Source organism: Equus caballus, chromosome 18 (assembly GCF_041296265.1).
Source record: "Equus caballus isolate H_3958 breed thoroughbred chromosome 18, TB-T2T, whole genome shotgun sequence".
Taxonomy (NCBI): Eukaryota; Metazoa; Chordata; class Mammalia; order Perissodactyla; family Equidae; genus Equus; species Equus caballus.
In genome coordinates this window covers 207,156-351,334 of record NC_091701.1, presented here as the reverse complement: position 1 = coordinate 351,334, position 144,179 = coordinate 207,156, and the positions used below count along the sequence as shown (strand labels likewise).

General features: G+C 46.4%; 2 protein-coding genes and 3 long non-coding RNA genes across 6 annotated transcripts; 3 read left to right on the top strand and 2 right to left on the bottom strand.

Moving 5' to 3' along the window:
- The first annotated feature begins 32,808 nt into the window (after positions 1–32,808).
- On the top strand, positions 32,809–34,804 carry LOC138918700 (ral guanine nucleotide dissociation stimulator-like). Its single transcript, XM_070241706.1, has 3 exons — positions 32,809–32,945; positions 33,092–33,396; positions 34,168–34,804. The coding sequence occupies exons 2-3, from the start codon at positions 33,388–33,390 to the stop codon at positions 34,678–34,680; spliced, it is 522 nt and encodes a 173-aa protein (XP_070097807.1). The 5' UTR covers positions 32,809–32,945; positions 33,092–33,387; the 3' UTR covers positions 34,681–34,804.
- A 1,807-nt stretch (positions 34,805–36,611) lies between these two features.
- LOC138918699 (ral guanine nucleotide dissociation stimulator-like) lies at positions 36,612–38,791 on the top strand. Its single transcript, XM_070241705.1, has 5 exons — positions 36,612–36,762; positions 37,337–37,363; positions 37,735–37,856; positions 38,062–38,165; positions 38,504–38,791. Exons 1-5 carry the CDS (start codon positions 36,679–36,681, stop codon positions 38,563–38,565), a joined length of 399 nt encoding a protein of 132 aa, XP_070097806.1. The 5' UTR covers positions 36,612–36,678; the 3' UTR covers positions 38,566–38,791.
- A 16,872-nt stretch (positions 38,792–55,663) lies between these two features.
- Positions 55,664–82,194, bottom strand: LOC138918731 (uncharacterized). Of its 2 annotated transcripts, XR_011428438.1 has the most exons (6): positions 82,055–82,194; positions 81,793–81,933; positions 79,950–80,107; positions 77,541–77,617; positions 76,019–76,115; positions 55,664–55,893 (listed from the first exon to the last, which is right to left on the bottom strand). It is a non-coding gene; the product is annotated as an uncharacterized lncRNA (long non-coding RNA). The 2 variants fall into 2 exon arrangements; XR_011428437.1 differs by lacking the exon at positions 81,793–81,933 and having other exon boundaries at positions 81,969–82,188.
- Positions 82,195–94,461: 12,267 nt separating this feature from the next.
- LOC138918730 (uncharacterized) lies at positions 94,462–120,914 on the bottom strand. Its single transcript, XR_011428436.1, has 2 exons — positions 120,782–120,914; positions 94,462–94,639 (listed from the first exon to the last, which is right to left on the bottom strand). It is a non-coding gene; the product is annotated as an uncharacterized lncRNA (long non-coding RNA).
- LOC138918729 (uncharacterized) lies at positions 101,966–108,225 on the top strand. Its single transcript, XR_011428435.1, has 3 exons — positions 101,966–102,201; positions 104,631–104,802; positions 108,144–108,225. It is a non-coding gene; the product is annotated as an uncharacterized lncRNA (long non-coding RNA).
- Positions 120,915–144,179: the final 23,265 nt, after the last annotated feature.

Genomic DNA, 144,179 nt, shown 5'->3' with positions numbered 1-144,179 from the left:
ATTCAGGTGGTGCCAGCATGTCAGGCAGGGGGTTCCTGAGTGTCTGGCATGAGTTGCCGGTATGTCCGGAAGGTGGTTCCAACGTGTCAGGTGGGTGTTCCGGGGTGTCCAGCAGTTGGTGCCCACATGTCTGGCATATGATTCCGGCGTGTCCTGAATCTGGCTATGTCGTGTCCAGGACCTGATTCCGTCATGTCAGATGGTGGTTTTGGCATGTTTGGGTGATGATTCCAGCATGTGTGGCAGGTGAATTCGGCATGTCCGGCAGGTGGTTTTGCCGTGTCTGACAGGCGGTTCCAGATTGTTCGGCATGTGGTTCTGGTGTGTCTGGCACCTGGTTCTGGCATATCCAACAGGTGGTTCTGGCATGTCTGGCAGGTGGGGCAGGTGTATCTGGCACGTGGCTCTGTTATGTTCGAAAGGTGGTTCTGGCGTGTCTGGTGGGTGCTTCCGGCGTGTCTGGCAGTTAGCTCTGGCATGTCTGGAGGGTGGTTCTGGTATGTCTGGCACCTGGTTCTGGGATATCTGGCAGGTGCATTCGCATTGTCCGGCACCTACTTCTGCTGTATCCGACCTGTGGTTCCAGCTTGTCAGGAAGGTGGTTCTGGGGTGTCAGGCAGGTGTTTCCGCTGTGTCCGGCTGCTGGTTCAGCCATGGTTGACAAGTGGATCAGTTCTGTCCAGCAGGTAGATCAGTCGTCTCTGGCGGTATGTTGCAGCATGTCCTAGGGTGGTTCCAGCATGTCCAAAATGTGATTCCATCGTGCCTGGCAGGTGGTTCCAGCGTGTCAGACAGGTTCTTCTGGCGTGTCAGGAAGGTGGTTCCATTGTGTTCGGTGGGTGATTCTGGCAGTTCGTGCAGGTTGTCCCACCATGTCCGGCAGGTGCTTCCGTCATGTTCGGGACTCGATTCTTGCTTCTCTGGGGTTGGTTCCAGAGTTTGCAGGTGGTGGCTCCCATGTTTCCAGCAGTTGGTTCCAGCGTGTCAGGCAGGTGGTTCAGGCGTTTCTGGTGGATGGTTGCGGTACGGCCAGAGGGTAGTTCGGCAAGTCTGGCAAGATGTTCAGGCCTGTTAGTCAGCTGGTCCAGGTGCACCTGGCACATGGCATGGCACATGGCATGGCCGACCTCTCCAGGCATTTCTGAAACGTGGTTCTGATGTGCCCAAAAGATGGTTTGGGTGTGCCAGACATCTGATTTGCTCCTCTCCGGGAAGTGCTTTGGGGGTCTCCAGCAGGTGGTCTGGGTGTTTCCAGCGAGTGGTTTGGCATATCCAGCGTATCATTTGATTATATCTGGCCTAGGGTTATGTGCCATAACCACCCACAAGACATGTCGGAATCACCTGCTGGACACACTGGAACCACCTTGTGGAGATGCCAGAACCACCCCTGGATAAGCTGCAACCAACAGGCAGACTCGACTGATGGCTGGAACCCAGCTCCTTCTATGCCTGGAAAACCGACCACCCGTGCCGGAACCACCTTCAGGACACACTGGAGGCACTACAGAGACACACCAGAACCACCCAAAACACACGTCGCAATCAGGTAGGGGACATGATGCAACCTCCTGCTGAATGGTCCGGAACCACCTGCCAGAAATGCTGGAACCAGGTGTCCAACACGCCAGAACCACCTGCTGGACATGCCTGAGCCACATGCCAGACTTGCAAGAACCACCTGCTGGGCACACTGGGACTACCTGAAGTATAATCCAGAAACAGGTATTGCACACGCCAAAACCAGGTGCGGGAAATGAATGAAAAACCTGCAAGACATGACAGAACCAGGTGCCAGATATGCTGGAAACACCTGCTGGATGCGTCAAAATCACCTGTCAGATACACCGCAACCATGTGCCGCACACACCAGAATCACCTACCAGACACGCCAGGACCACCTGTTGGATACGCCAGAAACAGGCGCAGCACACGCCGGAACCAGGCACCCCACATGACTGATCCAACTGCCAGACAAGACTGAAGCATCTGCCGGACATGCAGGAACCACCTTAAGAATGTACCAGAAACACATGCCAGACACCATGGAACCAACTGTCAGATACGCCGGAACCAGGCACGTGGTACACTGAAGCCACCTGCCAAATAAGCCAGAACCATGTGCCGGACATTCCGGAACCATGCGACGGATACACCAGAAACAGGTCCAGCACAGGCCAAAACCAGGTGCCGAACACGCCAGAACCACTTCCCGGACAGACCTGAACCACCTGCTGGGCATGCCTGAACCACTTGCCAAACATGCCGGAACTACCTGCTTGACTCGCTGGAACCACCTGCCAGACACGACAAAATCACCTGCCGGATACACTGGAACCAGGCCCCTTAGATGCCGTAAAACTCTGAAAGAGATGCCGGAACCACCCACCAGACACGCTGGAACCACCACACAGACATGCCTGAATGACCTGCCTGACACACAATAAGCACCCTCCTGACAAGCCAGACCACCTGGAACCACCCGCCGGACACACTGGAACCATGACACTGAAACGCCAAAACCAACTCCCGCACATGCCAGAAGCACCCAACAGACACGTCGGAACCGTCTTCCAAATGTACCAGAACCACAGGCCAGACACACAGGAACCACCTGCCAGACACTTCGGAACCACCTGTTGGATATGCCGGAACCAGGTACCAAATACACTGAAACCATCTGCCGAATACGCCAGAACCAGTTGCTGGACACGCCACAAACACCTGCCACACATGCTGGAACCACCAGCCTAACACGCAGGAACAACCTGCCGGACACGCCAAAATCACCTGCCGGATACACCGGAACCAGGTCCTGGATATGCCAGAACCAATTTCTGTCAAAGGCCAGAACAACCTGCCAGACACGCCAAAATCACCCACTGGACATGTGGGAACCAACTGCCAGACACGCTGGAACCAACACCTGGACACTCTGAAAGCGCCAACTGGACACGCCGGAATCAGGTCCCGGATACACAGTAGCCACCAGCCGGACACGCAGGAACCACCTTAAGAATGTACTGGAAACACACACAAGACACATGGGAACCAACTGCCAGACACCACGGAACCAACTGTCAGATATGCTGGAACCAGGCGCCCAGGATACTGAAGTCAACTGCCGAATATGCCAGAACCATGTGCTGGACACTCCTAAACCATGTGATGGATACACCAGAAACAGGTCTGGCACAGGCCAGAACCAGGTGCCGGACACGCTGAAACAGCTGCCGCACACACCTGAATCACCTGCTAGACCAGCCTGAACCACTTGATGGACAATCCGGAACCACATGCCAGGCACACCGGAACCAGGTGCCCGACACGCCAGAACCACCTGCTAGATCAGCCTGAACCACCTGCCAATCTTGTGAGAACCACCTCCTGGATACACCAGAAACAGGTGTCGCACCTGCCAAAACCAGGTCCCGGACACGACGGAACACCAAAATCACCTGCCAGATACGCCAGAACCACTTCACAGACACTCTGAAATCACATGCCCGGCATACCGGAACCACCTCTCAGATATGCCAGAACCACGTGCTGGACACGCCGGAACTACAGGTGATTTTGGCGTGTCCAGCAGGTTGTTCTGACGTGTTAGGCTGGTTGTTCCAGCTTGTCTGGCAGGTGTTTGTGGCGTGTCTGGCACCTGGTTCTGGTGTATTCAGCAGGTGGTTTCAGTGTATCTGGCACCTGATTCTGGCATATCCAACAGGTGGTTCTGAAGCGTCTGGCAGGTGGTTCCTGTGTGTCTGGCATGTGGTTCTTCTACGTTTGGAAGATGGTTCCGGCGTGTCTGTTGGGTGCTTCCGGCATGTCCGGGAGTTGGTTCTGGAGTGCCATAGTCATGGTTCCATCATGTCCAGAAGGTGGTTCCTTCATGTCAGTCAGGTGCTTCCGGTGTGTCCTGTGGGTACTTCTGGCGTGTCCTGGCCCTGATTCTTGAGTCTCTGGTGGGTGGTTCCAGAGTGTCCGGATGGTGGTTCCAACATTCCGGGAGTTCGTTCCATCGTGGCAGGCAGCTGATTCACCCATGTCCAGTGGGCGGTTCTGGCATCTGCAACAGACGGTCCGGAAAGTGGTTTCGGCATGTCTGGCAGGTGGTGCAGGCCTCTCTGGCAGATGGTTCAGTCTTGTCCCTCAGGTGATTCAGTCGTGTGGGGCACCTGGTTCCGGTGTGTGCTGCACCTGCTTCTGACGTATCCAGCAGGTGGTTCCGGTGTGTCCAGCAGGTGTTTGTCATGTCTGGCACATGGTTCCAGAGTATCATGCAGGTGATTTCAACGTGTCCAGAGGGTTATTCCAGTGTGTCAGGCACATGGTTCTGGCGTGTTCAGCAGGTAGTTTCTGCAAATCAGGAACCTGGTTCTGGCGTATCCAACAGGTGCTTCTGGCATGTCTGCTAGGTGGTTCCGGCATTTCTGGCACATGGTTCTGGCATATCTGGGAGATGATTTTGACGTGTCCAGCAGGTGGTTTCAGCGTGTCCAGCACCTGGTTCTGGTGTATCTGACAATTGGCTCTGGAGTGTCCGGCATGTGTTTCTGGCGTGTCTGGCAGGTGGTTCCAGCATGCTGGGCACCTGGTTCTGGTGTCTCTTGCAGGTGGTTCAGTCATGTCCAGCACCTGGTTTTGGCACATGCAACATCTGTTTTTGGAGTATCCGTCAGGTGGTCCGGCGTGTGTGGCAGGTGCTTCTCACAAGTCTGGCAGGTGGTTCAGGCATGTCCAGCAGGTGATTCTGGCATATCAGGCACCTGGTTTCGGCATGTCCAGCAGGTGGTTCCGGACCATCTGGCAGGAGGCTGTGCCATGTCCCCTCCCTGATTCCGGTATGTGATTCCAGTGTGTCTTGGTGGTGGTTCCAGTGTGTCTGGTGGGTGGTTCCGGTATGTGTGGTGGGTGGTTCTGGCAGATAAGCTTGGTTCCAGCAGGTGACTTCAGCTTGTCCGGCAGGTGGCTCTGGGGAGTCAAGCAAGTGGTTCTGGTGAGTCAGACAGTTGGTTCTGGTGTGTCCAGCAGATGATTTAGGCTTGTCCAGAAGATGGTTCAGGCCTGTCTGGAAGGTGGTTCTGGAGTGTCTGGCACCTGGTTTTGGCATATCTGTCAGGTAGTTCCGGTGTGCCCGGCATGTGGTTCCAGAGTGTCCATCAAATGATTCAGGCATATCCAGCGAGTGGTTCAGTCTTGTCTGGCAGGTGGTTCAGTCTTGTCTGGCAGGTGGTTCAGTTTTGTCTGGCAGGTTGTTCCAGCATATTCGGTGGGTGTTACCGGCTTGTCATTAAGGTGGTTCCGGCAGACAAGGCAGGAGGTTCCTGTGTATCTGGCATGAGTTACTGGTATGTCTGGAAGGTGGTTCCCGTGTGTCCATTGGGTGCTTCCGGGGTGTCCAGCAGTTGGTTCCCGCATGTCCAGTGGGTGATTCCAGCCTGTCTGACAGGTGGCTATGGCATGTCTGGGATCTGATTTTGCCGTGTCCAGTTGGTGGTTTCAGCATCTCCAAGTGGTGGTTCTGGCTTGTCCGGCATATTTTTCTGGCCTGTCCTGAAGTTGGTTCAGGCATATCTGGGACCCGGTTCTGGCACATATGCGCATGATTTCGGCTGTCCGGCAGGTTGTTCCGGCATGGCAGGCAGGTGGTTCTAGCTTGTCCAGCAGGTCATTCTGGCATGTCCGGTACCTCACTGTGGCATATCTGGCAGGTGGTTTCACGGTGTCTGGCACCTTCTTCCACCATATCCGACAGGTGCTTCCAGCGTGTCTGGCTGGTGGTTCTGGGAGTCAGGCAGGTTGTTCCAGCATGTCCATCCGGTGGTTCAGCCATGTTTGGAGAGTGGATTAGTGTTGTCCAGCAGGGGATCAGTCGAGCCCGCCAGTTGGTTGCAGAGTGTCCAGAGGTGGTTCTGGCATGTCCAGAAGGTGGTTCCATCATCTTTAGCATATGGTTACTGCATGTCCAGCAGGTGGTTCACGCAAGTCTTGCAGGTATTTCAGGCATGTCCAGTGGGTGGTTCTGGCGTGTCTGGCACCGGGTTCTGGCATGCCCGGCATGTGGTTCCAGAATGTCCATAAAGTGGTTCAGGCATTTCCAGCAGGTGTTTCAGGCTTGTCCCGCAGCTGCTTCAGGCATGTCCGGCACCTGGTTCTGGCCTGTGCTGGGCCTGTTTCTGGTATATCTGGGAGATGGTTCCAGCTTGTCTGGGAGGTGGTTTTGGCGTGTCCGGCACATGGCTTTGGTGTATCTGACAGGTGATTTGGACATGTCCAGCAGGTGTTTCTGGCTTGTTTGGCACCTGGTTCTGGCGTTTTCAGAAGGTGGTTTCAGTGTATCCAGCACCTGGTTCCAGTGTAACCAACATGTGGTTCTGGCGTGTCTGGCAAGTCATTCCTGTGTGTCTAGCATGTAGTTCATGTACATTCAGAAGGTGGATCCAGTGTGTGTGGTGGGTGCTTCTGGCGTGTTGGACAGTTGGTTTGGGCATGTCTTGTGGGTGATTTCAACATGTCCGTCAGGTGGTCCTGGAGCATCTGCCAGGTAATTGTGCTGTGTCCCGGACCTGATTCTGGCATGTGTGGAGCATGGTTCCAGTGTGTCTGTGTGGTGGTTCCAGTGTGTTTTGTAGGTGGTTCCGGCATGACTGGTGGGTGGTTCCAGTGTATAAGGAGCCTGGTTCTGGCATATCTGGCAGGTGGTTCTGGTGAGTCAAGCAGGTGCTTCCAGCATGTCAAGCAGGAGTTCAGGCATGTCCAGCAGGTTTTCCAGGCCTGTCCCGAAGGTGGTTCCAGAGTGTCCAGAAGTTGGTCCTGCATTTCAGGCAGGTGGTTCAGGCGTTTCCAGTGGATGGTTCCGGTATGTCCGGTGGGTAGTCCTGGCATGTCCAACAGGTTGTTCAGGCATGTATGTCAGCTGGTCCATGTGGATCTTGTACATGGTCCAGGCATGGCCGTCCCATGGTCCAGGCATTTCTGAAATGTGGTTCTGACGTGTCCGAAATGTGGTTTCAGCAAGCCCAGCACCTGATTCAGGCCTCTCCAGCAGGTGCTTTGGTGGTGTCGGGCAGGTGATCCAGGTGTGTCCGGCAATAGGTTCTGGCGTGTCTGGCGTGTCCTGCCAGTATGTGTGGCCTGTGGTTCTGGCATGTCCAGCAGTCAGTTCCAGCATGTCTGACACCTGGCTCCAGCGTGTTTGGTAGGTTATTCTGGCATGTCCAGCAGAGGGTTCCACCGTGTCCTGAAGGTGCTTACAGTGTGTCTGACAGGGGTTCAGTCATGTCCAGCAGGTTGTTCAGGCTTGTCCAGCTGGTGTTTCTGTCGTGTCCAGGACATGGTTCCAGAGTGTACAACACCTGTTTATGGCGTATCAGGCAGGTGGCTCCATCGTGGTCGGCATGTCTTCAATCATGTCCAGCACCAGGATTCAGCATGTGCCACAACTGTTTCTGGCATATCCAGCAGGTGGTTCAGGTGTGTCCAGCAGGTGATTCAGGCATGTCTAGAAGGTGGTACTAGCGTGTCGGGCACTTGGTTCCAGCGTGCCCAGCATGTGGCTCCAGAATGTCAGATTACCTGCTGGACACCCTGGAACCACGTTCCAGACATGCCTGAACCACGGGCTGGACATGCCTGAACCACCTAAAGGACATCACGGAACCAACTTCTAGACATGCTGGAAGCACCTGCCAGAAACACTGGAACCACCAGTCAGATATGGTGGAACCTGGTGCTGGACACAGTGAAACCACCTGCCGGATATGCTAAAAGCAGGTGCCTGACAGGCTGGAACCACCTTCTGAACATACCAGAACCACATGCCAGTCACACAGGAGCCACCTGCCAGACGCTCTGAAACCATATGTGGGAACCGGTGGAATCACCCTATGGACACCATGGAACCACCTTCCGGACATACCGGAAACTCATGCCAGACACACAGAAACCCCCACCTGACATGCTGGAACCACCTGAATGACACGCCAGTACCACTGGCAGACAGGCTGGAATCACCTGCCAGACAAGGCTGAGTCACCTGCCAGACAAGACTGAACCACCTGCTGGGTACACCTGAACCACTTGACCGATAATCTGGAACCACATGCCAGGCATGCTGGAACCACATGTCAGATATGCCAGAATCAGATTATGGACGTGCAGAAACCTCCTTCCAGACACACCTGAACCACCTGCTGGACGTGTCCGAACCACCTGCCAGAGATGCCAAAATCACCTGCCGGATACACTGGAAACAGGCCCCTTATATGCTGGAACAACCTGACAGACATGCCAGAACCACCCTCTGGACACACTGGAAGCACCACTCAGACACCCCAGAACCACCCAGCAAACATGTCAAAACCAACTGCCTCACATGACAGAAGAACCGAATGTACATGCCAGAATCACCTTCCGAACATACCAGAATCACATGCCAGACAAACCTGAACGAGCTGCCAGACAGGCCAGAACCACCTGCCAAATACGCCAGAACCAGGTGCTGGACATGGAAGAAATACCTGCCGGACACATCCAAATCACCTGTCTCATATGGCCAAATCATGTGCCGGACACACCGCAACCATCTGCTGGATATGCCAGAAACAGGTCCAGCACAGGCTGACACCAGGTGCCAGACAAGCCTGCAGCTGCTGCAGGACTAGCCTGAACCATCTGCTGGACCAGCCTGAACCACTTTACAGACATTCCGGAACCACATGCCGAGCACGCTGGAACCAGGTGCCTGACATGGCAGAACCACCAGATGGACACACCAGAACCGCCTGCTGGACATCCCAGAATCAAAGTCCAGACATTCTGGAAGCACACGCTGGACATGCCGGAACCACTTGCCGGAAACACACAGACCACCTGTGAGACATCACCAAACCACCTCCCAGTGAGGCCTGAATCAGATGCCGGGCATGCCCAAACCACTTTTCGGACACGTCAGAACAACATTTCAGAAATGCCAGGACCACGGGATGGCCATGCCAGGACCATGTGCCAGATGCAATTGGACCAGCTGACAGACATGCTTGAACAACCTGCTGGACAAACCAGAACTACCTGCCAGATATACTGGAATCATCCACCGGAAACGCCTCAACCACCTGCCTGACATGTTGGAAGCAAATGTTGCACTCGTCAGAACCACCACCTGGACACTCTGGAACCACGCACTGGAGATGCCAGAATCAGGTCCTTGACACACCCGAAGCACCTGCTGGACACACTGGAACCAGCTGCGGGAACCGGTGGAATCACCCCCAGGACATGATGGAACCACCTTCCGGTCACCTGGAACCACCTGACTGACACGTCAGAACCACATATTGGAAATGTCAGAACCACCTCCGGATGTGCTGCAACCAACTACCTGACATGACTTATCCACCTGCTGGACAGCACTGATCCACTGGCCAAACACGGCTGAACCACCAGCCGGACACACTGGAACCACCTGCCTGACACCCCAGAAACACCAGCCAAACACGCCAGTGCCACTTCTCATATATGGCGGAACCAGGTGCCGGACACCATGAAACCAACTGCTGGACATGCCAGAACCACCTGCTGGACAAGCTGGAACCACCTGCCAGACACGCCGGAACAACCTGCTGGACACACCAAATTCACCTGCCGGATACGCCGGAACCAGGTCCTGAATATGCCAGAACCAACTTCCGCACAGGCCAGAAAAACCAGCTGTACATGCCAAAATCACCTGCCAGACACACAGGATCCACCACCCAGACATGCTGAAACCACCACCTGACATGACGGAATCTGATTCCAGACACACTGTAGCCACTTGCCAGACACACCGGAATCACACACTGGACATGTGGGAACCAACTGCCGGACACCCCGGAAGCACCCACTGGACACTTTGGAACCAGCAAACAGACATGCCGGAACCACCAGCCACACATGCTGGAACCAACTGCTGGGCATGCCAGAAGCACCCACCAGACACGCCAGAACCATCTTCCAAATGTAACAGAACCACTTGCCAGATCCACCTGAAGCAGCTGCCAGACATGCTGGAAACATCTGTTGGATATGCCGGAGCCAGGTGCTGGATACACTGAAACCACCTGCAGGATATGCCAGAACCAGGTGCCAGACACGGCGGAACCTGGTGTCCTAAGGCTGGACTTTGCTGGACATGCCTGAACCACCTGCCAGACACGCTGGAATCACCTGCCGGATATGCTAGAAAAAGGTGTCACACACGCAGAAACCAGGTGCTGGACATGACTGAACCACCTGTTGAACACACTGGAGCCACCAGCTGGATACACTGGAAATAGATGTCACACACACTGGGACCAGGTGCTGGACACTTCAGCACCACCACAAGGACACTCTGGAACCACCCACCGGAGATGGCAGAATCAGGTCCCAGCACGCCGGAAGCACCTGTCAGACATGCTGGAACTCCCTGTGGGAACTGCCAGAATCGGGTTGGTGGTTTCGGCGTGTCTGGGTGGTGGTTCCATTGTGTCTGGCAGGTTTCTCCAGGACCTGGTTCTGGTGTATGTGGCAGGTGATTTCAGCGTGTCCGGCAGGTTGTTCTGTTGTGTCTGGCACCTGGTTCTGGCATATCAGACAGGTGGTTTCATGGTGTCCGACACCTGGTTCCGCTGAATCTGACAGATGGTTCCAGCGTGTCTGTAAGGTGGTTGCGTTGTATCTGGTGGGTGATTCAGGTGGTTACCAAAGGTGGGTCCAGAGTGTCCGACATGTGCTTCCAGCATGTCCGGGACCTGATTCTGGTGTCTCCAGTGGGTGGTTCCAGATTGTCGGGGTGGTGGTTCCAACGTTTCTGGCAGTTGGTTCCAGCGTGTCAGGCAGGTGGTTCAGGCACTTCCGGTGGATGGTTCTGGTATTTCCAGTGGGTAGTTCTGGCGTGTCCAGTTGGTTTTTCAGGCATGTCTGTCAGCTGGTTCAGGTGCATCTGGCACATGGTCCAGACATGTCTGTCCCGTGGTACAGGCATTTCTGAAACGTGGTCCTGAAGTGTCAAATGGTGGTTTGGGCATGTCCGGCAGCTGATTCAGACCTCTCCAGGAGGTGCTTTGAGGGTGTCCAGCAGGTGGTCCGGGTGTGTGCAGCAATTGGTTCCGGCGTGTCCATTGTGTCTTTCCAGTGTGACTGGCCTGTGGTTCCGGGGTTTCCAGCAGGTGGTTCCGGTGTGCTCAGCACCTGGTTCCGGCATGTTCGGCAGGTTGTTCCAGCATGTCCACCAGATGGTTCCTGCGCATCTGGAAGGTGGTTGCAGCATGTCCATCAGGTGGTTTAGGCTTGTCCAGCAGGTGGTTCCAGTGTATCCAGCATGTTGTTCCAGAGTGTCCATCAAGTGGTTCAGGCATTCCCAGCAAACAGTTCAGTCATGTCCAGCACCTGGTTTCGGCATGGGTCACAGCTGTGTCTGGCATATCTGACAGGTGGTTCCGGCATGTCCCCAGATGGTTCTGGTGCATCCTGAAGATGGACATGGCCTGTCCAGCAGGTGGTTCAGTTGTGTGGAGCAGGTGGTTCAGGCTTGTCCAGCACCTGGTTTCGACGTGTGTGACACATGTTTCTGGTTTATCCAGGAGGTAGTTCCAGCATGTTCAGCAAGTGGTTCTGGCGTTTTGGGCACCTGGTTCCAGCGTGCCTGGCATGTGGTTCCGGAATGTCTATAAATTGGTTCAGGCTGGTCCAGCAGTTGATTCAGGCTGGTCCAACAGGTGGTTCAGGCTAGTCCAGCAGCTGCTTCAGGCTTGTCTGGCACCTGGTTCCGGCGTAGCAGGACCTGTTTCTGGCGTACCTGGCAGATGGCTCCGGCATGCCTGGGAGGTGTGTCTGATGTGTCCAGCACATGGTTTTGGCATATCCAACAGGTGGTTTTGATGTGCCCAGCATTGGTTCCGCCATGTCCGGAACCTGGTGCTGGGGTATTTGGCAGGTGGCTTTCGTGTAGGCAGCACCTGGTTCCGGCATATCCAACAGGTGGTTCCAGCATGTCTGGCAGTTGGTTCCCGCATATCCGGTGGGTGATTCTGTCGTGTCTGGCAGGTTGTTCCAGCCTTTTATGGAAACTGGTTCTGGCGTATCCAGGACCTGGTTCTGGCATATCCAGCAGGTGATTTCGGCATGTCCGGCAGTTTGTTCCGGCGTGTTTGGCAGATGACTCCAGCTTGTCTGGCAGGTGTTTCTGGCATGTCCAGCACCTGCTTCTAGCGTATTCGGCAGGTGGTTTGAGTGCATCTGGCACCTGGTTCCGGCATATCCAACAGGTAGTTCCAGCGTGTCTGGCAGATGGTTCCTGTATATCTGGCATGTGGTTCTGGTATGTTTGGAAGATGGTTCCAGCGTGTCCGTTGTGTGCTTCTGGCATGTCCAGGAGTTGGTTCCGGCATGTCTGGCACATGATTCCAGCGTGTCTGATTGGTGGTTACAGTGTGTCTGGTGGGTGGTTCCAGGTGGTTCCGGCATGTCCAGTGGGTGCTTCCTGTGTGTCTGGCAGGTGGTTCTGGTGTGTCTGTATGGTGGTTCCACTGTGTCCGGCAGGTGGTTCTGGAATGTCTGTCGGGTTTTTCTGGCATTTAAATGTTCTGCTTCCAGCGTATCTGGCAGGTGATTTCGGAATTTCTGGCAGGTGGTTCAGGCATGTCCAGCAGGTGTTTCAGGTCTGTCCTGAAGGTGGTTCTGGCATGTCCAGGAACTGGTTCTGGCATATCTGAGAGGTGGTTCTGGCGTGCCTGGCATGTAGTTCCAGAGTGTCCGTCAAGTGGTTCAGGCGTATCTGGCAGGTGGTTCAGTCTTGTATGGCAGGTGGTTCAATTTTGTCTTGCAGGTGGTTTTGGCATGTCCAGCCAGTGGTACCAGTGTATAATTCAGGTAGTTCCAGCATGTCAGAGGGGGTTCCTCTGTGTCTGGCATGAGTTTCCCGTATGTCAGGAAGGTGGTTCCCACATGTCTGGTGGGTGCTTCCGGGTGTCCGGCAGTTGGTTCCTGCATATCTGGCAGGTGATTCCAGCATGTCCGGCAGGTGGCTATGATGTGTCTGGGGCCTGATTCCATCATGTCAGGTTGGTGGTTGCGGCATGCCTGAATGATGATTCCAGCATGTCCAGCAGGTTTTTCCGGCCTGTCCGGAAGTTGCTTTTGGCATATCCGGGACCTGGTTCTGGCATATTCAGTAGGTGATTTTGGTGTGCCCAGCAGGCAATTTCGACGTGTCTGGCACCTGGCTCTGGCATGTTCAGCTGGTGCTTCTGGCATGCCCACCAGATGGTTCTGGCATGTCCTGAATATGGTGATGGTGTGTCCGGCAAGTGGTTCAGTCTTGTCCAGCCAGTGGTTGAGGCTTGTGTGGCAGGTGGTTCAGTCGTGTCCAGCACCTGGTTCTGGTGTGTGCGACACCTGTTTCTGGTGCATCCGGCAGGTGGTTCTGGAGTGTCCGGCAGGTGGTTCACACAAGGCTGGCAGGTGGTTCATGCATGTTCAGCAGGTGGTTCTGGTGTGTCGAGCACGTGATTCCCGCATGCCAAGCATGTGGTTCCAGAATGTCCATAAAGTGGCTCCGGCTGGTCCAGCAGTTGGTTCAGGCTTGTACAGCAGGTTGTTCAGGCTAGTCCGGCATCTGCTGCAAGCTTGTCTGGGACCTGCTTCTGGCCTAGCATGACCTGTTTCTGGCATATCTGGCAGACGGCTCCGGCGTGTCCAGGAGGTGCTTCCGGTGTGTCTGGCACATGGTTTTGGTGTATCCGACAGGTGATTTGTACATGTCTGGCTACTGGTTCTGCCATGTCTGGCACCTGGTTCTGGGGTATTCGGCAGGTGGTTTCAGTGTGCGCGGCACCTTGTTCTGCCATATCCAACAGGTGGTTCCAGCGTGTCTGGAAGGAGGTTCCTGTGTGTCTGGCATGTGGTTCTGGTACATTCAGAAGGTGGTTCCGGCATGTCCGTTGGGTGCTTCTGGCGTGTCCAGCAGTTGGTTCTGGCGTGTCTGGCAGGTGGTTCCGGAGTGTCTGAGTGGTGGTTCCCGTGTGTCCGGGGGTTGGTTCCGGCATTTCTGTCAGGTTGTTCCATTGTATAAGGAGCCTGGTTCTGGCGTATCTGTAAGGTGATTCCTGCATGTTCAGCAGGTAGTTCTGGCGAGTCAAGGAGGTGGTTCCACCGTGTCTGGGAGATGGTTCAGGCGCGTCCAGCAGGTGATTCAGGCCTGTCTGGAAGGTGGTTCCGGCGTGTCCAGCATCTGGTTCTGGCATATCTGAAAGGTGGTTCTGGCATGCCCGGAATGTTGTTCTGGAGTATCCGTCAAGTGTTTCAGGTGTATCTGGCAGGTGGTTCAGTATTGTCTGGCTGGTGGTTCAGTTTTCTCTGGCTGGTGGTTACGGCATGTCCACCCGATGGTACCTGCATGCCATTCTGGTGGTTCTGGCATGCCAGGGAGGGGGTTCCTGTGTGTCTGGCATGAGTTTCTGGTATGTCCGGAAGGTGGTTCCAACATGTCTGTTGTGTGCTTCCGGTGTGTCCTGGTGTTGGTTCCCACATGTCCGGCAGGTGATTCCAGTGTGTCCGCCAGGTGGCTATGGTGTGTCCAGGACCTAATTCCCTCATGTCTGGTCACTGCTTTCAGCGTGTCCAGGTGTTGAATCCGGCGTGTCCGGCAGTTGGTTCCCGCATGTCCGGTGCGTGATTCCAGCATGTCTGGCAGGTTGTTCCGGCCTTTTATGGAAATTGGTTCTGGCGTGTCCAGGACCTGGTTCCGGCATATCCAGCAGCTGATTTTAGCATGTCTGGCAGGTTGTTCTGGCGTGTTAGGCTGGTGGTTCCGGCTTGTCTGGCAGGTGTTTGTGGCGTGTCCGGCACCTGGTTCTGGTGTATTCAGCAGGTGGTTTCAGTGTATCTGGCACCTGGTTCTGGCATAGCCAACAGGTGGTTCGAAGTATCTGTCAGGTGGTTCCTGTGTGTCTGGGATGTTGTTCTGGTACGTTTGGAAGGTGGTTCCAGTGTGTCTGGAAGGTGCTTCTGGCATGTCTGGCAGTTTGTTCCAGCTTGTCTGGTGGGTCATTCTGGCATATCTGAGTGGTGGTTCCGGCATGTCCATTGGGTGCTTCCGGCGTGTCTGGGAGTTGGTTCTGGCGTGTCTGGCAGGTGATTTTGGCATGTCAGAGTCGTGGTTCCAGTTTGTCAGGCGGGTGGTTGTAGGTGGTTCCGTCGTGTCCGGTGGGTGCTTCAGGCGTGTCTGGCAGGTGGTTCTTGCACGTCTGTGTGGTGGTTCCACTGTGTCCGACAGGTGTTTTCGGCATGTCTGTCAGTTTTTTCTGGCGTATAAGGGGCCTGGTGCCAGCATATCTGGCAGATGATTTTGGCACGTCTGGCATGTGGTTCCAGCGAGTCAGGCAGGTGGTTCTGGCGTGTTCGACACTTGGTTCAGGTCTGTCCAGAAGGTGGTTCCAGCATGTCTGGCACTGGTTCTGGCATATCTGAGAGATGATTCTGGCATGACCAGCATGTAATTCTGAAGTGTCCGTCAAGTGGTTCAGGCGTATCCGGCAGGTGATTTTGGCGTGTGAGTCAGGTGGTTCTGGCATGTCCTGCAGGTGCTTCCAGCATGTTCTGGACGTGATTCTCGCATCTCTGGTGGGTGCTTCCAGAGCGTCCGGATGATGGTTCTGATGTATCTGAGAGTTAGTTCCAGCATGTCAGGCAGGTGTGTCACACATGTCTGGTGGTGGTTCTGGTGTGTGCAACAGATGGTTCTGGTGCATCTGGAAAGTGATTTCAGCATGTCTCGCAGGTGGTTCAGGCCCCACCAGCAGATGGTTCACTCTTGTCTGGCAGGTGGATCTGTTTTGTGGGGCACCTGTTTCTGGCATATCCAGCAGGTGGCTCCGGTGTGTCCGGCAGGTGGTTCTATCTGGCACATGGTTACTTGGTATCATGCAGGTGATTTTGACGTGTCCTGTGGGTTGTCCTGGCATGTCAAGCACCTGTTTCTGGCGTGTCCGGCAGGTAGTTTCAGCAAATCAGGCACCTGGTTCCAGTGTATCCAACAGATGGTCCCAGCATGTCTGGTAGGCGATTCTGGCATGTCCGGCACATGGTTCTGGCATATCTGGGAGGTGATTTCAATGTGTGGCAGGTGGTTCCAGCATGTCCGGCACCTGGTTCTGGCATGTCTGGCAAGTGGTTTAATCATGTCCGGCACCTGGTTTTGGCATGTGCGACACCTGTTTCTGGTGTATCAGGCAGGTGGTTCTGGTGCATCTGTCAGGTGGTTCTTACAAGACTGGCTGGTGGTTCAGGCGTGTCCAGCAGGTGGTTCTGGTGTGTCTGAGTTGTGGTTCAGGCTGCCCGTCGGGTCATTCCAGCTTGTCCTGCGTGTGGTTCCTGCATATAAGTGGCCTGGTTCTGGAGTATCCATCAGGTGATTTCAGCACATCCAGTAAGTTGTTCTGGTGAGTCAAGCATGTGGTTCTGGCGTGTCTGGCAGGTGGTTCAGTCACGTCCGGTGGGTGATTCGGGCTGCTCCGGCAGGTTGTTCAGGCTTGTCCATATGCCAGTTCTGGTGTTCCTGCCAGCTGGTTCTGCTGTAACTGGCAGGGGGTTGTGGTGTGTCCTGCAGGAGGTTCTGGCATGACTGGCAGGTGATTCTGGTGTCTCAGTCAGTTAGTTCCTTCATGTCAGTCAGGTGGTTCTGGCATGCCCATAAGGTGATTCCATCATGTCCAGTGGGTAGTTCCGGTGTGTCCAATGAGTGGTTCCAGCATGTCTGGAAGGTGGTTGCATCATGTCTGGCAGGTGATTCTGGTGTGTCCTGTGGGTGATTCAGCTGTGTTCGGCGGGTGGATCAGTTGTGTCCAGCTGGTGGATCAATATGCCCTGCATGTGGTTACTGTGTGTCCGGGGCATGGTTCCTGCTTGTCAGAAAGGTGGTTCCATCATCTCAGGAAAGTGGTTCTCACATGTCCATCAGGTGGTTCCGGCATGTCTGGCAGATTGTTCTGGCATGCCTGTCAGGTGGTGCAGGTGCTTCTGGCACCTGCTACAGGCATGGCAGTCCCGTGGTCCAGGCATTTCTGAAACGTGCTTCTGACGTGTCAGAATGGTGGTTTGGGTTTGTCTGGAGGCAGTTCGGAAGTGTTTAGCAGGTTCTTCAGGCGTGTGTGGCAGGTGGTCCAGGTAGGTATGGCAGGTGGCTCTGCTGTGTCTAGCATGACCTTCCTGCATATCTGGTCTGTGGTTCCAGCATGTCTGTCTGGTGGTTAAGGGTTGTCCAGCAGGCAGTTCTGGCGTGTCCGGGTGGTGGTTCCTTCCAGTCCAGCGGGTGGTTCCGGCGAGTCCAGCACCTGGTTCTGGCATATCTGGCAGGTGGATCCTGCGTGCCAGGCAGGTGGTTCCAGATTGTCCCTCCAGTGGTTAAGGCATATCTGGCAGGAGGTTCCATCTTATCCAGCAGGTGGTTCCAGAGTGTCCAGCACGTGGCTGGGGCGAGACCGGAAGGTGGTTCTGTCATGTCTGCTGGCATTTCCAGTGGATCATTTCATTATGTCCGGCAGATAGTTCGGGCGTGTCCAGCAGGTTGTTGAGGCATGTCCGTCAGGTAGGCCAGGTGCACCTGGCACGTGTTCCAGACATGGCCATCCCGTGGTCCAGGTGTTTCTGAAACGTGGTTCTGACATGTCCGAAAGGTGGTTTGGCTGTGTCCAGCAGGTGGTTTGGGAGTGTCCAGCACCTGGTTTTGGCATATTCAGAAGGTGGGTTTAGCATATTTGGTACCTGGTTCCAGCGTGTCTGGCACTTGGTGGTTCTGGCATGTCGAGAAGGTGGCTCCATCATGTCTAGCAGGGACCCAATAACCTGCATCCCTTGGCAGACAGTCCAGAACCACCTGCCAGGCACGCCAGCACCACCTGCCAGATAAGCCAGCACCAGGTGCCAGACACGACTAAACCACCTGCTGGACAACTTGAACCACCTGCTGGAGAGGTCTGAGCCACCTGCCAGACATGCCAGAACCACCATCCAAATGTGCTGGAACAATGTGGTGGACATACTGGAACCACCTGCCAGACATGCCGGAACCATGTCCTGGGCACGCCGGAACCACCTACTGAACAGGAAGGGAAAAACTGACAGACAGCCCTGATCCACCCAACGGACATGCCATAACCACAGTCCAGACATGACAGCATCACCTTCTGGACATGACAGAACCACCTTCCAGACATGCCGGAACCACCTGACTGACACACTTCCAGACATGCCAGAAGAACCTGCCAGACATGACACAACCACCTTCTGAAAACGCTGGAACCACCACCAGATATGCTGAAACCAACCACCAGACACGACTGATCCACCTGCTGGACAGCACTGATCCACCTGCCAAACACAGCTGAACCACCAGCCAGACACACCAGAACCACCTTCCTGAGACACTGGAAACACCTGACAGTCACGCCGGAACCTCCTGTCAGATACAGCAGAACCAGGTGCTGGACACCATGAAACCACCCACCGGATACGCAAGAACCAGGTGCTGGACATGCCAGAACCACCTGCCAGACAAGCCAGAACCGCCTGCCAGACACACCAGAATAGCCTGCCAGACATGCCAAAATCAACTTCTTGATACCCCGGAACCAAGTCCTGAATACACCAGAAGCAACTTCCACACAGGGTGGAAAAACCTGCTGTACATGCTGAAATCACCTGCTGGACACGCCGGAACCAACACCCAAAGATGCCAAAGCCACCATCCGACATGACAGAATCAGGTCCTGGACATGCTGTACCCACCTGCTGCATCGCTGTAATCACCCACTGGACATGCGGGCACCAACTGCCAGCCACCCCGGAAGCACCCTCCTGACACATCAGAACCACCTTCCAGACACACTGGAAACTCATGCCAGACACTCAGGAAACCCCTGCCGGACATGCTGGAACCACCTGAATGACATGCCAGTACCACTGGCAGGACATGCCAGAACCACAAGCCAGAGAAAGCTGAACAACCCGCCAGACAAGACTGAACCACCAGTTGGATATTACTGAACCACTTTACAGACATCTGGAACCACATGCCGGGCACGCTGGAACCACATGTCAGATATGCCAGAACCAGGTGCCAGATGTGCAGAAACCACCTTCAGGACAGACCTGAACCACCTTTTGCACATGCCTGAACAACCTACTGGGACACACCACAACCATCTGCTTGACTCGCTGGAACAACCTGCTGGACACGCCAAAATCACCTGCCAGATATGCCAGAACCTGGCCTCTTTTACACCGGAACAACCCAACAGACATGCCAGAACTACCCACCGGACACACTGGAACCACCACTCAGACATGCCAGAACCACCCTCCAAACATGCCAGAACCAACTGCCAGACACTCTGGATGCACCCACTGGCCCCCCCAGAAACACCTTACAGACGTACCAGAATCACATGCCAGAAACACCTGAACCACCTGCCTGACACACCAGAACCACCTGTTGGATATGCCAGAACGAGGTGCCAAATACACTGAAACCACTTGCCGAATACACCAGAACCAGGTGCCAGACATGGCAGAAACACCTGCCAGACACGTCCAAATCACCTGTCAGATACACCAAAACCATGTGCAGGACATGCTAGAACCACCTGCCAGATACACCAGAAACAGGTCCAGCACAGGCCAGAACCAGGTGCCAGACAAGCCTGCAGCTGCTGCATGACTAGCCTCAACCATCTGCTAGACCACCCTGAACCACTTTACAGACATTCCGGAACCACATGCTGGGCAAGGTGGAACCAGCTGCCTGACATGCCAGAGCCACCTGCTGGACACGCTTGAATCACCTGCCAGACTTGCATGAACCAACTGCTGGTCACACCAGAAACACCTGCCAGAAATGCCAGAAACAGGAGTCACACACGCTGGAACCAGGTGCTGGACACGACTGAACCAACTGCCGAACAAGCCTGAAGCACTTGCTGGACAGGACTGAAATACCTATTGGACATGCCAGAATGACCTTCAGGACACGCTGGGACCATGTGGTGGACATGCAGGAACCACCTACTGAAAATGCCAGAGCCAGGTGCTGGACACACTGGAATCGCCCGCTGGACGTCCCAGAACCAAAGTCCAGACATTCCAGAAAGACACACTGGACATGCCAGAATCAATGCTGGACACACCTGGACCGCCTGCCAGATACCACCAAAGCACCTCCTGGAGAGTCCTGAATCAGATGCTGGACACGCCCAAACCACCTTTTGGACACGTCAGAACCATGTTTCAGAAATGCCTGGACCACGGGATGGCCATGCCAGGACAATGTCCCAGATGCAACTGAACCAGCTGACAGACATGCCTGAACAACCTGCTGGACACACCTGAACTACCTGCTGGACATACCGGAACCATCCCCTGGAAATGCCTGAACCACCTGCCTGACATGCTGGAACCAACTGCTGGACACATCAGAACCACAACCCAGACACTCTGGAACCATGCACTGGAGACGCCAGAATCAGGTCTTGGACATGTCAGAAGGCCCTGCCTGACACGCTGGAACTACCTGAATGACACGCCAGTGCCCCTGGCAGGACATGCCGGAACCACCTGCCAGAAAAGACTGAAACACCTGCTGGATACGCCTGAAACACTTGATGGACAATCTGGAATCACATGCTGGGCACGCCGGAACGACATGTCAGATATGCCAGAACCAGGTGCTGGATGTGCCGAAACCACCTTCCGAACAGGCCTGAACCACCTGCTGGACACGCCTGAACCACCTGCCTGACACGCCAAAATCACCTGCTGGACACACAGGAACCACCACCCAAACATACCGAAACCACCACCCAACTTGATGGATTCAGGTCCTGGACACGCCATAGCCACCTGCTGGATGTGGTGAAATCACCCTCTGGACATGTGGGAAGCAACTGCCGGACACCCCAGAAGCACCCACCGGACACATCAGAACCAGCAAACAGACATGATGGAACCACCAGCCACACATGCTGGAAGCAACTGCCAGACACACTGGAATCACCCACCAGACATGCCGGAAGCACCTTCTGAATGTAACAGAACCACTTCCCAGACACACCTGAACCAGCTGCTAGACACGCTGGAACCACCTGTTGGATATGCTGGAACTAGGGGCCAGATACACTGAAACAACCTGCAGGATATGCCAGAACCAAGTGCTGGACACAGCGGAACCTGGTGCCCTAAGGCCAGAACCGCCTGCTGGACACACCTAAAACACCTGCTAACTAGCGTGAACCACCTGCTGGACATGCTGGAATCACCTGCCGGATGCGCTAGAAAAAGTTGTTGCACACACCGTAACCAGGTGCAGGAGATGACTGAACCCCCCACTGGACACGCTGGAGCCACCTGCCAGATATGCCAGAAACAGGTGATGCAAATACTGGAACCAGGTGCTGGACACGAAGGAACCAAGTGACGGACAAGCCTGAACCACCTGCTGGACACGCCATAACCACCTTCAGGATGCACTGGACCCATCTGGTGGACATGCTGGAACCACCTGCCAAGCATGCCGGAGCCAGGTGCCAGACACGCTGGATCTGCCTGCTGTACAAACCGGAACCCCAGACCAGACATACTCGAATGACATGCCGGACATGCTCATGCTCAGTTATTTCCTTTACTTAACATTAAATCTTGAATAAAGTATAATGTCAAGCTGACTCATTTACTCCTTCATTTTAAAAGCTGAAGACTATTTCCTTGGTTTTTAAATGATGAGGTGTAAAGAACAGGGTGAGGTGTTGAAAATAACTTCCACTGAGATTGACAGTAGCAACTGCTCTTGATTTTTTTGAGAGTTGTGGGGTCACCCATCAAAGCAGGAATGCTATTTATGTTCAGAAATTAACAATCTGAATTTTATTAGAAATTTTGACTTTTATATACCCTCAAAAAGTAAACTTAGGAATTTATTTGAATTTTTAGCTCTGTTGAGGTATGAGTAATAGACAAAAAATGCACACGTTTTCTATATGCGTATTGATTAGTTTGGACATATGCATACACCCATCATATCATCCCCACAACCAAGTGCTGAACACATCCATGACCTCCAAAACTTTCCTTGTGATTTTTGTGTGTTTTTTTAAGCTTAGGAATTTCCTGGATTTTAACCTTATGCTCAGATAAAAGAGGGAGAAGATGAGGTGTACATTGTTTCATTATGGTACCTTAAGACATAGACTTTCAACGTACACACGACTTCTGAAAAGCAATATTTATTACTCTCACAATGAAATACTTTCTCCTATTTCCTTCAAATATATGGCCTTTTTATTCTACCCCCCACCCACTTCCTTTTTGAGTAGGGACTCAGGAAAAATTTCCAATGGTACAAACAAACAGGGTCCAAGGGGTGGCTGCCCCTCAACCCTGCAGGCTTTTCCCCTGTGAGAAGCGCCCACTTTGCACGTGTGTGAGCCAGTGTGGAACAGGACAGAGTATGTCTGCAGACTGGTTCAGCCTGCTGAGCCCCTTTGCTGCTTCTAACCTATGGCCACAAAAAAGGCTAAATGGAGGGAAATTAAACTTTGATGTGTTGATGATTGAAAAGGAAAGTGCCTTGCTCTCTAAGGGATAAAGTCATTTGGAGGAAAATCAAATAACTATCATAGTTATTTTTTCCTGTCTTATTTTTCCACTGAAGGCACTAAATATTTCAATCTTTCTGACTTCATAACAGAATCCAGTAGTACTTTCCTTTTCTAAGGCCAATGAACTGTTATGTAAGGGGCTTCTATTGCTTTTTCCAAACCCTCCTGGGATTCTGTTTATCTACTGTTCGTTTTTCACCCCCTGCTTTTCAGATTGCTTTGTTCACTGTCCTTGTAAAATAAATGTGGCTCATTAAAATAACCAGCATTAATATGTATCTCTTTCACTGCATTTTATCTAATAAATATGCTGAAGATTTTCTGTATTCTGCATGTGAATCCTTTGTTGAATATTGGAACTAGGACAATCTCTTCGCATCCTGTGACTTGCAAATTCCCTCTTGTAATGTGTCTTATGATGAACCGAAAGCGTAAATTTTAATGAATCCCAGTTTACCGATATTTCTTGTATGGAGAGTGTGTGTGTGTCTTCTTTGAGAAGTTTTTTCTACCCTGTGGTCCCGGGGATGTTTTCTTATGTTGTCTTCTAGAAGTTTCATTATTTTACCTTTCCCCTTTAGGTCAAAGTGTCCAGGAATTGAGTTTTGTGTGTTGTGAGGGTAGGGCTCAAGGTTTCCTTTACATCCATATGCTCATCTCTACGAGTAATAACAGGCAGCATTGGGACAGGTGGACACAAGCCTGGGAGTTAGGGGTCCTGTATTCTCAGCCTTAACCTCCCTTTAAAGCACCCTCTGAATGTGGGCAGGTGACTTTCCCAGTTCTCCCTCCTCTCAGACTCCTTCCTTCCTTTCTTCCTTCTATCCTTCGTTCCTCCCTTCCTCGCTCCCTCCATTCTTTCCTTCCTTCCTTCCATCTATCCACCCGAGCATCTGTCCAGATATCAATCTGTCCAACTGTCCTCCTGCCTGTTGGCCTGTTTGTCCTTCTTCTCTCCTTCCATCCTCTTTCCTCCCATCTCTCCAACTTCTCTTCCTTGTCTTTGTTCTTCCTGCTTTCCCTGTGACCCTCCATTTGTCCGCTCTTCCTCTGTCCATCCAGGTATCCCCTCTATCTGTGCCTCTACCTATCTCTTCGTCGCGTCTCTCTCTTCTTCAAGCACACTGTCTCTCTTGGGTTCATCTCACTCACAGGCTCGAACATCCCTCTACTCACACAATCCCTCCTTCTGCCACTCACATTTATGGCTCATCTGTGAATGGTTGTCCTGGGACAGCCACTGTTGGAGTGCAGATGAGCCTGTGGGGCTTCACCCACTGTGTGGGGTCTCTGTGTCTCCCAGACGACAGCCCTTTCCACAGCTCCTGAGCCGGGCAGCATGTTCCTGCCTACTTCCTCATTGCTTGAGCAACCAGAAGACACCACAGGCCTAGGGGGCCCCTCTTCCTTCCCCAGAGGAGCTCTCCAGCCCCACACCTCAACTGACCAATTCTTACTGGGCAGCTGGGAAGCCGAGGTGTGCAATTCTGCTTTGAGGGTAAGCATGCTGATCACAAGGATTATACCAATAATTCAATCTGATGCAGCCCTCAGAGAGCCCCTGGTCTTGTGAAAGTCACAGAAAATTCTAATACAAGGTGGGATGTTTTGAGGAGAAGCACCTGGCATCCCTTGGGTGGGAAGGGCTCTCTGGAGGGAGTTTTGCCCAATTGGGGTCTTTAAGAAGGAGTAGGAGTTATATAGGGAAATAAGGTGTGGAGCGTGTTCCTGGCAGAGGAAATTGCATGAGCAAGGGCCCTGTAGGCAAAAACAGCATAGTGTACGGGAGAATTGACAGGAATTTGGTTTGCCTGAAGCACAAAGCCTAACTCAGAGTGAATGCATCAATGAGGCTGAAGAGTCAGCAGGAGCCAGATGTGCAAGGGCTTTGAGTGCCAGGTCAAGAAGTTTGAACTTAACCCTGAAGGCCTTAGGGAGCCATGGGTGATGCTAGAGCAGGAGTGTTCTAGTGAGATCTTCATTTCAGAAAAATGCTTCTAATGTTCAAGGCAGAGAACATCCTTTAGACAATGCATCCAGTGAGCATGTTAGGGTGTTGGTTCCGGTGAGAAAAGATAAGACCTACCTGGGACGTGAATGAACAGAAGGAAAGCATTGAGGAGCAATCTGTAGGTGCAATTGGTGTTACTGGCAGGGGAGGGAGGAGGAGCTGAGATTATGCTGGCTTCAACTTGGATGAGCACAGCATTGGGTGGTGGTTCCACTGGAAGCAAAGGCAACAGATGATACTGAGTTCAGGACTCTGATCTGGTCTTAGCCCAGCTCTCAGTGATGGCCATCTCTCTCCCTCTCTTCTTGCAGCCAAGGGGCACGACCTGAAGGCCCTCACACTCAACTCCACCATCTCCAACATCCAGTATTTGACAGACATGAGCAAGGGCTCAGCCACATTGAACTCCACTGAGAGAGTCCTGCAGCACCTGATGAGACCCTGGTGCCAGCAGCTCCTGGCAGGATGAGTCCCAGCCAGCCGCACCCCACCTGCTGTCTCTCCTGCTCGTCCTCCTCCTGCCTCCTCCCCTGCTTGGATCCTTGTTCAAGAAGAGCAGCCTGGGCCCCTTGTCTTGGGCTGTAGACTGATCTCCCTCAGGGAAGTCCCTTTTCTGAGCATTTGAGAGTCATGAACACTTTCGGTGACCACCCCAGTTTTCACTCTTCCCACTGACTGCCAATTTGCTCCTCCCTCCCTCTGGCCCCCATTATCAGAGGATTCAGGACATCTCTCTAGAGTCCCCACATTCCTCTCTCCCCGGGCCTGTGGAGGAAGGGGCAGCCTCCAGCATGGAAGCTGTCTGCACCTACCACCCTGACCCCATGGCTCATGATGGAGAGTGTGACAGAGACCCCATGTGACAGAGAGCAGCATTCCTGGGTGCTGAACCAGCTGATCCACCATGTGACCCCGAGGGGCCTCTACTCCCTGGTCAGGGACAGCCTTTTTGTCAGTTGTGAGTGTTTGTGCTGAGCTGGATTGACAGTGATCGTTACTTATGCCTGTTCTGCTTTATTTCCTCTCTAACAAGTCAGCCCAGGTTCTGAGTGGGGGACACAGAAACCGCATATGTAAAAAGTTTCAACTTACAAACAGAGACTATGTAAATGGATTTGTTGATCCCAATAAAAAAAAAAGTGAACTATTTCACTATTAATTTTTATATAGATTGCCTGGACAAATGGTAATATCTTGGTTATAATGGGTTTAAATATACCATTAAAATTAGTTTCACTTGTTTATTTTTACTTTTTTGAATGTGAGTATTTAAAAAAAGTTTAAATTTCATTGGATAGAGTGTGAAATTCTACTGTTGGACAGCACTGTTCAAGACTTGAAAATAAAGCCCAGAGAAAGTGGTTAGGGAGAATTTTTCCAAGGAAAGGAGTCAATCTGACCCACGTGGCAAGATGCAGAAAACAGTCTCATACACACATACATACACACACACACACTTAGAAAGCAAGACAGACATCATCATAGAGTTGAACCACTACTTCTCAAGTGGCAAGAGGTTGCAGTCCTACATTGTTCTAAGTGGACGAACCTCAGGAAAGGAGTCAGGAGTCAAGAAAATTTACCAATCAGGAAGATCTAAAACCAGAGAGTAAAGGTCAGGATCTTTTGTGAAGTTCCCAGCGGTGGATTCTGTTAGAGACTCAATACGTTAGCGAGAACTTTGCAAGAAGGGTTGTTACAGAACTCACCTATCCTTTCCTATGTAAAAATACACAAGTTTTGTAAAGAATACTAGCTCCTGCCAATCAACGAAAAGATGGTAGAACATGAATATCGCCCTTGTAAATCACTCCTGGATTAGTGAGCCAGTCAGGGAACAGATGACAGTGAATTGAGCTGGACCTCATTAGGCTGATTCTGACTTCATGACCATCCTGTGGATTGTCTCATGCCAGGACCTCTAAAACATGCTGCCCCCACCACTCTTTTGCCACCAAGGTCCACCAACCAGACCTTGCTGACAAATGCCCTGGCTGGGCCCCTTCTGACCACACCTGGAGGACTCTCCCCAAATCCTACTCCGTCACGGCGCTCTTCCACCAGCCACTGGCCAGGGAGGCACTTACTCCAAGGCTGACACTCTGTGTGCCCAGCTCTGGGAATGACACGTCTCCCTCAAGTGAAGAAAAGGATCTGAGTTCAGAGCCTGTGGGCTGCAGCCATTAGGACAAGGCCTGGGGTTTGCTGTCAGAGAGAAGAGAACCTGTGGTGGGTGTGGGTCCCAGGGTTCAAGAAGACCCCGTGATTCCTGGATAGAATCCCAGAAGACGATGCAGGACAGAGGAGGGATGCTTGGGTGTGATTGTGCTTGGGAATGTCCATAGGGAGACGGATGTGCCATTGGTAATGCCTTCAACAGTGTTGTTCATTCATCGATTTGTCCTGTCTCAGGGAGCGCTGTCTACATCCTTCCAGCCCCTAGTCTCCCGTCTGGAGCAAACAGACAGCATCAGAAGAACATTTGCATTTCATTCATAATGTGTGCGTACAGGGCATGCAATGTGCTGGACGTTGCAAGTGTTTTGAAACATTAACTCCTTTAGCACTCTCCATCTCCTCACAAATTAGGTATGCTTATCCTTCTTGCCAACAACAGATGAAGAAACTGAGGCACCAATGAGGTAAGTACTTTGCCCTCTACCAATATCTAGGAAGTGATTGAGGTGGAATTTGAACATAAGATGTTGGCTCCATATTCTCTGCTCTTAACCATGTTCTTTGCTCTCTAAGACTTCACACCATGAAGACGATGGCTCAGTGTATCCATTTTCTTCTTACACCCAGTAGCCCCACTCTTTGATCTCTGTCTGAAAAAGATGCTATTCGCATCAAAACTGTTGGACATACACAACCAAAATGACTTCTCCCCATATCCCATGTCCTGGAAAATACGTGGAGAACATTTCAAAACATTTCTTGCCCAGTCTGGGAGTGCTTCTGGGAAATCCCACTGTTCCTGTAAGAAGCCAAGGGCAGGCTGGGAGCTGTGTCTTAGGGGAAAGGTGAGCTCAGGAGTTCCCATGGGGTTACGAAATGGATGGGGGACCTCAGCAGGAATTGACTTCAGGATCTGGTGGTGTTTCAAGCTGGGTGCTAATTTTCTGGCTTTGGGTGTAGGGGCTGGTGCCGCATTCCAGGGAGAGGCCAGTCTCCCTGTGTTCTTGGGGAAACCAGACCCTTGAAAGCAAGGGAATGAGAATTTCCTTTCACAATGGACTTGGGAGGGGAAACATTCAGCCCAGAAGAGACAGTCATGATCCTGAGGAAACCAGAAGAAGCTGCCTCCTCGCCCACCAAGCAGAAAGCCCTCCTTCATGGACTCACTTTATCCAGATGAGACCAAGAAGGAGGACATCATGAGATGCCCTTGCAGGTGGGAGACCTGTGACAGTGGAGCCTGTGCCTGGGAGGCTCTGAAAGGCATCTTAGGGGTGACATTTGCTGTGAGCAGGGTGCCAGATGAGAGGCACGCCTGCCTGTGTCTGGGAACAGTTTGAGTGTCAGGGAGAAGGCACCGCTGGCGCAGAGGCTCACAGGAAGAAGTGGGTCTGACCAGACAATGTCCGAAAGATGGCAGTGTAGCTGGAAGGAGCCTGAGAAGAGAGAGGAGGGTAGATGGGGACAGGCAGGGCCAGAGGACAGGAACTGGCAGACTGTGCTTTTCCCGTCGCTCTCTGATGACACTGCTCTAAGATATTGCACCTGGAAAATACAAATCCTTAACATCTCACAAATTCTGTGTGCCAGGAATGGGGCACAGCTTAGCTGGGTGCCTCCGCCTCAAGGTCTCTGTGAAGCAGGGGCTGCGGCTCTATTGCGGCTCGACTCGTGGAGGGTTTGCTCCCAAGTTCACTCACATGCATGTTGACGGGGTTTGTTTGGACTGAAAGTCTGAGTTCCTGCCTGTCTGTTGGCCGATCATTCCCTCCGTTCTCTCCTATGGAGCATCTTCATAGGACAACTGAAAACATGCACACTTGCTCCCCCAGTTCCAGAGATATAAGATGCAGAGAGAGAGAGAGATGGAAACAGAAGGAGGGAAAGACGGAGGGGACTAAAGCCAATGAGTAAGAAGGAAGGGCCAGGCTTTTTGTTCTTAACCCTGGGTTGCAGGCCATCCCATCACCTTGGCTGCATTCTATTCAGAAGGCAGTTCCTGACCACTTGTGGTTCCACAAGGACGTGCACAGCAGAAGACAGTGAGCACCAGGAGCCATAGTGGCGGCTGCCCACTACATAGGCCGACACGAGGCACTTAGGTCTGATTCTAAGTCACACAGGAGACCTTGCAAAGTTTCATGCCAGTGAATGGAAGTATCTGAATTTCCCCTAATTTCCACCTCTTAAAGGTGCAGACCTGGAAATGAGGCCCAGAGGGGCAGTGACTTTCTCAAGGTCACAGAGCTGGAACCCAGTCCTGTTTTGAGGGCTACTCCACACTACATCCCACCGCTTCTTGTCATTCTTTCATCTCTAAGTGTGTGCATCAGACACATGGAAACCAGACCACACGTGTTGTCGCTATTGTCTGTTCTACACTTGAGGATGTCCCAAGGGAGATATTTCTGGCCTCGTCCCCATCGTGCATGTTGGGTGATTGAGGAGGCCCTGGGAGGCCCATTGGCATTTCCAGGACACAGAGCTTGTAGGAAAAAAGAGGTCGGAACTCAGCTGCATGTCCTCAAGCTGGAACCCTGGTTCCATCTCAAGGTCCTGTGTTGGGATCTGTGCTGGCTATTTGTGTACAGTTCTGGAGGTGACATGGGCAAGGAGGGTGAGCAGCCAAGATCCCAGAGAGGTTTTTGGTGGGTGTGATTGAAGGAAGGGGCCCAGGTAAGGGAACCTTGAGGAAGTGACCTCACTTCCTTGGAGACAGACCCCAACAGAACTTAGCACACTGGTCTCCAGGCGCCCACATTCTAGACATAGCATCCTATTGAGCCCACTTGAGTGGCGACACTGAAGACAAGAGGATGTTCTCCTGCTGTCTCCCGAGTTGTGGAGGCTCTGGCTTCAGGAAAGCCAAGAAAAAGAGCCTTTTCAGTCACTATAGACACTGGCTTGGCCCTCACCTGCACCACCTCTGTCCAATTGGCAGGAGGAGCACTCAGGTAACACAGGGAAAGCCAACCGGGTTAGGCCACAGCTGGATGCCACCCGCATACCACTTTGAGGCTCCTTGTGTGTCGGAGGGGAGTGAGAGAGGGACGGCGGTGCTGAGCGGGGACCCACCCAGGGCAGGAGCCATTTGCTCGGTGTTGGAAGCCTGGCAGTGTGTCGTGTTCCCAGCCTAGGTGGTGGCTAGCAGGATGGGAGAGTGGGTGCTGGGGACCAAGCTCCTCTACCCATAGGTTAGTCCCGAGCCCTCCAGGTGTCATCTCATTCCCTCCCTGGCTAGAGGTCTATGCAGATGCTGCTCGGTACCTGATCTGTGCTGGGGTTTCCTCCTGTGGCCAAGTCGAGGCAGGCCCCTCAGACCTCCCGGCCCGGCTCTCGGGCACTGTCTTTGTAGAGCTGCAAGCAGGAGGTGGTTGAAGAGCTGGCGGATGGCTTCGGGTACTCCATCTCCCTGGACAGGGACCAGCTGCACCACGCTACCATCAATAACCAGGGCTGCTCTGAGGTGAGAGTGGGCACGGAGGGGTCTTCCCACCCAGGCCCCTGAGATGACCAGGGCAGGCCCAGAATCCAACCTCAAACTGCCGTTCTCCTGGGACCCTAACAGGGCTGTCCCCCATGAGTGTCCCACAGTCCCATTCCCAAAGGAATCTGGACTTCCGCTCCTCCCCACCAGCTGCATAGGAGGGTAGGAGGGCACTCTTTGCATTTTCCTAGGAAGATTAGAGAAAACGTTGATGTCGTTGTCACTTCCCAATAGGCCCTGAGTATCTTTGAATTTTGCCTTTTTTGGAAAATGAAACCTCGATAACGAGGGTCTCCAAACTCCCTTTAATGTAAAAGAAATAACCATCAGCGTGTTTGGAAGTCAAAGGGATTCTCAGAACGTGTCACTGCCCTGCACACTGTTTCCAGACCTGGCAGGGGTGAGGTGGCCACATAACATTTCCCTCCAGGTCAGGGTCTGATGAAGCCTCAGGCAGTTAGAGGGGCTGGCCCTCGGCCCTCACTTTGGGCGGTTCTCAGCTCTGACCCACAGGACCTAGAGAAGCCACTTGGCATGCCTAAGCCTCTGTTCTCCTCTGTGGAGAGGGGGTGTCTGTTGAGGATTCACTGGGCTGGTGCTCTTCACAGAGGGAGCTCTGTTGTCCCTCAGCGAGCAAATGGCCTCGAGGGAGCTCAGTGTGGAATCCTTCGCAGGACCAAAGTCAGATTGTACTGTGAGAGCCCAGAACTTTGCTGAGTTGGGACCCCTGTCTCTCCTGTTGCACATGTCTGGGAGGGGCTAGGAGTTCCTGGGTCAGCTGCAGACCCCGATAACGCTGGTGGTTTGCAGTGGTGGCCCTGACCCTGTGTCCTCCTCGTCCCTCCCAGAGTGAAGATGAGTCCACTCTGTCTGTCACTGAGGCCTGCAGGATGCGTGCCCTCCAGGCAGGCGTGATGCAGAGGCTCTCAGAGTCTGTGCTGCCAGCCTTCCCCAGCAGAGTCCTCTGCAGTGTCACCACCTCCCTCTGCAGCTACTCAGGCTCCAGCACAGCCCACCAGGTGCTGGACCAGCTGTTTCCCAGGTGACTGCCCACCTCCTCCTCAGCACAGTGGTGACTCTGCCCACTGCCAGCTGTGTGTCTTGCTTTGGGAATGTCACCACATCTCTCTGAGCCTGAGTTGGCTCCTCTGAAACGTGGGGTGGGAGAGGATGAACTTGCTAGGCTTCTCCCAGGGATGAATGGGATCAGCCCTCCAGGTGCTGCCCTGGTGCCCGGCTCTGCAGAGAGGGTGGTGGGCCGTGCTGTGGTTGCTGGTGGTGATTATTTCTCTGTCCCCCACAGAAAGTAGTCTTCCTCTCCCTTCACTGGCTTGTGGCTTTTTGAGTTTGGAAAAGCACCTGGAGAGCACCCTGTCAAGGAGTTTGAGATGCCATCCAGCTGGTCCTGGTGCTCGTCCTTGGTGTAGCCACTTAGGGATCTCTAGGGCCACAGAGGGGCCACAGGCCCACTCAGACACCTGGGGTGGTTCTGGTTGGAGGTCATTCAACAATATCCATGAAGGACCTACTCTGAGCAGGACTTCTGGACACACTGAGTGTCACTCAGTGAATGAAGCAGACAGCCTCCCTGGGCCTCCCCTCTATTCTGAGAGTCAGACAGTCACACTTGACATCATTCACAGGTCCCATCTACCCTCCATCCCGGGCGATGCCCTCATCCCCTTTGGGACACATGGAGGCAGCTTGGCCCATTGCGTGCGGCATGCTGGAGGACAGCACCACCTCCCAAAGAGAGTAGTCTTTGGGTGCAGACGGAGGGCCTCCTGTCTCTAGCAAACAGGGTGCGGGGAGAGGATGGAGGCTGTGGCCGCATCAGGCTTGGGAGAACCCTGCATCTCACCCATCTTGTGATTCCCATGGGAGGGCTGAGTTCTGGTGGCTTCCACTCCAGCAGGACTGGACTCAAAGAGAGCTATCTATGGGTCCCAGGCCCCCTGAGAACCGGAAGGGAGTCTGGGCTGCGTTGTCCCCTAGAGACCCACTCCCAGCAGAGTCCCAGCCCCTCCTGCCTCCCTTTCTCCACATCCACCCCTTGTGAGCGCCACCACCAGGTCCATAGTAGGAGGTGTGTGAGCAAGCTGCTCCCAAATCTGCTGGAGTCTTCATTCCAGTGGCCCATTTGCATGGAGGGCTGGGGTGGTCTGTGTCCAGACCCTTGGGGAGGAGAGTGTCGGTGGGAACAAGAGACTCTCACAGACTCTGTGTTCGGCCTGCTGGATGAGCAGGCCTGCCACTGTCAGGACAGCCAGCCGGGGCTCAGGGCTGGGATGGGGCCCTCCTCTGGAGGCGGAGGGGATGGCACAGGGGCCCAGATGCTAACAAGAGTGCCTTGGGCGGGCAGTGTTTAAGGAAAGGCCGGGCCACTGACTCTCTGGCCCATCTGCCTCCCCGCAGTGCTATTTCCTGCTGGGAACCTGGCTGGGCCAAGGGCAGGATTGCAGGGAGCCCCTACAGTTTCCATGCTGGACCCTGCAGCTGGCCACTCTGCACGTCAGCTTTGGTGGCTCCCATGTGGAGGGCCATGCCTACCTTCTGCCAGGACACCTGGAGCACCTGAAGGCCATTGAGGCCAAACAGAAAGGTGAGGGGACTGGAGTCTGAGAAGACTGTCTGTGTTGAGGTTCATGGTCTAGAGTTCCCTTAAAGGCAGTGGAGTCCTTCCTGTCTTTGGAAAGGCACAGAAACTGTCAGGTTTGTGGGTGAAACTTTCTCCTTATCCTGCTGCAGAGCCAGCTCCAAAGCTCCTGCCACATCCAGAGCCAGAGCCAGAGCCAGAACCAGCCCCTGGGCTAGAGCCATCTCCAGCTCCAGCCCCACCACCCGTGGCAGAGTTGGAGCCAGCGTCACCTGCATCGGACCCTACAGGGCTGGAGGAAGGGGCACCATTAGCTTCAGCCCCAGTGCCAGCTCCTGAACTAGAGCCCACTGGACCCTGGGCTGTGACCACTGAAAACCAGCTGCGGGAGGAGAAGCTGAACATCTTGGACTTCCCTCCCCGGCTGGTGGCAGAGCAGCTGACAAGGATGGAGGCGGTGAGCAGCTGGGCTTGCAGGGCAGGGGGGCCCTGCCTTCCTGTGCCATGAGCTGCCCCACACCTGCCATTCCCTGATCCAAAATCTGATGATCTGGGTCCACATTCCTGCTCCCCTGTTACCAACACTGCAACTTGGGCACTTTCTTAACCCCAAGCACTCGCTGTCCCCACGTGCACAGCAGAGCTGGACACTAAGGGCACCTGCTGCACGGGGTGGCTGTGCCGATGAATGAGGTGGAACAGAGAGGAAGTTGGGCAGGGTCTGGCCCTTTGGTGCAGGAGGGAGCTCACTGAAGTGCTGCCAGGTCCTTGGGCCAATCACGCGTGTGCCCAGGCGGCCTTCAAATCCTCAGCACACATCAGGCATGTGATGTGTACTGACTCCAGCAGAGACAATCACATAAAGCCAGTGCTTCTCCCTGCCTCTGGGGAATGTGCATGGGAATGGGGAGTGGGACCCGAGGGGGACTGCGATGGGTGGAAGATGTCCCTTGGGGTGGGCCGGTGAGGGCTGTGTTCCGGAGCTTGGAGGAAGTGAGATGGGGTTGGGAGCAAATGCCCTCCCTTCTGCACAGCACTGTGTCCCGGTCATCTTGTGTTGACACCTTCAGTGGACACAGACAAAACCCAGGGAATCCCACACACCTCAGAGATCACATCCTCTGCTTCCTGAGCTCCTGCTCTGTCCTCAACCCGCCTGGGACTGTGGAGGACCATGGATGCCAAGCTGGGGTGAGGCAGTGCTGGCAACACTCTGAATCTTCCTCAGGAGCTGTTCAAGAAATTGGTGCCTGCCCACTGCCTGGGCTCCATCTGGTCCCAGCGAGACCGCAGGGACCACAAATTCCTGGCACCCACCATCCGTGACACTGTGGCACACACGAACACCTTGGCCAACAGTGTCATCGCTACGTGCCTCGGGGCCCTGGGCATGACAGCACAGGACAGGGCCAGGATGGTAGCGCTGTGGATTCATGTGGCCGAGGTAAGTCATGGGAGGCCCATGGAGGCCCTGTCTGGAGTCATGGGAATTGCCTCTTGTTTCTCAGCTGTCGATATTGAAGTCTGTGGTCTGAGTCCCTGCGCTGGCCCTAGACACTCCTGCCAGGGCCACACTGACCTTGACTTGTCCTGGTGGTGGCAAGCTCACTTCCTTCCTGTGCTCCTTCCTTGTGTTCAGCTAAAAATCCTTGTGCCTGGCAGTGTTACTCCTCAGGTCCCAGGTGTGCCCTCCCTGGGTTTCCTGGGCATCTGTCTCATCCAGGACAGGAGAAGTCCATGAGGGGACAGAATCCAGAGCTGGAGAGCTCCAGCCCCCACTCACAGCTCAATCTCTTCCCTTCCCTAGGGGTGCCTAGTCCTCAGAAATTTCGCATCCTTCCACACGATCTTTTCTGCTCTGCAGAGCCCTGCCATTAAGCGTCTCAAACACACCTGGGGACAAGTGTCCAGGTGGGTAGGCTGCCCTCCATCCAAGCACCACGAGGGGGAGGTGGACCCTGCACCCGGCATTGGGTCACCATGGCCCCCGCAGTCAGCTGAGACTACCTGGGAGACAGTGAATGCCTGGGACACGGACTGATCCAGTTCCTGGGTCTCTGAGCCTCTCAGGGCCCTTAGGCCAGCGGTTCTGTCCAGGAACTCATTTCCTTCAATATCAGATCCTGACCTGAGCCCAGTTGGAGATTCTCAAGTGTTTCCTTTGCAGCAACAGAAATCTCCATCCAACTGAAACCAAGAGTGTACAAAACAGATCTGTGTGGTAGATATGGGAATGGAGGCCCCAGGTGACAACAGGAGAGGCCCCTCCACAGTCCCATGGGGACCTCAGGGCTCAGAGCAACCCAGTGAAATCCCTCATCCAGGCCCCAGGCTGTTTGGGTCTTCTGGGATCTCAAACAAACGGGATTTGCCCTTCAACCACCCCATAGTCTTTCTTTCTTTCTTTCTTTCCCCACTCCCCCAGGGAGAGATCCTACACCTTTAAGAAGTGGTGCAGGGACAGCAGCACGTGAGCAAGAGACTGTTCCTGAAGGTAACCTGGGGCTGGAGATCTGGGAGGAGGGGTGCGCGAGGGGGCCGGGAACATCCTGAGGGCATCCTAGGAACTGAGGCTACGGTAAGGCCATCCTGGGGTTCAGAGACCCCTGTCGGTGGGGTAGGAAGGAGATACCACACAGCCACCACCAACACCCTCTGCCCTCTCCCTCCATGTCTCAGTTTGGCTATTGTTGGGACACACTCTGGGAGTGCAGAGGTCAGGACCGTGGTCAGTGGTGGGGCAGGGCGAGGGGTGAAGGCAGCGGGGACAGGGCCTCTCCTCAGTGGGTCCTTGAGCAAGTCTCTGCCCCTCTGTGGGCCTCGGTCTCCTCCTCTGGGAAATGGAGGGAGATGACATGGTGCAGGCCTCACGGCGGGGTGATACCGTCCAAGGGAGGACAGGAATGGGAGGAGATTTGTGCTGGCTCCTCCTCAAGAGCTGAGGGGAGAGCAGTGATGACAGTCAGATGACAGGGAGTCCTCAGGAGAGCGCTGGAGGCAGGTGGAGTTCTCCCCACTCTTTCCTGATGAGGAAAGAGGCTCAGGGAGGCCTGGGCAGGCCCAAGGTCACACAACAGTGAGTCTTGGAGCCAGGACTGGTCTAGAATCAGAGCACCCTGGAGGTGGGAACAGCATAGGCAGCAGGGGACTGGAGCCAGATGGCCAGGGTCTGAGGTCAGGGGCCTTGAGGGACATGTGGAAGGGAGCAGGGCCTCTCTGACCCTGTCCTCGGCACTGACAGGAGGCGACCACCGTGTTGGCCACTGCACAGAGGGGCCGCCATAGAGCCCGGGAGAGGTGGCAGCAGCAGGTGAGGGTGCCTGGGGGGGAGGTGCAGGAGTCAGAGGAGAGGGTGTTCCCCCTCCCAGCTAGAGGCCTGCCCCAGGAAAGGGGCCTTCCTCCTCCAGCGCATCTGCTGTGGCTGCCAAGCCTGAAGTGCCTGCAGTGGCAGTGAGCAGGAGGAGGCCTGGAAGGGCTGGGAGCAGGATGGTTTTGGGGTGGGGAGGGGCAGGGGCCACACCCCCTGGGATTGGCCCACAGCCAGCCCTGGGATGTGACTGGGGGAGTTTGGTGTTCCTGGAGGGGAGGGGAGGAGGGCATTGTGTGTGGTGGGGGCTCCTGAGGGTCCTAGGCTACTGTACATGGGAGCCTGGGGTGGGCAGGTGGCTGGGGTAAGGGGTTTCAGGGGAGGGTTCATGGGGGCACCTGAGTGCTGGAACTCATCACCATCCCCACCTTGATGGAGCAGGGTGTCATCCCCTCCCTCGAGATGATCTTCAGTTACCTGGAGCTGCTGCATGATGAGACGGATTATTATGTGGAGGTGAGTGAGCCTGGAGGTGGGGCCCTGGGATCAGGCTCCTGAGGGTTTGGGAGGAGAGAGTCCTGCCTGAGCCCTGAGCTCTCACACTTGGAAAGGTCCTCTGCAGAGCCTCCCAGCCTCCTGTGGAAGCCAGGGCATCAGGCCCATCTCAGCAATGAGTGATGGGAGGCTCTGCCTAGGCCGCCATCCAGGCTCCCTGGGCTGCTGAGGCTCAGAGCTGCCTGGCTGTGTGGCCGCAGGAGGTGGTGTCTGAGCTGGACTCAGCCTCTCCTTCTGGCCCTGCCCATGAGGGAAGAGAAGTCGGGCCCCTCCCAGTCAGGAAGCACATCAGTGGCTGAGCTGTCCCTTCCTGCCTGAGGCCTCAGTCTCCCCATGTGTCATCAGAGAGAGTTAGATTACAAGGTCTCAGCTCCTCTGCCCCCAGGTCTGGAGCCCAGAGCCTGGCCCAAGTCCAAGTCTGGTCTCTGGAAGGGCCTGCACACTGGCAGCAGTGCAACACTGGAAGAGGTGGGATGGGGGCTAGTTCTGGGCTAAGGGGGCTGTTTCTGATGGACTTCGGCTGTCTGCCTTCCAGGGCAATGTGCTCAGCTGTCGGAATGAGGTAAGGAGCTGCGGCCTCACTGTGGTGAGTGTGGGTGTGTGGGAATCAGAGAGCTCCCCTTTCATAACAAGCCCTCTAGCTCGATCCCTGGGGTCGGACATTTATTTGCAGAGTTCAATATACAGAGCTGGGGATGCTATGGCGTTGGCGGGTAGGGGAAGGGCTCACATCAATGACCCCTTCCTGGTAGAGGATCTATTTCGGGCCAACTGTGAGAACAGGCAGGTCCTGACTGGAATTGCAGGGAAGGAGAGTTCCCAAGTTGGCAAAGGCCCCACACTGGCTCCTTGTCCCCCTCCTCACCCCCTCCAAGAGCCCTGCAGGGTCCCCCACCCAGGCCATGTCTCCATCCTGTCCTTCCTCTGTCCCAGGAATTCAAATTCATCAAGGACATCGAGATGGTCCAGAAGGCTGCAAATCTGTACACCGTGCAGCCCGACGAGCACTTTGGAGCCTGGTTCCAGGCCGTGGAGCCCCTGAGCGAGGAGGCGAGGTGAGGCGGGGCCGGAGTTGGGTGAGGGCAGGGCAGACTCTCTCTGCAGACCAGCTCCAGTGTCCATGGCCGTGGCTCCATGGTCAGCCTCAGATCTGGCTGTATGACGACCCCTGGGGCCCTGGGACTCCAGCTGCTGGGAGGCTCTGGGAGGCACAGCTCAGGCGTGGCTCCTGGGAGCCAACAACTCCACTCTGTCCTGTAGCTACAGCCTGTCCTGTCAGCTGGAGCCACGATACCAGTGGACCAGAAAGATTCGACTCTTCTTCACAGACAGGAAGAGCCACTCATCTTCCCACCCAGGGCTGAGTGAGTGTCTGGACTGGCAGTGGCTGAATCCAGGGGCTCAGTACAGATTCAGGCCAAGTCTGGGCCAGGGGAGTGGGACAGCTGTGGTGCTGGGGCCCCAGCTCCACCGCTGAGCAGTCCTGCCATGGGTGATTCCCCTCGCATTTCTGGGACTGGTTTGTTCCTCTGTGAAGTGGGTGACACTAAATATCAGCCCCTGTGTCAGAGACATGGGGTGCTCTTGGCTGACTGAGCACTCAGCACCGGGGCTGGGGCACAGGGTACAGTGGGTGTGGGGAGGGGGAGAGTATGCTGTGTTTCTGGGGGAGGCCCCCTAGGAAATTCCTCTCTCTATCCAGACACCAGGCCCCCAAAAAAGAGCCCAGTGGTGGTGGCAGATGATGCTCCTGAGACCAGCTGAACTACAGCAGGGACACAGCAGGGACACTCAGGTGCATGGGGCCACCTCTCAGAGGCTGATGTGAATGAAAACTTTGTGATCCATTTCCTGGGGTCCCTGAAGGCAACAAGGGAGTGGACGATCCCCCCATCTCCCTCACACATTTTCCCCAGCGCCTATTTCCCTCTTTGGAGGGGCCATGTTTTTGTTGTCAATGATAAATGCTAAGTTTGGGTATTCTATTAAATTTCTGGTTTTTTCTCAGCCTGGGAGTGGACATGTGGTTCTTTCGCTCTCTGCGCTCATGAAAATGCGATCCAGAATCTCACATTCCTCCTTGAATTCAGAAACCTCGCAGAGTCCTCAGCTCAGGGCATGTGGTGAAGGGAGAAGTGCCAGTGCCGTCCCTGGCTGCTGAAGGACAGTCCTGTGTCCCCCTCATTCAGAGGACAGGATCATTGCAGTGTGGTTCACCTGGTCCTGGAGCAGAAGTGGCCCCTCCGATCTCCTGGGGCTGAGACGTTGGAGGGACTTTCTCTGGCAGAACAACAGCCACGGAAACGGGGGTGTCTTTAAAAGTAGCACTTGCTTCGGGCCAGCCCAGTGGTGCAGCGGTTCAGTTCCCATGGTCCCCTTTGGCCGCCTGAGGTACGCTGGTACAGATCCTGAGTGCGGACCTAAGCATCCCTTGTCCAGCCACTCTGTGGCAGGTATCCCGCATATAAAGTAGAGGAAGATGGGCATGGATGTTAGCTCAGGGCCAGTCTTCCTCAGCAAAAATAGGAGGATTGGCTGCAGATGTTAGCTCAGACCTAACCTTCCTCAATAGCCAAAAAGCTGCCCTGGCCTGTGCCTAGCACAATTCCTGCCCAGGACCGTGGCTGCCTTGCTGCACTTGGAGGACGAGGGAACATTTTCCCAGTTCCTCTTGCCCAAATGAGGAACTTGTTTTCTGATTCAGCCCCTGGAATTGCATCCACTGTAAGTGGGGAAAATCCTGTAAAACCTCAAAATGTGCACGTGGAGAGGGCGAGGCTGGAGGAAGGCTCTGTGCAAAGGGACTAAGGGCAGGCAGGACTCTCCCTCTCTGGGCCCTCTAGGGTCTCCCTGTTCACCTTTGACCTGGGCTTGGTCCTCCTGGGATTCGGGTCCTTGACTCTGATTCCCACTTCCTGCTTATTTTTCTCCAAGGGGAAAGATTGGGGAGGCAGCTTTTAGCGCCACAGCCGGGTCTCCCTCCACGAACCTGGTGCTCCCTGTGAACTAGGATTTTCAGTATCCCTGCACTTCCGCATGCAATTCTCTCTTAGGGCAGAAATTCCCTAGATGCCCCTAGCCTTTCTGTCAGGTCCATCGTGGCCACTTCTTCCAGCCTGGACCTGATGGATCCCAGGTGACCTCTGGTTTTCCAGGATAACAGACCATCATCCTGACCAGGAATGACCCCACAGTGTTCCTTGCTGCCCAGGGTGACCTCTAGGCCTGTGTGGTTCTCAGGTCCATGGTCTTGGACAATCACCAGTTTACACACTCTGGTGTAATTTGACTGGCTTTTCCTAAAGTGGTAGCTGGGCCCGAGCCCATGAAGCATGTAGCCCCTGGGGTGACTAGGGTCTTTTCCACAGTCTTGTGCGGTGGTTCTGTCATTGAGGTGTGAACCTTTCCTGTTGGGAAGTTGGAAAGATGAGGACTAAGAAAGGTGTGAGTTGGGGGTCCTGCGGGCAATGCCACCAAACTAACGTTCTGTGGATGTGCATGGACACAGCTTCACCAAGTATAATCCGGAAATGCTCCCCGTGTGGGTGTCCAACAGACACTGGTCTGGCTCAACCGGAGAACCCGCCTGAGAACCAACAGCTAAAGGGTGACCTCCCGGGCTTTTGAGCTTCATCCCCAGGAAACACCATGTAAGCAAGGACCAGATGAATCGCTTGTCACTTCTGAGTTATCCCCTCCTTCCTGATCGCTGCAAGTGTCACTCAGACACTTGGCAGGCCGGACTCTGCCAGGGAGGCCGTCTCAGGACAGCCAGAAGCTGAGGATCAATCCTGGTTCCCGGCAGCCCAGGCCCTTGCTGATGCAGCACAGCCACCCAGGAAAGAGACTTGCCAGAGGAAGGTGGGGAAGGCTGTGCTGTCCCTCCAGGGAGAAAGAGTCATGGCAGGTCCCAGGGCTAGTCCAGGGCCAGGATGAAGGCATGGGTGTCCCACGAGTGTCTCCTCCAGGCCTGGGAGGCTCCTGAGAGCCGACCCGGCAGGTAGCAACATTCAGTAAGTCACATGGGTACAGCTGTGGCAGAGAAGGGACAATTTATCCCATCTTTGGGTTTCCAAATTGGAAATTGTTTGCTGAAGTCCGTGAGTAAAGCAGTTAGAAAATCTGGATGACAGGTTTATTTTTGAAGGAAAGTATGAGTTACCAAAACTGGCTTCCTAAGAGCTAACTAAAGGGAAGAGAAAATAACAATGTGAATCTCTTGAAATCCCTCAGGTGCATATAGTGTCAGAGAGAAATCGTCAGAATATTTGAGGAACTGGAAAGCAGGGTTCTGTTTAAACTGTTGCAGGTGTAAGGTGGGGATGGGTGCTTGCATCTCGTCTTCCAGTGTAAGTGAAAACAAGATCACATTAGGAGTGAACTCAGTCTTTCCAAAGTGGTGTAAGACATGGGATTGTACTCCTCACTCACGTCCCTCAAGAATATCTTGCCACGTGGTCCATTCATTGATGCATCTTCCATTTACAGGAGCTAACAAAAAATCTGTCCCATTGACAGCCATACCATCCAGGTAAATGCCACCTCACCCCACTCACAGTGCCCCGCAAGCCTCTCTTGGTGATCTGTCTCATCACAGTGAGGGATTCATGCCAGAGTATTCCAGAACCCTGGGAACCATATTCATACCATCTCCAATTGTCAAGACAGAAGGGTCTCTGAATGGGAAACCTGACTCTCAAATATTGCCTTTCCCTTGGCTCACCTTAGGATTTCTCCCTGAATGACATGATTGGCCCATTCACCCGACTGCTGCCCCCTCGGTTTTGGTGGCTCTGGAAGAGGTACCAAGATGTACTGGCCTTTCCTTCACCATTGAGGAGACCAATGAGAACCCTTCTTGACTCCTCAACCTGCCCTTAGGTTTTGATGTGTACACTGCCTGTCCCAGTGACCACAAGACCTTGGAGACCACTCTGACTCTCCTTAGGGAATTGAACTCTCTCTAACTACAACCACCAGACTAGAGCAAAACTGGGGCCACTGTTTTAGGAACAACTTCAGCATTTGCAGCTAAGGTTGGAACACTTCTGGAGATCTACCAAAGCCCCTGGGTAAGGGGTCTGGATTCTGGAGAGAGAGATTCTGGTCTTCACCAATCAGTTCTCTCATCCAATCATAGGGAAAGGCAGAAGCTCTGCGTATGTCATCCCAAGGACTTCTCAGTTTGTGAGATTATTAACTGGGTTGGGAAGGAATATGATGGTGAAGGAGAAGTGCCATGGAAACATTGAGACTCAGCGCAGGGTCATGCTCAAGGCCAATGCATCCACCGCACTGCTCCTGGGAACATTGGCTGAGGACAGCTCACAGCTCTTTCCCTCACAGGACATGCCCACAGCATAGGGAACCACCTAACCTTAGGACACAGCCCTCTCAAGGGACAGCCAGAGGCCCATGTCTGGCTGATAAGGGAATAAGAAGCCTGGTCTCAATTTGGGACAACACCAAAGGGCTGTCCCAGCTCCAGAGATCCTTGAGAGTTGGCAGAGACTCAGTGGCAACTGTCTTGGCCTTCAGCTTCTCCTTCAACTATCCCCGCCTTGCTAACTTCCCATAGGGATATCTCCCCAGAACGCTTCCCTAAACCTTCCACATGGAATCCTCCCCCTCACAGTCTCTTTCCAGGGCCCCATCTGTGACTAGCAGCAATCAGGAGACATTAATGCTGAACACAGCAGCATGAGATTCGGCAAATGCTGTTCTGGAAGAATGATCTGTTAGACAATCTGAGAGGGTAGGTCATTGTAATCTCCAGGATAACTTAGGTAATGCTCTGGTAATAAATGCAACAATTGAGAAATTCATGACTAAAGATGCATTTCTCCTCAGATTTACATCATACATTGATAGTTGAGGTGAAGGGACCCCTGCTTCCTAAGTCACATGGGTCAAGGCTGATGGAGGCCCCACGATCTTGTTGGTACACCATCTAAAACTGATGCCTTCTTCAGTTGCCCCCAAAGGACAGAAAGAGCACCTAGGGTCTTACACCTCCTCTTTTATTCTTTGGCTTAAAAGTGATGCCATTGGTTGGAAGGTGCCACACATCCTTTCCAAAACCAAGAGGTCTAGGAAACATAGTCTTCTGTGTGCGAGAGTGAAAGCAGAAGTGGATGCTGGCACCACACTCTCTTTCTTTTCACCAAAGGATATGATTGCTCTCCCTCTCACATAGAGAATTCACTCACCCTCTTTCCCAAGGAGGACATCTGAAGACCCGGTAGACTCAGAAACCCTAGCTGACCCTTGGGCTAATGGGACAAAGACTTCAGGGACCACACATGACAAAGAATACAGAACTCACAGGAGTGGATCAGAAAATTCACTAAAGAAATGAACAAGGACTATTGTAATAAGCAGAAACAAGAAACGCTGGGGATGGGGAGAACCTGACATCCTCAATTGTCACATCATCCTATTCCAAATACTCAGTCTCCTGCAAGAAGTTGCAGGGCATACAAAGGGACAAAGAAGGATGGCTCATACAGAGGAAAACTATATGATTAGAAGGGGCCCTTGAGGAAGCACTGAGGGGTTACTGCAGAAACTTTTGTCTGCTTGTTGCTATTCACATTCCTGTGCTGAGCCTATGTCTTCAGAAGCTTGTCGCGGGGATGCTGAACAGCTCTGTTTCAGGGTAAGACAGAGTCAGAGGTCATGGATACCAGCACCTGATTTGTCTATTCTCTTCTGTCTTTCTCCATGACTATATCTACTGTCTCATCTTGCTTTACAAGCAAAACCTGGAAAACCTACCAAAGCAATTGTTTTTGGGTTTTTCTACCAATAGTACAGAAAATATGGCTGTTACTTTTGGTGCTGAAACTCAATTTTGTGGAGCAAATTTCAACCTGAATTTGAAGTTTGTTTAAAATAGTTAAACATAGGATAACCTGATGACCTGGCACTTCCACTCCTAGATATTTACCCCCTAAAATCAAACACAGGTATACAACCAACAATTTGTCTAGGAATATTCACATCAGCCCTGTGCATAATAGTCCAAGGTGCAAGGTCCATCAACTGATGAAGGGAGAAACAAAAATGGGGACATCCATGCAATGGGATATGAATCAGCCATGGAAAGAAGTGAACTGCTGATGTGTGTATAATCTTTAAAAACACTATGCTAGTGAAAGAAGGCAGACACAAAAGGAGAAACCTTTATGTTTCTATAGATACGAAAAGTCCAGAAAAGGCAGATCAATAGATAGAATGTCCCTTCCTGGTTGCCAGAGGCTGGGCGTAGGGTGGAATGGGGAGCGACTGCTTAATTTGTATGCAGTTTCCTTTAGGATGATGAAATCTTGTGGTCCAGACAGCAGTGATGATTGCACAGCACTGGGAATGTCCTAAACCCCACTGAATTGTGGGTGATTCACCTTTTCACAGTGAATTTTACATGACGTGAATTTTACCTTTAAGAAAAGAATACAGAGTTCATTAGCTCCCACAACAGAGTGTCAAGAGCCCCTGTGGCTCAAGGATGAAAGGGCTCTATCAACAACCTTATGACTACTCCAGGAGTGGTAGATTTTCATTTTCTCTCATAGTGAGAGTGTTCTGTCCATTGTCACAAGACTATTTGATTCTTGGCCCCAAATGTCCAAAGACAGTGAGAGAAAATATGCCCTGTCATACCCCTTTTCACTAGACAGGGCTTTCCTTCCAGAAGCCCCAAGGGAACTTTCTGGGTCAGGGTTGCAATCCAGCCCATCACTAAGCTACACTTTGAGCAGTGACGGAATTGCATTCAATTCCTTCCCCACTGTTCTCAGGTGAGAAGAAAAGGTCATGTCGCCTGAGTCCATGAGATGGGAAACACCCAAACCAAACTTAGGTTCTAGCAAGGAGAAAGCCATCAGTACACAAATAACTCCCTGTTCTAGGATTTAATTTTCTTATTAATAGACTTTACTTTTTAGAATAATTTTAAGTTTACACAAAAATTCAGCATGGGGCTGGCTCAGTGGCATAGTGGTTAAGTTTGTATGTTCCAGTTTGGTGGCTCGGGTGTCCCAGGGTTGATCCCGGGTGCAGACCTATGTACCGCTGATGAAGCCGTGCTGTGGTGATGTCCCACATACAAAATATAGGAAGATTGGCACAGATGTTAGCTCAGCAGCAGTCTTCCTCAAGCAAAAAGAGGAAGATTAGCAATACATGTTAGCCCAGGGCCAATCTTCCCCAGCAAAAAATATATATATATATATGTACAGCAGACGGCACAAGTTCCAATATCCTCCCTCATACCCCAGTTCACACACACTTTCCCTTGTCATCAACATCTTGCATTTTTGAGATACATTGGTTATATTTGATGAGCCAACACTGATACAATATAAAGTAAACAGCTTATATTAGGGTTCACTCTGTGTGTTTTATCTTTAATGGGCTTTGAAGAATGTATAAGGACATCTATCCACTGTTACAGTATCATACACCATAATTTCTCTGCTCTAAAATTCCTCTGTGCTCCTCCTATTCATTCCTCCCTCCCTCTGCCCAAGTCCCGGTAACTACTGAAGTTTTTACCATCTCCTTGGTTTTGCCTTCTCCAAAATGGCACATAATTGGAATCATACAGTGTGCAGCCTTTTCCAATTGGCTTCTTTTACTAAGAAATGTGCATTTAAGATTCCTCCATGTTTTTTTCTTGGCTTGATAATTCATTTCTTTTCTATTGCTGAATAATATTCCATTGTTTGAATAGACAACAGTTTGTTTATCCATTTACCTCTTGGAGGACATCTTGTTTACTTGCCATCTTTTCCAATAATGAATAAAGCTGACATAAACATTCAACTGTAGGTTTTGTGTGGATATAAGTTTTCAATTCATTCAAGTATATACCAAGGAGTGAAATTGCTGGATCTTAGGGCAAGAATGTCTAGCTTTGTAAGACACTTCCAAACTCTCCTCCAAAGTGGCTGCACTGTCTTGCATTCCCAACAGCGATGGATGAAGTTTCCTGTTGCTCCATGTCCGCCTCAGCATTTGCAGTTGTCAATATTCTGGATTTTGGCCGTTCTAATAGGCCTGTACTTGTATCTGATTGTTATTTCTAATTTGCATTTCCCTGATGGCAAGGATGTTGAGCATCTTTCTGTGTGCTCATTTGCCATCTGTGTATGAAAGGGCAGAAACAGAGTGGACTGCAGGAACAGAGATGGCTGGGATGACAGGAAAGTGGAGGCAGAGATGATCTTCAGGGCTGACTAGGCACTGACTATGCCCTCTGTCAGATAAATTGTGGTCTACCTAACATTGAGTTTTGAGTGAAAACTCCATAGTATCTGGTTGTGCACACATATATCTTACTGAGGCTTGAGTTTTTATATATGTTTTTACTGAAAGATGCCATAAGCCCTATGTATAAATAGGTTGCTGTACAGCAGGTGATGACGGTGTCAGAGATGATGAGAGTCTATCTTGAGTGGATGGTGTCTGCCATACAAGCGGCATGTGTTGCCTATCACCAGAGGCAGAAACCCAAACACTTCTGCCACTGCGTCTTAGTATTGGAGTCTCCAAGGAAAACACAATGCAGCCAAGCACTGGGTGGAACAATGCTTTACTCACATAGAGGAGACAGAGCAAGATCAGCTTCAGTGGTAGGCATTGGTCCCCCATGGCCAGCTGGTTCCTCCTGGCAGCTGAGGCAGGGCAGCTGGCCTGCACACACCCCTCTCATGCGGTAGAAGAAAGAACCTGACCCCCTCTGCAAGGGACAAGTATAGCAGTGCAGTTGGCCAGCTGCCATGTGACGCCCAAGCTTAAGCAGAACGAAGGAGAACACATTGAGTCTGGAATGGGAAAAGATAGTCCCACAAGAGGTGACAAGTCCAGCACAGGCTGTGCAGACTCCTTACCTCTTGGTGAGGAAGTGTTCCCCGCCCAAGACTCCTTCCTAAATGGCCCAGTGAGAGTCCACAGACCACATGAGCTAGATTGCCTCTCCCAGCAGTGTCAGTGGCAGCCAATGCCAATCGCATTATGCATTTTCATTTTGCATTTGCCACCAGAGAGAGCTCTGAGAGGAGCTACATCTCTTTTATCTCTTGGAGGACACTTCATTCCTGAGAAGTTTCTGTATTCTTGGCTACATTGGGTTCATAATCTAATCATTTTTATATTTGTGTATGTAGCATGCGCAGTATCCCCTCTCTAATGTTCAGTTCACTTGCAACACTGGAGGTGCTTACTATTATATTTCTATTTTAGAGCTGAAGATTCTGAGGTCAGAAGAGATTACATAACATCTATGAAGTTATTACGTTTACTAAGTGCTGAAGCCATGTTACCAGGTCAGACAAGCTTCCTTCAGAGCTGACCTTTTTAACCTCTAATGACTTCTTGTAGAAAAGAGAAGAGTAAATGCAAGTGCTTTCTCAAGATCATTGATTGCAGGAGTTCTTTGAAAAGAAAACAAAAAGCAACGCCTTCGTGTTAGGAAAAAAGCTTTCAGTTCTCCTTTACCTGGTGCCTCATCTTAATTTTCACACGGAACACCTCACTTCACCAAATCTATGCGGGTTTTCCCTACACCAAGCAATTCCGTGGACACCAGCTGGGCGTTCTACAATTTAACCTAATTCTGACACTCTGTAGCTGGAGATAGCGTCAGATCCCACTGGTTGAGGGCTCAGTCCCATGACACTGCCCCCCACTTCAGATGCCAATGGCAAGTGGTAGGTCCCCAGGTTACCCACATTTTCTGTCCAATTTAGCTACAAATCAGAGGTTACCACAACTTCCTCCTCAGGTTCGATTAATTTTCTAGAGCAGTTCACAGAACTCAGGGAATCATTTATATATGTTTACCAGTTTATTGAAGGATATGATGAATGATACAGATGAACAGCCTAATGAAGAGACACACAGGGTGAGGTTGGGGAGGGTCCCGAACATGAGAGCATTTGTCCCTGTGGAGTCAGGATGGATCACCCCAACTGTAGACAGATGTGTTCACCAACCTGGAGGCACCCCAAAGCTCATAGTATTGGGATTTCATGGAGGCTCCCTCACATAAGCATGACTGATTATTAACTCCACTTCCAGCCCCTCCTCTCTCTCTGGAGAAGTTGGAAGAGAAAGGGGGGATGGAAATCCCAAGCTTCTAATCACAGCCTGGTCTTTCTGGTGTCCAGCCTGCATCCAAAAGCCACACAGGAGCCCACCCAGAGTCGCCTAGTTAGAACAAAAGAAGCTTCTATTGCTCTTGGCACTTAGGAATTTACCAGTGTTCCAGGAGCACTGTCAGGAACTGTGGGCAGAGACCTATCTATATTTCCTATTAGCTCACAACATTTTTTCCATTTCACATTACTGTCTCCAGATACTGACTGTCGATACAGCACATGTTTGCACCCTTCTCTGCTGTATTAAGCCTGGGTGGGCTTGACTGCTCCCAGAGTCCGCAGACGGGGAAGAGTCCGTAATCTCTAACGCCTGTTCATGAGTATCTGACTACAAATACTCTGCTCCACAGACATATGCAGACATGGATAAACTGCAGCCAGAGGCTCAAAATCCGGAAAGAAGGGGCTATTAGAAGCTGAATCCCTACAGAGGATAGAGGGGGGAAGAATTTTCCCTCTATTCTTCTAGGTTCTTCTGGCTGTTCTAAGAGTTAAATTGACATAAGACAGAAAAAAGGAGAAAAAGAAAACAAAGTTTAATAACATGTATGCATGGGAGAAACCTAGGAAAACTGAGTAACTCACCAAAACGGCTGAAGCCACCACCTTAATTACCAACTCAAGCTGAAGACACAGGGGATGTTGGCGGTGGGGGTTTGGGACTTCCAGGGGCAATTCATGTGGAGATGGAAAAGCAAATGTTTGGTAAATAATTGTTTGCCGTACCTGGCAGAGACTTTGGAGACAGAGAGGACTGTGATCCACCGGGCCTCTCTGGGTTCCTCGCTGTCTGTCACACCTCGTTCATATCACACTGTAGTTTCCATGGTAGGAGTTCCCTCCTGGAACAGGCCTTCCATCCAGAATTCTTTTAGGCAGTTATGGGGAAGGTCAAAGTCTTTTGCTCTTAAAATTGATCAAGCCAAAGAGACACATTTTGGGGTAGCAAATTCTGCTCCCCTACAGTAGTTAGATTCATGAGGAACTTGAGCAAATGGGAAATGTAAAGTTCTCCTCAAAGGAGGCCCACATTTTAGTTATCAGCATTATTACATATTTAAGTATGTAATGCATACATAGCACAACCGTTCAAAAGGCAAAAGGGGTCAGCAAACTTTCCTTCCAAGTGCTCAGACACACAGTAGTTCACTTCAGAGAGAACAGTGCTTTAATTTTGGTGTGTATCTTTGCAGAGAAGTTACTTTCATATACAAATAGGCAGATGCTGAAAATACACACACCTACCTATATGCGTATATAAATATATAGGTCTATACTATGTTAATATGCAATCTCAAATACATATATGCATTTGTAGGTATTTATTTTTTTCCTCACACACATGTGCTTCCAAATCAGTACATTAGATGTGTCGTCATTTCCCACAGCTTCAAGTTAGGTCACAGTATCTGTGGCTGCCCCCTAGGTTAAATAACCCGTCTTCTAGTAACACGCGTTAAGGATTTCCCTGTATTCTTACAAGCAGCGCTCCAATTATTAAACCTGCATAAACTACAGTTTTCATCTATGTAGGCTTACATGTAAGCTAAATTTTCAAAAGTGTATTTTCTGGGTGCATTTTCACTTGTGATGAGTTTTCACTTGAGTGTCTTTTCACTTGAAAAATTTCTCATGGTGACTGTACCATTTTACGTTTTCACAGCAATGTGTGAGTGTCTGTTTCCCCAGCCCACAGTTCCTACTCTGACTCTCCATTCTTCTTGCGCTAATGCTCTACTTTCTCCTCACCTCAAATATCATTCAAAGAGACGTTTTCCCTCTGTGTCAAGGCTCAGCGAGGATTCCACACTTGTCACTTTAGCCACATTTGTACTACAAACAGGAGAACACTGCAATATTATTCCCTTCGTAGGTTCAGCAAAATAAAATCTCCTTCACACACATATTTCTAAGATTACTTAGGGTATTTCAATCTCTGACAATGGATAAAAACTAGGCTGAGAACATGATCCAGTACCTCTATAAAGAGTTTAACTGTTTAAAAAAATGTTTTGTGGACACTGAAAGCTCATGGAATAGGAGTGAACATGAGTTGGGAACTGTGAAATAATAAGAAATATATATATTGATGTCTTCCCCTGGTTCCTGACACAGAGCTCCTCAAACCCTTGTAAAAACCTAAGTGGTGAGAGCAGTAGGAGCATCTTTTGTCCCAACAGGTGACTCTGGTGGGCCCCCGGATGACTCCAAGATGGGGGCTGGTTACCAGAAAGACCAAGTCTTGGCTAGAAGTTTGGAATTTTGAGCCCCATCCTTCATCCTCCAGAGAGGGAGAGGGGCTGGAAACGGAGTTAATGATTGATCATGCCCACGAGAGAAAGCCTCCAGAAAACCCCAACAGTACAGCGTCTGGGGAGCTTCTGGGTGAACACGTGGAGGTGCTGGGAGAGTAGCATGCCTGGAGAGTGCATGGATCTGTGCCGGTTCCCCATGCCTTGCCCTAGGCATCTCTTCCATTTCGTTGTTTCAGAGTTATATTCTTCTATGAAAAACTGGTAATCTTAAAAGTAAAACATATCTCTGAGTTCTTTGAGCTGCTGTAGCAGATTAAATTGAACCCAAGGAGGAGGTCGTGGGAACGTCTGATCTATAGCCTGTCGGTCAGAAGTGCAAGTGACAACCGGGGCTTGGGATTGGCATCTGAAGTTGTGGGGGGAACATTCTGGTAGGACTGAACCCTCAACCTGTGGAATCTGATGCTGTCTCCAGGTAAACAGTGTCAGAATTTGGGTGAATTGAGTTGCATTGTAGGACAGCCAGCTGGTCCAGGGTCCTGGGTCCAGGAACCTCAAAGAGGAACAGAGAAGGAAGGGACATGAAATAGCTGTTCTTTAATAATTCTATTATAAGAATTAATAATATTATCTGAGGAAATGTGGAAATCACACAAGCCAGGAAAGGAGAGACAAATGGCCATAAGATGCTTGTACAATAAAAAGAAATGTGAAAATTTGTTTGTGTGCTATAGAATTTTGCTCGTGTGTGTGCATTTTAAAGTATTATAACTTAATATACAATTATAACCCAGTTTCAGCTATCATTATCATAACAAAATAATTTCCCCATACAGAAAAATAAACAAACATTTTAACGGCTACAAAATTATATTGAGGGTGTTTCGTTACTTACTTAACCATCTCAATCTTTGGGAAACTTAGTTGTTTTCCATAATATGCGATTATAAACGATGCTGGTATTAACATATATTCATACTAAAACATTCTGTATTTTTTTTATTTTCTTACACTAGGCGTATAAGAGAGCATGAACTGAGAAAAATTTTAATTGCTCCTAATTTATATTTCCACCAGCACTACATAAAGTTTCTTACGTCAACAGCGTTACCATAAGGGATTAGTATTTCTTTAAACAATAATTTTGGAAAGGGAGCCTTGGAATGCAATCACAAAGGTAACCATTGCAGGACAGGAATTCTGAGTTTCCTTCCTATATAGATTTTAAGAACTCTGCCTAAAGCCAAAGAGAAGCCCGATCTTCTTTTCTTTATTTTTTTATTTTTCCCAAGGATTGGCACCTGGGCTAACAACTGTTGCCAATCTTTTTTTTTTTCTGCTTTTATCTCCCCAACCCCCCCCCCCCCGTATAGTTGTATATCTTAGTTGCACGTCCTTCTAGTTGTGGGATGTGGGACACCGCCTCAACTTGGCCTGACGAGCAGTGCCATGTCCGCGCCCAGGATCCGAACCCTGGGCCGCCACAGCGGAGTGCACGAACTTAACCATTCGGACACGGAGCCGGTCCCTGGATCTTCTTTTATTTTATATGAATTTTTTTTTCTTTTTTACCCCTTTTACAAAAGAAAGATCCAATATCAAGTGATGGAGCCATTGGCCTCCCCAAAGATGTTCACAGATCGCTGCATCCTTTGTCTCTCTTTTCTGGGAGGGATGCATGTGATCAGGCTGTGTTAAACAACTTGATCACGAATATCATGTTGAGCTAGCTGATTTAATTACTCCTTCCCTGAGACTTCAGTGCCACAGGGACTGCTGGATTTGGAAAAAATGACCCGAGACCAAAAGGGGATATTAGGTATGTTCCAGAACTTTTAAAAAATCTCTACTGCAGCGGAATGAATAAGACAACAGAGAGAAACTTTATTAAGCTGGATTTCAGTGTTTCTCAGCCTAGGCTTCCACTATAGGGATAACGTCCTGAGCAGAGAAATTTTTCTGTTAATCCTGGATCACTTAGAAGAACTATTACTTACTTTTGGAGTGCCAGAACTGACATGTCGAACTAGGACATTGGAAGCGGGAAGAGTTAACAGTGGATGTCTGTGGAGTGTGCTGAGGAAAGCTTTGTCTTGCCATGTCTCCATAATGGACACAAGAAGGTTCATACATATAAGGAAACTCCATTTTCCTGTGAATATGTCCTTGCCTCATTGAAATACAGGAATTTTCTATCATTCAAAGGATGGAATGTATCTTCAAGAAAATTCTGAATGAGAATCAAAGCAAACAATGCTTTATTTAGATAAAAAACAACAATAATAACAAAAACACTGAAGCAGTCATGCAGGTGCCATATCCCTCTGGTGTGCTGGGTTCCCTGCCCTGGTCTGAAGAGGAGAGTCCTCGCTACGACCTCACACAGCATTCCCTTCTGTATGTCTATGACATCTTCCATGTGTTTACTCCTGGAACACAAGGAGAGATCTCCAACTCAGTGACACCACGCCAGTTGATGCACGCGGGCCATCTGGCCACTGAGGGCTCTGACAGTCTTCACTGATGGTCATGACCTCATGATGCATGGCACAGAACAATCTTCTCCACTTTGCCAAGTTTTAATATCCTCCACGATTACAGTGTTTAGACAATGAGTTACACGCTTATACGTTACAGTAGCTGGGAGGGGTTTCTTTCCAACTTCTGGTATTGGAGGAAAAGAAAGGACAACTTTGTGAGTCAGTCAAGCCATAGGAGACACACAAAGGCTGTTCACATTGTAGGAAATAATCAGATCTATTTTTTTTTTAAAAATCAGTCTGTTGAGTGTTGAAGTCATTCTCTCCAACGTTTTGTCACTTGCAGAAATTCTTGTATGAATTCATTATAGGAGAAACCGAGTTTCTTCTGCCTTTCTTATTATAATTAGAAACAGTGAGATGAAGGTGCTTAATAGGATTACTCCAGGGCAAGAGGGGTCCCTCTCTGAAGGGTTCTGTAGATGTGGATTTCCTACATACAATAAGTAGAATGATGGGATTTCATCTTTAGTTTGAGAAGAGGTCTTTTCATTAAACATTGTTCTTGGAAACAAGAGGGCGAGATGTTCACAGTAGCAGGGATAATGAAACTATTTTGAAATGAGCAGAACTTCAAACTGAGGAAACCTAGGGGATTTTTCCAGTGGCAATGAGGAAAGCGGGAACTGGAGAGACTATGCCACCAGCTTGGGGTAACAGGAACCTCACAGCTCCAACGGTGATCTGTCAGCATGAAGGAGGGTCAAGTGGTCTAATCATCAGAATATGATGAAAAGGACAAAAAGAAGACACCACAAGTCAACTCAGACCTAGGAAGAGACCCAGAGGCTTCACTTTGGGATCCTCCACGGTTAATAAACCTGTGTTCTTTCATAATTGTGAAAGGAGGCTCGCCTCCCCCAACAGTCACATTCAATTTCCATTATTAAGTTGACAAAATTAAGAATTTTTTTCTTTCTCCTCCAAAGCATACTGACAAATAAATACTAGATTTGCTGAGGCAGGATTCCTGTTTTGAGATCCACAGAAAAAAGAGCCTGAGTGAATTGTAGCTCTGTGAAAATAATCTTTGAAAATGTCCAGTTAAGCTTATTTTAAGTACTGAGGCAATCAGATTGTAACCTACGGACTCAGAGGTCAGTGTGAGCTGGTCATTGACTTGAAATACATTTACAAAGAACAGTTACACTTGTCCTGAAAACAGTGTTTGTGCTTTCACTTTTTTAGAATCTGAATTTGGAGAAGAACCTGATTGACCAAAATTATAACTTTAAGAAGTTTCATGAATAGAGAAATTTCTTTCTTTTCACCTTCCTTTCTTCTATTTCATTTTCATTGTGAAATATACAAACACAAAAATGGATACATATTAGACAAGGAGAACTGATCGGTGGTTACCAGGGGAAAGGGGGTGTAGGGGGAGGGCACAAAGGGTGAAGTGGTGTACCCACAACATGACCAACAATAATGTACAACTGAAATCTCACAAGGTTGTAAACTATCATAATCTTAACAAAAAAAATGGATACATATAGATGGTTATTAAATAAACAACTGTGTGACATCAACCCAGGTCAAGAAATAGAGTACTACTACCACCAGTAGGTCTCCTGCATGCCCCCTACTGTTGCTAGACTCCTCTTGCCCCCAGGGTATCGAATATCCAAATTAGTATAATAACCCTCCCTTGCCTTTCTTTATACTCTTATCATGTCTATTTCTATGCCAAAATCATAGTCTGATTTTTGCCTGTTATTTTTCCTTGTGTAATTAGGGTAACATATATATACTGTTGCATCTGATTTCTTTCATTCAATGTTAAGTATTTAAGATTCATACTCAGTGTTGCAAGTTAATCCTATTAATACACCATTTTGTTTATTCCTTTGATTGTTGATGGAGGTCTGGATTGGGTTCAATTTGGGCAGTTACAAATGATGCTTCTGAGACGATTCTTCTGTGTGTGTATATATATATACACACATATATATATATCTGGTTACCATTCACATGGATTTACTTATGGTATTAAGCAGGGATCATAGGGTAACCATATCTTCAGCTTTACTGGGGATATTGTCATTTTTTTCTTCAAAGTCAACAAACCAATTGATAGTCCCACACTGTAATTCCCATATCTTAACATTCTTGCTGACACTTAATACTGTCCAAATTTTAATTTGAGGCTTCTGGTGGGTGTGTGGTGATGATTGTGGTGTAAATTTACTCAGCCTTTTCTTTTCTGTAATTCTGTCCCTGGTCAAGATTTGTGTGTGGGGGACAGGGTAGGAGGGAACCCAGGATTCCTACATCATCCTACGTGAAAATGTTTGTGGGGCACTGATATCATTTATTTCTTTTACTTTACTTGGTATTTCAAGTGCACTGTCCAGTAGTGTGGCCAGGACACAGAGTCATTTCTCAAGGACCTATGTAGCATAGGATTTAACATAAAGAACTTGAGGATTGAAGACATCCCTTAGTTTATCAAACCCTCTTATTTTTCTATCCCTTGTGACAATGTCTTTATTTAATTTGGAGTGTTTAGCCCATTTACATTTAATGTAATTATTGATACAGTTAGATTAAGGTCATCCATTTTATTATTTTCTGTCTTTTCCATCTGGCTTTTGTTCCCATATTTCTCTATTTTGTCTTCTTGGGTTAATTATTTATTTATTATTCCATGTTAATTTGCTTCTTTGCTATACTTTGTGATCATTTTTAGTGGTCACGGTCTGTATTATAATATATATTCTTAACTATTCAGAATCTACTTAGAGTTAATATTGAACTCTGCTCTTGCTCGTCAAGTGTAAGAACCTTGCAATTTATAGCCCCATCTTCTATATTGCAGCTGTCGTATATATTACATCTATCTTTATATAAAACTATAATACCATGTTTTTAATAACATCTGTATTGATAGAGAACACAGCACATATTTAAAGTATACACTTGGATTCATTTATTTAAAATTTTGATATAATAGACATATAACATTGAAGGCGATCCGGCCTAAGAACATGAATGTGCTTGCATACAGGACATTTCATGGAGCTGACTTGCGGCTGAGCTTGCTTGCAAACAGGATGTTCTGCCCAGTCCTCTTATGGCCCTTCCGGGGAGAACATTGCCTGCAAACAGGAGTGTTCTCAGATCCTGGAATTCAGCCTAGGGATGGGAAACAAACACAGCATTGTAAGCACGTGAGCGCGCTTGCGTAGAAGCATGTATGATGAGTCTCCGCCTTTGGCTAGTTGCCGGCTTTGTCTAGGGGGATATAAAAATAAACAGCCCGTGCCAGACAGGGCTTTTTTTCTTCCACTGTCGACACCGGTGTCCGTCTCCTTTTTGGGGCCCCAACTTTCTTCATTTCGTCAGCAACATCACATTATATTAGTTTCAGGTGTACAACATAATGATTCAATATTTGTATATATTGAGAACTGATCACACTAAGTCTAATAAATATCCATCGCCACATATGTTACAAATGGATTCATTTTGAAATGTGTATACATCCATGAAACCATGACTACAGTCAAGATAATGAACAAATCCATCACTCCCAAAGCCTTTCTAATCCCTCCCACCTCCCAGCTTCCTCGCCCTCTGCCTCCAGACAACCACTGATCTGCTATCTGTGACCATAAATTAGTTTGCAATTTCTATAAATGTATATAAATGTAATCAAACAGTATGTTTTCTTTTTTGTCTTGTTTCTTCCACTCAGCATAATTACTTTGAGATTCATCCATGTTGTTTCATGTATCAGTTCAATCCAATAGATAGCTGAGTAGTATTCCATTATATGGATATATAATTTATTTGTCCTTTCTCCTGCCAGCAGACATTTGAGTTGTTCCAGTTTGGGGCTATTATGAATAAAGCTGCTATAAACATTTCTGTGAGAGTATCTGAATGGGTCTAAGTTTTTATTTCTCTTAGGTAAATACCTAGGTGTAAAATTGTTAGGAAGTAAGGTAGTTGTATGTTTGACTTTAGGATGAATTGACAAGCTGTTTTCCAGTTTTTAAAACTGTTTTATATTCCCACTATTAATTTATGACTGCTCCATTGACTCCACATCTTTATCATCCTTCTTATTATCAGACTTTTGAATTTTAGCCATTCCCTCTAAACCCATTTTTAACCTGAATGTCACAAATTTTGACATGTTCTATCTTCATTATTATTCAGGTCAACATATTTTAAGTTCCATTTGAAATTTCTTCTTTGACTCATGGGTTATATAAATATGTATTGCCTAATTTCCAAACATTTCCAAGATATTTGTTACTGATTTTAATAATTCCATTTTGGTCTAAGAATACACTCTGTGTGATTGGATATTTCTAATTTATGAGACTAGAGTTTTGTTGCCCAACATATGGTCTGACCTGGTGACTATTCCTCATGCACTTAAGAGAACAGGTGTTCTGTTGTTGTTGGGTGGAGTTTTCTATAATTGATAATTAAGTCTATTTGTTTGGTAGTGTTTTCTTCTTTGCTATTACTGATTTGCTATCTATTTACTGAGAGAAGTGTGTTGAAGCATCTTTACCATTTTATTTTTTTCCTATTACTTTTCACTTCTGTTTGTTTCCTATGTTTTGAAGCTATTATTATGTACATTCACACTTGTGAATGTGGGCTTGAGGAATTGGATACTTTTTCATTATGAAATGGCTTTCTGACTCTGGTAATATTCCTTGTTCTGTAGTCTCCTTTGTCTGGTATTATCACAGCCACTACAGCTTTCTTTGGATTAGTGTTTCCATGATATTCTCTGTCTATCCTTTTACTTTTGACCTATTTTTCTTTAAAATGTATATATTGTGTAAATGTGTATATATATTAAAATGTGTAGTATTGTCCTTTCTTTCTTAAACCCAGCCTGACAATCTCTAAATGTAATCATTAGACAATTTAAAATTGATGTAATTATCTATATCAGCAGTTCTAAAACTTTAACATGTATAAGAGTCACCTGGAGAGCTTGTTAAGCCATACTTTTCTGGACCCATCACCAGTATGTTCGGTGGAGCCCATGAATCTGCAATGCTATCAAGTTCATCGCTCGTTCTAATGCTGGTCCAATAACCACATATCTATGTATTTCTGTCTCTATGTACCACTGGTGCCTTTTTTCCTTTCTGCCTATCTGCTGCTTGTTTCCTTTTCCCACTTTCTTGCCTTGTCTTAAATTGAATTTTTTCTTTTGTATTTCCACTTTGACTTATCAGATATACCCCTTTGTTTTATTTTTTGAGATTATTCTATGGTTTCCAGTATTTACCCCAGTCCATCCTCAAATAGTCATACTGCCTAGCATATAATGTAAGAATGTTCAACAGTATATTTACCTTTCGCCTGCCTATCCTTTGGATTATTTTCATCATAAGCTCACTTCTGCCTATAATATACATCATACAATGCATCATTATTATTTTTGCTTTATGCATTTAGTCCTTTTTTAAAGAAATTTTAAAAATTCATTCTTCCACCACTTCCCCTCCAAAATTCTTACACCTGGCAGACACAAACTAAGGAGATCTCTCAGAGCTTCTTTTTATCTATTAATTTAAACCAAGGGGTAAGAGAATTTGATTGGAATACAGCCACACCCATTCGTTTATATATTGTCAATGGCTGCTTTCCAGCTACAACAGCAGAGCTGAGTACCTACAAAAATATTTATTCTCTGGCCCTTTAGGAAAAAAACTGCTGATCCTCAGTTAATGGCTCTAGAGGAATTCCTGAATGAATGTCACTCAGGGGGATGCACTGCGGTGGTGCTCGAGGCTCTCTGCCCTGGGCTTCTTCCCTCCCCCTTGGCTTTCACTCACCAAGTGGACACAAAGTAGAGAGCAGCTTTGGTCTTCCTAAATATACGTTAGTGACAAGGTAGCTGGCATATTTAGGGGATTGAGAATTCCTTAATAACCAGACACTGAATAGCCAGACAGCTGAGGAGGACAGTGCAATAAAACCACATATAACAATGAATAAAACCGCATATAACACTTGAGGCAGAATATAACATGCTTGGCCATGGCATATTAGTCTCTTGAAAAACTGCTCAGTTTTTCTTGTGAATATTTTACTAAGTTTTGTACAAATATTCAAAATTGGTATTAATATTGATTTCATACATTAATAGTCAAAATTAAGAATTTAATAGTCTTAAATTTTTGTTATCGCCATTACATGTTCATTAAAAGTTAGAGGTGCAGGCCTGGTGGTTAAGCTCGCATGCTCCACTTTTGTGGCCCAGAATTCACAGGTTCAGACCCTGGGTATGGACGTATACACTGCTCATCACAACATGCTGTGGTGAGAATCCCACATACAAAATAGAGGAAGATTGGCACAGGTATTCGCTCAGCGACAAACTTCCTCAAGCAGAAAGAGGAAGATTGGCAACAGATGATAGCTCAGGGCCAATCTTCCTCACCAAAAAATAAAAAAAAATCTACGTTCAACTTGACTGCAAACCCATATGGCTCTGTTTTTTCATTTCATTTCCTTTCTTGCGATTTTAATATTAGTGTTAACTACTTTCCCAAATTCATCTGACAGACTAGTGTTTCCATTTCTACTTTGTTTGAAGCCAACAGATTACCTGGGTACCTGCCCCGGCCCAATTCCTTTGAGCACTTCTCATCCTGGTAGTACCGCTGGGTCCCACATAAAAGGATCATCTCTAAATGAGCCCCTCAGTGAAAATCAGGTATCATGTGTTCTTGGCCAATAGTATGCTGGAGCTCAGGGCCATTCTACAAGAGTATAAAATGCCGTGTGGCTGCTTAGCCGTGTTTCGATACTTACCAGCAAACTTAACAATAGTGCAGATTCTTTAATGTGTGAAGGTTTTAAAGCAGGGTGAGAAATATCCACTAATGGTTTTATTTGTTTAATGTACCATGCCTAAAGTTATAATTTATCAAATAATTGTGATTTCATTAAACTATCAACATCCCTCTAGATTTGCACTGTCAGATACAATATCCACTAGCTACTTGTGGCTATTTAAATTTAATTGATTAAAATTAAATAAAAGTAAAAATTGAATCCTTCACGGGTACTAGCCATAACCAAGTGTTCACTAGCCATGTGTATCGGACTTTACAGATAAAGAAGTTTTCTATCATCATAAAACTTTCTATCAGATAGGAATATTCTGAATACCTACATTTTACCTAAATAAAGAGAATTTTATGGATTTAACTAATTAAATACTGCCACACATTTAATCATTTGTAAAATTAATTGAGTACTGTAAAGCATATGGTTAAAATCATAAATCTTTGTCAGATATTTGAAAGCATCTTAATTCTTGTCTAGTAGAAACAATATGCAAAAATATTGTTTAAAAATAGTAAATTGGAAAAAAGTTGACTTATATTTTGTTATTACCATTTTTATGTTTATACATACTCATATTCTCATTTCTTACCATATTTCCCCTATGATTATGATAACTGGACGATTTTAGATAATTCCTGCAGTTTCCATGTTTTTGCCTCACACACACACACAAAGTGTAATCACAAAAAGTGAATGTTTTGGATCTAGCTTATCAACCAAATATTTCTCAGTCAGGGCCTAGGTCTTGGTGACCTTGCGATGGAGGCCCCTAAATATCTTTCCTTTATTTCCTTCTTACAAACACGTGATTGAGATGGGTTAAGTTATAGTTTCAGACCCTTCCTCCCCTATGATGGAGTAACAAGGATAGCAGGCACTCTTTCACCTCAGACAACTTAAAAATATAAAAATATGTGTGAAATGACAGTGTTCAGACATTAGTCAACTGCTCAAGACTAAGATCCCTGACTGCATAAACAGTCAAGGTGAACCCTATTATTTCTCCAAACGTAATGAACCAATAGCCACAGTGGAAAAACTCCATAATATATGGAATATTAGGTAAAGTACGCAAAAGGAGACTGGCTTAATAGAGAGGAAAAATTAGACCTATGACATAAAAAAGCCCTTAACTTTTTAAAAGCTATTTTGGTCTTGCCTAACAAAGCTTAAAAATGCACCTTGAAAGGATCAAACACTTTCCAAGTTATACCACCTGCAAAGAAGCAGGAAAATGTGATACACAATCAGGAGAAAAATCAATATTCAAAACTGACTCAGCTATAGAATTAGTAGACAGGTTATTAAAATAGTTATACCTATGTTTCATATGGTGACAAAGGTAGAGCAAAATATGAGCATGTTAAGAGAGTCATGGGAGATTTTTAAAAACCCAGATTAAACATATGGAAATGAAAACTACAATGCCTGAAATGTAAACTACATTGGGGAAATTAACAACTGATTAGGTACTGCAGAGGAAAGATTGAGGTTGAAGGTATACTAAGCAAAAAGAAACAGAATGAAAAGACTGTAAACTTATCAGTGAGCTGTGAGACAACTTTAAGTGAACTAATATTGTCATTAAAGCTCCCAAAGAATGAAGAAAGAGGAGGGGACTGGAAAATTATTTGAATAATATGGTAAACAATTTTCCAAAATTGATGAAAATTATAGACCTAAAATTAAAACTCAGTGAACTGTAATCATAGGAATGTAGAAATATAAACCAAGGCTGATCATAACGCATGATTTTGAAACAGTGATGAAGTAAAGAGGAAGTCAGCAGAGAAAGGAGACTCATTATATAAAGAACAAAAACAAGAATAAAATCAGGTTTCTATTTGGAAACAAGAAGGTAGAAGGCAATTGAGCAAACTCCTTCTGCAGTGCTGAAAAGAAAAATATTTCCTTGAATTCTATGCAAAGTAAAATATTTTCATAAAAAAGTAAAAATTAGTGTATGTCCAATTTTCTGACATAAATGAAAGAATTGATTTAACAGCATACCTGCACTATAAAAATATTAAAGTCCCCCAGACAGATAGAAAATAAAATCAGATGAAAACTTAGATCTACACAAGACATGATGAAAATGTGTGTAAGTATATTTCTTTCTTATTTTTTAAATTAGTAAAAAGATAACTGATTGTGACCCTCAGAATGGTGTAATGAGGAGCTTGACAATTTTCCCCACAAAGCAACGATGAAACTGCATAACGTTATTAAAACAATTACTTTCACTCTGTGGAAATTGAGCAAACACATAAATGAATCAAGAAGCATTTATTCAAGCAAAACTACTGAACTCCAGGAAGGGACAATGGGAGTGTCCAGAGTTTTAGTCTAGGGATGCTCCCATCTCCCTCTGGCTTTGTTTTACCAGAGCTGAACAAGCTATGAAAACCAGCAGCTTTGAGCTCTGGGAGACTGACATGAGTTGGAATGGAGTCTGGAAAAACCCCATGCCTGGAGGTGTGCAAAAGGAATGTGAACCTCAGTGCAAACAACTGGGGATGGATAGCCAACACAGACAGTCTGAGGGTGCAATATCATGAGACTAACCAGAGGTTAATCAAGACAATTCTGGAAATGAGAAAGCCAGAGAAGTTCTTAATAAAATTTGACATATTCGTGGTGGTCCGGAAGGTTGGTTTATGCATAAAGTTGTGAGAACCCTAGCCATCTGTTCATCTCTGGCTGAATACGAGGCCTTGAGTATGCAAAAAGGTGACAGGAGAAGGCCCTGCAGAAAGTAAAAAGCCAAGGATTTGTTTGTTTTATTGAGGTCATAATAATTTATATCATTGTGAAATGTCAGTTGTACATTATTGTTTGTCAGTCACTATATAAATGTGCCCCTTCACCCCTTGTCCCTACCCCCCAACACCCTTCGCCTCTGGTAACACTAAACTGTTCTCTTTGTGTGTTAGTTTATCTTCCACTTATGAGTGAAATCATATGGTGTTTGTCTTTTTCTGTCTGGTAAAAGCCAGGGATTTTAATGTGTTTCCCAACCAACACTCAGAGCCATTGCCAAGGGGTAGAAGGCGCACCTAATCAAGGGGCTTATGGACAACATCTGAGCATCATTGGCTGACCACTAAGCTATGCTGACCCAGAAGTGACTCTGTGAAGCCAGGCTTAAAGGAAAAAAAGAATTTAAAAAATAACAATAAACTGGTTGGAGACATCAGCATCTCCACGTTGCAAAGGAGACAGATTACAGAATTAGTCAAGTCAGTACACAAAAGCAACAATATCAGTTCCTGGGGGAGTAGTAGATCTAAATCCAGAGTTGGTGCAATGTATTATCTAACATATCCAGGTGTCAACAATAAAAAATGGGAACTGCAAAGAAATGGGAAAGTGTAAAACGTACATGGGGAAAAGTCAACAGAAACTGTTTCTGGGGGAGGTGAAGATATTGGACTCAGGAAAAAAATACTTAAAAGGAGCTATTACAAATATATTCAAAGATCTAAATGAAACCATATTTGATGAACTAAAATAATGTGTACAATGGCTCATCAAATAGAGAATCAATAAAGAGAGATTACTTTTTAAAAAGAAGATAATAGAAATTCAAGACATAAAGTGTTGAATATCTGAAATGAAAAGTTACACAGACAAGCTCAACAGCAAATTGAGTTGTCAGAAGGAAGATTTTGTGAACCTGCTGATAGGTCAACAGAGATTATCCAGTCTGAAGAAACAAAGATAAAAGGAATAAAAATTAACAGAATGTCACAACCTGCTGGGAAAACAATCAAGCATAGCAAGCATACACATGACAGAAGTTCCAGGAGTATAATAGTTACTTTGAAGGAGAGCAGAGAAAAGGAGAGAAGAGTTCTTTGAAGAAATAATGGCCCCACATTTCCCCAAATGAGGAAAAACCAATCTACAAATCCAAGAAGGTCAACAAACTTCAAGTAGGATAAACAAAAGGAAATTCACATATAAACACATCATAGTCAAGCTACTGAATGCCGAAGACAAGTAGAAAATCTTGCAAGAAGCAAGAGAAAGAGGACTCATTATGTACAAGGGAACCACAAGCAACTGACAGCTGACTTCTCTTCAGAAACAATGCAGGCCAGATGACATTGAAAATGCATTTTTCTCTTTCTTTCAACTGATTGTAAAGATGATTGCACAAAACGATGAAAAAAACTGTAATGTTGGACCTATATAAATATGTAATATATGAAAAGTGCAGAAAGACAGGGAGGAATGGAGCTATATCGAAACAGTTTCTAAACCTTACTGGAAGTAAATATTAATCTGAAGAGTATTATGTTAAGATGTATATTGTCTTCCCTTGAGTAACTACTAAGAAAAGAATTCAGGCTATTAAGAGAACCAGTAAAATGTTTCTCTAGAAAAAAATATATTTGATATGAAAAAACAGTAAAAAAGGCACAAAAACACATAAGACATAGGAAACAGCAAAATGGGAGATAAAAAGTTAACAATATCGATAATTGAATTAAATTTGAAATGTATGAAGTACTCCAATTGAAAGCTGAGATGGTTGGGGCCAGCTCTGTGGCACAGTGGTTAAGTTCATGTGCTCTGCTTCGGTCACCCAAGGTTTGCAGGTTCTGATCTCAGGTGGGACCTATCAGCTCTCATCAGGCCACACTGCAGTGGCATCCCACTAAAGCAGAGCAAGATTGGCACAGATGTTAGCTCAGCAACAATCTTCTTGAAGCAAAAAGAGGAAGATTGGCAACGGATGTTAGCTCAGGGCCAATCGTCCTGGGGGGGGGAAGCAAAGATTGTCAGTCTCAAAACAAAACAATATACAACTGTATGCTGTTTACAAGAGACAAACTTTAAATTCAAATAGACAAATAGGTTCAAAGTAAAATCATAGGAAAGTACACCATGCAAATAGTAACAAAATAGCTGGAGTGGCTATATCAATATCAGGCAAAATACCGTTTGATGCAAAAAATGTCACTAGAGACAAAAAGGAATATTTTATAAGGAGGAAAAGGGAAACTTACATAAATATTTAACAATTATAAACATAAACATATTTGACAGCTGAGCAACAAAATATATGAAGCAAGTCTGGCAGAATTAAAGAAGATATAAACAAATTGTGAACAATAGCTGGGGTCTTTAATATGCCATTCTCAGTCTGGGTCCAATGAAGGAAGAGAAACCTCACAGTAATTTGAACAGGAAACTGTTAATATAAATGACTAACTATTAATACTTACATAAGGGGATTAGAATAATGAGAGATTAGCAAGTAAGTAAACAGTATGCTACAGAGTATAAGACTACAGATATAAGGAACACTAAACAGGGCTGAGATTGAGAGCCCATGGGAGATCCACTTGACAGGACTGAGATCCAGACCTTGTGGGAGAGGGCAAGGCCTTTACTTACTGAAAGGACTCTGCGAGTAAGCCATGGTAATGGATCTTCAAGAAGCCCACCCCCTAGTGTGCTGTGTAAAGCTGTCCGTGGGGAATCTCACCAGAGATACTTAAGTGCAAAACTGTGCAATGGAGGACACACATGGAAACTGCTGATTACTGAGAGCTGCTGGCACCAGGCACTGGAGAAGCTCTGAGTGACACAGGAGCCAAGGGGATACTCTGCCATAAAATAACCCAAGGATGGGGGCTGGCCCCGTGGCTGAGTGGTTAAGTTCGCGCACTCCACTGCAGGCGGCCCAGTGTTTCATTAGTTCGAATCCTGGGCGCGGACATGGCACTGCTCGTCAGACCACGCTGAGGCAGCGTCCCACATGCCACAACTAGAAGAACCCACAACGAAGAATACACAACTATGTACCGGGGGGGCTTTGGGGAGAAAAAGGAAAAAATAAAATCTTTTAAAAAAAAAAAAAGAAAATAACCCAAGGATGGGTGTGTGATTAAAGAGCACAGATGTATTTACAGAGCAGCCAGAATGAATGAAACTATAGCTGAGTCAATAATTTTTTAACTGTCACACAGCATTCCCAATAATGGAGAGAAAAACTAGATTAAAAAATGAATATGAACAATCTTATCTGCCAATTTGAATGACGTCACATGTGTAGAATAGAGGCAGAGACCATATGCTAGGCTATAAAATGACTCAATATATTTAAAAGAACTGAAATAATGTAAAGTTCTCCTATCACAACATAATTGAATTAAAAAGCAACAGAAAGAAATGTGAGAAAATCTCAAAGTTTGGAAATTAAACTACATGCTTCTAAACCGCCCATATGTCAAAGAAGAAATCACAATGGAAACTAAAAATAATTTGAATGAATGAAACAAAAACAATGTCTCACAACTGATAAGAAGTAAACGAGGATGCAGAGGAAAATTTATAGCTTTAACACCTATATTAGAAAAAATTATTTTAAATAAATACCTAATTGTTCACTTTAAGAAGGTAGAAAAGAGGAGCAAACAAAACCAAAAGCAAGCAGAAGGAAGGAAATGATCAAGAATAGAGCAGAGATGGAAGTCTATTAGAAATAATAAAAAATTACAGCAAAGATACAGGGTACAAAACAAACTTACAAAGATCAGTTGCATTTCTATACTCTAATAATGAACTAAGAGAATTCAAGAATACAATCCCATTTACAATTGCAACAAAAAGAATAAAATATCTAGCAGTAAATTTAATCAAGGAGGTAAAAGACCTATACAATGAAAACTATAAGACATTACTGGAAGAAATTGATGATGACATAAAGAAATGGAAAGATATTCCATGAACTTGGATTGGAAGGATAAACATAGTTAAAATGTCCATACTACCTAAAGTCAGCTACAGATTCAATGCAATCACAATCAGAATCCCAATGACATTCTTCACGGAAATAGAACAAAGAATCCTCAAATTCATATGGGGGAACAAAAGAACCCAAATAGCTAAAGCAATTCTGAGAAAAAAAAACAAAGCTGGAGGCATCACAATCCCTGACTTCAAAATATACTACAAAGAAATAGTAATCAAAACAGCATGGTACTGGTAAGAAAACAGGCACACACATCAGTGGAACAGAAGAGAAAGCCCATAAATAAAACCACACATCTACAGACAGCTAATCTTTGACAAGGGGGCTAAGAACATACAATGTAGAAAGGAAAGACTCTTCAATAAATGACATTGGAAAAACTGGACAACCATATGCAAAAGAATGAAAGTAGACCATTATCTTTCACCATAAACAAAAATTAACTCAAAATGGATCAACTACTTGAAGGTAAGACATGAAACTATAAAACTGTTAGAAGAAAATATAGGCAGTAGACTCTTTGACATGGGTCTTACAAAGATCTTTTTGAATACCATGTCTCTTCAGGCAAGGGAAAAAAAAGAAATAACTGGGACTTCATCAGACTAAAGAGCTTCTGCAAGGAAAAGGGAACAAGGATCAAAATGAAAAGACAACCAGGGCTGGCCCGGTGGTGCAGTGGTTAAGTTCGCATGGTCCACTTTGGTGGCCCAGGTTTCGCTGGTTCGGATTCAAGGTGTGGATCTGGCACCACGTGGCAAGCCATGCTGTGGCAGGCATCCCACATATAAAGTAGAGGAAGATGGGCACCGATGTTAGCTCAGGGCAAGTCTTCCTCGGCAAAAAGAGTAGGATTGGCAGTAGTTAGCTCAGGGCTAGTCTTCCTCAAAAAAAAAAAAAAAGAAGAAGAAGAAAAGAAAATATACTAAGGCAGCAAGGCAGAAAAAAATAACTTGCAAAGGAACCCCATCAGGCTTTCAGTGGATTTCTCAGCAGAAACCTGACAGTCTAGGAGAGAGTGAAATGATCTATTCAAAATCCTGAATGACAAAACTTTCAGCGAAGAATACTCTATCCAATGAAAATCTCCTTCAGATATGACAGAGAAATAAAAACTTTCCCAGATAAACAAAAGCTAAGGGAGTTCATTGCCACAAGTGCCCCCCTACAAGAAATCCTCAAGAAGGCCCTCATATCTGAAAAAAGAAATAGGAAAGGTGCTACAAAGCCCTGAGCAAGGAGATGAATAGGCAGGCAATAATCAAGAAGTGGCAGATCTCTATAGATCAGGTTAGTAAACAATTCTAATGTCAAGGATAATATAAACAGAAAATACCAAAACAAAATGACCTCATCTTTTTATCCATAGACGCACAACACAGGTTGGAAAAAGATAGGACAAAATAACTTAGAAGGGAAATAGGAAAGGGATGGAATCAGTATAGTCTAAGGAAGTAGGAGGCTGTCAGAAAATGGACTATCTCAACTATGAGATTGTTTATATGAACATAAGGGTAACCAATAACAAATAATCAGAACAGACATCTTTACAATAAACGAGGAGGAAAAGAAGAAAAACAACAGAGAAAACTACCTAATCAAATTGGTAGTCCAAAATGCACAGGAAGGAAACAAAGGAAATGCAGAAGAACCAGGAAATGTGTGAGAAGATGGGAGTGTTAAGCCCTATATATCAATAATCTCTCTAAATGTAAATGGATTGAATTCTCCAATCAAAAGATATAGAGTGGCAAGACGGATTAAAGAACAAATGCCAACAATATGCTGCCTCCAGGAAACATATCTCAGCTCTAGAGACAAACATAGGCTCAGAGTGAAGAGATAGAAGACAATACTTCAAGTTGATGGCAAACCAAAGAAAGCAGTTGATGCCATACTTACATCAGACAAAGTAGACTTCAAGATAAAACTGATAAAGAGAGACACAAAGGGGAAGTGTATAATAATAAAAGGGACTCACCACCAAGAAGACATAACACTTATAAACATGTCTGCACCCAACAAAGGAGCACCAAAGTACATAAAGCGACTATTAACAAAGCTAAAAGGAGATATTACCAACAACGCAATAATAGTAGGGGACCACAATACTCCACTTACATCAGTGGATGGATCATCCAGACAAAAAGCCAACAAACAGATACTGGACTTAAATGAAAAACTAGATGAGATGAACGTAGTAGACATATATAGAGTCCTCCATCCCAAAACAGCAGAATACACATTCTTCTCAAGAACACATAGAACATTCTCAGGGATAGAGCAAATATTGGGAAACAAGACATACCTTAATAAATTTAGGTAGATTGAAATGATATCTACTATTGTTTCTGACCATAATGCCGTGAAACTAGAAATCAACTACAAGAAAAAAACTGGGAGAGGAACCAAAAACGTGGAGACTAGACAACATGCTACTGAACAACCAAAGGGTCATCAAAAAAATAAAGGAAGAGATCAAACGATATTCGGAGGCAAACAAAAATGGGAACACCATGTTGACTCTCATGAGATGCAGTAAAAGCAGTCCTAAGAGGGAAATTTATAGCAATACAGCACCACATTAACAAACAAGAAAAAGCTCAAATAAACTATCTTAATCTACACCTAACAGAATTAGAAAAAGAAGAAGAAACAAAGCCCAAGCTCAGGAGAAGCAGGGAAATAATAAAAATTAAGTGCAGAAATAAATGAAATAGAAACAAAACAGACTGTGAAAGGATCAATGAAACAAGGAGCTGGTTCTTTGAGAGGATGAACAAAATTGACAAACCCTTAGTGAGACTAAGAAAAAAAGAAAGAAGGCTCAAATAAATAAAATTAGAAGTGAAAGAGCATAAATTTCAATGGATAGCACAGAAATACAAAAGATTATGAGAATACTATGAAAAACTATATGCTAACACACTGGACAATCTAGAAGAAATGGATAAATTCTTAGACTCTTACAACCTCCCAAAACTGAATCAAGAATAACCAGAGGATCTGAAGAGACCAATCACAAGTAAAGAGATTGAAACAGTAATCAAAAACCTTTCCAAAAATAAAAGTCCAGGACCAGATGGCTTCTCAGGAGAATCCTGCCAAACATTCAAAGACAATTTATTACCTATTCTTCTCAAACTATTCCAAAAAGTTGAGAAAGATGGAAATTCCCCTAACACATTCTATGAGGCCAACATCACCCTGATCCCACCACCAGACAAGAACAATACAAAGAAGGAAAATTACAGGTCAATATCACTGATGAACATAGATGCAAAAATCCTCAACAAAATATTGGCAAACTGAATACAGTAATACATTAAAAAGATCATACACCATGATTAAGTAGTATTCATACCAGGGACACAGAGATGTTTCAACATCCACAAATCAGTAAATGTGATATACCATATAAACACAAAAGGAGGAACAAAAACCACATGATCATCTCTATAGAAGCAGAGAAAGCATTTGACAAGATCCAGCATCCATTCATGATAAAAATTCTCAATCAAATGGGTATAGAAGGAAAATATCCCCACACAATAAAGGTCATCTATGACAAACCCACAGCCAACATCATACTCAGTGGGGGAAACTGAAAGCCATCCCACTGATAACAGGAAGAAGACAAGGATGCCCACTCTCTCCACTCTTATTCAACATAGTACCAGAGGTTTTGGCCAGAGCAATTAGGCAGGAAAAAGAAATAAAAAGAATCCAAATAGGCACTGAAGAAGTGAAACTTTCACTCTTTGCAGATGACATGATTTCTATATATAAAATGTATAGAAAACTCTAAAGAATCCATCGGAAAACTCTTAGAAATAATCAACAACTACAGCAAAGTTGTAGCATACAAAGTCAACGTACAAAAATCAGTGGCGTTTCTGTACTCTAATAACGAACTAATAGAGCAAGAACTCAAGAATACAACCCAATTTACAATTTCAACAAAAAGATTAAAATATCTAGGAATAAATTTAACCAAAGATGTGTAAAACCTATACAAGGAAAACTATAGGACATTACTGAAAGAAATCGATAATGACATAAAGAAATGGAAAGATAGTGCATGTACACAGATTGGAAAAATAAACATAGTTAAAATGGCCATACTACCTAAAGCAATCCACAGATTCAATGCAATCACAATCAGAATCCCAATGACAATCTTCACAGAAATAGAACAAAGAATCTTAAAATTCGTATGGGGCAACAAAAAACCCAGAATAGCCAAAGCAGTCCTGAGAAACAAGAAAACTGATGGCATCGAAATCCCTGATTTCAAAACATATTACAAAACTGTAGTAATCAGAACAGCATGGTACCAGTACAAAAACAGGCACACAGGTCAGTGAAACAGAACTGAAAGCCCTGAAATAAAACCACACATACATGGACAACTAATCCTCAATAAAGGAAGCAAGAGGGGCTGGCCTGGTGGTGCTGTGGTAAAGTTTGCACATTCCTCTTTGGTGGCACAGGGTTGGCCACTTTGGATCCTGGGTGTGCACATGGCACCACTTGGCAAGCCATGCTGTGGTAGGCATCCCACATATAAAGTAGAGGAGGATGGGCACAGACGTTGGCTCAGGGCCAGCCTTCCTCAGCAAAAAGAGGAGAATTGGCAGCAGACGTTAGCTCAGGGCTAATTTTCCTCAAAAACAAATAAATAAATAAAAAATAAAGGAACCAAGAACATAGAATGGAGTAAGGAAAGCCTCTTCAATAAGTGGTGCTGAGGAAACTAAAGAGCCACATCTAAAATATGAAAGTAGACCATTATCTTTCTCCATAGACAAAAATAGACCCAAAATGGATCAAAGACTTGAATGTAAGACCAGAAACTATAAAACTTCTGGAAGAAAATATAGGCAGTACACTCTTTGTCATCAGCCTTAAAAGGATCTTTACAAACATAGTGTCCACTCAGTCAAGGGAAGCAAAAGAAACAATAAACAAGCGGGACTTCCTCAGACTAAAGAGCTTCTGGAAGGCAAAAGAAACCAAGATCTAAATGAGAAAACAACTCAGGAACTGAGAGAAAATATTTGCAAATCATATATACGATAAGGGATTAATCTCTGCAATATATAAAGAGCTCACACAGCTGAACTATGAAAGAATAAATGACCCAATCAATAAGTGGGCAGAGGATATGAACAGGCATTTTTCCAAAGAAGATATACAGATGATCAATAGGCAGATGAAAAGGTGCTAAACATCATTAATCATCAGGGAGATACAAATCAATGCTACAGTTGGATATCATCTTATGCCTGTTAGAACAGTTACAATCACCAAGACAAAAAAAATAACAAATGTTGGAAAGGTTGTGGAGAAAAGGGAACCCTCATCTACTGGTGGTGGGAACGCAAACTTGTGCAGCCACTTTGGAAAACAGTATGGAGATTTCTCAAAAAGTTAAAAATAGAATTACCATATGACCAGGCTATCACCAGCTCACTACTGGGTATTTATCCAAAGATCTTGAAATCAACAATAAGAGACGTATGCACCTCTATGTTCATTGCAGCATTATTCACAATAGCCAAGATGTGGAAGCAACCCAAGTGCCCAATGACTGATGATTGGATAAAGATGATGTGGTATATATATACAATGGAATACTACACCAGAAAAAGCACATAATCGTCCCATTCACAACCACATTGGTGGAACTTGAGGGCATCATGTTGAGAGAAATAAGCCACACAGAGAGAGAAAAGAACATATGATTTCACTCATATGTGGAATATAAACAAACTTATGGACAAATAGAACAATTTAGTGGTTACTGTGGCAGCAGGAGAAGTGGGTACAAGGGGTGCAGTGGCACATCGATATGGTGTTTGATAAACACTGATGTACAACTGAAATTTCACAATGTTATAAACTAGTTAGACCACAATAATTTTTTTAAACTGGTTTTTTGGAAAGTTCAAAAAAGTTGAGACAACATGAGTGACATCAGCCTCATGGTGGAATTTTCCCCCTTGTCACACCCCTCTAAGTTACAGCCAAATGGACATGCACTGACCAACATAGGATTTCCTATACAGCAGTAGAGGATGCCTAAGAGATCCATGCATCTATACATCTGAAGGTGGGTGGACTCAACCCCCAGTAAGCAGTGGAACTAGGGGAGAAGCCCCCACCACCCTCCCTGAGTGGCAGCAGTCCAGGTTGTGGATCCTCACACAGTGGCTTGCACAAGTGGTGAGGACAGCCCAGCTCACCTGACTGCCAGTGGAGCAGGGATGGTGGCAGCCTGGCCTGTGTGACTGCTGGCACAGTGGAGGTGGCCTGGTCCACACAAGTGTGAGCAAACTGGGTGGGGGCAGAAGAAATAGCCCTTTGCCCCAGCACTGGCAGGTGGAACCTGTGACCAGAGGCTTCAGGAAACACAGCAGATCTGGTGACCTAGCCCCCACTGGTGGCACCCCCCAACACCAGCTCAGCAGCAGCAGGAGATACATATAGTTCTCCAGGTCCCTGGCAGGGATAGTGACACCTGTGAACCCAGCACCCCTGGCAGCAGTGCAACCAGCACCTTCAGACAACCCAGGACAAGCATCACCGGTCATGATGGGGCAGCAGCACCCACACCTATGGGAGCCAACAGAAAGCCAGTGGGGTCTCAGATAGACCAGCCTCACTATACCTGGAAGACCTAGAAAAGGAACAAACAAAGCCCAACGTCAGGAGAAGGAAGGAAATAATGAAATCAGAGCAGAAATAAATGAAACAGGAAGTAGAAAAACAACAGAAAGGATCAATGAAACTAAGAAGCGGTTCTCTGAGAAGATAAACAAAACTGACACTATCTCAGCCAGATTCAGAAAAAAAGAGAGAAGACTCGAATAAATACAATCAGAAATTACAGAGCAGTAACTACAATGGACACTGCAGAAACACATTGGATTACAGAAGAATACTATGAAACACTATATGTCAACAGACTGAATAGCCTGGAAGAAATGGATAAATTCTTAGAACCATATGACCTCCGAAAACTGAATCACGAAGAAATAAAGAATATGAATACACCAATCACAAGCAGAGATTGAAACTGTTATCAAAAGCCTCCCAAAGAAAAAGTCCAGGACCATACAGCTTCTCTGGTGAATTCTACCAAACATTCAAAGAAGATTTAATTCCTGTGCTTCTCAAACTATTCTGAAAAATTGGGAGGATGGGACACTTCTGAATTCATTTTCTGAGGCAAACATTATCCTGATATGAAAACTAGACAAGGATGACACAAAAAAGGAAAATTACAGGCCAATATCAGTGATGAACATAGACGCAAAAGTACTCAACAAAATATTAGGAAATTGAATACAACAATACATTAATTGGATCATAGACCACGATCAGGTGGGATTTACTGTAGGGGTGCTGAAATGGCTCAACATTAGCATATCCATCAATGTGATGTACCACATTAACAAAATGAAGAATGAAAATCACATGATCATCTCAATAGATGGAGAGAAAACATCTGAGAATTTCCAACATCCATTTATGATAAAAACTCTCAATAAAATGGGTATAGAGGGAAAGTACCTCTACATTACAAAGGCCATATATGACCAACCCACCGCCAACATCACACACAATGGTCAAAAAGTGAAAGCCATTCCTCTGAGAACAGGAACAAGACAAGGGTGCCCACTCTTGCCACTCTTCTTCAACATAGTACTGGGAATTTTAGCCAAACAAGTAAGGCAAGAAAAAGAAATAATAGGTATCCAAAAAGGAAAGGAAGAATTTAAACTGTCACTATTTGTGGTTGACATGATTCTATATAGAGAAAACTGTAAAGAATCCAACAAAAAACTATTAGAAATAATCAACGAATACAGTAAAGCTGCAGAGTACAAAATCAACCTTCAAAAATCATTTGCATTTCACTCCATAACGGGGGCCTGCAGTTTGCCAGTTGGGATCCTGGGCATGGACCTACACACCGCTCATCAGGCCATGCTGTGGTGGCATCCCAAATAGAAGAACTAGAACGATTTACAACTAGGATATACAACTATGTACTGGGGCTTTGGGGAGAAAATAAAAGAGGAAGATTGGCAAAATACGTTATCTCAAGGCCAGTCTTCCTCACACACACAAAATCAGTTGCATTCCTATACACTAGTAATGGACCAGCAGAAAGAGAAGTCAAGACTATAATCCCATTTACAACTGCAACAAAAAAGAATAAAATACTTGGAATAAATTTAACCAAGGAGGTGAATGCCATATACTCCAAAAACTATGACATTAATGAAATAACTCCAAGAAGACAAAGAAATGGAAAGATATTCCATTCCCATGTATTGGAAGAATAAACACAGTTAACATGTCCATATTACCTAAATCAATCTACAGATTGATCTACAGATCAACCTACAGACTTAATGCAAACCCGAATGGAATACCAATGACATTCTTCATGAAAAGAGAAAAAAGAATCTTAAAATTTATATGGAAAAACAAATGACACTGAATAGCCAAAGCAATTCTGAGGGGGAAAAAAAAAACAATACTTGGATGTATCATGCTCCCTGAACTCAAAATATACTACAAAGCTGTAGTAGTCAAAACAGCATGGTACTGGCATAAAAAATCCGGATATACAGATCAATGGAACAGAATTGAAAGCCCAGAAGTAAAACCACACATCAAGGGACAGCTAATCTTCAACAAAGAAGCCAAGAACACACAATGAAGACAGGAAAGTCTCTTCAATTAATAGTGTTGGGAAAATTGGACAGCCACATGCAAAAGAATGAATGTAGACCACTGTCTCACATGATACACAAAAATTAACTCTAAATTGATTAAAGACTTGAATGTAAGACCTGAAACCATAAAACTCTTAGAAGAACATATAGGCAGTACAGATTTGACGTAGGTCTTAGTAGTATCTTTCTGAATACCATGTCTCCACAGGCAAGGGAATCAAAAGACAAAATAAAGAAATGGGACTACATCAGACTAAAGAGCTTCTGCAAGGCAAAGGACACCATCAGCAAAACGAAAAGACAACCTACCAATGGGAAGAAAACATTTGCAAATCATACATCTGACAAGGCGTTACTTTCCAAAATACATAAAGAGCTCATACAACTCATTAACAAGAAAAAAGAATAATCCAATAAAAAAAATGGACAGAGGATACGAACAGACATTTTTCAAAGACGATATCCAGATGGCCAATAGGCACACAAAAAGATGTTCGACATCACTAATCATCAGGGAAATGCAAATCAAAACGACAATGAGATATCACCTCAGACCAGTCAAATGGCTATAATTACCAAGACAAAAAATAACAAATGTTGGAGAGGATGTGGAGTAAAGGGAATGCTCATAAACTGGTGGTGGGAATGCAAACCGGTGCGACCACTATGGAAAACAGTATGCAAATTTCTCAAAAACTTAAAAACGGAAATACTGTATGATCCAGCCATTCTGCTACTGGGTATTTATCAAAAGAACATGAAATCACTAATTCAAAAAGATATATGCACCCGTATGCTCACCACAGCATTATTCACAATAGGCAAGATGTGGAAGCAACCTAGGTGCCCATCAAGAGACAAATGGATAAGAAGGTGTTGTATATGTATACAATGGAATACTACTCACCCGTAAAAACAGACAAACTCATCCCATGTGAGACAACATGGATGGATCTTGAGCAAAACAAGTCAGATGGAGAAAGAAACACTGTATGATTTCACTCCTATGTGGAATATAAGCAAACACATAGATGAGACTAGATTAGTGGTTACCAGAGGAAAAAGGGATGAGGGAGGATGAAATGGTAAAGCCACATATGTATGGTGACAGATAAAAACTGAATTATTGGTGATGAACACAATGCAGTCTAAAGAGAAACTGAAATATAATGATAGACACTTGAAATGCATACAAGGTTGAAAGCCAATATGACCCAATAAAATAATTATATATATATAAAAATACATATATATATACATATATATATTTAAATACAGACAGTAACCACTAAAAATAGGCACATATAGAAAAAGCAAGTTAAAATGGAATTTTAAATAAATATTATTAACCCCAAAGAAGAAAAAAAGAGAAAGGGGAACAAAAGCCAAATGGAAAAAAAGAAAACATGTAGTAAAATGGATGACCTAAATCTAACTGTCAATAATTACATTAAATGTAAAAGGATAAAATTATCCAATTGAAACTTAGAGTTTGTCATAACAGATAGAAAAACAGCATTTAAAAAGAAACAAAAGAATATCTTAAATACTCAAATTCTTTGTTAAATTCTATCATACGTAGTTTCATTATTTTGACAAATATTTTGAATGGCTGCATAGCACTCTAACTTATGGTATAATAGAATTAATCATGTTTAGATGATTATGATTTTATACATTAAGTTGGACAACATATCTAAGGTCTTTTCCGCTCTTGCTCTCTGTTAATTTAAGACATGATTTTACTCTCTCTTATGGCCACTAGCAATCCCTGACTTAGTACTTCTGTGGTTCATGAGTTAGAGGATACTAATGTAGGATGATCCAGAATTGTATCAAAGTCATTAAAATTCATTGCATCCTAGTCAGCAATAAAATAGTCATATTTATCATTCAGGAATCCCTTACCAAGAACCATGATCCATATATTTTCAAGTCTTAAATCATATTGCTATTCAATTCCAAAAACCTCACAGAGCATTGGATCTCAGCCTTCAGAGACCGTTCATTGCTGGGCTTTATCACGTGTATCTAGAGAACTCACATCTGTGAGAATGTCAGAGTCTTTCCCTGCTTGGCCAAATGGGATCTCCATCTCTCATGCAACTACAGTCCTGACACAGGAAGCTCAAATCATTTCTTGACAGGACTTAATTTCTTCATTCCTCCATTATAGCTCTTAATATTACTAAGTTGAACACATAGGAGAGAATAATCTGGTCAGTGAATATATAAACACTGGCTAGAAGAGACTGGGCCACATAAGGAGGATTAGGTTATTTGGAACCATTGTTCAGTTCACTGGAATGGGAGGAACTGGGAAGCACATAATAACATGGGGTTCTTTTGGGTAGGACGCTTCAGAACAATTAATGAAAACATTTACGTCTCACTATTTCAACGAGAAGGAAACACTAACTTACACATACCATGGTTTTGCACCTGCCAAAACAGATCACTCCTCCTTGGGATTCCTCTACTGGGAAAGAACAAAGAGAATCCAGAGCTGGGAAAGGAAAAAGAGACCATGAGAGCAAGCATAATTTAGGGTTACCATGAGAGGAAGTAACATTTGGCTCCTCCATTCCATTTTGCATAACACCTCTAACTGTACAAACATAACATGAAAAAATTAGAAGGACTGTAGACAAACCCAAACTCTTCCCCTAATGCCCAGGAAACCCAAACACTTCAACAGACAGTTTTCTGGCCAGACCTCCACTTTGGGGAAGCTGCTCTGCACCTGAGACTAGGCTGCTCAGCCCAGCCCTGAACAGGTCCTCCTCCCTCCATTCACACCTTCCAGGACTGAAAAGGAGCCACGCCATCCAGCCACACCTTACCTCATGGCCTTGGGGTCAGGTGAGGTTGAAGAGGTTAGAAAAGACATAGAACTGGTCAGGAAATATTCAGTATTCCAATTCCAGAAAAATGAATGGTTAAACACATTACAACATATCCACGTAATAAACGTGAAGTCAGGAAAAATATCGTGAACATGGAAAGCATTCCAGAAACACTGTCAGTAGAAAAATCAGGTTATAAAACTATAGGTACAATATGATACCATTTGAAGAACACATGTGTATCTCAATATCAAATGACTGAAAAATCATCAGACTTCAATAGACAGAAAAAATCTAGAAAGTTTTACATTTACATGTTGACAGTGCTTATCTTTTGCCCCCGATGGGGGATTTTGTTTGTTTAAGTATTTAACTTGCTGATTGTCCATTTCTTAAAATATCTATGCATGTGAAGATTTGTTGTGTGTTAAGTGGAAGCTGTTTTCCAAAATGTGGAAAGTTCATTCTTCTAAACAGAGTTTAGTTGGTCTTGGGGAAATGTACTAAATTTGGGTTGTTTTATTAAATGGTTTTTGATTCCTTCAGTTACCAGTGACACAATCTCCTCTCAGGTTTTTAGGCATGCTCATTGTTGGATGACTGTCTAGACAGATGGCTGAAGTCCCTGAGTATAGCTAATATGTATTGTTGCTGGTCTCGGGGCTACATCCTTTTGCAAGTTCTCTGTATGGAACCCTTTCCCATCCTGTTAGCCACGTCCTCCAGAAAGCTGCTCAATTTTCTTATCCTATCAGTCTCACTCAGCAACCATCATCATCAGAATAAAAAATGTAAAGTAGGAGTTACCGTGTGACCCAGCACTTCTGTCCTCAGCTATATACCGAAGAGAATGGAAATATGCATTCACACAAAAACTAGTACACAAATGTTCACATTTGTCACAGCCAAAAAGTGGAAGCAACCCAAATGTCCATCAACAGATGGATGAAGAAAATGCCATTTATGGATATAAGGGAATATTACGCAGTCAGAAAAATAAGGCTATTTTGATACCTACTCCTCGTGGATGACCTTGAGGACACTGTGCTAAGTAAAATGAGCCTGTCATGAAAGTATAAATTTTGCACGATTGCTCTACTATGAGGGTCCTAGAGAAGTCAAATTCATAGAGACAGAAAGGAGAACGGTGGCTGCCAGGGCTGGGCGGAGAGGGGAATGGGGAGTTAGTGTTTAATGGGACAGAGTTTCAGTCGAAGATGAAAAAGTCCTGAAAGTGGATGGTGCTGATGGTCGCACAACAATGTGAATGCACTTACTGTCACAGAACTGTACACTGAAAAGTGGTTAAAATGGCAAATGTAATGCCATGTATACTTTACAAAATAAAGTAAAAGAATGATGTGCTTATCTACCACATGGACGAACTTTGAAAACCTCATGCTAAGTGAAAGGAGCTAGACATAAAAGGACACATACTGCATGATTCCATGTAGACTGAATTTCAAGAGTCAGCAAATCCATGGAGACAGAAGCTGGGTTAGTGGTCTCCAGAGTATGGGAGGACGATGGAATAGGAAGTGACAGCTAACAAGGCCAGGGTTTCTTACTAAGGTGATCAAATATTTTGGAATTAGATAGTGGTACTGATTTGTACAACCTTGTGAATATAGTAAAAAGTTTTCTTTTGAGTAGATTTTTACAAGGTGAATTTGGGGCTGGCCCAGTGGCGTAGTGGTCAAGTTCAGCACATTTTGCTTTGGTGGCCCGGGTTCACAGGTTTGGGTCCCAGGCATGGACCTACACCACTCATCAAGCCATGCTGTGGTGGCACCCCACATACACAATAGAGGAAGATGGGCACAGATGTTAGCTCGGGGCCACTCTTCCTCAAGCAAAAAGAGGAAGATTGGCCACAGGTGTTAGCACAGGGCCAAACTACCTCACCAAAAAAAAAAAAGGGAGGAATTTTATGATCATGTATATATCTCAACTGAAAAAGTAAGGTAAAAATTTATAACATAAATTCCTTACCATCACGGTGCTCTCATAGGTCATCAGAGTTTGATCACAACCCGACAGTGGTGGCTGCAGTCAGAATGACATCACTGCCTTATCAAACACCAAGTCACATTATCTGAATCTCCCCAGTGGCCTTCGATGCATCTATTCCTATTCAGGGTTTACTTTACCTACCAGAAGGAACATAAGAGTATCAACAGTGTCATTTGAGTCTTTCTATCACCCCAAATACTAAGATGGCATGGTCTGGCATATGATAAGCATTTACTAAAAATCTGATTATTTTACCCCAAATTCTAGTTCTAGACATTTCTTAAGAAAATATTGAGATAAAGAAATGCATGTACGAGTATCTTCAATACAGAGTTTTTGACAGCCAAAAACTAGAAACACAAAAATCTAAGAGGGAACAGGTTAATTAATTTGGTTCTGCTATGTGATGGCATGTACAGGATTATTAATCAGGATGATACTGGTCCAAGTGTAAAATACGCACTCATAACTGGGGAACGGTATCCAGCTGAAACTTAAGACATAGATTCTGTTCTCAGATTTTCTAAACGTAACTGCTCTTAGAGTTCATGACATTTTAGTGTCTTGGGTTTTTCATCAGTAAAGGCAAGAGTACGAAGATCACTTACTAAGCATGAATATGTTGGAGAAATATAATCTACATTGAAACTTAGTAATATGTTGTAATCCCATATAAATATGTTAGCTATTTTTATTGAAGAACATTGCATGTCCCCTAATTGGGTATTATAAAAGAAACGATTCTCCTTCCTAGAGTAAAATTGTGCTTATCAGCCCTGCTCTGATAATGCTCACAAAAATAATGGGCAAAATTAGATCTTTTGCTTGAGAATGCATTTTTAATTCATACATCAAGAGTTTCTAGAAAAGAGGAGGAAATTTCCCTCCTGCCGAAATGCAGCAGAAACAAAGAGACATTTGTGAATCACAACCTGCGCAAAGAAGCTGATGTGATCAAGGGTCTCAAAGTGAGAACATCAGTAAGACTCTCAGTGCCCTGAAGCAGCAACAAAAGGCATGTTGGTAAATAAAACGATTCCTTATTTTCTTGTATTTCAATCAGTATTTGGAAATCTTTTTGGGAAGACAACTAAAAATCAGATATCATTGCAAAGTTTTGTTAAATTTTTCTTATATCAATAATTTAAAATCAGTGAATTTATGAAAGAAAGAAACAACTATCCTCAATGTTGATTTTTGCATGAAAACAATTCTTTCCCCTCCCCAAGATTCTTCTTTGGGGGATGGCAGGACTGAGGAGGAAGTCAGGAGGCACCTGGCTGTTCTTGGGGCACAGAATGACTTCCTTACATGTAGGACACTCTCCAGGTCCACACCCACCCTGCTCATACACATAAACAGATGGAAAGGAGGACAGAGCCTGGACTACGGGTATAGGTTTACAGCACGTTCCTGGGGTCCGAGCTCTGGGAACCCCGAGGCTCTGAGACAGTAGCTGCCCCTCAGAGCTCCCAAGTAGAGAACTCCCCAGGCTTTCCGAAACTAACCTCAGTGCCCCCTTGCTGGAAATCTTCCTTTAGGGCTCAATGTCCTACTTCCCTCTTGCAGCCAAGCAGCTGTGAGGAGAGAAGAGGAGGAACACCAGGGAGCCCAGAGCCACCAGACAGTGACGCCACAGAGCCACAGCCATCACACCCGCACAGGTGAAGGACATGCAACCAAATCCCCGTCACCCCAGCACAGCCACGCACCTGTCACAGCCTCGCAGCCACACCCACGGCACGGAGGCGCATCCCACCGCTCACTCGCGTCTCTCACACACACACCCCGCCACACGCTGCCCGTCTGTCCCCACACACACCGTCCTCTGCCGTTCAGGCCCGAGAGTCCCGTGAGGACTGGCGTCCCTACTACGGGCCTCCACGCTGTGAGCGCTTCCGCCGCCACCCCTCCTGGTTCACGTCGGGCTCCGAATTGACTCGCTTCACAGGATTCCCGCATCCTGTGCTAACACATCCACAAATGAGCTCAATTCACCCTGCAAAGAGGGAGAACCGCGCGAAAACGGAATGGAAGCCGAAGATCTGGAGTGACCGCTGCCCTCTGGGAAGTGTCGCTCCAACCTGAACATCTCTGGGCGCCGCGGCTCGTCCGAAAGGCCGCCGAAGCGCGGAAGTCCCGGTGGAACGGCACCGCGAGAACCGCCCGGAGCCCGGCCCGAGCGCAGGTCTCTCAGCCAGGAGCGCGACGCGAGGGCGCGTGCGCGGGCACGGAGCCTGCGCGGAGGCCGCTGGTGCGCGTGCTCGGTCCAGAGGCGCCGCTGCGCCCAGGAGGCCGAGCAGGGCGGCCCGGCGCCGGCTCCGAGCGTCCGGCCTGTGCGCGCAGAGCCGCGCGGGAGGTCGGCGGGGCGGCCCCGGGGCGAGAGCGCACGGCGGGTGTGAGCTCTGAGGGCGGGGCCCCGGGCGAGTCCCCTCAGGCGGCTGCAGCCTGGGGACAGCACGTGGGGCAAGTAACTCCTGATACCGCCTGGGATGAGCTGGTTTATTCAGTGTCTGTTAGCTGCGTTTAAACGGTGTGTAGGAGTGAAGTAATACATGTTTACTTAATTCTCTAGGCTAAGCTATAATAATAAAAATGGAATGAATATTTGATTGTAAAAGTGCTGTGGTGAATATTTTGTATATACTTTGTAATATTGATTTAGGGACAGATTTTCCAAGCATGCCCAAAGAGAGGAATGTTAGTAAAATTTTGAGAGTCCACTGGATAATTATTGTAATCATCCTAATCACTTGAATGCAAATCAATTAATAAAAGTAAATCCTAGACAAAGATTTGATAGACTTATTTTAACAAATATAATGAGACTGCATTACAGCCTGCTTAATTAGAATCTCTAGAAAGCTTTTGTTTATGTCTGTGGAGGATTTTCACACAGCCAGTGCATGGACTAAGATTTGAGAGTCAGTGCCTAATAACCAGTATAATAATGCAAATAATAACTAATGGATACTTAATCCATGCCATAAGCCATGCACCAGGCCAAGCACTTCAGATTAATTATCTCCTTTCACATTCATAACAATCCAATGGTGTAGGTACTGTTACTATTCCTGTTTTATATGTGAGGGAACTGACGTTTAGATAGGTCAAGTTACGTGCTCAAGGTCACATGGTAGGACTTGAGCTCACGAAACAGACAAACAGCTTTTCAGCCTCTAGCTGTAACCATCAATTATATACAGAGGGCCAAGGAACATGTTAAATGGCACCATGGGGATTCAATCAGAAAACTCCAGAATGTGGGAAATTACATGACATAAATGACTTGGGGTTTTTTTGACAATCAAAATGAATGAAACAGAGAGGGAAGAGAGACTTGTAGATCAGCACTGTGCTATAACACTTTGTGCAGTCGTGGAAATGTTCCATATCTGCACTATCCATGCGACTATTTGGCACTTGAAATGTGGCTGTTGCAACGGAGGAACTGAATTTTTAATTTTATTTAATTTGAATTAATTTGTGTTTAAATTTAAATGGATACATGTGGCTAGTGGCTACCATGTTGAACAGTGTAGTTATAGATTAGACTAAAGAGACAGGTCAGTCAAATGCTATGTGTAGACCTTATTTAAATCCTGAGTCAAACAAAATAATTCTAAAAAGATTTTATGAGACAACTGGGAAATGGCCACTGACTAGGTATGTGTTAAAATTTTTAAGTAGGATAATGGCTTTATGGTTATGCTTTTAAAAAAGAGACTTTACCTTTTAGAGATACACACTAAAATATGTAAGCATGGGGATGATATGACATCTGGAATTTGCTGTATAAGATTCCTTTGGGGGCAAGAGAGAGTACTGGTTGGAGTATAGATGAATATCACTGACCGTGAATGGATGATTGTTGAAGCTGGGTGATGGGCACATGAGGGTACAACTGTCTTCTCTCAACCTTAGAATAGGTTTGAAATTTTCAACAATTAAAAATTGTAAAAGATATTTGCGTAGTGCTTTTCCATGTATTATCTCATTTAATCATCAGAATTTAGGAAGCGACTGGAACGACTGTTTACAGATGAAGAATCCGAGGCTCAGAGAGATTAGGTAACGTGCCCGAGGTCACACAGCTAGTTGAAGGCCTAGACTCAAATCCAAGCAATCTACCTCCAAATGTTGTGATTCCATCTCCTCATACTCTGTGTGACAAGCTGTGTCATTGTCATGGGTTGCTTAACGGTGAATGAAGCAGGAAGGGTGAGGGAAACAGAGTAAACACCATTGCTCTCATTCAGAATGATGGCTTTGCAGCACGTGCTCCTCTAATTAGGAAGAGATGAACGTCAGCCACCAGCTGCATGAGCTGATTAGTGAGCACAGAGAGAGAATGCTGCTGAACAGGATTAATTTGTAAGTTCCAGCTGTGAAAGAGGCTTTATAACCTTTTTCTATATACCACCAATGATGATACTAAAAGCCATTTAAGACATTAAGTCCATTGACTGCAATTGCTCTTCTCAGGACTCAAAGGTTATATTATGCTCCTTTTCCTTCAAAATATAGTCAATATGTGCTGAGGAAAATTTTTTCAGGGTAGTATCTGAAACAAAAGACAAGTAACTCGTATTTGATCTTGTTAATGCATCTATTCTCAAATTAAATGATTTTGGTCTTTAATTTCTTATGCCTTCCTCAAAGGCCTTGGTGCCTATCGGCATATGATGACACGTTAACGTTTCCTACATAAAAGATTTCACAGCAGAGGCACAGCTCGGCCAATGCTTTTAGGCAATATTTTCACTCCTTGACAATTATGATACAGTGAAGTATCTTTCTTAAGCTAATAAATTAACCACTTAGTATCTGTGGGAACTACAAACAAGAGAGATGAATATACTGATTATTACCCTTCGTATCCGGATCTTTGTCTAGGCTTCACTGCTTACTGGTTGTAGCCTATGATAGTAGTCACTCAGCACTCGAGTGAAGAGTCACATGTAGCTTCATCTCTAAAATTATTGGCAAATATTTGCGTAGATCTGTTGGAATGTAATAAAAGGGACAAAATATTAATGGCCTAATAATGACGGGATGCAGGAAAAAGGGTTATGAATTGCATCTTGAAGCAATTAAACTGTGTCCCATAGAATTTTATTCCTGGGCTGAGAGTAACGGCCTTGAAGCACTGAGCCTTCTTGCTCACAACAACTGCCTGCTTCCCAAGCAGCTGCTCTGAATCCATCTCCATCATCTCAAGCAGCCGTCATTCCCTCCTCAGGTCTGAGCTGACCCATCTCACCTGAGAGCTGGAGTTGCAGGAAGGCACGAGGCAGGAATTGGAGTCAGAAGGCAAATGGCAAGCGCAGATTTATGGAATGGTGAGTTCCAATAATTAAGTAACCAAAATGTCATACAGAAATGAGAGGTGCTGCCACACAAATTGTAACCATGAGTGCCTTGGAGTTTGCTGAGGAGAGAATAGGATTACGAAGACTTTACCCTAATGGTCTAAGAAGGCTTTGTAAACTACAGATGTCTTTCCACGTGCTTTGAGTCGAGACTTGTTTTCTTCACGTTCTTATTAAAAAATCCACCTCTGGCCAAAAGGGTTTAAAGACTTTAGCACCTTCTAAAGATCGTGAAAATTGAAAATCAAAATGACTTTCCTTATGTAGGCTCCAAACTTTTCTAAAGTATTTGAGTTCTCTTCAAAGGAAATTTCACACATAATTTGGAGGAATGCACGTGTTGAGGTAAAGATTCTTCTTTTAGGGACATTTAGATGGTGAAAGAAAGTAAGCCCTACCCCACAGATAGTGCAATAAACCATTATTAGATCTTATACTGTTATTAAATAATATGTTTTACAAAAAAGATTGAACACCTAAAATAAGAACATACCTCTGATTGTTCCAGAAGTAAAAATATCATCAATTTGTATCAAAAAGCTCTTCCTGATTGACCACACCTGCTATGTTCCTTGTTCACTGTGTAGTTTATTGCTTATTGCTACAGGACGGCTCTGCAGATGTCACGTCTGGTTATGCGACAGGTTTGGAGTTTTAGTTTACTTTTGGCTGGGATGGCATGACAAAGTTTAATGTCTTGCATAAGCTTAACATTTCAAAAATTTTTAGCCTGAACTTTGTTACATCTAGGACTTTCCTGAAACTTTGACCTGATAATGAGGAGAAAGTGAACATTATTCAAAAGAAGTAGGACAAGGAAGATAGGGAGAAAGGAGCATCAGTACTAAAGCCTCCAGATCAATCTTCACCCTCGACCTGATACGGTTATTAATGCTGCATTAGACAACCCGGCTCTGGGCAGTGAGCAGAAGCCTTTCAACGAAGACGTCTGGCTGCTACACACACTGTTTAGCATGGTTTCCCAATCGCAGGTTTCTGAATTTAATTTAACCTCACTGTTAGCCTCCCTTAATATCTGGCAGAGAAAGTGTTGCACAGTCTGGATAGAATCCTGCTGCAGGATTACCAGATTTCTGGACTATTAGTACTATTCTCCTTTAATGTCATCGTTGTGAAACAAAATGAACAACCTCAAAACTATATTTGCAAGTTAAGCTACAGTAACCATTTACTGCCAAAACTAAACGTGACCAAAAACCTCTAAACATGACAAAACACACACACACACACACACACACATGGGCTAGGAGCCATAAGGCAATAGTTTGATAAATTATACTACTATCAAAATCATACAACTCCCAAACACAAAGGATACACACAAGAGACAGAAAGGATGTGGGTAAGAGGAATCCTCACTTACTACTAGGGAAAAGTATGAACTCTATGAGACAACCACGCTGAAGAATACTTCACAATAGCCAGTAAGGAGGGTGCAGGACTCACAAACCAACAGCCTCCCTTGTAGACAGACACACTAGGGAAATCCTAGGACACGTGCACAAGGAGATATGTCAATGCAGCATTGTTTTTACTAAAGGAAAAAGGAATAATCTAAATGTTTATTAATTTTAAAATAGAAAAATATATTCACAAAAGGGACTGCTATTCGTGGGTTAAAAGGAATACTCTCAATCTATATGCATCCACATGGATAAATTTTGAAGTCATAGTGAATAACCATGCTGAATTGCAGAATGATATGCACAGTCTGGTGCAATTTATAGAAACTTTATAATTTTAAAAAATTATATATATACATTTTTAAAGAAACAGATCTATGAAAAAGTATAAAACCATGGGAGTGTACTGTTTAAGGTGTTGTCAAAATCACAGGTGACTCCCTTGTTTAGGCCAAGCCCAATTTGGGTTCTTTTAAAAATAAGCAATGAGGTAGAAGTTTCAGAATATCAAAAGACTACAGAGTATTCAGAAGTTTTTTTTTACTGTCCTTTAATTCTTTCTGCAAAAACATTCAGACATGAGCACATTGGTTCCATCACCCTCCTCAGGAAATGTCTTCATTTGTCATGTGCCTGAGCAGATAGGAATGCCCCAGCCCACCTGCTTGCAACCTTTCATAGAGGCTGACGTTAGGGCTTTGACCCCAGCTAAAGTCTGCTCCAAAGTGGGCAGAAAGAGGTATTATGGCCTTTTTCAAATGAACCTCTCCTAGGGTCAAAATAAATTATTGTATAATATATAATATATCCAATCACAACTCAACGACCTCCTTTGAGGCAAGTTTAATGGGCAGATTCTTCTCTGTTCTTTATCAGCAACATCAGTCAGAAGGTGGCACAGTTTGTGAACAGCTTCTCATGGGAGCTTTGCGAGCCTCACTGTTGCAACGATGTGAACCTGGTCTCTCTTGGAAAGATGCTTGCAGATCCCGGGAAGGCTTACTTGAGAACAACTGTCCACAGACAATTCATTATTGCTGTCTTTTTTTCTTCTGAAAGACACAGGAAAATATTTAAACCTTTGGTGCATGTGAGGGGGTTTTCAGGTGAACAAAGGGTCTCCACAAACGATGCATGTCACCTTTGAGGTGGTGGTCACCTGTGGGGAGACATGGAGAAGAACGGCATCAGTGAGAGTGGAAAGAAGCTTCAACTGTACCTGTAACATTTTATTCTTTAAAAGACAAAGCTGAAGCAAATATTGCAAAATTACGGTAACATTTTAAAACTGGATGGTGGACATATAGGTGCTATTATATAATTCTCTCCTGCTTTCTGTACACTTGAAATATTATACTTAAAAAAATGATAAAGAAACAAAGCAATGCTGAAGGGTGAACAACAAACTTGGAAAAATATATTCAGAACATGTATGGGTGCGGGCCCTGTGGCCGAGAGGTTAAGTTCATGTGCTCATCTTTGGCAGCCTGGGGTTTGCTGGTTCGGATCCTGGGTGTGGACCTACACACTGCTCACCAGGCCATGCTGCGGTAGCATCCCACATAGAAGAACTAGAATGACTTGGAACTAGGATATACAATTACGTACTGGGGCTTTGGGGAGAAAAAAAATACAGGAAGATTGGTAACAGGTGTTAGCTTAGGGCCACTCTTGCTCACCAAAAGAAAAGGAAAAGCATACTTAAAAAAAAAAGAACATGTATGAGAAAAGGGTCTATTTTCCTGATATGTAAAGACAAATCAATAAGGATAAGATAAATGACCCAAGAGAAAAATCTGTGGAGGATATGAATGGGGAATTTATAGAAAAATAGCTAATGAATTTATAAAATATATAGCCTAAATATATATGAATCTCTCTCCATGTGTGTCTATGTGTGTGTATACACTCATCAAACAAATGCAAATTGAGAAAACAATACTGCTTTTCACTATCATATTGGCAAAATTTCTTATATTTGGCAAAACACAGTGTTACTAATGGTGGAGAAGAAACATTCTCATGTGTTTTTGAGAAGACTGTATTGGTATAATCATTCTGGAAGGCAACATTTTTTACATTCCCTTTGAAAGACCAATTCCATTTCTAGGGTTTTTTTCCTTTGGATATAATTGCATGAATGCACACAGATATATGTATAAAGGTATTGTTTATCATAGTAAAAAATTGAAGAGAAAATAAATTTTCACCAGTGGAAGACAGATCAAATTGATGATGATACATCCAATTGCAGAATAGTCTGTATCAACAAATGAAGATCTCCACAATACAACATAAGTTTAGAATGAGCAAGTGGTGGAACCATGTATACAATACAATTCGATTTGCATGAAAGGCATGCGTTATACACACGTGTGCACCCAAATGTCTGAACGCAGCATCACAGTGATTACCTCCGGGGCATGAAACTGGAGGTTGGGAACAGGCAAGAAACCTTTTCTTTCCTCTTAGACTTTTATTGCATCAGTTAGGACTCTATGCTGCAAATGACGGAAAATGGAAACTCAACCTGCTCTAAGAAGTGGGTGGATTTGCTGGCTTAATGTAACTGAAAAATCTGTGGGGAGTTTCAGTTCATCTTGAATCACGGCTCTGCAATGTCACCAGGATGCTTTTCCTGGGTCATGACTTCATCTTTTGCGTATGTGAATGGTGCCCTCTAGGGGTGTGTACCTGATGGCCCTGATCATCTGGATAGCTCCCCTATCCATTACCAAAGGCAAGGGGGAATGCTTCCCTTTTCCAGAAGCCTCTACTTACTGGCTCTCAAGGGTTCATCAGTTCTAATTGGATTGTATACCAATCTTTGAATCAAACATCATCAATCGTGGCAATGGGCTTGTGGATCAATTCCAGGCAAACAAATTAATATAAAATGGAGTCTGGATGGTTTCCCAAAAGAAAGAGGGATGCTGGGCAGCAAAGAGCAGATATCCACTATTGCTAGATAATGTTTTCCCAAGGGCATGTAATTATCTGTCTGTCTTATCTATCTATCTATCTATCTTTCTATCTATCTATCTATCTATCTATTTTACAGTCCACTAGGGCCTAGACTCTGAGCTCCACAGGAAGGGACTATGTTTGTGTCACTCATTATCTGTCCTTTGGGTCTAAGACGGGTTCCTGGAACATGATAGGTGGTCAGATAATATTTGTAGAATAAAAACAAAATGAAACAACCTACATTGCAACCTGACTCCTAATCACTGTCTACAGATTAAGAAAACTTAGTCACAGAATGAGCATCCTCAAGGCTATCTTTCACAATATTTTCATCCCAAGTGATCAGAAGAGAGGCTGATGTAGTGAGAGAGACACAATTTTTAGGAGAAACACTGATGGCTCTTTTAAACATTTGCTGATACTGCTTTTTGTTGATAGAAATTATTTGATACATTGTGTGAATTCATTACTCCTGAACTATTGCAATAATGGTTGAACTCAGCTAATTCACTTACTCTATTGTTCAAATAGCTTAGGGTCAGGCTAATTTAAGACTTTTCTTCTTCTTTCTCTTCCCTTTCCTTGGCCCTCCTTTGGGTACTCCCCTCACCGGGCCACCGAGAACTGCTTCTGCCTGTGCAGCTTGCCACATATTTACGGTTGCCAGATAAAATACAGGACGCTCAGTAATGTGTGAATTTCAGATAAACAGCGCATTATTTTTCAGTACGTGTATGTCCCAGATATTGCATGGGACCAGATATTACATGGGGTATGCTTATCTAAAAGATTATTCATTGTTTATCAGAGTTCACATGTAACTGAGCATCCAGTGTTTTTATTTGCTGTAATTTCTTATTTTTATTTGCTAAATCTGGCAACTCTACACATAATGCCGGCTACCTGCAACTACTTTCAGTTTCCCAAAGGGTAAACCCCTGGGCTTTCTGGACCATGAAATAGCTGATTATTGGATTTTTACTTGTTAGTATGGCTCTTTTATACTTAAAGAGCAATCCTAAAGTAAACCCGTGTGTAACCACCCCCCAGGTGAAGAAACATAGCAGAACGATGCCAGTACCTTAGCGCCATCTGTGGTTCTTTCCTATATCAGCATCCTCCTCCCTCCCTTGAGGGGTAACGACTGGCTTTTTTCATCATTCTCTGGCATCTCTTTAGGTTTGCCACCTGTGTAAGCATGCATAACGATATAGCTCCTTTTGACTACCTTTGATAGTTTCTTTGTGACTTGTTTCTTTCACCCAACCTTGCACTTGTGAGGTTTATCCATGTTTATGAGTGCCGCTGTGCTTCCTTACTTGACATTGCTGCACAGTGTTCCAAAATGTGATCATACCCATGATTATCCATCCATTGTACTGTTGTGCGGTTGATGGGACAGTTTTAACTTAAGTTGAAAATTTTAGAATGTTTTAAATTTATTGCAGGAAACTAAAATAACTACCATAAAATAGTTTCATACCGTTTAGGGAAATTTCTAATACTTAGTACTCCTCTGAAAATTTCTGTTGCTATATTCAATAATTGGGCAAAGTTTAGAGGCTTATATAAAATGGTTCTCATTTATATTCACAAGTTGTTTTTTATTGTTGTATAAGAGACATATAGTAAAATGCACAAATCTTAAATATATATCTTGATGAATTTTTACATATGTATATACCTGTGTAACCATCACCCAGATCAAGATCTAGAACGTTTCCAGCATCCTTTTACTATGACTGTCTTGCAGCTCTTTTATTTCCTGTTGCTACCTACAAGATAGCTGTTGTCTAAATTTTTGGACATGCCCAATACAAGTCTGTATGATGATGGGTTTTGGGCTTTCAGGTGCACCACATGGTGAGTCTGCACAATGCTAAGTGGTTCCTTTAGAGAAGGGCTCAAGCCATTCGATTTCCAAAAGGAAAAGTGATAATACAGATGCTGATGGGGCTAACAAAGTAGATGAACTAATGTTTCTATTAAATAAAAAAATATTTATCTTCCAAAAGGAGGATTTAAGATCAGGCAGATAGTAACATCACATGTCTTTATAGTTAAATTGAACATATAACTCTCTGCTTGTGTATTTATCATATAAAGAAAAAACTGACTTATTGCAAATATTATCACCCACTAGCTGTAAAATGCCTTGAACCTGGTGATGTGTAGAAAGTATAAGAATAAAGTTACATGCAAGCAATTTATTCAAAACTTTGAACTTATTGATATATTTTTTATTACTATACTGTATTCTGTATACTACTCTGTATTCTGACCACAAATTGCTGTGATTCCCCTCAGAATTATGCCACTCTCTAATGGCTACATAACAGCAATGTCTCTTAAAATATACCCAGTGGCACAGTGGTTAAGTTTGCACCCTCCACTTCAGCGGCCCAGGGTTCACCTGTTGGGATCCCGGGTGCAGACAAGGCACCACTTGGCAAGCCATGCTGTGGCAGGCATCCCACATATAAAGTAGAGGAAGATGGGCATGAATGTTAGCTTAGGGCCAGTCTTCCTCAGCAAAAAGAGGGGGATTGGCTCAGGGCTAATCTGCCTAAAAAAAAAATATATATATATATATATGCACTCTGAAATTTATTTATTTATTTATATTTTAATTGCAGTAACATTGGATTATAACATTATATAGCTTTTGGATGTACATCATAATATATTTCGAATTCTGTGTAGATTACATCCTGTTCACCACCGCAAAATTAATTATAGTCCATCCCCTCACATGTCAGCCTAATCACCCCTTTTGCCCTCCCCTCCTTTCCCTATGGCAACCACCAATCCAATCTCCATTGCTATGTGTTTGTTTGTCATTGCTTTTATCTTCTACTTATGAGTGAGGTCATACGGTATTTGACTTTCTCGCTCTGACTAATTTCACTCAGCAGAATACCCTCAAGGACCATCCATGTTGTCAGAAATGGCCATGTTTCATCATTTCTTATGGCTGAGTAGTATTCCACTGTGTATAAATACCACATCTTGTTTATCCATTCATCCCTTGATGGGCACCTAGGTTGCTCCCAAGTCTTGGCTATTGTGTATAATGCTGCAATGAACATAGGGGTGCATGCATCTTTATGCTTTTGTATTTTCAAGTTCTTTGGATGAATACCCTGCAGCAGAATAGCTGGATCATATGGTAGATCTATTCTTAATTTTCTGAGGATACTCCATACTGCTTTCCATAGTGGCTGCACCAGTTTGCACTCCCACCAGCAGTGTACAAGGGTTCCCTTCTCTCCACATACTCTCCAATATTTGTTGTTTCCTGTCTTGTTAATTATAGCCATTCTGACCAGAGGGAGGTGATACCTCATTGTAATTTTGATTTGCATGTCCCTGATAACTAATGATGTTGAGAACATTTTCATATGCCTGTTTGCCATCTGTGTATCTTCTTTAGAGAAATCTCTGTTCAGATCTTTTGCCCATTTTTTAATTGGATTGTTGGTTTTCTTGTTGAGCTGTATGAGTTCTTTGTATAATTTGGATACTAACCCCTTATCTGATATATGGTTTGCAAATATCTTCTCAATAAAGGAATACAGTCAAGTCGCAGGAAACAAAATCAATGTACAAAAATTAGTTGCGTTTGTACATACTAACAATGAAGCAGAAGAAAGAGAAATTAAGAATGCAATCCCACTTACAATTGCAATCAAAAGAATAAAATACCTAGGAATAAACTTAACCAAAGAGGTGAAAGATCTATACACTGAAAACTATAAAACATTGATGAAAGAACTCAAAGAAGACATGTAGAAATGGAAAGATATTCCATGCTCTTGGATTTGAAGAATCAACATCATTAAAATGTCCATACTCCTTAAAGCAATCTGTAGATTCAATGCAATCCCTATCAAAGTTCCAACAAAATTTTTCAAAGAAATAGAACAAAGAATCCTAAAATTTATATGGAACAACAAAAGACCCTGAATAGCCAAAGAACACCTGAGAAAAAAGAACAAAGCTGGAGGTATCACACTTCCTGACTTCAAAATATACTACAAAGCTACAGTAACCAAAACAGCATGGTACTGGCACAAAAACAGACACACACATCAAGGGAACAGAATCGAGAGCCCAGAAATAAGCCCACACATTTATGGACAGCTAATATTCGACAAGGGAGCCAAGAGCATACCATGGAGAAAAGAGAGTCTCTTCAATAAATGGTGTTGGGAAAACTGGACAGCCACATGCAAAAGAATGAAAGTAGATCATTCCCTTACACCATGCACAAAAATCAACTCAAAATGGATTAAAGGCTTGAATGTAAGACCTGAAACCATGAAACTCCTGGAAGAAAACATAGGCAGTACGATCTTTGACGTCGGTCTTAGCAGCATATTTTCAAGTCACACGTCTGTCTGGGCAAGGGAAACTAAAGAAAAAATGAACAAGTGGGACTACATCAAACTAAAAAGCTTCTGCACAGCAAAGGAAACCATGTGAAATTTCTGAATGCTCACTAGAGATACGTTGTTCAGATAGATCTCTCCAGTATTTTACATTTTCAGCATGGGAAGAAAAGAGAACTCAAGCACTGAGAGTTTTAGTGAATATTAAGGAAAAGTATTCACATGTTAAATGAAATGATTTTGTGTGCACATGCAATACATGTTGAAGAGTAAGAGAGGGAAGAAGAAAATGGATGGGCACTAAACAATGTTTTATTTCTATAAATGTGGAGCTTACAATTGAGAATCTCTTGCAGGAAAGATTCCAGGTCAAGATGTACGCTGTGACACATGATTAATCCCCACTCTCTCATCTCCCACTGAAATTCCAACACAGATACTTTTCAAAATCACAGAACTATATCTGTAGAAAACGATTACAGTCTCGTCAGTGTGCCAGAAATTTTGAGGACTACCTGGAAAATAGAAAGCAAATGGGTTGAAATTTCCTGTAAAAATCAAAAGAGAAGAAATTGCATCTCAGGACACCAAAGCCAAGCCAGGTTCTTTCTAGGAATCCTCAGATAAGCTCTAGGCTCAGCATCAGCGGATTCAAAGGGAGGAGCTGGCTGTGGAGCAACCATCAGTGGAGTTCCCTCAAGATGCTTCCTCGTGAGAGTATTTGGGCCTGAGAGAAAAACCAAAGCCAGACTTGTAGTAATGTCAGAATTTAGACCCAAAAAAGCATTAAAACAAGATACTTTATAATATTAAAGGGGGAATTTGCAATGAAGATATAAAATCTCTGCACCAAATAACATAGCATCAATATCGATAAAGCAACAACTGTAGGAGATGCAAGGAGAAATAGAAACCCACTAGAGATGGAGCCTTCAGTTCACCTCTCTCAATCTATTTTAGAGCAAGTAGACAAAAGTAAGAAAATAGAAGAAAGTGCAGTAATGTCTTCAAAGGTCTAGGGAAAGACTTTTTGAATTTAGCCTTATTGTTAATTAAGCATCAGGATAAAATGAAGACATCTGGAAATTAAAAAGTTACCATTCAGTCTCCCCACGAGAAAACAATTACTTGAAGTTCTTCAGGCCAAAAATGGGAAACCAAGACATCAGATTGTACATAATGGTGGCAACTAAGTACAACCAGAAAAAATAAAAGAAAAATTTAAGCAGCAAACTTTTAATGTCGTAGCCTTCAGTTTCCTTCTAAATTAGTTCAATCGCAATGTTTGGTTTGCGGTGAATAATACTTATGTAATCTTAATATTGTACATGCCGTCTATTGGTTTTCACTTTTGGGTGTCAAACAATGTCAAAAGCACAGAAGATTTAATAATTATATTACAGAACAGCAAGTAAATCTCATAAATCTTGGCAATTTAAAGATTACGTGGCAGGGTATCTCAGCCAACAAATTCAAATGTATAAGAAATATCACTTTATTTTCTACATTTCAGTTTAATTTCCGCCTCTGGGAAATATTCTCTTTCTCCCTCTACCTCTCTCATAAGACCTGCTTGATGGGAAATGTAACCACAGACATTCCTGGGCTTTCTCTGCCCTCCCGGGGTCCCACCAAGGTATGCAGTTGCCAAATATTCAGAGAGAAGGGCCCCCCCAGGCTTCAGTGATCTGCACACCCGGGGAACCGGGAGCCTCCATGAATGACTCTTTGCAGCGCAGCAGATCTCTGCTCCATCGGGGCTCCACGCGCGGCATGGGAGTCTCAGCTGAGGTTGGAACCCTGTGCTAGGGTCCTGCTTTCCCCAAATAGCTGACACCACTACCTTTTTTGAGGTTTGCCCCTCCTCGGGCTCCACCATGGGGCGGTGTTTGTTTCCCACGTAGCTTCTCAGCACCGCTCCGGCCCTCGCGGACCTCCGACGGGGGAGCCTCTCCTGCCCCTGCTCCTCCAGGGCCCCTGCGTCCTCCTGAACGTCGTGTGCTCCTCGCTGAGCTCAGGTGTGCGGACAAGTAAAACAGGCAAACATTTGACTGGCTAACTCTGCCCTCCTCCCTGCCCTGTGCCTCTCCTGAGGCAATAAAATTCACAGCATGTTATTGCTTGAATGGAAAAATGGAAAAGGGGAAACATGAATTAAGATCACACAGTATTTTTCAGACAATATTAACATAACTAAGAACAATAGGGAGGTAACTAGAGAGAAGAGGAGTAGAAGGGTAGTGTTCTTGCCTTTCATTGTGGATACTGAATCCATAGTAAATTTGATAAATCAAGAATTAAACATTTATATATGCTATTTAGAGTAAATAAGGCAATGACTAGAAAATAAAAATATAAACAATATAATCCAGAGGTGGAAGGGGAGTTAAATCATGATAAATTCTTAGTCCCTCAGAGTGGAATATCAATAGATTCTGTATAAACTTGATAAAACTTGAAGAAATATGATATAAAACTAAACTAAAAACTATTAACAGAGGTGATTTCTGGGAAATGAGTTAGGGCCTAGGGAGAAGAGGAGAAAACTGGGAAGAGGAGGGAGACTTTGTTATTTTCATTTTAAGCTTTTTTATTTTAATTTTTTTAATGATGCAATCCTTTTCTAACAAAAATTAGGTTAGTTAAAAATAAATGACTATTTTAACACACTGCCTCATCAACATTTATAAGACATATTTAATAAAGAATTCACACATTAAAATGTGCCTATGGGCACTAGGCCTTTACTTTAAAAATTCACCATTAAATTCCTTCCCATATTAGGAAGAGCTGCTAAAAAATCCACACCGAAAAACAAACCCCCTTAGCTTTATATAGATAAACAAATAATTTAGCCAAAAAGAAATACTTGAGAAACGACTAGAAGGAAACACTAACAAAAATTAGAAAGAGTGACAAGGCAATGGTAATGAGCACGCCGTCTTTCAAAAGAAGAAATCATTCAAAATATTTCTTTATCAGAGTCGCAAAAAAAATCATGTCCTCTGGTACAGTAAAACCACTTTAAAGATATATTCCAGCACCCTGCTCCATTCCATCACAGTTCCTGTATGTAATCTCTATCAGTGCACACTACACTATATATTTATTCCTGAGATCTAAACTTCATGTAAAACTACACATCATCCTGAATAAGAGAGAGTGCAAGATGGCACAGGCAAGCACACAGACTCAGTGCCCTCTTCACAGTCTATTTCCTTCAGAAGGTGGGCAAGTTCCTTTACCTCCAGCTCTTGTTTTTCTCCTCTGCCAATATGGAACTTCCAAATCGAGGTCTTATGAGGCTTTCCACATATGCCAAGAAGGAACCCAGCTACCAGGCAAAGAAGTCCAAGAGAGACCAAATGGAGAATCTGCTGGGGAAGGAAAGCCTAACCAAAGGGAGAGAATGGCCCCACTTGATAGTCAGCAACTGGGTCCACAAAGATGAGCGAGACGGCCGTGGATTCTCTCACTCTAGTGGGAGAATGAGAAGAGAGAATTAGAAAGGGGATCAATACCCATCCCAGCCAGTGCCTGGCCCTTTGAGCCAACCCAGCTGAGAACACAGACATGAAACACAGATGACTTGTTCCACTGAGATCTGCCCAAATTCCTGACCCACTGAATCAAGAGCAGATAAAATGGTGGTTGTTTTATGCTGCACATTTTGGGGTAATCTGCTACAAAGGAATAAGTAACGCATATAGTCCCCTTTGTGTATTCTCATTCATGATACTGTTTGTGTCTTTTTTTGATCAATCTTGCTAGAGTTTTATCTATTTTAATTTTTTCAAAGAATGAAGTTTTAACTTTGTCGATTTTCTTATTGTATCTTTACTTTCTATTTCACTGGTTTGTGTACTTTCTTTTACTATCTTTCTATTTTCTTTGACTTTACTCAGTTATTATTTTTCTCATTTCTTAAGAGGGACACATATTAATTTTAAGATTTTCTTTTCTAATATAAGCATTTAAAATTTCTTTGAAAATTCCTTTCAAAGCACCTATTTTGCTATATCCCACTAGTCTTGATTTGCTTCTTCATTATCTTTTGGTTTTAGATATTTACATTTTCCATCATAAGTTTCATCTTAAACCCAGAAGTTACTAAACAGGGATTTTAAATTTATTTTTTGCTTTTAATTTCTAACTTTCTTGAGTCTATGCAGTTTGTTGAAGTTTTCTTCATGGCCTAATGTGTGATCATTTGTAACTCCTCCATATGTGCTCAAGGAAAATATGTGTTCTCTGATTATTGAATGTCCATTCGGTCAAGTTGGTTAATTCTTTTGTTGAGATCTTCTTTATATCATTGCTGAATTGTGTCTATTTGGTCAATCAGTGCTGAGAGAGGTGTGCTGAATCACTCACGATAACAGCGGATTCATCAGTTTTTCTCTGTAGTTCTGTAGATTTTTGCTTCATCAATAGTGAGCCTATTTTATTAGCTCCATACATGTTTAAAATTGCTCTAGCTTGGTGAATAGAATGTTTTATCATTGCACCATGACCCTCTCTGTTCCTAACAATGTGCCAGCTTCCTTTTGGAAAACTGCTTGGCAATTTCTTATAAAGTTAAGCGTACCCAGAATGACCCAGAAATACCACATCTATATTTCCCCAAGAGAAATAAAACATGCCCACAAAAAAGACTTGTACAAGAATGTTTATAGCAACTGTTGACCTTAAACAGACAGCCAGTTATTTCTCCAGCAAAAATGGGTTTATGGGGGACCAAGAAAGAATTGCAATTCAAAGTCTGAAACCATCTCGAGCCAGGTGCAAGTCGCTAGCAGCATGGAGGAGAAACTCTATTCTGGGCGGAAGAGGAAGTTGGGACGGCCATTGTAAACTTGGAGTCCAGAGGTATAGCAGCGTTTCACTAGCTGAGTTGTGATAGTCTCTCATTGCCTGAGCTTCTTGGTCAAGAAGGAGTCTGTCTTCTTCCTGTTGGGCTCTGCTAGGAGGTACGGTGTGAGAGCTCCGCCTTTGGGCCCCAAGACTCCAATTTAATGAAGTTTCTATTTATTAATTTCCACACAACTTTATTCATAATCGCTAAAAACGGAAACAATCCAGATGTCCAGCAATGGGTGAATGGGTAGACAAAGTATTCGATGGAATACTTTTCAGCAATAAAATCCAACTCCTGATCACGCAACAGTAGGGATGGATCTGGAAAGCATGGTTAGAGAAAGAAGGCCCACCTGGGGGAGGACCTACCCCCTTTATGTGTGTGGTGATGGAAATCAGAGCAGAGGTTGGCTGCCTAACAGTGGGCGCCTGGAAAGGGGATGAGGGAACTCTCAGTGATGGAAATACTCTGTATCCCGATTGGGTGGTGCTTACACAGCTGTTTACGTTTAGCAAAACTCATCAAATCACACACTAAAAGATCAATCCTTTCCACGGTATTTAAATTTTACCTCAATAAAAACCGGATGGGAAAAAAAAAGCCTGGCGATGTTGGAAAGTAACGCTAAGCGATGTAAGGAGAAATCTGCGGTAGTAAACCCTTTTTAAAAAATATTAAGTGAAGAAAACGTTCCAATAAGCTGTGCTGGATTTGTGTGACTAAATAAGGACGTTAAAAAGCCCTGCAAACAGTGAATCCCTTCTGCTCCGAGGAGCGCTTTCATTCTTCCTCCGATGCTGGGGCCCTGGAGCTCCGGGCGGATTAGGGACCCCACCGCCTCACCTGCGCCCCGGCCCCGCCCCTCAGGCATAATCGCGTCGGACCCACCCATCCTTTGAACCGTGCGTTCACCTTTCAATCAATTCGAATAGCACAGGGAGAGAAACAATCGCAAGCCTCGTGGGAGAGAAGGGGCAGGCCCCTTTCCCGGAGGGGTTGCTCAAAGGCCCTCCAATCAGAGGCTGGATGTGGGAAGTTCGGATTCTGGGCGGCTCAGGTGTAGGCGGCACTGCTCCGAGGCGGCGGTGGCAGCGGCTCTCCAGACAGGGAGCGTTCCTTTCCTTTTGGTTTGACTGAGGTTTCACGCGACAGGCTGCCTGAGGAAGGTGGGTGCTGGGAGCTGGAAGAAGGGCGCTGGCTCGCCTCCTCCTAGAAGGTCTGGAAGGGTCTGAGGTGGGCAGTGGCGAGCTGGACGCCGCTTGGGGGAGGCTCCTCTAGGACCACTTACCTGTCCTTCCCGCAGCCGACGGCTCCGTCCTCCAGAAGAGTAAATATTTGTTGCCATAATCTATGCAGCAGTCAGCGTTTCACCACTGGGCCGTGATTGGCCTCTGGGGCGGGACGATGCTTAGCATCCTTGGTCCCGACCCTCAATTCCAGTAGCTGCTCCCAGAGCCAGCGACAACTAAACCCGCCCTGGTTGGGAACCTCTAGGCAAGCAAGACGAAGGCATTCTAGACTTTCAAGCTGGAAGAAACTCCACTCAGCCAAGAGGGGAACTTAGATGTCCTGTATGTGAAGAGCCAGGCTGCAGGGCTTGAGATCCCAGCTCCAGCGCCTGTTGGCTGTGCTAGCGCGGGCAGTTCTCTCCCTCACCTGTGTAACAGCGATGATACTAACCACCTGTGCTGGTTTAGGTGACAATTAAACACGCCTTTACTATTAACTCGAGCTTTTGCACACACCCTGTCTCTCTTTGTGGAGCATAGTACTATGCAGTATTTTAAAATAACTAATGGTTTATTGTTTAACATTTAGCACATTAATACTTGCAGGAGGTGGCAAGTCAAATAGTAGAGGAGCATGCTTACTGAAAAGTGGAGTCCTTTGTCACTTCCCCTGGGCTCTTACAGGAGAATGTTATTAGCATCCAGGTCAGAAGAATTCTCATTTTTTATATACTCTGTTGATTGCTTAAAATCATGTAACATTTTAATGGGTTGCATTTCTTGTGCAGATTGTTCTTTTATCTGGAGTTTTCTAGTGGACTGTCTCAGTTATTCTTGTTGTTGGAGAGTACAGTGTGCCTGGAACTTTTCTATCTTCCTATTGCAGACCTTCCCCTTTTTCTTTCTTTCTTTTTTTTTCTTTTAAGCCAGCAACACTTGTGGAGAATCAGTCATCTTTCTCCCGTTGGGCTTGGTTGTTTTCTATACCAGCTGCATAGGTGACTCCCTTAGACTTTCCAGTTTCCTTTATTCTTTTCCTCATTTGAATGAAGGATTTCCTGGAACACATGGCATCCTGTTTCTTGTCCTTCTCCCTTGTTTGGCTTGAACACGTTCTCAAGAATCTTTCTAAGAAAAGAGTATGGGCCAGGTAAACAATATGATTTCTCACACGGCCGAAAATAATTTCATTATGCCCTCAAATGGCAAACTATGGTTATCCTTCTGTATCACCATGCTAATTCTTCTAAAAACCCATCTTTTGCTCAATCTTGTATATCCAACTGCCTGCTTATCATCCCTGTCTGTCTAATAGGCATCTCGTGTGTTTGTTTTGTTTTGTTTTGTGGCTTGAGAAAAAGTGCCAGGCTGCCTGCCTTCATCACAGGGAAAGGTTAGGAAACGATTCTATATACTGTCCTTCACTTACTCTCCCTATTCTCTCCTTTCCTTCACTCTTGTCACTTTGTAATGCTGTGCGGTGAGCCTAGAGCCTCTTGTTTGTGTTATGGCCCATCACTTCCTGGGCTTCACTTCATCTGTCAAGCAAGGCCCTATGTAGAACCCCAAAATAGACTGTACTATCTTTTGCTAACTTTCTTCCCACTTTGCAGTGTCACATATTTATTCCATTTTGTACTGAAAATTTTTTATTTCAGAATGCTCTGAGGTGGGGCAGGAGGTGAACTGGAATCTTAATTTTTTAAATAATATGAAAATCTATATAAGTTGTCTACCTTTCTTTTCCCTGGCAGGATGGCTGCATCACATTTTGCCAGTCAACTGAGAAAGGATTTAAGTATTGAGATGATTAGAACTAAAATTGCTGAGGAGAGATTTCTCTCTCAGAAAGGAGACAGATATGATAAATACGAACGAAAAAGACACTCTGGTTTGACGGATGTCAACCTTCCAACCTTGGAAGGTAGAAATCTTGAATTAGAGGAGACATCTCAAGAGCCTATTCCAGAAGAGATGAGTGTGAGGCAAAGTAAGTAAAGAGCTATTGTAATTTTAACTGCTTTGAAGAGGGGAAAAAAGTTGGTTTAATACCTGAGGTTAAAAAATCCTTGACCAGGGGCCAGCTGGGTGGTGTGGTGGTTAGGTTCACATACTCTGCTTCTGCGGCCCGAGGTTTGTGGGTTCGGATCCTGGGCATGGACCTACATACTGCTCATCAAGCCTGTGGCAGCATCCAGCAAACAAAATAGAGGAAGCTTTGGCAACAGATGTTACCTCAGGGACAATCTTCCATATCAAAAAAAAAAAAAAAAAACTTACCAGAAGAATGGAGTTTTGAAATACCATTCTAAATAACTTGATATTTTCTATGACTAAATACTTCCTATTTAAGGTAAAGGCTGTGAAAGTTCCATTCACTTGTGGAGTGTTGTAATGCTTTAGGATTCCTGTAGGACAATATGGATAATAAAGTTCTGACTTCTGGAGTTTGAATAAGATAAGTGTTGACAAGATTAATTGATAAGGGACATTAAAATAGAAGTTTTGTAGCTAAATCAGGTCTCAAGTTGTTTAAATGTTCACTGCTTCAATTTTGTCATTTTCCAGGACCAGTGAAATATGCAGCCCAAGGGCCTTCTTTACAGGGAGACGAGCTTTACTCTGAGTGACATGAGAAGCCATTATTGGATTAGTGTGTTTATAATCTGCTTTATGTTTTAAAGCATCACTTATGGATGGTAGGGTGACCAGCATGGCCTCCAGGAGACCAGCTGGGAGACAACTGCAATAATTTAGCTCATGGTTGACCACAGTGGGAACGGCAACCCTGGGTGGTTTCATTCTGGTTATATTTTGAAGTTTGAACCAATAGGATTTCCTAATAGAGTGGATGTAGGTTGATAAAGAAAAGTCAGGATGGTTCTAAGGGTTTTGGCCTGAGCAACTAAAAAAATGGAGTGGCCATTTACTAAGTTGTAAAATACTGAGAGAAGAACTTGCCATCTGTAGATGGCAAGTCAGGGTACTGTCTAGTATGGTCTGATGATGTGAAATATAAAGCTGGGCTGTTTTAGTGAAGAGGAAGAAATAATTGAGAAACAGCAATGAGGGACCACCCCACACCCTGGCCCACTTCAGGCCCAGTGATATGACCTTTGTGGGAGAAGAAAACAGTCAACCACTTGAGAGGACAACTAGGGGAGCGTTGTCTTCAGGGGAGAGCCAGGTTACGGTTAGATCAAGAGATGAAGGGAACAGGAACTTCAGGGAAGTTGAGGATATAGGGGTTTCATCGATGATTAACCACTTCATCAACTGAGCTTTCACATCTGTTCTCTGCCTGGATTATTTCTTTTAAACAACTTTATTGAGGTAGAATTTGCATACCATAAAATTCACCCATTTAAGTAAATGCCTTTTGTTTAGTAAATTTACTGAGTTGTGCAGTCATCTCCCTGGATTATTTTAAACCCTCACCCAGTGGGCAAACGCACTCTCATTCTTCAGAAACCTTCTCGGGTATTCTCTCTTCTGACAAGCCTTTCCTGACCTCCCCAGACAGGTTTATACTGATTCTCGATTGTGCATTCTCGTAGTCTTCATTCCATGCTAAACCAAATTGAAACTGTGCTCATCTCCCCCACGATACTGTGAGCCCTTCAGGGGCAGAAATTCTCTTATTCTTACTTTCTAAAAATGTCTGGTACATAGTAGCCACTCACATTTTTCAAACAAGTTTAAATAAACATGAGAATACATAGTAGAAACCTGAGTTGAGAATCATAGGTGGGAGGTAAGGAATCTGACAGGTTGCAGTCAAGGTGTCATCCAGGGATGCCTCTGAAGCTTGACTGAGGCTGGAGGAGCTGTTTCCAAGATGACTCACTCACATGACTGGCAAGTGGATGCTGGCTTTTGGCAGGAGGCCTTAGTTCTTCGTCATGTGGCGTCTCCATAGTGCTGCTTGAGTCTCCTTAAGGCTCCACGTGGCCACTGACTTCCCCAGGGCAAGTGATCTGAGAGAGAGCAGGGCCAAGCTGCACTGTCTTTAATGATACAGTCTTGGAAGCCACACTCCATCATTTCCACACTTTTCTTGGTGACACAGCTCAGCCCTATTCTGTGTGGAGGGGACAACACAAGGGTGTGACTACCAGGAGGTGAGAATTGTTGGAGGTCAGCTTGGAGGTGGGTGATCATAGAAGTTAATTAACTTAAAAGTGAAGTAATGCATGCCTAGTGGATGGCAAGCAGTTAATTTGTGAACAAGAGAAGGCAAAAGGGAGAGAAATTTTAAAAGAACAGGGGTTGAAATGACTTGTGCGGTTAGCGTGCTAAGGAATCAATATGAAGTTACTGAAAGTATTGCTTAGCAGCTGTTGAAGTTAGATAATGGTATTTTAGACATTTGGATAACTTTATTTGAATGTTTTATATGCTATTTTCCCCCCTGCTTAGGATCAGCAAAGTCTCTTCTAAGTGATCAACGAAGACAAATGTTCCAGAAATACCTAGAGGAAAAGCGACTGAAAAAATTGAGAAACCTCAGCGATGACCATTTATAGTGGGTGTTTATAGACATGATAAGCCTATTTTTCTTTCATGAATACCAGCACACCAACCAAAAAAGGTAAATTTAGTATCATAACTTGATATTCAGGAATAGTTCTTAACCAGACTTTTCTTTAAGAGATTATACTTGATCTTAGCCAAGAGGCCAAGAAGCGATTATTTGAGTGTTTAAATGACTAAAACAACCCTTTCCCTGTAGTCCCTTTATTCACTTAGCTAGTTGGCAGGAGCCGGGAGTGACATCCTAATAGTTCAGAAGATGGAGATGAGGTCTCTCGGTGCAGCCATAGGTAGGTTGACACGGGATAAAATTAGCAAAGCAGTTAGAGCCGGGCTGGACGGGCAAGGCCGGGTGAAGGATCTGGCGTCCACCCTGTCGGATGCGGAGAGTCAAGAGAGGCCTATACATGAGCTTGTACCATGATCAGATTAATAATTCAGGAAGATTACCCTAGGCTGGAAGATCGTAGTCTGGAAGGGGAAGAACTTATAGGTAGGAAGACTGTAGTGAGACTGTCGTGCTAGAGTAGATGAGACAGGATAAGGGGACTGGGGCAGTGGGCTTAAAGGAAGAAACAGGTGTGAGACATCTCAGGAGATAAATTGACGGGGACCAAGCAGATGGTGAGGGGTGAAGGAAATTGAAGAGTCGGAGATAAGATGATTCTGAAGATAAATTAGTTTGAGCAACCATATAAATTGTGCTGCTGCTAAAAGAGGGGTGGAAGGCAGGAAAAGGAACATGCCTAAGTGGGTGCATATTGATAATGCTTTTCCTGCTTTTTCTGCAGCTCATTTGGGCCATCTGGATAACAGGCAGTTGGGAATAAAAATTTGAAAATCAGGACGGAGATCCATGCTGAGTGGTGGATTTAGGATATGATATTGGGAGTATGGATGGGGGCTTAAGCTCTAGGGCTAAATGAGACCACTCCAGTAAAGATATACACATTGTGAAAGAGTGAGGTCTAGAGAGCACCTTCAAGTGGGCAGAAGTCAGGTACCAGTGATAGGTCAGATTGGCAGGAGAGCTAAAACAGGACAGAAGCTGGAGGAGGGGTGATCTAAAGAAGAGAATGATCCATGAGTTAAGAGGATTGAACACAGGCAGCTGGATTTGTAAATTAGGTAGTCACTGGTGATTTGCTCTTTTCAAGGTAGTCTCTTGTTGGCTGTGTATTCATTCCTGATTTAAATAAGAATTGAATAACATAAAAGCTCAAGATATCGCCTGTTTTTGTTTGCTTCAGGAATGTCATTGATTTATTTGAGAGACCTTTGATTACTCTGCATGTGACCTTAGGATAAGGTGGAAGTGACCAAAATTAGTAGAATGTAGCTCAAGGTGGAAAGATACAGAAAAATATGGTGTGTATGTGTTCGAGGAGGGTGAGATTATTTCTGTTTGGAGGAACATCAGAGAAGACCTCTTGGAAGGGGCTGAATTTAATCTGGCTTCTCAAGAGTATGTAAGGCACCAGTCATTGGTCTAAACTGTAAACAGCTATTTACAAAGTGTTATATGTAGGGGGAAAAAGACACACATTGTTGTGTTAAATAATACGCTTCACCAGTAGTTTTTCATTCTACTTAGACGATAGCCATCGCTGAATATTGTTTACTTTGTGCCTCGTTTCTTCAGCACTAGATCTTCCCTGAGATTTGCAGAAGCAAGTGGCTCCTAATCTACAGAAGAAGTCTGATTGTGCTTCTTCAGGAATTTTAGAGTTGATAAATAACATCACTTTTAATCAGTCCTTCTCTTGCTGGATTTCTTCCTTGCTTTGTGATCAGGTCTCCATTTTCTTATGGACAGAGGACAAGTGCACAATCATTGGATTTGAAGGCAAACTGTCAAAGCTAAGAAAGTAAGCTGTACAGTATCTTTTCATAAACAGGAGAGAAGAGATCTTAATACTCTAGTTTCTTCATTGACCCCTTCCAAATATTTCCAGTTAATCATATTAACAAGGATTCTAATACCTGGAAAATATAGTATGAAATTTCTCCTTTGTGCTCACTGAGAAATATGAGTAAGTTTTGAGGCTTTAAGCATAATTTAAATCAAACCAGAACCAGAAAAGAGAGTAATTTAAGTTAGCAAGTATCTTTTTGGCAAGTATCTTTTTGCCATAAATGATTAAGGGTTGGATGACTAAGGGTAAAATTTAACTTTAAAATGGAGACTTTATTTTGTAATGAGACATGGAAGTAAATTATGGCAGTTCATTTTTTTTTGACTTTGTCTTCTTTTGATTGTTTTAATGCTGTTCCATCTTGTATGGATTGCCAGGTCAAAGGCCAAAGCCCAAATGGAGCTGACTAGGGTGTAGTTGATAGTAGATAATTGTTACTAAAATGATGAATCGTGCTCCTTTTCGCAGAGTAAGTAAATTCATTTTAAATCTATTATCAGCTTCAATCAGAGTGATTATTTTACTAGAGTTAACAGTAGCAAACTCCCTGTTATTGGCATGGTGACATAGAGCAGTTTTGGCTAGATGCTAAGGAAGTACTCACTTGAAATATTCATTGCCAAACATCCCTTATGAGATCTATACCAACTCTGTGTGTCACTCTGTTTGTTTACTGGGCTCTATTACGCATTCATGTCACTATAAAATGCAGATAGGGATATAAAGCACGTGGGGGGGGGACAAACTTACGGGTCTTCAGAACACCACTATGGACAAAGTTAAGAGGAAGATTACTAAAATAAAATGAAGTGGGCAAGGAGGTAAATAGTATGTCTCTTTATCAGGTGAGAAGGCTCCATTTCATGTATTCAATAAATTGAGTCACTGCCATGTTCCTCTAGGCTCTAGGATATAGTAATGAATAAAGCAACATTCCCTGTTTTCATGGAGCTTACATGTGAGATAGGCAATGAAAAGAAAAATATATAGTATGTGATGGTCATAAGTATTATGTGGGAAATAAAAAAAAAAAAAGAAGGCAGATGGGCAGTATTGAAGCTGTACAGGGTGAGCTTCCGATGGGGCCTCACTGAGACGGTGGCGCTTTGAATGAAGTCTCCAAGGAAGTTGGAGAGTGCACTGTGGGAAGAGTTTTCTATCCAGGAGAAGATTTTTCCAGACAAAATTCAAAAGTTTTGAAGCGAAAACATGCTGGTATGTTTAAGGACTCTCAGAAGATTATAGTCAGCTATTTTGAATAGCTTAGGCTATTAGCATTTTCAAAATTCTAGGATTCTACAAAAAGTTTGTAAGGAAATCTATATAATGGAAAACTTTTTTCATCTCATCTTATTTGGGGTGGTGGATTTTTTGCTGGGTCATTTACAATAGATTTCAGATGAGGGGTCAAAATACCGATTGAAAATGTGGTAATTTGATTCATCAAGCAATTAAATCACATACCACCTAATCTTTTCAATAGATCATTAATAGGAGTGATGTTCGAGCAACATGATCTGGTCAAAGACAAACTTCTGAAAAGAAAGTGTCCAACGAGAAAACAGGTAGGGGTGTTAGCAATTATTATAAGCTCTGACGTTGCCGCAACAATGCTTTAGTAATTACCAAAAGCATTTAATTTCATGGTTCCCACAGCAGGGCAGCCTGCAATGCCCACGTGCGTGAGAACCACTCGGTTGATGACTCAAAGAGCGCAGCAGACCTCGGGGGCAGGCACCACCAGTGCTGCCTCCGCAGGAGCAGCCTTGGCTGTGCCAGCCACGCGAGAGGTGCATGGTGAGAACTGTTCCTTCATCAGTGGCTGAAGTAGAATGCTCTGGTCCCTGAGGTTGTTCGTGTTCAGTTTTTAAAGTCATCGTGTACTTCTTTGAGTAGGCGAGGAGGAAACGGGAGATTCCAGGTCCAGAAGACAGGTTCAGTGCCCCACCATCCAGTTAGCACACAGTGGGCGCTCAAGTGGTGAAGCATGTGCCTCGGTGGGCAGGGCCACAAAGTGAAGATTAATGGCCCCAGTAAATTACAGCCCATTTGTTTGGTGGAATACAGTGTAGCGGTTAAGAACGATCCTGTGAAAGACACTTCATGACATGCTTCAGGATATATTAAGTGGGCAAAGAATACAGGTCAAATTCTGAACAGTGTGATCACAATTCTAAAATATGTATGTGAATATGTGAACATAGGAAAAAAACTGGAAAAGCATACCCTGAATTGTCAGCAGTGATGATTTCTGAATAAGGTCATCTTGAGTGATTTTTATTTATTTTTTGAGGAAGATTAGCCCTGAGCTAACATCTGCCGCTAATCCTCCTCTTTCTTGCTGAGGAAGAGTGGCTCGGAGCTAACATCAGTGCCCATCTTCCTCTGCTTTATATGTGGGACACCCGCCACAGCATGGTTTCGACAGGCAGTGGGTGGGTCCGCACCCGGGATCTGAGCGCCTGGGCTGCCAAAGCAGAAGCGTGAACTTACCTGCTGCGCAGCGGGGCCAACCCCTCTGGGGTGATGTTTTTTGCATTGTTTTTGTGCTTTGCTTTTCCTGATTTTCTATAAGAAATATGCATTTGATAGTCAGAGGCAAAAGGTAAAATACTTTAGCACCTTTGGTTTTGTAAACAGATATCCTATACTTGGCAGGAAGTTTTATCTGTATTTATCGTATTTAAATAGGGTATTTTAAATAGGATATTTTAAAATGACTTTTAATCATAAAATCCATTAAGGCATAGATTCATATTGTTGCCTTTTTTTCTTTCCCAAATTACCTAGTACTTTTTAATTTTTTTCGAGGAAGATTGGCCTTGAGCTAACATCTGTGCCCATCTTCCTCTAGTTTATACGTGGGACAGCTGCCACAGCATGGCTTGATAAGCAGTGCATAGGTCCATGCCCAGGATCTGAACCAGCAAACCCCGGGCCACCAAAGTGGAGTGTATGAACTCAGCTGCTATGCCACTGGACCGGCTCCTTACCTAGCATTTTTAATGCAGAATTTTCTATCTAGTCAAAATGGATCTGTTATGTCATTTTTATTTTAGATAATATAACAGAAAGAAAAGCACCAGATCAAGGAAGGCCTGCCGAAAAGATCGAAGAAGAACCAGGCAAGGTAGAGTATAAGTATCTGTTTATTTCTAGACATTTGGAAAATCTCATTTTTATTTTCATGAAGCTGAAATTAAGCTTACAGAACTGCTTCAAGAGGTTAACCTCCACGTGTGTGAAAACCTCTTGAAGCACAAGGAAGCGTCAAGAGGGTTTACTGTTATGGTTTGTGAGGTGTCTCATCTTTAAAACCTTATAGGTAGAGAATGTGTAGTTTGGTTAACAAGAGAGAAAATAAAAACACAGCTGACGGAAACCTTCATGTGAGCATCGGCTAGGAGATGGGTGCAGTGGGTGAAATGCGTTGACTCTGGATTCAGCTAGGCCTGAGTTTGCCTATTGTCTCGCTTCCAATTGGCTATATAATCTTGGGGAAGCTATGAGTTTGTTCTCCCAGCTGTAACATGTAATATCTACACAGAGTAGTTTCAAGAATGAAATCACCTGACGTTTCTGACAGCATCTAGCATAGTGCCTGGTAGAGTCTTCAAAAAGAGCCACCATTTCGAGGACCCAATCCCTTAATTTATAATCCATGCTATAATTCCTTAGCCTTAAAAAAAAAAAAAAACAAAGTTATGCCAAAGTGTAAGAAACCTGGCTAGGTTCTTACCAAAAATCAGACATCGATCCTCCAAGGAAGGCAGTACAGGGTGATCACAGGCGAGCAGCTGGACCTCACAGCTCCTCCCTCGAGGTTGGTTTTCTCCTTAAGGATTATCGCTAGTGTCTACCTTTGCAGCCACACAGGCCTCAAGCACAGTGTTACCCTTAAACTCTCGTCCGGGTAGAAATACTCTGCTTTCAATTCGTATCTCATTAAAACTCAGAAACGTAGAAACCTCTAAAAATTATGTTGAAATGAGTGGATTAAATTGGCAAAGGTGGTCGAAAGGTACAAACTTCCAGTTATAAAATAAGTAAGTAGAGAATGTAATGTACTGCATGGTGACTACAGTTAATAATATTGTATATTTGAAAGTTGCTAAGAGTAGATCTTAAAAGTTCTCATCACAAGAAACAAAATTTGTAACTGTGCATGGTGATGGATGTTAACTAGACTAACTGGGGTGATCATTGCACAATATACAAATATTGAATCATTATGTTGTATACCTGAAACTAATGTAATGTTGTATGCCAATTATATTACAGTAAAAAAAAATACCAAATAACAAATTGACTTGAAAAAGAAAATACGCTTCACATTTTATATGGTTAATCTTACTGTGTCACATTGAAAAATAGTTTTGCTCATATGATAAAGTTATTTATAATAATCCAAAGTTATTAAAAAAGATTTTGTCCTTGACAATACTGGTAATCCAATAAACATTGGATTTCTGATTCTCAAACCTTTGTAATTATCAACATAATTTAAGTAAAAAGATACGTATTTGTTAGGTGAGTGAATTTTTCCACCTTAGTTTTCATATATTTTAATTTTTGGTAATACCTAAAACCTATTATATAGTTTTTTTAATATGGATTGGTTCTCCCTCTTTCTGACCATAGCAATGGTTTATGTAGCTGGTCTTCTGACTCCATGTAAACATTTAATTGTATTTGTTTTTGTTTCTTAAATTATGTACATGGGACGTATCTCTTAACTTTCACATTTTCGGGCCTAAAAAATTGGTGGAATATATCCCAAGAAGAGAGACTCTCACTCTATTCTGTTTATTCACATCCAGGTCATGTCTTTTAAAGTTGATAGCGAAGTAAATACTTTGGAATCACAAACCAGTGTGACAAACGGAAGGGATCCAGATGGAGTCATATCCAAAGTGGAAAAGTTACCTGAGACAAATCCTGCAGAAGTGAAAGGGAGGCCATCCTTCGCACCAGTAGATTTTCTGTTTCAGCCACCAGATGGTCTGAAGAGCTATGACGTAACACCTAGACTCCAACAAGCACCGCTACTTTGACAGCCAGTTACAGAATGAGATGTTATTAATGAATTCCTTGCTGACATGGAGAACGAATGCCTTTCTTAGATTTGGCCTGTGCTTTTTAAGTTATTTAGTTAGTAAACTATGTTCATTATAAATCATGAAAATTTGACCTTTCCAAAAAATTTTTCAGAAGGATACAATAATGTATTTGACAGATTTGATATTTTCTGTGCATTATTATTTTCACGATTCAATTTGCTTTTTTTGCTTTTAAGAAGTGACTTAATTGCAACACTTAGAAATAAATTTTTAGAAAGAAGAAATTGCTATACTGCAGCTCAGACATGGTTTGGATTTTTTTGTGTTTTTTTTACTGAGTATTACTTTATAAAAGCTATCTCAAAAGACAAAATGATTAACTTGTAAAGTGGGGAGAAAAAATCAGTTTGAATCTTTAAAAGAAATGGCAAGGTTGCTTTCCAAAGGCTGGCTGGCGGCAGATTGACTGAGAACTGCTCTGCGGCATCTGAGACTCCTAAGTGTGTATGTCCGGTTGAGAGGTCTTTGCATCTGTGGATCTCATCACAGGGGGCAGAGACGGGCCTTCCCGCTGGAGGTGTTTACGGTTTTTCCCTCTAGATTAGACATGTTTTAAAAAACAGAAACATATTTCTATTTTAGCCCATGTTTTTAAAAAACAACATAATTTTGAAATCCTTCAATGAGATGTATGGGTTCATGTTTCATGAAGCGTATTTTTGCTCTTGCTTAGTGATGAGGCTCCAGAAGTAACAAAAGAAATGTTGGCACACAAAAGTGAAACTTCAGTACATCAAGATTCCGATGAATTACGCCGTCCTTTGAGTTCTCTGACGGGAGCACAGGTATGGTATTTTCATGAATTTTTTACTTGTTTCTCTGCGTTATGGTTTATCAGAGATCGTTTAGAGTCTTTTCCACCATGTGTCTCACCATGTAGCTCAGGGTGTGATCTCAGGGTCAGAAGAGACAGAAAAGCATGGGGAGGGCTATCTGGAGACAGAGCTGGAATGAGGACTGCAGACTGAGAGGGGGACCGAAATGTAAATTTGAAGAGATGAAGAACATTGAGAGACACTGTAAAAGGAGATCTGATGAATGAAATCTTTGAGGCAGAAATAAAATTTTATTTAAATTTTAAATTTACAATTTTAAATTTTAATGTTGAAAAAATTGAAGGATTTAAGAAATTTGTCTTGTGGGGGATGTCATTATAGGAGTTGCTGCTTTGAAATGCATATGTAATGTTTTCTTTATAGATCGTGTCAAATAAAAATGAAACTACTACTGAAAATTTACATGGCTTTCCAATAAAAGAAGTCCCATCACTTGAAATAAAGGAGGATCAGACATCTCAGCAGCGACATGTGCTGCATTTCAGGTCTGTGCGTTTGTTCCCAGTGTAAGCATTTTGTATTAACGTCTAGACATTTAAAACCAAAATTAAACTATTTTAACCTTAATATAATACGTAGATGAATTAGGAGGAAACTGACATTGAGTGATTTTTATTTATCTTTTAAATTAAAAATCTTTTCCAATGGCTAGTATATTCATGTGGTTGCTAACTTAAAAGATAGAAAGAGGTACAAGTGAGAAGCCTTTTTTCCAACTCTGCTCCCAACCCTACAGTTCGAACCTTCCACAGAGGCAAGTGTTATTCATTTCTTGTGAATTCTTCCAGAGATACATAATGCACATGTAGATAAACTTTTTTTTTAATGTAAACAGTAGCATACTATTCTGTTTTCATTTAATGTTAAATGTAGGAGATATTCCATTTTAGTCCTTTAAGAACTTTCTCATGCTGTTTTTGTGTGTGTTTTAATGGCTGCATGGTATCCAATTGTATGGCTACACCACGATTTACTTAGTAGGTCCCTGTTGCTGGTTGTTTCCATTGAGTTCAATCTGGTAGTATTACTGTCAAGCCTGCAAAAAACAAGCTTGGATGCTTTTCAATCCTCTCCTGTGCAAATATATAAAGACCTCAATTTACATTCCCTCAGCAAAATATGGGAGTTCCTATTTTATCATACCTTTTTTTTTCAAACAAAGAAACTAAGTTAATGTTTATTTTACAAAAGAAGGATAGAGGGAGATGATGGTAGGCTCCTTGGCCCACTAAATCATAAGATAGGATTATGTTTCTCCAACTATGAAGACTGAAAATTAGAGTTCCTGTTTGGGAACCTAAATGCCATGTCACCTAAATGCCTTGGACACAGATCAGAGGACTGCATCTGGAGAAAGGCCCCAACGCTCCACATCACACAGGAAATGATGACATACTATGTTCTTGAGTGAATGTAGCAAGGAGATTCTCACATCTTTTCCAATACAGTACTAACCACTTTTTTGGGCTTTGACAATCAAATAGAGGAGAAATATTATCTTCCTATACTTTTAATACTCATTTGTTCTATTATGAATGAGCATATTTCAGAGCCACTTCAGTTGTTTGTAGAACGTAAGTTTTATGATTGTAAGGAATTTTAGAGATGAGCTAGTCCACTGTGTTGTTGGACTGAGACATTGAGATAATAAGCAATTTACCCAACTAAATAATGTCGGATCTAAGACAAGTCTCCTTTCTCATTAATTAAGTTCTCATTAGATATAAACAGCTAATTTTTTCTTCTAAGAAAAAAAACTATCCTCAGTTTCTCCTACTAAGATGCTTTTTATAAAGAGACAGATTCAATTTATCTCGGGCCGGGGTTTCTCAACTCGCACTACTGACATTTCAGATTGGATAATTCTTGTTGTGGGGCTGTCCTCTACATCGCAGGATGTTGTGTAACGTCCCAGACCAGTAGCACTCCTCTGGTTTGTGACAAAGGTGCTCTAGACACTGCCAGATGTCCCCTGGGGGGCAAAATTGACCGGTGTTGAGAACTACCGCCCTTGGACAAGCAAAGCCTACTCATTAGAATCTGTGAGGCCCTGACACTGTAATTTCAGTCTTACAGGGTTTAGCTTCAACTTACTCTGGGCAGTTGGGTTGGTCTCAGTTCCATGGGCAATACCAGAACTAAAGACAGAACTCAGGCATGTCTGGTTCTTTCTGTTTCATCTCTGATAAATGAGAACGGAAAGAACTAGAAATATTAGCTTGGAAAGTGGCTCTTGGCATTAACCATCCACGTAAGTTTTAGGTGTAGAAAGATGGACATGTATAGGATATCAACTTGTATTTATGGATTTTAATATATCACAGTTCATAAAATAAGCATCAGCTCTGGAAAATTGCTATTGTATAAGTATCATATTGCTAATACTTAGATATTAGTATGAGAAACATTTGTAAAACTGAAACATGTCATAATTTTAGAAAGATTCTCCGATACGAAAGAGAGGAATTTATATTGACCGACTGCCTTGAGTGGCAAAGGAAGCTTGAAGATTCCAAACAAAGGGGAGGGAACATTTATGTTTTTTGTCTTAGCTTTGTTTATTTTATTTTGTTTATGTATTTATTCTTTTTAGGAAGATCGGCCATGAGCTAACATCTGTTGTCAATCTTCCTCTTTTTTTTCCCTCTCCCCAAAGCCCTGACATATAGCTGTATATCCTAGTTGTAGGTCATTCTAGTTCTTCTGCGTGGGATGCCAGCACAGCATGGCCTGATGAGCGGTGTGTAGGTCCGGGCCCAGGATCTGAACCAGTGAACCCTGGGCCGCTGAAGGTGAGTGCATGGACCCAACCACTTGGCCACCAGGCTGGCTCTGCATTGTTTATTTTAATATGTCTACATTTATCTGAAACAAAAATCTAGTGTTGCCGAACTTTATAGTTTTGTTAATCAAAATAGCAAGACTTTTCATTTCTCAACATACGTTCACTAGTATCTCTGTGCTAAAATGGTAGATGACTTATAAGGTGTAAGTAATTAGAATGTTAGCCATCATTCCTGGGAGTTAAACGTTTGCCTATTTTATTAGATTTTTTATGACTTTTTGAATGACATCTATATCTAGTATTGTTTAATTATGCAAAATATTTTCTGAATGAAAATTACCTAAATAAATATGGAACAAATTTTCTGATATTTCCTTAATCTTATTTGGAGAAGCTTTTTAGAAAAAATCATTTGTGTGCTGTGTGAAGTCCTTAGATGCTGGGGTACAGTGAGTTGTTTGAGGTTGAATTCTTATAAAGTACAAGGTGAGCAGAATGCTGTTTACTATGTAGCAACATATATGAGAATGAATATTGCTACGTTTTAGTGGGAACAGAAGCAGACAGTTAATGCTCAGTATTTGTATGACAAAGTTTTGTAGTCGATGTTTTTTTGTTTTGCTTTAAGGTAAGAGTTTGATTGTGGAAGCCCCAGGATATTTGGGGTGAGGTCGTCTTATCAGCTGGCTGACTTGCGATCAAGGTCCTGTTTTGTTCTCTCGCTTTTGAAAATCTCATCTTTCCCTTAGCAGAAGATCTCATTCCCCTCGCAGTTGGTCAAAAAAGGCTCCTTAAGGCAGAAATATTCAAACGGTTTGAAGAACTGCTGGACAATTTGGAATACAAACGAGGCAAAAAGGATACCACCTGTGCAGACCTGGATGGGTTCTGGAACATGGCCAGCCTTCAGGTATGTGACCAGGATTTGGAATGGCTTAACTTTCGAGTCACATGTTTTTGGAAGTGAGGTAACAGTAGTAAAATGGGAGTAGTAGAGGCTGCTTAGGTATCTGTAATATTAAATGAGATATTAGCCCCTTTACAAACTGTAAAGCACTGTCTAAATTTTATGGCTGCTGTCCCCTCCTCCTGCATACTGTCAGGGTAATTTCTATATGGGTTGGAAATTGAGATTCTATTCAGCTGTTGCCTAGTCTGTGATGATTCCATGTGTGCGAAAATGAGGACGAGTCTTCAGTAGCTGGGTCCATCCAGCAGTTATTGTCCCTGCTGTGTGTCAGGCGTTGTATGAGGAGCTGACAAATAGGCACATTCTCTACCCCAGAGGAGTTTATAGTTTTATCAGAGTCAGACATAGCCCTCATTCCAATCTGGTGTAGAAAGTGCTGATAGAGGCCGTTACTAGGAAGATCAGTGAAGGTAGGGAGATGACAATTTCTAGCTTTTTGAGCTTATTTTAGAAATAAGCATATAAAAAACTAATTCAAGAACCAGTGGCCAAGAACCATGAGACATTTGCAGACAGCCCGAAACCTGGAAGAAGGGGCCACAGCAGCACAGGAAGGAAGCTGTCTGGATGAGGCCGTGGGCTGCTCCAGGAGAAAGAACTTTAAAAGCAAGTGTTAATATGCTCAAAGAGACCAGGCATTTTTTCTGCCAAATAAGAACAGCTATGCAAAAAAGAACATTCAGAGAACGACAACAAGAGCTCTTTGAAGTTAAAAACTATAAGAGCAGAAATGTAAGATTCACTAGAAAGATGGAATATGAAGCTGAGATCTCCCATAAATTAGAGCAAAAAGAGAGAGATAAAAGAGGAGAGACTAGATAAGAATATTAAGGGGACCAGTCTAGGAAGTATAATATCCAAATAACAGGGATTCCAGAAAAAGAGAACAGAAAAAATAGTGGAGAGGAAACGATCAATGAAATAGTTTGACATTTTCCTGGAACTGGAGGACCTGAATTCCAGATTGAAGGAGCCCATTGAGTGCCTAGCACTGTATGTCAGTGTAGACGCACACCAATGCACAATGAAATATAATTGTACAACTCTTGGGATGAGGAGAAACATCTAGAAACTTCCAGAGAGCAAAAACAAGTTTCATACAAAGGGTCAAAAATCAGAATAGCCCTAGATTTCTCAACAGCGACATCGAAAGCTGGGAGAACAAGGCCCTCAAACTTCTCGGGGAAAATAACACTCAGCCTGGCATTGTATACCCAGCCAATCACGCTTGAAGGTGGAAAGGCATGTTTCAGACACATGCAGTCTGAAATTTGACCTCCCATGCACCCTTTCTCAGGAAACTGAGAACGGCGCTCACAAAAATGAGGGAGTAAGCCAAGAAAGGGGAAGGAGGTGGGACAGATCCCCAAAAAGTCTAAGGGAATTGTGGCTGAGGTGAGTAAAGAGGGTGAGCAGCAGGCTTAGGAAGCAGCTGTTCAGACTGGAGAAGGAGGCTGGGGCTCGGCAAGATACTGTCTCTGAGGCTGAACGGAACAGAATACCCAATTGGTTTGCTTTTCTAGTTGTATTAAGAGGGAATTTATACATACTGTGCAGACTTTAGAGGCAAATTGATGATAGATACATTAAAAAACTAAGCAAACAAAAAGCAAAGCAATGATGAAGTCTAGAGAAAAATGTGAAGAAACACAATATTCTGGTAATTATATGGCGCAGAAGTGAATAGTGTTTATGGAGTCAGAATAATGTCAGCATTACTTTATGACCAGTTGACATAATAATGAGTTGGTTCACTAGCATCCTTCAATGGTGACCAATTAATTTTGTCTTTCTTAGTATCATAATTATTTTATGGATTTAAAAGTATTTGTGTTGGCATCGTTTACAGTCATTATCTTTAGTGATGCTCATTTCCCAGTTTTGGCCAGTGGGAGCCTCTTCAAGTTGGCTCCTGGGGCTTTTATTTATTTTAAAGAGCTATACCGAGGATAAACAATCTACATATGATAAAATTTGCCCATTCTAAGTGTAAAAGTCAATGATGTTTAGTAAATTTACAGAGTTGTGCAACCGTCGCTGCAATCCAAACTTAGAACGTTTTCATCACCACAGAAAGATGCCTCTTGCCTGTTTTCAGACAGTTCCCATTGCCACTCCCAGTCCCAAGCAACCACGAGTCTCCTTACTGTCTCTGTAGATTTGCTTTTTCTGAACGTTTCATTCTAAGAATCACCCAATATGTGGTCTTTTGTATGTGGCTTCTTTCCCTCGGCGTGGTGTCTCTGGGGTTCCTCCGTGTTGCAGCACATGCCTGCACTTTGTTCCTTTCATGGCTGAGTAGCAGTTCATGGAGACATCAGTCTGTATTGTCCAGTTGATGGACATATAGGTTGTTTCCACTATTTGACGATTACGAATAATCTATGAATATTCACTTACAAATCTTCATTTGGGCATGTTTTCTTTCGCTTGGGTAGATATGGCTGGATCATGTGTTAAATTTCTGTTTAACTATTTAAGAAACTGCCAAACTGCTTTCCAAATTGATAACACCCTTTCACGTGCCCGCCAGCAGTGTGTGAGAGCTCCTGTTGCTCCGCGTCCTCACCAGTGCTTGCTCCTGTCTCTCTTAGAATCGGCCATCCTGTGGGGTGTGAACTGTCATATTGTAGATTTGATTTGCATTTCCCTAATGAGTAATGATGATCAGCATCTTTTCATGTGCTTATTATTAGACATTTGTATGTCGTCTTTGGTGAACTATCTATTCAAATCTTTTTGCCCATTTTTAATTGGGTTTGTCTTTTTGAGTTGTAAGTGTTCTTTGTATATTCTGGATACAAGTCCTTTATCAGAAATATTTGCAAATATTTCCTCCCAGTTTGTGGCTTGTTAATTTTCTTAATGGTATCTTTTGAAATGCAGCTGTTTTTAATTTTGATGAAGTTCAGTTTATCAATTTTTTTAATGTTGTGATTTTGGCATTATTTCCAAGAACTCTTTTTGCCTAACCATAGGTCACAAAGATTTTATCTTATGTTTACTTCTAAAAGCTTTATCTCTTTCACTTAGGTCTGTGAACATTTGGAGTTCATTCTTTAAAAAAATTAAGTTGTGATTAATTATTTTTTGCTAGGAAAGATTTGCCCTGAGCAAATCTGTTGCCAGTCTTCCTCTCTTTTTTTTCCTCCCCAAAGCCCTGGTACATAATTGTGTATTCTAGTTGTAAGTCCTACTAGTTCTTCTGTGTGAGCTGCCACCACAGCATGGCTACTGCTAGACAAGTCGTGTGGTTCCACACCCGGGAACTGAACTTGGGCTGCCGAAGCAGAGCATACTGAACTTTGACCACTAGGTTATCAGGGCCGGCTCTGGAGTTCATTTTTGTGTATGGTGTAGGAAAGAACCCAAATTCATATTTTTTCTTGCAGATATCCACTTTTCCCAGTCCTGTTTGTTGGAAAAAACTATCTTTTCCTCATTGAATTGCATTGGCACTTTTGTTGAAAATCAATTGGTCATAAGTGTAATCCTGAGTCTTTTTGACATTTAAATTTTTTTGAGAAAGGGAGATTGAGAGTACCTATTTGTATAAATGCATAGTACGGAGACTCAAAGCATATTTATCCAACTGTTGACAGTGGTTACCACTTTGAGGAGATTGGAAATACCAGAAGGATGGGGATCATATATTCCCATCCTGCTAGTATGTATGTATATTATTTGAATCCTTTAAAATGAGATTGTGCCAGGGTCAGCCCAGTGGTATAGTGGTTAAATTTGGCACACTCCACTTCATTGCCCCAGGGTTTGCGGGTTCTGATCCCAGGCATGGACCTACACCACTCATCAAGCCATGTTGTGGTGGTGACCCACGTACAAAATAGAGGAAGACTGGCACAGATGTTAGCTCAGGGCCAGTCTTACTCAAGCAAAAAAAGAAGAGGATTGGTAACAGATGTTAGGGCCGATCTTCCTCACCAAAAAAATAAAAATGAAAATAAAATGAGATTATGTCAAGAGAAAGAGAAGGCAAGCTACAGACTAGGGGAAACTTTTGCAAAAGACCTATCTGATAAAGGACTGTTTTCTAAAATATACAAAGAACTCTTAAAACTCAACAATGATAAAACAAGCAACCTGATTTAAAAATGGGCAAAAGAACTGAACAGACACTTGATCAAAGAAGACAGATGGATGGCAAGTAAGTGTATGAAAAGATAAGATGCTCAACATCATATGCCCTTAGAGAATTGCCAGTTAAAAGTACAATGAGACACCAGTACACACTTATTAGAATGGCAAAGATCCAAACCGCTGACAGCACCGGATGCTGGTGAGGATGTGGAGCAACAGGAGCGCTCATTCATCGCTGGTGGGGGTGCAAAATGGTGCAGCCACTTTGGAAGACAGTTTGGCAGTTTCTTACAAAACTAAACAGAGTCTTACCATACGATGCTGCAGTCACGCTCCTTGGTGTTTGCCCAAATGAGCTGAAAACCTGTGTCCACACAAACATGTGCACAGATGTTTATAGCAGCATTGTTCATAATTGCCAAGACTTGGAAGCAATGGATATGCTCCTCAGTAGGAGAAGGGATAAATAAACTGTAAAAAAAAAAAAAAAAAAAAAGGAGAGATTGTGTTCACACTGTTAACATAAAATAACAATGAACAATTTTACCATAAGAATTCATTTGAATACAAAATTGACAATGACAGTCTAATTTTATGTCACCAGTCCAAGTCGTTGTCAATTTGTTTGAAGCTTTTGTGCATTAATTTGTAAATTTAATATGATTAGCATTAATCTGATAAACTTGTGCTTTATTTATTAACAGATACAGGATCTACACCAGAAATTCAACAATCTGACCATACTTGAGGAGTGTGGATGGGAGAAAGCCAGCAATACGAGCAAAGATGTGTTTCAGGTAAATTTGTGGATTTCTAATATAGACTTTTACTTTAATGAATTTAAGCTTTAGAAACATTTAGCTTCAGGTTTTTCATCATTTCACAAAACGTGTCATCTATTACAATGTCCTGATTGTCTTGAAAGAGTGAGGAAAGGTCAACACAAAATTCAGGATGGTTATTTCTGGCGGGGGAGGTGGGGCTGAGATTGGATTTGGTCCCCCTGAGAGCTTCTGAGTTGCTAAGTAACGGTATGTACCAGTGTGTTTTATTCTTTAAACTGTACCTATACATTGTTTTGTAGTAATAATAGCAGTAGTACATAATTTATATAATGTGCCAACTATGCTTCCCAGGCCCTCACACACATTGACTCAGTTAATCCTCACAACAGTCCTGTGAGGTGGGTGCCGTTATCCCCGGGTGGGGAATCTGAGGCCAGGAAGACTCGAGCACGTGCCCAGGCTGGAGCTGGGTTTCTCATTCCAGAACCCATGTTCTTAACTCACAGGTTATGCCATCTCTGCTTTCTATACTCTTGTGCATGATGTATTTCAAAATGAAAGAACTTTTTAAGTAGAAAAGAGGAACAATGACTCTTAGACTCTCTTTCTTCCCAAATTTTATCATGTAAAATTTCCTATTTTCTCTGTAAAATTGGCTTTGTTGACATGATAGATTCCATTCTTATCTATTTGTAGTAATTTTTTTTCCTAAAATATTTTAACTCCAAGCTTTTGGTTCAGAATTGCTACTTCTCAAGCCAGCTTGGAGCCCTGCCACTTTTTCTTTTAGATTTTAGAAAAATGCCTCTGGTTGTAAAATCAGGTTTCTAAACTGGTACTTTATTATGCTGTGTAAACCAAATAAAAACTCTGTTTTAAATTCTGTCTTAGGAGTTTAAGATGTTAGAGTATTAAAGGATTATTGTAGGATTGTTTTACTAATGAAGTCTCCTTATTTTACTAATGAAGTAATGTCTTACTAAGATGTTAGTAATGTCTTACTAATGACAAAGGCCCTGAGGACAGTGACGAGATTGATTGAATGAATTTCAAGTCTGTTAAACAGGAAGGATGCTGGGACATTCGGACCTGCCTTGCGCATTTCTTATCGGGTGCTTAGTCCTGGGGACATAACACCATCAGTGACACAGATAACGGCTGTGTCAAGACAGCATTATGTCGGAGCCTTGTAATTCTGCCCCTTACCACCAGTGTTTCTCTCCTACATTATTTTATAGGCCACCGTTAAGACTACTGAACAGTTAAAATCAAACTAATCTTTTATCTGTACTTTGGAACCATTCCCCCAGATCTCTTATTCATTGACCTCTCATCCCATCAGTTAGCCTTGTTCTCTCTTTTCCATCAGTTTTTAGACATGTTGAAGGGTCCTATCTTTGTTTACATTAAACGACAATCACAACTAACTCCTTGAGGGCAGGAACTTTGTCCTTTACCTTTGACCCCCAGCATGTTTAGCACATACTAGGAACTTGATAAGCATAAGATGGATGTGTGAAATATTTTAGGCATGCTTTATTCATTTTTCTTATAAGATGGTAATGAGTTGCTTTAGTAAATGTCATAATTTCTCTTTGTAGGAAAAAGTTGTCTCGGGTATAGCGAGTGAACCAAAACATGACGATGCTGGGATCGCAGATGGGGGTCACCTCGCTGCTGTGAAGAAGGCAATGAGAGAGAGGATGCAGCCGGGAGAGCGTGCTGAGGCCGTGGGCTCTGCGGTGCCAAAGGAAGTTGATCATAAAGCGTTTGACGCTGGATCTTTTAGAATCGAAAGTCCCGTTAAATCATTCTCAGGTTAGTTTTTCTATTGAGACTACTTAAGAAATGTACTTGGGTTGGATGGGAGCTTGTACAGGAGGTGAAAAAGTTTTCACAGGAAGCAATATAAGCTGTCTGTGATTTCTGGAAAATAGACCACATCCTCACCACCAAACACTTGCAGATTTTGTTTGATGGATGGGATTAGATTACCTGAAGTGACATATCTCCTAAAGTTGCTTTTCTGTGTTTTCTAAGTGACTTCACTTCCATTATTAGCCCCTAACCCCACGGTCCTGGGAGGAAGGTCCCAGGTCCCAAGAGGGAAGGGCGATGAGCATGAGGAGTGAGGTGATTTCCTTCAAGTTGGTGCCAGGCTGGATGAGAATTTCAGCAGGAAAGGAAGCTTAGGCACCAAACCATCACACTTCTCTGGCTGTTCTTAAAAAATGACGCTTAGGGAAGGTGGGTTTGGTTTTATTTTCATTTGTATCAAAACTTTTGCCCAGATCTTTTTGAAACACAACAGGCCAATCCACAGACAGAAAGGGGACTCATGGTTGCCAGGGGCTGGGGGTGGGGAATGGGGAGTGACTGCTACAGAGCCCGGGATTCCCTTGTAGGGGGATGTGAATGTTCTGGAACCAGACAGTGGTAATGGTTGTGCAACACTGTCTATGAAATAAAGGCCCCTGAATTGTACATCTTAAAATGGTTAAAATGCTGGTGGAACTTTATGTGAATTTTACCACCATAAAAAGAATGAAAGTATCTGCAGTATGATTTAGTTTATGTACAATTCTAGAAATCTCTAATCAATAGTGACCACAGGGAGCCTGGGGCTGGGGGCGGGAGGGATGAGAATGAAGCAGAGTTTAGGGGCCAGTGGAGACGCTCATCATGCTGACTGTGCTGACGGCTTGACAGGCCCACTGGAGCTCACCAAACTGTCCACAGCAGACACCCACTGCTTCTCGCCCAGCAACCGTGCCCGGAGAAAGCCGCCAAAGAAGTAGAAAAGCTACACAGGTTTCAGCTCGTGGGGTCACTTTCATGCTCCCACACGAACATGCAAAGCGAGGACCACCTCGCCAATGGGGAGTGATCGCCACCCATAATGTTCAGAGAGAACACACCCAAGCATAGAACAGGGTACTACTTCTCATCCAAGAAAGGGAAGAAATTAAATATGTGTGTACATACACAGACGTATATTTGTAGGTATTTGCTCATATTAAAAAATAAAGGATAAGCCAACGTTATGAAAACTGTTACTTATGGGGGAGGAAGAGAGCAGAGTTGAACAGACAGGGGTAGACTCTGGACTTATGGGAATATATCTGGTTTGTGAGTTTTGACCTTGGAACCATGTACGTTTTTACATAATTATAAAACAAAATTTAAAAACATACTTTAAAAAGGCGATCTCTAACAGAAGAGAAGGGGACACTTCCGATCTTCCTCTTGGACCAGTGTTACCCTAATACCAAAACCAGACACAGGAATCACAGGAAAACTGCCAGCCAGTATCTCTTCTGGATACGGACACAAAAACCATCCACAGAATACCAGCCAGTGAAATACAGCCACGCAGAAAAAGGACCACACACGATAGCCAAGTGGGATTTGCTCCAGAACGCAAGGTTGGTTTAACATTGGAAAAACCAACTCACGTAATGCACCTCATCCATAGAATAAAGAACCAAACCACACAGGCCTCTCAACAGACACAGGAAAAGCATCCGACCAAGCTAACATCTTTTCTTGATAAAAACGCTGAACAAACCAGGAATGGAAAGGAATGTCCCCAACCCGATAAACGGTATCTGTGAAAACCCACGCTCACAGCATGCTTAGCGGTGAAGGACTGGATGCTTTTCCCAAGGCCAGGATCAAGAATCTCCACTCTCGGACATCAACACCACACCACGCTGCAGGTTCTTCCCAGAGCAGTCGGGCGGGACGAGGAAATAACAGATCCACACCGGGAAGGAAGAAGCGAAACTATTTCTAGCCGCAGGTAACATGATCATGTACACACAAAATCCTAACGAATATGCTAAAACACTATTAGAACGAATAAATGAGTTCAGAGGACTGCAGGATACAAGATCAGTACACAGGAATTAACTGCATTTTTATACACTTGCAATGAACAAGCTGAAAATAAAATTCAGAGAAGCATTCCAGTCATAATAGCACCAAAAAGAATAAAATGCTTCAGAACAAATTTAACAGAAGATGTGCAAAACTTATACTTGAAAACTACGAAACATTTTCGAAAGAAACTAAGACCTAAATGAGTAGAAGACGTCCTATGTACACGGATGAGAAGACAGTAGTAAGACGGCCATACTCCCCACACCGATCTACAGAGTCAACGCGAGCCCAGCAGAACCCCAGCTGGCCTCTCTGCAGAAACTGACAAGCTGACCCTAAAATCCATAAGGAGTTGCAAGGGTCCACGGAGAGCCAAAACAAGCTTGAGAAGGAACAAAGCTGGGGGACTCACACGTCCCATTTCAAAACCAACTACAAAGCAGCAGTAATCAAGACAGGGTGGAACTGGCATAAAGACACAAGGACAGGTCAAGGGCTAGAATCAGAATCCAGTACTAAACCCTCATATTTATGGGGAACTGATTTTCAACAAGGGGGCCAGGGCCGCTGGACGGGGAAAGAATGGTCTCTTCAGCCTTGGTGCTGAGACAACTGGATTTCCAGACATAAAAAATGGAGTTTGACCGCTGCATCACTATATTCAAAAATTAACTCAAAATGGATCAAAGACCTAGACGTAAAGGCCGAAACTAGAAACTCTCAGGAAAAAACAAAAGCAAATCTTCATGACCTTGCATCTGGCAATGATTTCTTGGATATGACAACAAAAGTACGGGCAACAAATGAAAAAACAGATAAAATTAACTTTATCAAACAAACAAAAACTTTTTGGCATCATGGAAGACTATCAAAAACTGAAAAAAGGGGTCAGCCTGGTGGTACAGTAGTTAAGTTTGCACACTCTGCTTCAGTGGCCCAGTGTTGGTGGGTTCAGATCCTGGGCACAGACTTACACACCACTCAACAAGCCATGCTGTTGCAGCAGCCCACATCCAAAATAGAGGAAGACTGGCACAGACGTTAGCTCAGGTCCAGTCTTCCTCAGCAAAAAAAAAAAAAAGGTTAAAAAAGACTCAGGTCAATTCTCAGTTTTTCAGGTGCTGAGTACATATAATTAAAAAAAAGAAAAAACAACTCAGAGAATGGGAAAAAATGCACACCAAGTATTGGATAAGGGACTTGAATCTAGAATATATAAAGAACTCTTACAATTGGACAATAAAGTGACAATCCAGTTAAAGAACGGGCACAGGATCTAAACAAACATTTCTACAAAGAAGATGCACAAATAGCCAATAAGCAGATGAAAAGCTGCTCAACATGACAGTCTTCAGGGAAATGCGAGTCAAAACCACCAGGAGACACTTCGTGCCCCCTAGGACACGCTGTCTACAATCAGCAAGACACAAGTGCTGGCGAGGGTGTGAGAGATCGGAACCCTCCTACGCTGTCAGTGGGAACGCAAAATGGGGCAGCTGCTTTGGGAAATGGTCTTGTGGCTCCTCAAAGCGTTAAACATGGTGTCGCCATGTGTCCCAGCAATTCCACTCCTAGGTGTGTATATCTGAGAGAACCCTACACCTGCACACCAAGACTCGCACACGCGTGTTCCAGCAGCCCTGTGCACCACAGCCCAAAGGTGGGCCAACCCAGACGTCCATCATTGATGAATGGATAAACGCACAACGGGACGCTGAAAGGACATGCCACTGACACACGCCCCAATACGGACGAACCTTGAAAACACAGGCTCACTTGTATTTTTGCTTTATTTTGCAATAAAGCACTTCCTTTATTGCTCCTCGCTTTACCGCGCTTTGCTTTATTGCGTTTTTCACCAGACGCTCCACCAGCAAAGAGAAGACGACTTGCTGAAGGCTCAGGTGCTGGTTAGCATTTTCTAGCAATATGGTATTTTTTAATTAGGGTATGCACTTTTCTTTAGCCATAAGGCTATCACCCACTTAGACTACAGCATAGCATAAACCTAACTTTTATCTGCACTCGGAAACCAAACAATTCGTGTGACTCGCTTTATGGCGACATTCACTTTGTTGTGGGGGCCTGGAGCCGAGCCCGCAGTGTCGCCGGGGTCTGGCTGTGTGCTGAGGGAAAGAAGGCAGACACAAAAAGCCACACACGGTATGGATCTGTTTACATAAGACATCCAGGATACTCGAACCTTACAGAGACAGGAAGTGGATTAGTTGGGGGTGGGGGAGGGGGGATGACAGCTAAAGGGTACAGGGTTTCTTTTAGGGGGTGACAAAAATGTCCTCCAGTTGACTACGATGATGGCTGCACAACTCCGGGCATACACTGCATTGTGCTGAGTTGTACATTTTAAATGGGTGAACTGTGGTCTGAGAGTTATATCTCAATAAAGCAGTTCCAACAAGAAAAGAGGACAAGCCCTAAAAACTGCAAGCAAAAGGAAGCACGTGAACCATTCAGCAGGTGGAACAGAACCTGCTCACAACACACATGGACAGAGGGTCAGCATCCAGAATAGGAAGAGACATTCCAGAGGGGAGGGTGGGGATGAAGAAAGAGAGAGAAAGCACCCCGGAAGCACAGGGGCAAAGGGGAAGCACAAGCACCCCAATGCGGCCTGAAGGCGGAGCTCAGGAGCACAGCCCAAGGCAGCCTGATCCATGGGGGAGCGGGACGCGTCAACGCCAGCACCCAGGAGGGGCCGTGCCAGCCGCTGGCTACACGGGAGCCTTTCTACGCAGCTGAGGAGATGTGGGAAACCACAATTGTGCTCGTCTACACGTGTCTACACATATCAACACGGATGGCCTGGAGACATGCCACCGAATTTCAAAACCAAATGGTGAGACGATGCACGGGGGATCGTGTGTTAGGCTAAGTTCAAAATCGACATGTTGCTGCACATGGACTGTGGGTCCACTGGCACCCACCCTAGACAGGGAGAGACACGGGGCATGAGGGCGCAGAGGAAGGCCCAGGCTGGACCTCAGGGGATCAGTTGCTTAAAAAATGCAAAGGTGAACGCTGCTCCATCTGGGAGGGCAACAACGCACAGGCATGTCTGTCTTCAATATTTGGCACAACCGTTAATACAGAGTCTCCACTGTGTTTCAGATCCTGAAAACAGAACACAAGCACCAACCCGTGAACGTGGTGCTGCCCAGAGGCAGCACGCAGGGCACCCACCTTGGCCACCTTGCCCATGTCCTCCATGGTGGCTCTCTCGTGCGGAAACTGGGCGAAGGTCCGCTCAATCTTGGCGATGACGGCATCGACGTTCACTGTCCCCTGCGGACGGCCTTGGGGGAAGTAGAAGGTGGGGATGCTCTGGCTGCTGGCTGGTGGCAGGGGCTCCTCCTTCTTTGTCTGGACCTGAGGAATGAGACAGGTGGTGAGGACTTGGGAACAGGAAACACCGTCCTCACATGAACCCGTAACAGACAGCGGCGGCACCATTCTCAAAGTGAGCGCACGGGGCCACGGAACCCCAATGTGCACAGAACGCCAGACAATCCTGGGGGCCAACTCCAGCCACGAGGCCACCCACACCCGAAAGGTCACACACCACAAGGGAGCGTCACATACCACTGATCCACACTGCTGAGCCTCCCCCAGCCCTGCCTCAGTGTGACCCTGCAACAGTGACAGCTGACGGCCCAGGCTGCCAGGGAGGCCGGCACAGGTCCTTGTGGGGAGCCTGCCCCGCAGTCCTCCTGGGGTCAGGGTCCTCCAGGCGGGCCGTCAACGGCGCTCACTCACAGCCAGGACAGGTGTGGCCTCTCTTTGGGGCCCACACCTGCAGTCGCTGGTTCCCACGTGTGCCTCCCGGAGAAAGGGACGTACGTCTGTCACCTGACCTGGGATGGCCCTCCGGGAAAGGATCTGGCCCTGCGGCCTCTTTCTCGCCAGAAGGCAGAACGGCAGCTGAGCCACCCCAAGTGAAGCCAGCACCTTCAGCAGCAACTACCTCGGAGAAGTTTGACCTCCTGACATGCTTTCCAAGACACAGTGGTGTCGGGACGTGCCCTCGGGGATTCAGGGAGCTGACCTGCTGTGGGGCTGTCGTTACAGGCGGAAGGGGGAACTCTGTATATAAAACACGGTTGTTTAAAATGCCCCCAAGCAGAAAGAGCTGGGTTCTTACCCAGAGGAACGGCACTGCCAGCAGGCCCTAACGCCCAGGTGGGGGGTCCCCTCCATGCGCCACGGGGCACTCACATGTCAGCCACCCTCCCCAAGGCCGAGTGACAGAGCACAGCTCATGCAGCCACCACCTCATGCCACAGGGACCAGGGGCTGGAACACCAGATACCAACAGCACTACCAATTTGCCACCAGGACACACAGTCAACACGGCTCCACAGTGAAACCTGTGGGTGTCCTACACATCTCGTCCTGCAATGGGGGCCTCTTCCCCACCCAGCTGCAGCCTCTGGGACCGGCTAGTGTCCTCCTCAGTCCATCTCAGGGATGGCCCATGTTCTCTCAGTCACATCTCGGGATGGCCCCACGTCCCCCTCACTCATGTCTTGGGATGGCCCCCCATGTCCCCCCAGTCACATCTCAGGATGGCCCCACGTCCCCCTCAGTCACGTCTCGGGATGGCCCCGCGTCCCCTCAGTCACGTCTCAGGACGGCCCTGCATCCCCTCACTCACGTCCCGGGACGGTCCCTCGTCCCCCTCACTCACATCTCGGGAGGGACCCATGTCCCCCTCAGTCATGTCTCAGGGTGGCCCCGCATCCCCTCAGTCACGTCTCAGCATGGCCCCATGTCCCCTTCAGTCACATCTCAGGATGGCCCCGCGTCCCCTCAGTCACGTCTTGGGACGGCCTTGCATCCTCTCAGTCACGTCCCGGGACGCCCTGTGTCACCTGTCTGTTTTCCCTCCAGCACTAGGAGAAGGAGTCACTTGTAAACGCTTTCTGTCCTGCCCCACTGACGTGACCCACAGACGGCAGCAACACGTCCAGAGGTGTTGCTGTCCTGAGTCTGCTGTACTGGGGGGCTATGGGGAGAGCCTGCAGACGCACGACAATGAGCCCTGTGATCACAACAGGGCAAATAAAACAGGGGTTTGACGCAGGGTCACCTCAGTGCTGAGAGCCGAGAGGCAGATGTGGACGGCGCGGTGATCAGAAAGGAGAGGCTGCAAAGGGCGGCCCTGAGGTTCCGGCACCTATTGCAGGCCGGCTGTGCTGAGCGAGGCGGGTCTGCCATGGACGGTGGGAAGCACGAGGACCACACTGTGGACTAAGCCTCAGAGCAGAGCAAAGGCTGGATGATGACCTCGGGCCCACCCTTCACGAGACTCGGCCAGAGTCAGCACCCAGGGACACAGGCTGATCCCCCTCCTCCCAGCCCGGGATGTCCTGTTCCACGGGGATTGGGTTACAGTGTCAGAATCACTGAGTCCTGATGTGACAGCCCTGCACAGCAGCACTGAGCCAAAACCACACCCACCGTGGCCCAGGGACAGGCGGGAGGGGAAGCCACACCCAGAGCTGCCTCCTTGGAAGGAGAGGGTTCGGTTCAACAGACCTGCTGGGGGTGCACACGATTCACTTTGAGGAAGATAACTTTTCCCCTCGATTTCTGGAACAAAGACTGAGGGCCGTTTTTCATTTTTTTAATTTTTTGTGAGGAAGACTGTTACTGAGCTAACATCTGTCCCAATCGTCTTCTACTTCATATGAAGGAGGCCGCCTCAGCGTGACTTGACGAGCGGTGCTAGGTCTGCGCCTGGGATCCGAACCCGCGAACCCCAGGCCACCGAAGCGGAGCCTGTAAACATAACTGCTGTGCCCCCGGGGCAGGCCCCTGAGTGCCTGTTTCCTTGCCTTGTGGCGGTGGTTCCGTTTTCCCGTCTTTCTCTTTTCTTCTCTCCAGCGAGGCGGAATGAATTGCGAGCCCAATGCCCTGAGCTGTCGGCCACAGTCGCTGCCCTTGTACCTTTGTGCAAGACGGTGTTGGTGTTTCCTGAGCACCGACCACATCTTCCCATGAGCCATCTCACTCAACTGCCGCGTTCAGGACAATCTGTGACTGACGTGCCACCAGCATCCTGTATTCACGGTGGGAAAACTGAGGCACAAGGAGTCTGGCGCTCCAGGCAGAGGGCAGGGCACCTACACTGTGGGGTGGCTGCCCCTGGGCTGGTTCTGGAGCAGGTGTCAACCATGTGCCTTCTCCCCAGTCCATGGCTGGGCTGACACAGACCCCTGGGCTGCTAAGTCACAGGGACGTCGCTCCCTGCTGGTCAGCGCTAGGAGGCCGTGCACCTGGTCACCTGGGAAAGGACAAGGAAGAGGGATGACAGCGCTGCTACGCCTCCATGCAGACCCACTGCTCGGCCTCTCGCCTACGACCAGGTGTGATTCCTGAAAACGAGATTGCTGTCACCGTGTCAGCCAGCTTCTGCCAGACCCGTTACACAGTTAATACTCAGGCCAGTCCTGAGAAATGGACTTTGACAAAATGGACAGAACGTGACAAAGAACTTAAATCAAATCTTCCTGCGGCTGTCAGTGCACAGCAATCCACCACGAGGCTCACCCTCGCCCCCCTGGCTGGCCCGAGCGTCCCCATGGCTGCCCTCCTCCACCTGGATGGCCACAGGCACACTCCAGCTGGCGACGGCGTGATCCTGACTCCACCACACAAAGCCCTGAAAGCAGCGGGGTGGGCTCACTGGGGCGTCCTGGACATGTGGTGTCAGGCCCTGTGTCGCTCACGCCCACTAGCTGTCCCCCCCTCCTGTGGAGATATAGGGACATTTCCTGCCCAAGGGCTGCCAAGCGACAGCTCTGGAACCTCGCTGGACACTCACGAGGAAGTCTGTCTTCATCTGCACAAGTCACGCGTGGCGACCAGACCTCCTCATGAATCCGCAGTCTACGCAGATGCGAATCCAGGCTGGGATCCACGAGGAAGGCTTTGCCCTGGGGTCCTGGCGGCTCTGCCTGGGGAAGTAACGTGGCCTTTGTGCCCTGGTGACCTCACGGTGACCCAGCCGCCAGCACGCGTGAGGGGAGGGCGGGAGGCCAGCATGCCCCTTTGTGGAGCAGCAGCAGCAGTAGCGAGTGCTCGTGGCTCCTGTCCTGGGCGTGAGGATACATGCAAGCACCTCCTGAGGGGGCTTCGGGGGCCTGGTGTCCCTGGTGCTGGTGTCTGCACACACCACAGTCCTAAAGGTGGGCGGTCCCCACCACGGGCTGGGCGCCTGTCCTGCGTTGTTTAAAGGTGAGCGAGTGCAAGAAGCTTACAAAGGCCCCAATCTGAACGGGAGCACAGGGAGGCAGCCGGCACGGCCTCAGCACCGCGAGAGTGTGGCTCGTCCACGTGCTCCTGCGGGAGGAGCTCCGGGGGCCACCACCATGTCCGACACGGCATTCCCTCCTGCCCCATCCGCAGAGGGCGCTGTCAAACTGAGGTTCCGCCGTCTGGGGGAACTAAGACACCACACGGGCATCATGCTCCACCCCCACCATACTCTGAACCGGGTGGAGCATCTCCTCATTTGTCTAAAAGGCAAGGACACCATCTTCCCTGCCCCTTCTCTGCTCCACGCTGTGCCGTCATTTCTGTTCCTCCTCTGACCATTCCCAGGGCGGCACGTGTCTTCGGCTTTGTGAGTTTTGTCCTCCGTCCCCAGGCCCCACGTCTTTTTATTTACTTTGTGACGTCTGTCACCACGTGGGAGTTTTTAGATCATGTTTGTAGTCAGCTTCATTCTCTCGTTGGTCTAACAGATGGTCCAAGGCAGCACTGGGAGCTACTTTATGACATCTGAGCACGTGCCCTGTGCTCGCGAACTCAGAATGACGGGCACCATGGGGACAACGTCTGAGGTCTGTACAGTGGCCAATCGACCCTCCCATGGCCCTGCTGGGCGGGGAGGCCTCAGAGAACAGGAGAGGCCAGAGGTATAGACAAGGACATGGGGGGCCAGTTCCAAGGAGGATGGACACCGGGCCCCCATGACGCAGGCTCGGCCGCAGTCCAGGAGGGGGAAGCTGATGGGCCACCCGGGCAGAGGGGCCAGCCTGGGCCAAGGGCACGGGGAGCCCCAGGTCCTGTGTGGGCCTCGCAAGGGGCAGAAACCACGCGTCAGGAGCAAGTTCACCAAACTTCTGTGGGTGGAGACGCGCCAACATGTCTTCTGAAGCTGCAAAGACTGAGCACTCTAGGAGGCAGTATTCACACTGCATGGGATGAACCACATGTGACAGTTTCTACCCGCTTCCTGAGCACATGGCGCAGAGATTCCCATGACAGCGATGGCAGCGGCTCAGTCACCTGTTCCTCCTTCTCCATCCCCCACCGTCTGCTGGTCCGCTTGTCTCCAGGGGCAGGAACAGGAAGGGGATGGGGCCCAACAGCCAAATGGGCCTCCCAGTCAGGACTGGCGGGGAAGGGCCTGTTGGTCGCGATGGAGACACACACACGCGTGAGGCCCCTACGCCCAGGGCTGCCGCGCGAGGGCCTGTCTCTGCCTCAGCTCGTGTGTCTGTTCCTGGGGGTGGACACACAGCTCGCCGATCTCCAGGAACCCCTCGCCTCGTGCGGCAGCCCGGGTCCTTCTGACCCTGGAACACAGCAGAGCTCCTGTCTTCCTCTGCTCCAGGCCCTGAGGCCTGGCCCCGAGGACACACGCATGGCTCCATGAGACATGACCTTCTGGACAGCGGCACAGGACGGGCAGAGTGGGACACAAGCGAGCTTACTGCCTGGGGAGCTTGACCATGGTGGAGGGAGGACGCCCACATGGGCTGCGCAGTGAGAGACGGCCCCTGTGGTCAGAGCCATGTGGACGGGGGGAATTTGGGGGGAATTTGGCAGATGGAGGGAGGGAGGAAGGGAGACAGCTACAAACTTAGGGGCAAAGACACAACCACAGGTCTTTGGTGCTCTTGACAGCGCCCTGCAGACACCCCGCATGGCCACACTGGCTGCTGCCAGCAGGAGGGCTTCCCTTGAGGGCACCACACGTCCCTTCCACCAACACACTGGTACAGGAGGACGGTCCCCTGGGTCAGGAGTTTGAGAACCACTGCACCACAGCTCCCTGGGGGACAGCGGGTGTGTGGAGGCGCTAACGACTGCCCCTGTCACTGCCCACCTCAGGGCCTTTGTGCCTACTGTTCCCAGGCGCCCCACAAACACTGCCTTACCTCATCTAAGACCATGATCAGATCCCACCTGCCACTAGCATGTCATCAACAGACAACACAACACCCACCGCCTGAGCCCACTCCCACCTGCCGTCCCCTCACACCAACCAACACCCCAGGTCACAAGGTCATCCCTGACACACCACACATCCCACCCCACCTGCCGCCCCCTCATAGTAACCGTTACCCCAGGTCACAAGGTCATCCCTGACAGGACAAACATCCCACCCTACCTGCCGCCCCTTCAGAGGAGCCATCACCCCAGGTCACAAGGTCATCCTACACACCACACATCCCACCCCACCTGCCGCCCCTTCACAGGTACTGTCACCCCAGTCAGGCTCTGTAGGCTTTTCTGTCATCCCAACTAGAAGGTGCAGCTACCCTCCAGTGCCTGGCACAGAGCAGGCCCCCAGCAACATGCAGTGATGGCACGCACATCCCAAAGAGCTCCCCTGAAAGGAAAACACCTTTCGCTGTGTTCGGAAAGCTGCTACCTCAGAGAACTTGGCCACGTGACTCTGTTTCCCTCTGTCCACAGTGAGTCTCTCCCAGCCTGGAACCTTCCATGTCTCTCACACTCATGGGGAAGCAAGCGTCTCCCACCAACTCACTCCCTGAGGCACAGTGCAACACTGGATGACCCAGTTCTGGTGCTGGACTTGCAGGATCGACTCAGGGAGAAGTAAATGCTAACATGTGTGCTCTTTCTGTGGCCCTGTCAAGACCCAGGTGCTCGGACCAGCCCTTCTGAGGAAGGCAGCTGGAAATGCTGGGGAGAGCACTTGACAAACATCTTCCTGAGTGCCTCACGGACTGGCAAGAGAGGAAGGACTCTCAGGGCACGGACGCTGGGAAGGGGCACCCAGCGAGGCCAGGAGAGGCTGGACAGGCGCTGCCTTCAGGGAGTGCACTCAAGGGGGTGAAGTGACCGTCACCTCACAGTGTTGCAGAGCTCGGGGACAGGAGGCAACATCCAGCATCCTCGACGGAGGCTGCCCCCTGAGCGGGATCCTGGGGGCTGCCCCTGCAGCAAGAAGAATGAAGTGGAAATAAATCCCCACCAACCTCTGACCCCAGGAAGGAAAGGACAATCATAGGCCTGGAAGCTGGTGCTGCATCAAGGGGCTGCGGGCAGGGGGTGGTGGCGAAGCTCCCGAGAGCTCACAGCAGACTCCCAGTCAAGTGTGCAAACCAAATGTACATCCTGTGCCTGGTCCCCAAACCCTCCAGCCGACGTCGTCAGGCTGCCGCAGATCAGCAGTGCCCGGAAGCAGCAAGATGTGCTGAGGCGAACCATCCGCAACTCGGGACTCAGAAAACGCCCCAAGTTCCAAGGAAAGTGAGGCGTTCATGATCAAAACGCACAAACACACATGGAAGGAAGGCACCATGGGGGAGAGCCGGCAAGCAGGGAGCAGCTGGGCTGGCGAAGACTCCGGACTCTGACGTTGTTGAGAATGAGAGCCGACACGCTTCATATATCAAGACAGGGAGAGGCTTGAAGATGCAAGAGTGAGGAGACTTAAGACAGCTCCAAATAAAACGTCCAGAAGAAAGGAAACACACTTGCTTTCTGGATTGGAGAGCAGAGCAGCACAGCTGGGAGGGACTCGTGCCCCGGGAGGGAGGAGACGCAGGTGCTGAGCCTGCAGCTACAGAGCTGGAGACACATCCTGAGACCCGAGGCCCAAGGAACCCCAAGCAGGAGTCCTTGGAGCAACCCACACTGCACACCGGATGACGAGACTGGACAACACCCAAGACAGTGGCAGATCCTCAGAACCTGCCACAAGGAGACGGAACGGAACAGAAAAGGGGACCGTCTCCAAAGGAGCGACCCAGGAGCCCTGCAGCCAGCTTCTCGACAGAAATGCAGGGGCCAGAGCTGGAGGAGAGCGGCTGCCCTTTCGCCCAAACGCCACCTCCCGGGAGGTGTCTGCCACACAAAACCAACATGGAGACAGTTTGAGACCAAAACGGAAGAAAAGCAAAAGCGAGCCGGCCACTGTCAGCAGACGCTGGTCCAGGATGTGCGGGGGACCATGCGTCAGGCAGAAGCCAAGTGCTCCTGACGCAGGTCGGAGATGCAGGAAAGGGGAGTATGGGGGGCAAATCTCAACACACTGACTGTGTGAATCATCATAAGAAGGCGATTTTATTTCTTTTTAAAAACCCTCCGAAGGCAACAACAGCAGTGTAAAATGAATGGGGTCATGGAATGGAAGTGTCTGAGAGTTTTGTTTTTTTTGTTGAAGAAGATTAGCCCTGAGCATCTGCCGATCCTCCTCTTTTTGCTGAGGAAGACTGGGCCTGAGCTAACATCCGTGCCCATCTTCCTCTACTTTATATGTGGGATGCCTACCACAGCATGGCTTGCCAAGTGGTGCCATGTCTGCACCTGGGATCCGAACTGGTGAACCCCGGGCCGCCGAAGCAGAACGTGCGCACTTAACTGCTGCGCCACTGGGCCAGCCCCCATCTGAGTGTTTTGAGCTGGAAGGCAAAGGTATTAATTTTTCACCTGAAAAAATCCAGCAGTGGCCATTTCTAGGATGAGCAGTCAGCTAGGAGCAAGGGAATACTCCAAAGTAGGAGAGGAAAAGAGAAAGAGGAGGCAAGAAAGGACAGGACGAAAATAAACCAAGATGGACGAACAGTCATAACACGTGGAAACAGACAAACAGCACAGGTAAAAGATGAAGATCAGAAGGAAAAAGAGAATCGTGTCTATTCACAAGAGACACACATAAGACGTAAGGGTGCAGAGGGTGAACATCTTCTCAAAAGACGGAAAAGGGTCGAGGGGCCGTGGAGTGGCTGGACTGACGTGCACACAGGAGGTGGAGGTGTGGACAGTACTAGAGAGAGACAGGGACCGCGTCAGGGCAGGCGACCAGGGGAAACGACACGCCTCAGAGCTGGCCGATGCCGGCCCCAGGAGCCCCACACGGACACGGCAGACGCTGCAGGGAAAAGCAGAGGTCCAGCCCCCAGGGAGGCCGGGCCCAGCTCCCCGGAGCGATGACGGAGCTGACCGGACAACCAGAAACAAACAGCCTGCTGCAGACACGGGAGATTTACAAGTTTAATCTCCGGGACAGAAATAGATGCGGCCCCAGCACAGCTGCAGCTCTCACATTCTTTTCCAACACACAGGGCGCCGTTGGGGGCTGGCCACCTCCTGGGCCGCAAAACAGGTCTCAGCAGGTCCTGCAGGGACCGTGGGGTGCATTCCCCGACCTCCAGGGGACGCGGCCAGATGACTGGGATGAACAAAAGTGGCAAAACACACACGTGTGTGTGTGAAAGGAGAGTCCTAAAGGACGGCTTAGGCCTCTTAAAAAATGACAACCAGCCGACCAGGGGGCATTCGGGTCCCCAAGCCTCTCGCCTGGGCTCCCACCCGCCCCGCCCCACGCAGGCCCCCTGCAGCCCCGATCAAGGGGCACTGCCTCACGGAGAGCTACTTCTGTAGAGGGCCCCGGCCGCCTGCTCCCTGACTCGACCCCACTCCTGGGACCTCAGACTCGCCCACGGGCCTCCCAGAACACACAGTGGGGCTGAGCGGTGCCCCCACGACCAAAATCCAAGCCCTGGGATAAAGCAAAGGCATCTCTTTTCCCGCAGAAGGGTGTGGGGGAGCCCAGCAGAAATCCGTCCAGCTGTGTCTCTGGGGTCACACCTCCCAACACCAGCCTCGGACGGTCAGATCCCAGAGGGGTCAGACGGCACGTGCTGGGACATCAGATGGGTCCCTCCGACTCCAACGGGCCAGGACAGGGCACAGGTGGCAGAATGAGAGCAGGCCAGGCAGGGACGCTGGGCTGGAGCGGCCAAGCCCAGCAGCGTCCTGGGCGGCTCCGTCTGAGACCGGATGTAGCAGCAAGGCCGGGACGGGGCCCTGGACGGGGCCAGGGAGCTCAGGGGGGCAGCCTGTGGATTCCAGGTGAGCCCAGGCCCCAAAGATGCTGCCACCCAACAGGAGGCCCCTGTGGGCCGCGAGCTTTCTCCTCGGCTCCCATGGACCCTCCACACCAGCTGGCAGGAGGTGCGCCAACTAAACGCGCGAACAACACTCCATGCCGACAGATGGGAGCCAGAGGTCAAAGTTTAACACAGGGGAGCCAAAGACAACAACGGGGGAGCCAGGCCCTGCACACAGGTTCGTGCGAAGGATCTCCCTCCAGCACAGGAGGGGCCGGGCTCACTGTGGAGGCTGCTGGGCCAGCCGCGTTCACAGGAGGGAGCAGAGCTGTGTCCCCAACACTGACACAAACGGGGGAGCCCGGCTGAGCGGGGTCCCCGGCCTGGACACTGACTGTCAGCCTGGCTCGGCACCTGCCCCACAGGACGGGCTCCCATGGGGGCGTGCGTGCGGCTCTGGAGTGGCCTGTGAGGGGAACCTGCATCCACAGCCGAGTGGACAGAGGGGGCGCTTCCAGCTGCCAGGGTCCTGGGAATGTGGATCAAAGGGGGTATTCATGACCCTTCCTGCAGGGTACTGTGACCCCACCCAGACTGGGACCCCAGACTGTGGCCCACTTGCCATCTGGGACGGGCAGAGCTGGGAGGCCACGCTGTCACCCCAGGGAGGGGAGGTCAGCTCAGAGTCCAGGACTGTCCCCAGGGGGTGGCCACACTGGGGTCTGGAATGACGCTCAGCGGGATCTGTGTGCCCACCTGAAGGACCCTGCAGGGAGGCTGGACGGCGTGTCCGGGCCCACAGCAAGGTGACAGAGTGGAGGAGCAGAGGCGCCCGTCAACTGTGCCTGAGCCTGTTTGTGGAGAGTGGGCGATGGGACCCCCGGGGTACAGGACGCTCAGGACCCCTTCCAGCGGGGCGAGCCGAGCATGTCCTGGGCCTGAGGGAGCCTGCAGTGACCACCGGGAGTTGGCGCTGCTCGGCGCCCAGAAGGCCCGAGAATCCCTGGGCAGGGTGGGCGGGTGGACATGGGAGGTGGGAGCAGGGATGGCTCCACTGTGGACGGCACAGCTGTGCCCCAGGGTCCTCTGCTCCGGGCCAGGGGGGCCCACTGAGCGGGTAGTGTGGCCGTCAGGCTGAAGCACCACCTCCCTCCCTCCACCCCCAGCCTCTCCCTCCACCCCCAGCCTCTCCCAAAGATGTTTGCTGACCCCCCAAGGCTGTGTCCCAAATCCGCCCTCCAACATCTTGGGGTGAAAGGAGCCAGGAGAACTCTCCTTCTGCTCCTCCCACAACCCCCATGAGAAAGACCCACTGGTCCACCGCCTGCAGCCCAGGGAGCACTCACGTTACGCAATGCACATCGTCACGGCTGAGAAACAAGGTTGAGACATGTTTTCTGTGACAAGAAACAACTTCCCATGAAATGAATTTATAAAGTTTGATTCCCAAAAAGTGATTTTCATTTGATAAGCAGCAGCCCTAAAGCAATGCAGACTTTCCTGCATGGGCTCTGCGGGGAGCCGGGCCCCCAGGCACGACCATCCTGGGCGAGGCTGGAGGGATTTCTGGGTCTCCCACACAGCCCAGTGGACCATCAGGAGAAACCCTAACTGCCCCACATCTGTCTTCCTATCGTCAAAGCAGGACCCGCATGGGGCAGATTCCACTCCTGGGTCTCCAAATGCAGGCACTTTCCTTAAAATCTAGGGACAGACTCACACCTTCCCCAGCTGCAGACAAAACTTCAGAAGTTGGAAGACACAAGACAGGAAAAATTCCCAAGCTGTGTAAAAGCTGAGATATGATCCCAGAAAAACTCCCATTAAAATATCAGCAGAAAGCAGGTCTTTTTTTCCCCCAGATGGCCCGGTCTGATTGGATGTCATTTTTTTTGGCCACAACAGGACGTTAAGTCCTGGCCTGGATAAAACGTGCGGGTGTCTAACTGCAAGAGGCGAGGCGTTCAGGGGCAGGAGCCCCGGCCCCAAGCCCTGTGGCCCTGCCCCCAGCACCGGCCCAGAGCTGAGGCGAGGACAAGATCTGCCACGGAGACCCCTCGAGTCACAGACAGACTCTGGGGATCACGGGCTGTCGGATGCTTCCAAACGACTGGGTCCCTCAAACTAACTCGTAACACGTCCAAGGTGTAGACACAGCAGGTCTTACTCCTCCGAGCACACTCAACCATGGAGAGGGCGTCTACACGCCAACTACTCACTATCAGCACCGAGCCATCCACTTGCCCGGCCCATGTGTGCAGATCCCCACAGCCCAGTAAACACCATGTGGCCGAGAAGGCCAGGCGTCCCACAGGGCCGTGTCATCACGGAGATGGCCGTGACCATGGGCCAGGCTTCCCACCGGGACCACAGGGTCAGGCCCCCACCCGAGCCAGAACCTGTCCACGCGCCGGGGGCTTGCATCCTGGCCGCACCACGGCACCACTGCCAAAACTCCAGCAACGGGCGAGCTCTTAGGAGCTCTCCCAGCGACTTCACGCGGGACCCACACTCCCTGCACGGGTGGGTGCGAGCAGCCCCCGCCCCGCCCCCCCCACCAGTGGAGGGACTCGGGAGGGACCCGGGTGGGCCGGGGGGGTGACATGCGGCAGACCTGGACCTGCTGGAGGGCCTTGAGCCTCTTCTTGAAGCGGGAGGGCAGCACGAAGTCGCAGCCGCGGGCCAGTGAGGCCAGCTCCTGCCTCAGGCTGGGGTCCTGGCACAGCGACAGCTCATGGAGCCGCATGTCGGCTCGCGTGGGCCGCCAGGGCCCAGGCCAGGCACCTCGCTCTGGCTCTTGCTCTCGGGGCTGGGCCTGGCTGGGGCCGCTGGGCTTGGGGCGGCAGCTGCGCCCAGCAGGACGGTTGGGGTGGCTGGGCTCAGCGCACTCCGTGCGTCGCTGGGCAGGCGCTGTGGGGGCCAGCCCAGGCGGCGCGCGTTCCACAGGCTGAGGAGGGGTGGCAGGCCACCCCTCCCGCGGGCGGGCAGGCCGGCGGCTGTGCAGGCAGAAGGGGACAGCTGGCGCGCCCTGACCGAGCAGCTCTCTCTGCGCGGCTGCTGAGGGTGCGGGAGGCCTTGCAGGGGGCGGTGTCTGCAGGGACCCCGGCTGTGGCTCAGTGCGGACGCACAGGGCACAAACAGGTCAGCAAGGACAGCCGATCTGGGGCAGATCTGGGGCCGTCTGCCAGCGCTCGCACAGCGGGGAGGTGGGCTCTCCCCAGAAGCAAAGCCTGCCCGCCCACCCGCGACTAAAGGGGACCTGCCACAGGCTCCTCGCGGAGGAGCAGGTTCTGCGCTGAGACCCCAGCCCAGGACCCAGATGCAGCCAAGCAGCTGTTCCCCCCTGAAAACGCACTGGGAACAAAGGGGTCTGCCCGCCCCAGCTTCCCCTGCTCGTTAGAGGCTGAGAAAACATACTGAAGCTGCAAAGGACACCCGAAAGTTTTCTCTTCAAAAATCGGGTGAGGGGGTGAGTATTCTGGCTTCTGTAGTCTTGGTGCCGGTTCCACACGTAGAATGTCAGGACAGGGCAGAAAGTACCACAACATACAAGGTAACAATATGGAACGACAGTGTGGAACGTCACGACAAAGTACCAAGTAACCAGAACGTCCAAAATAACGACAGTGCACAAAGTACCTACAGGGCAGAACATAACCACAATGCAGGATGTAGCGTTAACGCACACCATAAGGTAGGAGCCGGTCACATAAACGCCAACAGGGCAGCAGATAGCAGGTGCACTGAGGATGCGGCCAGCGGACACACGGACACCCGGCACCTCCGCCCGCTCCTGCAGGAAGGACCAAGGCTGCGTTGGGGGCTGAGTTGCCTGGGCCCACGCCGGGTGCTGCGGGCACGGAGCCTGGGGGAGGCGCTGCCTCCTGAAGCCCAGACGGCTTCTGGGAGAATCTCTCAGGAGGAACCCGCCGTGGATGCACCTGGAGCAGCAGGGCAGGACCGCAGGGTCCAGCCCGGCCCACACCCACACCCATAGGAACCAAAATGCCGGAGGATGTGAGGCGGGTGGGAACACGGCGTCCCTGAGGGTCCCCCTCCCGCCCCTGCGAGGCCTTTGGAGCAGACGGGCGCAGAGAGCGTGTGGCTCTGCTGCGGGTGGCAGGACACAGGACTGGCGTGTGTGGGCCACACACCCCCATCTTCTGTGACACAAGCCTCTGGCACTGGCCAGCCTCCAGACACCCCTCCCAGGCCTTCCTCCCTCCCGGCCAGAGAGAAGCTGGCCCAGGTGGCCCCACTGCATGGAGGGGGTAGCACCTCATGCATTCCAGACGCCCCCTGGGGCCCGCTCACCCTGACCCTCGGCCCTTGGCCCCCGGCCACCTGGGCTGCATCCTGGCCCACAGGGCACGGTCTTCCCTGCAGATCAGTGCGCTCACTGGCTCCCCGCTCTGCTTCCACCGTCTAACCCCGACCCCGAGAGGAAGAAGGGGGTTTCATCTGTCACTGCTTCTCCCTCCTCCTTCGGGCATCCTCCCCCCCTCCTCCCACCGAAGTTTATGAGTGTCCACTACAAGGCCGGCACGGCGGCCACACAGGTGGACAGCGGACCAGCCCTGTGCGCATGGAGAGCTCAGCCCCACACACAGTGGGGAGTTTGTGCTGCAGAAAAAAGCAAACCCACAAACACAGGAGTCCCGAGAATAAGCCCTGGCAGCCCCGAGCAGCCCCACGCGGCGGGAGGCCCTGGGCTTCAGAACACACCCCGTCCTGGACCAGGCCCCACAAGGCCGCCCGCCCGGGTCGAGCTGCGTCCCCCCAGATGTCCCAGGACCCCAACGATGCCTCCCCAGCCCGCAGCTCTCCTGGCCACCCGACAGGTGGATGTGGCCTGTCCGTCCCGGCCCCTGGGGACAAAGATGCCCAGGAAACGACCCTGGTCGTCACCAGGCTTGGTGTCAGACGGTCTGTGGGTTTGGACAGATACGTAATGATGTGTGTCCACCGTTATGGGTCGTGCAGAGGAGTTTCACTGCCCTGAAGCCCCCATGCTCCGTCTGTCCATCTGTCCCTATCCATCCCCCTGGGACACTGGTCCCGTCACTGTCCCCTAGCTCATCCCTTCCAGAGGGTCCCCTGTGGGGTCACACAGGATGGAGCCTTTGTCTCCCGTCCATCGTCCTCACAGCCTCACTCGTGTCTCGGAGTCCTGCAAGGCGCCCCTCTCCCGTTCCTCCTCTGCCTTACCCGTCCCTCGGCCCTATTGCATCCTCCTCCCCCACTACCCTAACGTCCGCCAGGACCTGGGTCAGCCTCCAAGTCCTCCAAACAGACAGACCAGGCCACGTGCGACAGCGAGAGGCAACAGTAAGATCAGGGGCCGCGTGACCCACGGCGGGCGTGGGCCCTGGGGCAGGAGTCCTGCAAGCTGTTCAGACCCAGAGCCACACGCAGGACGGCAGCCCAGCACCACTTGAGCTCCCAGGGTGGAGCAGACTTCTATGCTGAGGGCATGGGCCTCGATGGGGCTGTCCCCGAGCAGCAGCCGCTCCCCACGCCTCCCCGGCCAGCACAGTCCTGGCGCTCGCTGGGCATCGGTCTTCCAGGCACGACGGGCCGCACCTGCTCATTCACTCTGCCTCCCTCCTTCCCTGTGAACCTTTGGGAAGAGATGCCCTCAGTGCAGCCTGAGAAAGTGGTGGGTGCTCCCCTGCAGGCCCACAGCCCCTGCAAGGTGGCCTTACAGCTGGTCCCACGAGGCGGCAGTGTGGACGTGCCACCCGAGAGCTGGGCTGGGCTGAGGGGGTGGCCGCGCGTCCCCATGCCAGCACTGACTGAAGGGTGCTGGCGCATCGGTGCCCCCTCATGGCTCCTGGAGCGCCCCTGCCGTGACACACGGGGCCAGCGGGCCGGGGTGAGAGCCCAGGGGCGGCAAACAAGCAGTGGTGCTGAGCAGTGACAGAACTG

Excerpts from the sequence above, each read along its gene's own strand:
- LOC138918699 (XM_070241705.1), top strand. The coding sequence starts at position 36,679 with ATGGAGCAGGGTGTCATCCCCTCCCTCGAGATGATCTTCAGTTACCTG. Across the intron at positions 36,763-37,336 it reads AGACGGATTATTATGTGGAG|GGCAATGTGCTCAGCTGTCG; the intron begins GTGAGTGAGCCT and ends TCTGCCTTCCAG. Across the intron at positions 37,857-38,061 it reads CCCCTGAGCGAGGAGGCGAG|CTACAGCCTGTCCTGTCAGC; the intron begins GTGAGGCGGGGC and ends TCTGTCCTGTAG.